Genomic DNA, 144,179 nt, shown 5'->3' on the forward strand with positions numbered 1-144,179 from the left:
AAGTACACAAGGGCAACATACCCTACAAGTGTCCCGGATAAAACGAGACTTCCCATTTTCTTGTGCGATAGCATGGCAGCCATTTTGGTTGCTGTGATTTAGCAACAAGATTCCCCCCCCCCAAAAAAAAAGCCGTGATCTTGTACAGTACCTCAAAATGCATGCTTTTGACCTGCTTATGCCTTTCCTCTCCTGCATAGGGCAAGTTTCATGGGTGTACAAGTTGACAGCTTTTTTTCTGAATTTCAGCAGTTTTTGAAGGAGGGAACATCCCCAGCCCTACCTAAAAATTGAACCTAGAACTTCCCCTACAGAGCCATGGGAATTGTAGTTTGGTGAGATCTGTGTTGACCCAGTGTGCTATGGCCATGAAAAAGACAAATTCCATGCTAGGGATCATTAGGAAAGGAACTGAAAATAAAGCTGCCAGTATCATGGTGCCATTATACAGATATTTGGGGTGCAGAATAGAAGAGAGGAGGAGGTATGAAAATAAAGGTAGTCTGTGTGCAAGGGAGAGTGGAAAAAAGATGGAGGAGGGAAGAAAAATGGAACAGGGGTGAAAAGGGTATGCAGGGCTTTTTCCCCCAGCCGGAACTCACTGGAACTCAGTTCCAGGACCTCTGAGGTGGGTTCTGGCATATCTCAGGTGGGTGCCATTGCCATTCTTTGAGAACAAGGTGAATTCCAGCACCTCTTTTTCTAGAAAAATAACACTGAAGATATGTGCATATGCAAAGGTGACTGCAGAAGAGGTGAGAGGATAAGGCATGAAAATGGGGTAATCTGTGTTCAAGGGAGAGTGGAGAAAAGTAAGGACAGCGGAGGGAAAAAAGAGAGCAAAGGTAAAAATGGAGGTGCAAAGGGAGCTGCAAAAAAGGAGGGAGCAGGTGGCATGGGAATGGGGTTGAACATGAAAGCAGGTGTCTGAAGAGCGGATGGTGGCTTAGGCGTTGCAAAGTGTGGGCAAGGAAGATGCGGGGGGGGGTGCCATGTGGGTGGTTTGTGCGCAAGGGAATTCGGCCAGAAGGATCACAGGTTGGAAGGGGGCACTGAGGATCATCTAGTCCAACCCGCTGCAATGCAGGAATATGCAGCTGCCCCATACGGGGATCGAACCTGCAACCTTGGCATTATCAGCACCACGCTGTAACCAACTGAACTATCCAGGCTGCTGTGTTGTGCAAAAGGAGGGGTGGGGAGAGGCATGGACACAGTGTAAAGGTGAAAGCAGGGGTGCAAAGCATAGTAAAGAGGTGGCTTCAGGTACCAGGTTCGAAAAGCAAGGTTACTAGTTCCATGGGAAGGGGAAACTCTAGGGGTTTAATGTGGGGGGAATGCAGCAGCAAAGTGGAGAGAGCAGCAGCAAAGCTCCATGTATTATATTGTAGCCCTTACATGGATATATTAGAATAAGCTTCAAGTTTGGGGGCGGGCGACAGCAACCAAACACCCATCTGCAATCCAAATGTTATTTATATTTATGATTGGTTGTTGACCTCCATGTCAGTTTCTTAATAGTAAGTCTGCCAAGAGTTTCGAGAAGCAATTAAAAGGCCCATATAATGCTGAAGCCCTTGATAAATGCAATAAACAAATGACATATTCAACGGGTGGAATCAGTGTCCCAATAGAACCGGAGGAGAAATATGAGAGAGACATATGGCAGTATAATTAGCATGATTAGGGAGACACAGGAGAGAAGAGTTTATGCCACAGGGAGCATGTAAGAAGAAACCAAGATATCTAGTTCACTGCTAAGAAAACTATAAAAGCACACTTAAAAAAAAAGAGGGCAAAAATACACCAACCAGCCCAGTGAAACACTTCGAAGTTCCATTGATTTCAGTGGGAGAGACTTAACGTTCCATGGAAACAATGGAAACATATTTCCTAAATCTCTGCTGCAGCCCTTACCCCATCCATCCTTATTATCTGCTGAGCCCAACCATTTCTTCCAAGAGCTCTGTGTGACCAGGAGCCCTGAGTGTGTATGTTGCCAGTTGTGTGATCAGCTCACATGAATACAGCCGTATGCACAAAGGCTTTCTTTGCAGATGTCATCGCTGAATGCATAGATGTTGGGAAGCAGGGCCAGGAGGTGCACAGATGTCTGTTTCAAACCAGCAGAAGAAAGGTGAAACATCAACAGCCCCTCTCTCCATCAGTCTATCTGGAACAAATTGCCTCCTCCCCTCCCAGAATTGACGCCACCAGCAACCAATGTGTTTTCATCTGGGCGGTTCAGACACACGCACACTGTTCAAACGTGACTCTGAACAGATGTGTTTCACTCCTATCTTATTAATCTCTTATCACTTAGTAATCTCTTACCTATCCCTAAATTCTCTCTAACCAGTCTCTTATCTCTGATCTCTTACCAATCTTGTATCTCCTATCAATCTCCTATCTCTTATCTAAACTACTCTTATCAACCTATTATCTAGGGTTGCCACACGTCCAGAATTTCCCATACATAGCCGGAATACCACAGTTGGGAGCAGTGTCTGGGTGGAAATTGCTAAAAATGTCTGGGGAAATCCGGACATGTTGGCAGTGTCATTTTTGGCAATTTCCCCTAAAAATAGCTGAAAAACTTCAATTCTTTTGCTCAACAACTTTGGCTAAAAACAAAAAAAACTCAACAACTTTTGTGTCCAAATTTTCAGTTTTTGAAATTATGTATATCCTAACTCTTTTCTCTCATCAATCTCTTACCTCTTAACAACCTCTAATCTTATCTCTTAACAATCACTAATCTTATCTCTTATCAATCTACCATCTCTTATCTATCTCTTATCTCTTATCAAAAACAGCTGGAGACCCAAGTTTGGGAATCCCTGCTCTACTGCATCCAGCTAGTAACCATAGATAGCCCTCTCCTCCTCAAATTTGTCTAATCCCCTTTTAAAGCCCTCTAAGGTTAGTAGCTAGGGACGCGGGTGGCGCTGTGGGTTAAACCACAGAGTCTAGGACTTGCAGATCAGAAGGTCGGCAGTTTGAATCCCTGCGATGGGATGAGCTCCCGTTGCTCGGTCCCTTCTCCTGCCAACCTAGCAGTTTGAAAGCACGTCAAAGTGCAAGTAGATAAATAGGTACCACTCTGGCGGGAAGGTAAATGGCGTTTCCGTGCGCTGCTCTGGTTTGCCAGAGGCGGCTTAGTCATGCTGGCCACATGACCTGGAAGCTGTACGCCGGCTCCCTCGGCCAATAAAGCGAGATGAGGACCGCAACCCCAGAGTCGGCCACGACTTGACCTAACAGTCAGGGGTCCCTTTACCTTTACCTAAGGTTAGTAGCTATCACTTCCATATGTGCTGTGTGAATATGTCTTTCATCTGTCCTGAATCTTCCAGCATCCAGCTTCATGAGGCCTGTGCTTCATCTCCTCTGTCAGAAGCAGACTGTCTCTGAATGCCAGCTGCTGGGAAGCACAAGTAGGGAAAGTGCTGCTGTGCACAGATCCTGCTTCCATATTCCCCATAAGACATCTGCTTGGCCCATGTGAGAACAGAATGCTGGACTAGATGGGTCACTGGTCTGATCCAGCAGACAGGCTCTTCTGGTGTTCCTTTGTGAATGGTCCTGGACTGTTGCTGCTGATGCTTCATTTTCTTCAGAACGAAAAGGCTAAGCAGCTGCCCAGGAAATAGCCTTTGATGGAGGACAGACGGACCAGATACTGTGTTGAGAGTCAGTGTGGTATAATGGTGAGAGAGTCAGACTAGAACTTGGGTAAACCAGAGTTCAAATCCCCACTCAGCCATAAAGCTCACAGATGATTTGTTAATTGTTTTTATTTGATTTATGCTGCATTTATGCGACGTTCTATTATGTTACTGTTATTTATTGTTTGCAAGCCGCTTTGCGATTCATCGGAATGAAAAACGGCATAGAAATACAATAACTCAAACCAAATCACTTGGTGTGACCTTAGGCCAGTCACTGCCTCTCAGCATAACCTACCTCACAAGGTTGTTGTGGGGATTAAAGGAGGAGCAGAAAAACTATGCGCTTCTTGGAGAGAAGGTGTGATATAAATGCAATAAATAAATAACAAATATTTGGGCATGGCCACTTATGGAACCCCCAAATTCAATAACAATGGAATATGTACCTCTCCATTTCCCCTCAAAGAATAATGCCAGATGTCTCAATGCCTACAAGATCAGAAAAGTGGCAACAAAAGCATCCCGTTATTAATAAGCCACAGATCAATTAAAACAGCATGAAAACAGTGAGACAAAACACATAACCTAAAAGCGTATTCATAAAGGCCCAGTCTATAATAGTATCCTCAAACAGAAGACCACTGACATTGTTGCCAGACAGGATTCAAATGGAAGGCTGTGCCAGATTAAATCCTGTGGAGGCCCCAGGTAGTCGAAATTTCGGGTGTCCCCCTGTGAGCACACCTTAGTGGGCTAATATTGACCTAAGAAGGCTTGGTTGTAATTTTCTTTCAAGATCAAATCAATATTATTTTGATTGGTTGTCATGGGGCCCTTAAAAGGCACGGTCTGCCTATTTAGCACAGTTTTGTAGCATTCAGATTTATACTATTTACAGCTGATCTTCTAGACTGCAGCTCACATTCAGAAATTAAGCAACGGCAGCACTAAAGGACTCAACATGTTTGCAAACGACAAATTTGAAGTCATTAAAAACAAATGCAAGGGGGAAATGGCTAGAAAAGAAATGGAAGAAACCGTTATCTTCAGTTATGAAGTACCACAAGGCAGATTCTGCAAATTGCTGTAAATTCCACCACGAAATCCTCCTGCTGTTGGGTACTGAGGTGAAGACTGGTTTGGGTCAGGAAGGCAAGCAATAGAGTTCCACGTTAAGTACAGAAAGTTTAGCAGTTCAGTTATTGACAATTAGGGCTTTCCCACAGATGCTCGGAGCCAGTTACGGGCTCCACTCCTCATCTCTTTCATTGACTCCTTCATCCTCCTCCGGGAAGGTCGTGTCATTCTGGTTTTTTAGATGCTTAATCCCTGTAAATATAAAAGAACCACATTTAAGGCCACATGCAGTCAAATCTGAAATCTTGCCTGTTGTGCTGAAGGAAGAAATCAATCAGTGACAATGTTGCTGTTTTATTAACAACTGTTAAGGGTGACAGCTTACAAAAACATGAACGGTGGGTTTCCATTACATCGGCAAAATAAGGGTCAAACAAAATATGTTGCTCACCGACCCTGCCCACCCCACACACCCTTGCCAAACCCCCATTCTTTACACCCCACGCAAACCCCCCAACACTCCTTCCATCCCATGAGGGTCAAAGTCTTTCTCCTCCTGATTCCGCTTTCCTCTGCTACTGGCAAAGGGATATATGAGATTGCAGGGAACTGTGAAGGGATGGGGGCAGTTTGGGCGAATTGTGGGCAGTGGAGACCATGGTGCATGAACGCCTGCAGGTCTGCCTGGGCCAGCAGCCTTGGGCCTCCTGCCTGTTTGAATCCCAGGTTTCCCTGTTGTGCACACATGTAAACAGGCAGGCAGCTGGTGGCAGTGGTGACACAGTACATGTGAATGCCTGCCTGGGCCACCCAGCTGCCCACTCGCTTGCTCTGTGATGCTGGCCTGCCTGCTTTTACTGCTCCTTCCAACCATGATTTTTGTTTAGGAGGGGAGTTGTTGAGCTTAATTTTTTTCAGGGGGGGGGGGGAGAGGACATTATAGGGGGAAGGCTTTTGTTGTGGGAGAGGCTTCTGCCGGGGGAGGCAGAACCTCAGTTAACTGGCCCATCACCTCCTGGCAAATAGAAGGGGAAGAAATGGAGGCAATGAGAGATTTTACTTTCTTGGGCTCCATGATCACTGCAGATGGTGACAGCAGCCACGAAATTAAAAGACGCCTGCTTCTTGGGAGAAAGGCGATGACAAACCTAGAAAGCATCTTAAAAAGCAGAGACATCACCTTGCTGACAAAGGTCCGTATAGTTAAAGCCATGGTTTTCCCAGTAGTGACGTATGGAAGTGAGAGCTGGACCATAAAGAAGGCTGATCACCGAAGAATTGATGCTTTTGAATTATGGTGCTGGAGGAGACTCTTGAGAGTCCCATGGTCTGCAAGAAGAACAAACCTATCCATTCTTAAGGAAATCAGCCCTGAGTGCTCACTGGAAGGACAGGTCCTGAAGCTGAGACTCCAGTACAGTACTTTAGCCACCTCATGAGAAGAGAAGACTCCCTGGAAAAGACCCTGATGTTGGGAAAGAGGGAGGGCACAAGGAGAAGGGGATGACAGAGAACGAGATGGTTGGATAGTGTTCTCAAAGCTACCAGCATGAGTTTGACCAAACTGGGGGAGGCAGTGGAAGACAGGAGTGCCTGGCGTGCTCTGGTCCATGGGGTCACGAAGAGTCAGACACGACTAAATGTCTAAACAACAACAACAATGCTTTTCAATACTTTTTGAGGATTTGGAGGGCAACTGCCCCCCCCCTTGGCAATGCCCATGCTTCCACCTGTTGCTGTCATGCTGCAGTTTGCATGGCTGCCTATATCGAAAGCTACACACACAGATATGGGTTACATGATATCATTCTATTCCTACGTCGCCTCCACCCTCCCATTCATTTCCCTGCTATAATTTGAAATGGTCCTCGGGTTGCTGGCTCCGAGGGTGTTGTGTTCTGCTCACACCCTTTGTCTGCTTTCAAGTCACTCTCTTCATGCTTGGCTACACCTTTTGTGTTCAACTAAGCTTGCCTTCCTCATTACTGAGTTGAGATCTCTATGCCCAGGCTCAGTTCCCCGCTCTGAATCTCTGCTTTTGTCTACCGGTGTTTCTCCTCTCTTGCCATCTGTCTGATAGTAAGGCTCATCTATTTCTCCTCACAATGTAGCAGTGATTTCCCTGGGTCTGTATTTCTTTTTTTACCCGACAGAAATCAGTTTGTACCCTTCAGTTCACCTGCTCCAGAGTTGCCTTCCGTCCCTTGATGTCACAATGCGAGGAAACATGCATACATATTTGACTCTTATTTTTGTCTTCCTTCTAAAGCTTGCTGTTTTCTCCTTTCTCCTTTCCCTCAAAGGCTCTGATTTCACTGCAGGTAATTTAATTCAATTAATGCTGACGAAGAAAGCCTGAATGCCAAGCCATTTTCAGTAAGCATGTACTAATACGCTTTGAACTGGTAATGCATTTTAGATTAAATCATCGCCTCAAAGCTTATTTGCAGATTCGGGATAAATTATCTGTGCAAATGAGGCAACTTTCTGACATTTCCACAGTCACATCATGAAAATCTCCTGTGGGGAAATGAAAACTTGACATCTGGTTTAATCCATCCAAGCAAAGTAGAAGAAATTTGAAAGCAGATACGTATTCAACAAGGTTCCTCAACTTTGCAAAATACTTGTGGGGGATTCAAACATTTAACATGCATCCATGTCATGGGTCAATTTAATAAATTCAAGTTGTCCATTTAGAATAATAGAATTGCAGAGTTGCCAGGGACTTCAAAAAGACCATCTACTCCAACTCTAATGATGCAGGAAATCCAGTTCTGCAATATCCCTGATAGGTTGAAATCCATTTAATATAGTCTAAAGAATACGCCCACCTTCTTCTAAGCTTGTATCACTAAGGAAATCTTCCTTCTGTTTAGTCAAAATCCCTCTTTTTGTCATTTGAACCCATTGGTTCAGGCCCTGCATCAGAAGACAAATTATCTCCATTATCTCTGTGATAAGCCTTTCAGCTATGTGAAGATGGCTACAGTACTGCATCTATTCTGCAGGCTAAATGTACCCAACTCCTTCAACCTTTCCTCATGAACTTAGTTTTCAAGCCCTTCACCTTCTTTACTGACCTCCTCCTGACACTGTCCAAATGATACACTTCTTGTTAGATGCAGACGATCTGATCTAAAGATTTATTATTGGTTGCCAGAGTTCTAATACACATATGGAGCTACCCTGCTTATCATTCATTTCAATGGAAGAAGTGTGCGCATTGCATTGCATATGGGGGTCTACACCCTCCATCAAAATGAATGGGACAAGCCACACCTACAAGAGCACATAGAAAGCTCTAAGTTGTGATATATATAATGCTGAAGGTCATGGCTTAAGTTAACTCAGATTCTGCCTTATTGTAGATGTTGCATTTCCTTTTGATGATGCAGTTTCTAGCGCAGGTGTAGATAAAGGTGAATGGGTACTGGTGATGAGAGATATGTTCCTGCCCTTTTGGTCTATGAGCTGATCTTCGAAATCGCAAGAATCCCACTGATCCTGGGATTGCACAACACTAACGTGAACCCGGGCGATTTCATACTCTCCACATTTCAAAAGCTTTCCACATCTAGAATCTTAGTTAATTGGTGGTGAGACTACAGCTGATGCATGAGTATGTAAACACTGTGGATGGGGCACAGCCCTCCTAAGACACTGAACTGTACTTGTGCTATATTTAAACGTTATGCATATAAAGGTACCATTCAACTGGTAAATTGGAGCAAGCTTCTGATGCTGGTGCCTCAGAGACAACAGATCCCAAGGCTGCTGGTTGAAAGCCAATGGGACATGCCTCTGGTTGCCCCGAGTTAGCAAAACCTGAGGCAGGGATCCTCACAGGTGTTGTTCCCTAAACTTGACTCACCAGAGGAATTGAGTGGTTTCCATGCTACTGCACCTGCCCAATAGTAAAGGAAGCATGACAAAAAGGATTCCACAGAAAAACAAGGAAGTGCTTTTTTATGCAGGCCATGGGGCTGGCCCTCACCTTTAGGCCAAGGGGTTCAAGCCTGGGAAAATGGACAGGAAGAAGGGGCTTATGAGACAGCAATTCACCGCCAGCCTTTGTTCACTTGGAGCTATCCATGGTGCTGTAAAACCGCTGAACTGGCTTGCCCCCTCATGAGTACCTGGTGCAGATAAGGCGAGAACAGTACCCTCCAGGGACAACCCTGATTTAGAGAAGCCATCCCAGTTTCTGATTTGATCCCAGAATGTCCCGCTTTGCCTTACAATGTCCCCATTTTCATTGGAGAAATGTTGGAGGGTATGGAGTTATATCCGACCCCCAAGCCGTCTGAAGGCAATCCTGTATAGGAAAGCTTTTTTAATGTTTAATGTTTTATTGTGCTTTTATATATGTTGGAAGCTGTCCAGAGTGCTGGGACAACCCAATAAGATGTGTGGGGTATACGGTAATTACCACGATGGAATGGGACGTCCCTGTTTTCATCGGAGAAATGATGGAGGGTGTGTGAGAACAAAGCATGAATGTACAGAGACATTACCTGCATTAATGAGGAAAAGCGGGGGAATTTTTAGGGGAATTGGGTCAAGGCTATATGGGAATCAGAGCTGATTGTGGGCCGGGCTCATATATGCAAGTGTGAATTTTATCATGTACAAAAAAATAAAGCACTTCTCTTCTGCATACATAGGGTTGGATCCAGAGCACTACTGGTTTGAGGGAGGTGACTTTTTCCAATTCCTTCTCTCCTTGCTGCCCCCCAGGGCTACCTTGCACTCTAGCCATCTTCAGGCATTGTTTTGTAGAGTTATTTAAAGTGGGGTAGATGGGCCAAGTGCAATAGCTCCATTTCACCATTGTCAGGATGGAAGGTGCCTGAAATAGTGACAGAGAGAAAATAGAGGCAGTGTGCCTCATCCCTGCCTCCATGTTAATTAATGCCCTGCTCAGTGCCTGAGGGCCCCAGTCCTGCCACTCAACACTTGGTCGTTTTCTTTTCTTTTTCTTTTTTGTTTAAATTGCTGTTATTTTTTACCTATGTCATTTCAAACTGTGATATTAATGCTGTGTTCTTAGTTTTAGATTTTGATTTATGTGGAAATTGTTTCCCATTTGGTTGTGTATTTTTTGGATGTGGTTTATTTATGGTTTATGACTTTTGTAATTATGTAAATTTTGTTATGCTGTAAGCTGCCTTGAGCATGGTTTTTTTTAACTGTGGAAAGATGGTATACAAATAAAAAAATGGTGGAATGGTGATGAAAATGCCGACATGCTAAACAGAGGAATCCTGTTCCAGAGAGCTGGGGAACAGGCAATGTGGGAGGTGGTTGTGTGGCAATGTGGGAGGTGGTGCTGGAAACACCGGGGGGGGTGATAATCAAGTGCAGCTTCCCTTTTCTTCCACCAGCAGGATTCCCCCACTGGATCAAATGTCTTTCCATTGACACATGGAGCCTTTTTGTCCATGCAAGGTGATGTCTGGATCCAACCCATTGTCTAAAAATAGATAGCAAAGTTCTTGCTGTTTTGCTCTCCAGAGTGTTATATGTGAGATGAGATGGGTGCTCATGATCTTAATTGTTTCAGTGTTTGTAGATGGTCCTAAGTGTTTCAAAAATAAGAGTCGGTAGTTGTGTGTGTGTGTGTGGTGGCGCTGTGATATAAACGACTGAGCCTCTTGAGGTTGCTCAAAAAAGACATCCTGCCAGCACATGCCTCTGTTACCTACCATACATAAAAACTTTAGGCCTCCTCAAACCTATTCAGGCCTTTGGTATGAATTAAGAGTATGCTATTCACAGTGCCGAAGCTGCATGCTCCAGCACTGGGGGCGGAGAGCAGGCGGGGGCGTGACGTGTGTCCCGGGGGTGTGGCATGCCACCCATGGGGGCATGGTGACTGCACAGTGTGGGTGTGTGGCGCGTGTCCAGGGGGCAGCCGTGATGGTACGCCCCTCTCCGATGGTGCCGGGGGCGCTGTGCTCCCCCTGCCCCCCTTCCTCTGCCAGTGGCTATTCATTAAAGCTTATGTGAAGCCCATCTGTGAGTAACACTGTTGCTGAGAAATAATATAATATAGAAGGAGAACGACATCTTTACTTAAAATATCAAGTGGGAGGGAAAAAAATCAAACCCTAATTTCTTGTTCTTTACAATTTGACATACAAATGTCAAAGAGGTCCATCTATCCAGATTCATGTCCTATTTATGCTTCTTCATTCAGATACTATTATTGGATGCACATTCCCAGCTCTGTACATCTGCTTATGGGAATGTTATATCTATGCTTATGCACACAATGGAAAAAAACATAGCCTGAGACATTGGCCCTGGTTAATCAAATCTCCTTAGATAAAGCATTTTAAAATTTCAACCTTGCTATATTAAGGTTTGCCATGAAATAGTTTAAAGGGTCAGGCAGTGCCGGGTCAGTAAGTCAAGCAAGAGAAAGGAAAATGTTGATCTCTCAAGGGTCTATTTTTATCCATTTTCTTGATTTCTTCTTAAAATAATCATCCTTGTCTATATGTGCAACTTATTCTGGGAGGGCCAAGTTTCTGCAGCAGGCTAGGTGGGTGGTAGGTTTCTGCATTACTGCTTATGTCTGAGCAAAACTGATCAGTGTTTATATCTGTTGTTCTTCCAGATTTGCATTGCTTAGTTTAAAATATATATATTTTATTACAAATAAAGGTAATACACATACATATTAGATGATACTGAAAGAGTCTTAAGTAGCTTTTAAAAAGACCTATGTATTTTCTTAAGTAGCTTTTAAAAAGACCTATGTATTTTCTTATCTATTTGCAATCTATTTTCTTATCTATTTGAAGCAAGAGAACAGGAACCCAGGAAAAAACCCAAATTTCAGCATTTGAAACTCTTGGTTGTTTAGGTTACCTGGGGAACTATGAGCTTATTTGGGTGTATCAGTTTCTTGTTATCAGAATGAGCTTAGCTGATAATTGGGTTTGTGCTTTCTCCCTCCTTCAGTGTTGATGTTGTTCACTGTTTCCTCCAAACCCAAACAAGGTTTGCCTTAGCTACAGTTCAAGAGAGCAAGCCAACTTCAAACCTTGGTATATGAAGCTGGTTTGTTTTAACTAGACATAGTTATGTTTAGCCACAGTTTAGGGTTTGGATGTAAAGCTAAACTGTGGTTAATCAAATACAGAAGCAAAAGCTCATGGCTGCTCTGGAGGAGTGTGGGAGGTCAAGGTTTGACCAGGCTTGTTTAACAATAAACCCTACATCAGAAGGCAGCCTGTGCACAACCCCTTTGACTCCATAGAGAGAAAAGGCAAGAAATAAATTAGTAGCAATGAACTAATGATTGCCCTCCAATTTTCCTACTTTCCTACTGAAAGCACAGATACGGAGTTACAACTCAGAGTCAATGAGCCGCTCATCAGCCATGAAAACAGTAAAAGGCTGTGTTCAAAATAGTTGGCTGCTTTCCAGTTTATTATTTCATATCACACGACTTCCATTCCCTTTTCCCTTCCCCACATTTAAAAGTTGCAAACAACAGCATTGGCTCAAGATCAGTGCAGAGAGATGTTTCCTCCACACAACTGTGCTGTCACATCACTGCCTCCCCCCCCCCCCCGACTGAACAAAGCATGCTTTGAATGGGAGGCTGGTTTCGCTAGTGTAGAATCGCACCCTGTAGAAATCTTCTGCTGACAGCATCCCCCCAAAATGTAAGCAGCTTTTGTAGTTCCAGGCAAGCCTCACTAGCATGTAAACATTTCAGATTTGCTGATTCCTTAAGTCTCTCCCTAGTCTCCGACTAGAACTTGTCAGCCAAATCAAAAGACTTCAGATGAAGAGCAGAAGCCCCTAGAGGTCAATTCGACGACCACAGTTTCGGTCTCCAATCATCACAGTTTATCTTCTTCCTTTGTAAAATAGCAAAATAATAAAATAAAATAATGGTTTATATACTGAACGGAAGGTGGTGTTTCTGAAGGGATATTTCAGGTTCTGCAAAAGCTTTGGGTGGGCTTCTCTTAGCAAGGGAAGGGAGAGAAAACCTAATTTATGTGTAATTAAGTTTGGCACAGTTGCGTCAGGGACTGGCTGGATGTGAAAGAATGGTGGGAGCCACCCACCCAAGAACGCACCGTGGAAGACACAGAAGATGACGACTTAGATCCCAGATCTAAGTGGGATGCTGAAGAGCAATCTGGGGAAGGAATGAGCTGGGAGGCGCTAGAAACAGGGGATTCAAGGAATCAAGGTGGGGATCAGGAGAAGGAAGGCCTTCCAGGACAGGTTAGAGGCTGAGAGTGACAGTGGGAGTGCAGACTCAGACACAGAGGAGTTAGAGGTTGCCTTTTCTACCCAGCAGCAGGGAAGTCTTGGTCCTGCTGACTCTCCTCCCCCTCTGACACCCCGCTCGAGGAGAGTCCTGTACATAGCTGAGCAATAGGGCAGGCAGGTCCAGAGGAGGAGGAGACCACCCCCTCAATGCAGGCTTTGTCTGCTTTGGGAGGGATCCAGAGCGAGAGGCTAGAGGGGGAAGGGCGGGGCTAGTGGTCAGTTTCAGCAATGTCTTAGCTGGTTTAAGATGAACCAGAGGACTGTGGCGATCACACAGGGTCCCCGGACGTTTCACCGTCTATTGATCTCTATGCCACCACTTTATTTCTCGCTGCCACCACCCAGGCCCTACCTGGGAAATTCCTGAGTCCAGTCAGGGTTAAATTGGAACATAAACTTCTGTGTATTTATTGCAGTTTAACAAGTGTGTGGTTTCATAAACGGTCTCAGTCAATTACAATCATGGGGTGCCTATCCAGACCTACAACTTCTGCTACCTGCTCTCACTCACTAAACCACCTCTCAGATATTTACTTGTCTTCCTAGTTCCTAACTGTTCCTGACTCAGCTTGTTTCGCTACACTAACACAACCTACCCACAGACTCTATCCCAATTCACTCCCGCTCCAACCAACCAACTCCCAACGAACTCTCCCTCATCCCCTCCCAGAGTTGGTTTTATAGTCCGTCTGACTCCACCCCCTGGGTTCTGATTGGGTAACCTGTTTAACTATTTCGCCTCCAGCACTCTCATGTGTTAACGTCACAAACACAAAGCTAATTGCATTCTATGCCTCCTGTGTTTCCCTGTCCTGTGGTTCACATGTTGTCACATAAGAACGTAAGGAGCTGCCCGATAGTTCCTTCAGGCTATTTGGTCAATCTACTCCAGGACTGTTTATTCTGACTGGCTGTAGCTCTCCGTAATCCACAACTATCATACTAACAATGTAATAATAATTTTATTATTAACATGCTGCCCGTCTGACTGGGTTGTCCCAGTCACTCTGGGTGGCTCCCACCAAAATATAAAAAACACACGGCTTGCTTCAACCTGAAGAGTGGAAGGGGATAGTTTACTGCCTACCAGAAGATGAGTGCAACGACAAACTTCTTATGCAACTGTTGAGGTGGAAAAGAAAGAGATGAGAAAAGGGCTGAGGACTGGAAAAACGAAGGTACTAAAAAATAACTAATGTTGTGATCCTATTGACCCTCGAAGGGCACCCTAGAACCATAAAGGTAAAGGGACCCTGACCATTAGGTCCAGTCGCGGACGACTCTGGGGTTGCAGCACTCATCTTGCTTTATTGGCCGAGGGAGCCGGCGTACAGCTTCCAGGTGATGTGGCCAGCATGACTAAGCCACTTCTGGCGAACCAGAGCAGCGCACGGAAACGCCGTTTACCTTCCCACTGGAGCGGTACCTATTTATCTAATTGCACTTTGAGGTGCTTTCGAACTGCTAGGTTGGCAGGAGCAGGGACCGAGCAATGGGAGCTCACCCCGTCACAGGGATTCGAACCGCCGACCTTCTGCTTGGCAAGTCCTAGGCTCTGTGGTTTAACCCACAGTGCCACCAGATCAGGAGAGAGAACACTCCAAACTTGGTGAGGGAGATCTGATGTTGCAATACCCCTCCTTGCCACCATGGGAATGTCTAGGTTCCTGGCCCTATGGATCTTGGAGCCCCAATGTTTGTAGAGTAAAAGAGGGTGTATGCTGGTGTCTATTGGAAAAGGACCAGAAAAAAGGTTGCAGTCAAAGAATTCAATGACTGCACCCTAAATATGGTTTGCAGGTGCATGAAGAGAGTTGAATGCAGAAAATAACATTGTTTCATAGATTTGTTTCTTCCCTTAAAAGGTACCAGGGGAATCAAATGATATAAATCAAGGCTGACAGATCTCAGAAATCACCCCATGAGTGCAGTAAAACAACCCTCTGCCTTTCTTACCAGCCTGCCAAAAATAACAGCCACCATTGTTCTCTTTTATTTCTCCCTATAAAGCGTCCTTCCCGAAGATATATTTGCAGAGCCACTTGCAATAAACAGCAATGTCAAAAAATAAATGTATACAGTCAACATAAATAAAGTGAGGATCATTCCATTCCCGTGGTGGAAACCAAATATTTATCTCAACCCATGCTTGTATATCTGCCTGGGTTTTGGGTGGGAAGGGAGGCATGAAAAAAATCCCACGTACATTTATGGAAGAGGACTTATTTTAAAAACATGGGATTTGGGGTTTTGCTATGTTTGTACTCAACACAATAGGGCAACAGAGGGTGAGTAAATTAATTCCCATGTGAGCCAGAGGAGGAAATGTCATGGAAATCTCTCTCTCTCTCTCTCTCTCTCTGTGTATGTGTGTGTCCATGCGCATGGGGGAAATTCCTGTCTGGACAATTCAATGAATACTGTAACATGTAGGGAAGCTTGGACAACAAGCCAGAAGCTGCCCTGATTTATCCCACATACACGTCATAAATTGCAAAGGTGTCGAGTCCATGGCAAATCATATCTTGGGTGGGGTTTTTTTGGCATATCTTTTTTATTAAATCTTTTTAATGATGCAACAAGATAAAAAAACTAATCTGTATAAAAACAAAAGAAGAAAAACAGATTAAATTAATGGACCAGGCCGAAATGGCAAAACTTACTGGAGCAATAAGAAGCCAAGAGGAAAAACACTTTATTAAAGAATGGGGGAACATATGTGGAAAATCTGAAAAGTTCTTGTCCATGTGTAAGTTCATTAGCAGGATTAACTTAAAACCAAGCAGTTAAAATTAATGTTAAATGAAAACCAGGGAGTAATTAATAATTGGAATAATGAGGGAAATGCAGGGCTAAGAATTTAAAAATATAAGAAACCACAAAAGGGGTGTGGTGGGGAAGTCTAAATATATATGTTTGTTGGAAAATATTGGATTTGTATGATTTTAAAAAGAATAAGAAACTGAAAATTTATATATATATATATATATATATATATATATATATATATATATATATAGTCAAAGCTCTCATGTTTGTCTCTTTCTCTAGTTCATTGGGCTATCGAGAGGCAGGAACTGGAAGTGCAAAAAACACTCCTCAGATCCACTAGAGGGAGCCTTGTTACTAATAACAAGTTGTTTCGAAACCAAGCAGCGGGAATCCATTTTAAGAGTACTTGAGTGTTCTCATATTGATAGCAATGAAACAGAAAGTAATCTTGAAGCCTGAACTTCTATATTTAACAAAACATTTTATCAGCTTTGTAAGTATCCTCTCTGCTCAGAGTATATCCACACAGAGCATAGAACTGGGGCAACTGTTGAATTTCCTACACCTAATAAGCAATCAGTGAAGATGCCACATATTGATAAAAACAGTAACTTTTCAGTTGACATTAAATAGCAGCTGATAAACCTTTCAATTACTTCGGACTTTCCCACTCACTATTTTAAACACAAAGTTTATCGCTGGCTTTATTTTGTTAGCTTAAATCAGCAATCAAATTCAAACCCGACAGAATGAATTCAGTCCAAAGATCTTATTCCACTCACGGAGGTGTCCCTCCGTTCAGGAAGAGAAATGATTAAATTCAACTCAGTGTATGTTATCTCCGCAGTATTCCCCGAGTTAGCTTTAATCCACAGATTTGTGAATTTTTGTATCTACTGCTAGAATTACACCCGGTTCTTTATCAATTCAAGAACACACTGCCAAGGTGACCTCTGCTTCTGAAGGGAATCCTTTTGTTATCTGATGATGGCTGTAACTGACACAAATTATTTCCTGGTTGGACAGAAGGCAACAGGTTTGGGATTGTGCAAGCATCCTGCTAACCTAAGTCCATTGGTCCATCTCACTCATTATCATCTACACTGATTGGCAGAAGGTCTTCAGAGTTTCAGACAAGAACTGTTCTCAGCCCTACCTAGAGAGACCATGGATTGAACCTGGTGCCTGCAAAGCATGGGCTCAACCATAGAGTTATTTCCCTTGCTTTCTTTGAAGTAAAACCAAAGTGCAATTAAGGGACAGGTAAGGATTGTTCCTGTTTTCTAAAGCATAATGTCACAAGGTAAAGGTAAAGGGACCCCTGACCATTAGGTCCAGTCGTGGCCGACTCTGGGGTTGCAGCGCTCATCTCGCTTTATTGGCCGAGGGAGCCGGTGTACAGCTTCCAGGTCATGTGGCCAGCATGACTAAGCCGCTTCTGGTGAACCAGAGCAGCGTGTGGAAACGCCGTTTACCTTCCCGCCGGAATGGTACCTATTTATCTACTTGCACTTTGAGGTGCTTTCGAACTGCTAGGTTGGTAGGAGCAGGGACCGAGCAACAGGAGCTCACCCCATTACGGGGATTTGAACCACCAACCTTCTGATCGGCAAGCCCTAGGCTCTGTGGTTTAACCCACAGCGCCACCAGCATCCCATAATGTCACAAGGATGCTCTTTAATACCTTTGAGAGACTAAGCTGCTGTGGAGGATGACAAATGAAGAGATAGATGAATGAAGCAAGATGGCATTCCTCTGCCATCTCCCTAATCTGAGCTTGTATAAGGGAGGAAAGGCTTGCAAAAATGCATATATAAGCTAAAATGCATACAGAGAGAGAAACAGAACATGACAGATTTGTGCCTCCTTCAGTTTTTAGTGAATGCTGGCTTTGCAACACTTTGTCCCTTTAGCCACTAAATGTGGCTAAAAACCCAACGACTGCAGCCACTGACAAGTTATGTTGACTCTACATGACAGTCCAATTAGAATCTCCCGCTTTAAACTTTAGTGTTGCCATAGCCAATCCAGCTCAAATATTGACAGGGATAACCCAACAAATGGGCTTAAACGCTGAATAATTTCCCCATGAGTAAAACCAGTATCGTCCCAGCGCACTCCTCAGGGGTAAAGGAATCCCCACTAAGGAGTAGCAGCCAACAAGGCTATTGCCCTTCCACCTTGACTGCTTTTCCCCCTGGGTAAATCTGGAAACCTCAGGCTCAGCAGCCAAGTGTGGCCCTCAAGGGCCTTGGGATCTCTTCCCCAGGCCAGGCCCTCTTCCCAGCCATGTTTTGCACCTTTGCTTGAGTGTTTCTGCCTGGCTGGCATGTGTCTTTGAGCTCTGTTTGTGCTTCTTGCTTGACGAGATGGAGGCTAAAGAGTAACATGTGTGGAAACTGGCTTACTGCACAAAAGGTAAAATTCACATAAATATATGTGAATCTTACATTTTGTACAGTAGGCCCATGATTGCCAATCTTCCACTGCCTTGTGGGTTATCTTCTGGAGAAGAAAAGGCTAAAGAGTACAGTGGCATAGCGTGGGTTGCCAGAGCTTGTAGCAAGGCAAGTATTGCGCCCCCTCTACAGTGGAAACCCCCCCCCAAACACACAAATGTATACCCCACACATTCCTCCATACAGGGGGCGGGTTGGCCAGTGGAGCCGGTGTTCTGCTGTCCAAGCTATGGGTGCTTTCTGAGGTGCAGCAGTGGCTCAGCAGCTTTGAGGGCTCAGGCCTTTTGTGCCCGGGGCAACCACCCCTGTGGCCCTCCCCACGCGATGCCACTGATGACCCTACACAAAATGGAGTGGAGTCTTTAAGACAATTGGATGGCCTCCTTCCAGCAACTCCTGCAGCCAAGCTGGTGTCAAACCAGGGGTGCCACCTTGAATAGAACATTGGGAGTGGGCCTGTGACGTTAACATATGAGAGTGCTGGAGGTGAAATAGTTAAACAGGTTACCCAATCAGAACCCAGGGGGTGGAGTCAGAGGGACTATAAAACCAGCTCTGGGAGGAGCAAAGGGAGGAGTTCGTTGGGAGTTGGGTGGTTGGAGCGGGAGTGAATTGGGATAGAGTCAGTGGGTAGGTTGAGTTAGTGTAGCAAAATAAGCTGAGTCAGGAACAGTTAGGAGCTAGGAAGACAAGTAAATATCTGAAAGGTGGTTTAGTGAATGAGAGCAGGTAGCGGACGTTATAGGTCTGGATAGGCACCCCATGATTGTAATTGACTGAGACCGTTTATGAAACCACACACTTGTTAAACTGCAATAAATAAACAGAAGTTTATGTTCCAACTTAACCCTGACTGGACTCAGTATTTTACCAGAGAGGGCCTGGGTTGTGGCAGCAAGAAATAAAGTGGTGGCACAGGGATCAATAGACGGTGAAACGTCTGGGGACCCTGTGTGATTGCCACAGGGGCAAGTAAGCCCTGCCCTGCATAATCAATCACTTGACATGGTGCATGGAACCATTTGAATGTCAATGCTCATCAACTTGGAGGGGCAGCCCTCTCAAATATTTTATTGGGGGGAATGGAGACCCCTTGGCCCCTTCGAGCTGGCTCCTATGTGCCAAACGTATTGCTCTGCTTTCCTTTGGACCACATCCGTGAGGCTGGTGTGTGTGTGTATGTGTGTGTGTTGTCATCTGGGGAGCCCAGGATCTCCATTAAGACTGCCCAGGCTTGCGCCCCAGGCAGGTCACCTTGGTGTTGCTAACGCAGCGGTTTGACTTCACCCCTGGATGTGCACTCCATTGTCTCTCAAGACAGACAGATGCCAACAATCTTGCCTCTGGTCCCTCCCCTGCTGGAAGAATGCCCAGAAGGGAAAGTGCTGAGAAACGTTTCTCTCCTGCCTTAGTTCATGAACAAATCTTCAGCTCCCTCTGGGGTTAATGTAGGGAAGTTTGTGCATTGCCTAAGACTACCAGATCTTCCCAGCATGCTGTTCCACATCAATCCATTCAGGTGCATTTCAAACATCTGAGACAGTGCTGGAAAGTGCATCCCTGATCGATTCCCCTTGGCCACGTTCAGGTGATCTGGGCGTGCTTTACAGACAGCAGGTTTTATCCCTGGCTCTGCACCAACGCATCACAGTTTGCTCGTTCAGTTGGCCCCATGTCTGTGTTTAATGGAGGGTTATCTGATAAGTGACCAGAACACAGGGGAAATGCTCCTGTGATGAGCAAATTCAAATCAAGAAGCGTCAGGATTCCCAATCTGCGATTTTGCTTACCACACGACGGAGGCTCTTCAAATGGGGAGAGTGTCTCCCAACATCCATTAAGCGCAGAAATATAAGCCTCACAAGGATCCTGTGCCAAACGGCTCTCTCGGCTGCTGTCTGCCTTGCTCTGGAGATAGCTCTGCAATCAATAGCACTCGCATTGATTTTTCCAGTGCGCTGCATTCCAGTAAAACACACATACATAGCTGAGTAAGCCATTTCCTGCTAGAAGGGCGAGTGGATGGTGACTTGGAAAAAGTGCACAGGAAGGAAATTTGCTTTTTTGGGGAGAGGGAATTTATGCTGTCAGTCCCACACTAGCATGATATTGATGTCGTAGAAAAGCTATATTGCAATATTTAAGCAGAGAGGAAACATTGCATAGAGTCTGGAGGGTCCGCTTTTTTGTGGCAGAGGATTTAGAATAGGGATTGGGTGCTGAATATGGCCCCCAGGTCTTCCTTTATGGCTCTCAGAACTCTCCTCAAGTAATCCCCCCCTGCAGATACAAGTGAAAGAGCAGTGTGCTGACAGTCTTTCAAAGGAGTTAGAGAAGCTGCAAGGTGTGTGGATCATGGCCATGAGTCTTTTCCACTCCATGTCATTATAAAGTTATTCTGTTAATGAGAGCCCAAGCTAGGAGTTGCTGTTTAGTTTTTGGGTTTTGAGAGACGTCATGAACAACAAAATAGACATTATTAGCATGGCAAGAAACAGTACCTGCACAGTACCTTTCATGGCAGGAGGGGTATAGACGCTCTGCTTCCTCTGTTTGGGAGAAGCATTCTGTGTCTAAGGATAGAAAAGAACGACGTTTCAACAAAACTAAGAGCAAAGCAATAAAGTCAGACAATAAACTAGAGACATTTCTTCCTATTTGCAGCTTTCTCATGGTACCCTGAATGCTTTATATTTATGGCTTAGTTACTAATATTGTTTTTTGACACCGCGTATTGATCCTGTATAGACAACTATCTTAGGTCTGAGCTCTTTAATTAAAAGGGTACATTTGAAGCAAAAAGTACAGAGAGAGAGAGAGATTTTGTGGGAACTGCTCTGAAATAGGATGATAGGATGATCACCCATTCAAAGTGAGAGTGCTGCTGATCTAAGAAGCATGTTTCACTCTCGATTGGCTTGGTGGTGTCATCATCACATAGTCAACTATTATAGGGTTCTGACGACATATTTATTTTGTGATCTCCAGTTGGCTAGGATCATTCTTCCCAGGAAAAAGAAGACCAAGTTTAAATAAATTTTATGGGCTAGACATTGTCAAACTACAGTTGTTCCACCTGTTTCTGAATGGTTAAGGAAAATAACGGATATTACTCAAAAGGGGGAGGGAGAATGAAATTATATGAAGATGAAATGTGGAGCCTAAAATATAGCTTGGAATTTTGAAGGGAAATGAATTGTTTTCAACTCTTGATTATGTACCACATTTTATAGTCCATTACTTATTTTTTATGTTGCAGATAATCATTAATTTAAAAACCCTGACTACACTAGAAAAACATACCATTGAATGATGTCAGTCTTGCAGCATTCTAAAAGGTCTGCAAAGTTCACCCTCCTGTACTCCAGCACAGTGAAATTGTAGAAGTTAGTACTATATTTAAATCTTCACTTAAAAAGCTTTACTCCATTTCCCTAGAGGATTAGATCTAGTACGTAAGAAGTATATTTTTAACATACCTAGTCTAATAAATGAAGATTCAGTAGCTATGTAAGTTGGCCTATAATATTTAAAGTGGTTCATAATAGTTTAAGGTAATGGATGGAAAGATGATATTTATGAATAAATTATTGGGTACATTCAGAGAGTGCTAATTATATTTATTGCGTGATGGGATGTTGATGCTCTTCACTGAATGCTTTTAAATGTTTGGAGCTAAATCTGAAGGGGGGAAAAATCAATAGTGTTCATTGCTATTTAAAGCAATGCTGGTTTGTCTGAAACTTCAGTGAAAATGAGAGAGATTCAGGTCATGGAGAAGGAGCACGCAAAGGTGGAAAATAATCTCATCTCTGATTATGTTGGATATAATTTCCCTTATTTCCAAAGTTCAGATGCAAATGTAGATAGGAAGCCAAAAATGGCACCATAAGAGGGAGATATCAGAAGCCTTGAGGAAACCCCAAGGTTTGTGCAAATGAAATAAATCTACGGTATTTCCCCCCCCCCCCCAATCTAATAGGAGGGATGCTAAAAATAGCCCAGTGAGGACTGGGCATGCAGAGCGGCCATAACACTGACTGATGGAGGAGGGGAATGGAAAACTGTTGGGAAAACACTGCAAGGGAGCCCTCCATGCTGCAACATATGGTTGCAGTTCCTTCTTGCTTTAAGTCTGAGTTTACACATTTAATATGAAACAAGTGATACTGAGCTCAGAGGGACTCATAGTGTTAGAAAATACAATTAAGAGCACAGCTTTCCCACATATCTGATGGTTGTATTAAGAATTGGGGAATGCTTCACTCTTATATCCAAAAAGGTATGAATGTGTAATAATCCTCTGCTGACAAAGAGCCCACAGCTCCATGTTTTGCTATTCTGAGTCTGCCATGTGAATGCAAGTTCAAGGCAAGAACTCATGCAGAGAGGCAGGCAGCCTTCTTTGAAGATAGGTATCTGCATCAGACTCCTGCCAACCTAGCAGTTCGAAAGGACATCAAAGTGCAAGTAGATAAATAGGTACCACTCTGGCGGGAAGGTAAACGGCGTTTCCATGCGCTGCTCTGGTTCGCCAGAAGCGGCTTAGTCATGCTGGCCACATGACCCGGAAGCTGTACGTCAGCTCCCTCGGCCAATAAAGTGAGATGAACGCCGCAACCCCAGAGTCGGTCACGACTGGACCTAATGGTCAGGGGTCCCTTTACCTATCTGCATCAGGAGTGAGTGAATGGGCCAGTCACCAGGTGAAATGAATCATTCCCAAAGGAGACTGAAGCAGCCAGTTTAAGAGCAGTGAGTTGTTAATGCTGCAATCCTATACACACTTACTTGAGAGTAAGTTCCACTGGATTTAATAGGCCTTACTTCTTGTAGATTGCTCTGTCACAGACTTAACAGAGCATAGCATTTTGGACCAGTGCCTGCAATTATTTTAATTAATATATTTTTGATTCACTTTCATAGTTCTCTCTCTACACACCAGTTCATCCCTGAAGGAGCATCTTCACTCCCATCATTCAACCCAGACACTGAGGTCCCGCTCCGAGGGCCTTCTAGCAGGTCCCTCACTGCAAGAAGTGAGGTTACAGGGAACCGGGCAGAGGGCCTTCTTGGTAGTGGCACCCGCCCTGTGGAACGCCCTCCCATCAGATGTCAGGGAAATAAACAACTATCTGACTTTTAGATGACATCTGAAGGCCGCCCTGTTTAGGGAAGTTTTTAATGTTTGATGTTTTATCGTGTTTTTAATATTCTGTTGGGAGCTGCCCAGAGTGACTGGGGAAAACTGCCAGATGGGCAGGGTGTAAATAATAAAATAATTGTTGTTGTTGTTGTTGTTGTTGTTGCTGTTACTACACAATTTAGGAAGTCTTGCTCAAGTCCACTGCAGCATAATCATATGAATAAAATAACATGTTTCTGAATGATTGTTAGACAGCAATTTATCAATTTCTTAAAGCATAATGAACTTACATCATCTTGGGAGTTGTTGTTCATTCTCTTCTCATCTATTTCTATAAGACAGAAAAATACAATTAGGAGACTGCCAAGCTCCTATTTTCTAGACATAGCCCAACATGATAAGATACAGGAATTTAATACTGACATAATCATTGTTGGCTGTGGCCTGCCAAAAGAGCCTTTAGTTATACTGCTTGGGTATCTTAAACGAGATGTACCTCAAAAATATATTGAGATGAATACTCATTTATTAATGGCAGCCTGCCTGGAATGGGGTGGTAGGAGAGAGTGGGGAGCTGACCTTCCCAGAATAGGGGGGGGGGGGGGAGGATACAGCCTATATGGCTAAACTGATAAATATAGTAAGGACAAAAGAAGGCAGTCGATAACAGGTTTGTCAAGAAATTGAGTTTATTGATAGTTGCTTACTACAGAAAAAGTCTTGAAGTGAATTATAAAAAATTAAGAGACAAAAGAACAACATAAAAGTCAAAAATTACAGTAAAACCACTGCCATCAGCCACAACATAGAAAAGCAAGCTTCTTCCCCCACCCCAAATGAGTGACAAATTGTTATGAAGGTGTAGAAATGTGAGAGACCAAAAAAACCCCCACTCCTCCTTCATTGCTCAAGACATAAGTTTCACAATGAATGAAAGCTGAAATGAATGGGCCCTGTTCACACCAAGTTTCCATTGGTTCAGAAATGAATGGAACTCTCCATCCCACCCCCTACAAATAATTATGAATGGTCATCATTGGCAATTTTTATGAAATGCTGCTTATTATATTATGCAAAATGTTTTAACCTGGAATACTCATTAAATTACAGTAAAAGTAGCCATATCTGCTACCTCAGAAGAATCCCTAACCATCACCACGATTCTTGCTCTGAGCAGACTTAGAAGCTCTCGGCGAAACAGGATACAGTAAATGTGAGACCAATACTCTTTCTCTCTTACTCACAAACACACAGCCTTAAGTGAAAATATTCATCTCATTAAACATTGGCTCAGTAGTTTATCACACTCTCTTCTCAAATTATTGAGTGTGTCTTCTTTTGTTTTCACCTATCAAAGGAAACTTTGCCACAGAGGTGAATGTAATTACATATAATCACCAATGAAAAAGGTCAGGATTGGGTCTATAAAGCATTAGCAAGGGGTCCCTGTAAACCATAAAAGATCCTCTTATTGCAAAGGGGTAGCTAGAGGCTTTTTTTCATTATTACCCCTGTGCTGAGAAGGGACGAAGAACCTGATATTTCCGCAGCTTTTTACATACTAATCCACATCTAAATCATTGGTTAATCCTTTAGGGAACTTTAATGATGAGAACAGAAGAAGAAGTATGATTAATAACAGCAAAACATACACACACAGCACTGTAATATAAGAGGGAAAATGCTATCTCTCTGCCCATTCTTCCCCACCAGCCCCAATATTATGGCTCAGTATTGGGTCTAAAGTCTAGCTGAGACTTGGCACACCAAGTTGATGGCATTGATTTATGGAGGAAACAATCACATCTCAAATCTTTTCTCATAGTAGCTTTCAAAAATGGCTTTGATTCTGTTTTGGAACTAGGCTGATACCTCAAACATAGCCTCTTTTAAATTGTTTGGAAGGAAATCTGAAAAAGTTGAATGCCCTTTTTGAACAAAAGGTTACTAAAAAGACCTCAAAGTATAGCCAGCAAGTTTTCAGTTGATAAGCCTGGGAGTGAGGGAGGGGAACCAATCAAATCATCATCATAAACAACAACAACAAAAGAGATAACAGTATAACCACATGGATTTCTATGCTTTTCTCTTTTTTTACATAGGCAATAATCTAAAAAAAGAGCCTTAATTAAACCATGGACATGAAAGCTGTGGCTCTCCAGGTGCTAATGGACAACACTGCCACCAACTCTACAGGGCCGAGTCCTCGGCTCCTTCAATATTTGTGGGGAGTGGGCCCAGCCCCCTCAATGTTGAGGGGGTGGAGGAGGCCGAGCACGGTGTGGCTTCAGTGGTCGGATCCTTCTGAGCGCAAGAAGAAGAAGAGTTTGGATTTGATATCCTGCTTTATCACTACCCGAAGGAGTCTCAAAGCGGCTAACATTCTCCTTTCCCTTCCTCCCCCACAACAAACACTCTGTGAGGTGAGTGAGGCTGAGAGACTTCAGAGAAGCGTAACTAGCCCAAGGTCACCCAGCAGCTGCATGCGGAGGAGCAGGAATGCGAACCCGGTTCACCAGATTACGAGTCTACCGCTCTTAACCACTACACCACACTGGCGAGAAAGGAGGAGCTGCTGGTCACTGAAACCATGACATGCTGGGCTCCACGCTTGGCCTCCTCCTGGTGATGCAACATGCGTATGACATCACACACACAATGCGCTCCAGGCCCCCTCAATCTTGGGCACGAGTCGGCGCCTCTGTTGGACAACGGCCTCCATCTTCCCTGACAATTTGCCGCGAGGGCTGAGCCTGATGGGAACTGGAGTCAAGCAATATCTGGAAGGTCACAAGTTCTCCATCCCTGATCCGAGTCAGTACCAGACCGAAGGCATCACCAGGGTCTATTAGTGAACCACTGGCTACATTCAAAAGAACCAACTGATGCCTCCTGGTCAGGGCTGGTCCCCTCATAAAGCAAGGTGAGGTGACTGCCTCAGGAAGCAGGATTACAGGAGCAGCAGAACTGGCATTGTTGGCCACCCTAGGCCACCCTTCCATCTGGCCAATTTTCCTTGTCACCTTTGAAAAGAGAGAAGCTGGAGTTGTCTGGAGACCATTCCTCCAAAAGCTACATTTTCCTGAATTCCTGGTGAAGGGGGATTGATTGTTAAAACACTCTGGGAATCGATTGTAGCTTTCTAAGCGAAGCAGAGGTCTCCTAACAACTCTCAGCACTCCTGACGCGATCACACCTGGTAGGAAATTCTTACCTATTTATATTAAAAAGTCCTATAGCATTCTGCAAAAATAAGCAAGAATATTGATTTTGGTAAACAAGTCACTCTCTTCTCAACAGCATTCCGTATTTGTGGAGCTACTCTGTGCCTCTGTAGAGATATTGCTTTACCTCATGATAAGAGGGACTCAGAAGATAACAGAAGCAGTCTAGGTGCTTATCAGTCCCTGGCACCAAAGCCTTTAGGACTATTGTAACAGGAAACTATCTGTATTGAAAATGATGTGTAAATAATTCCCTGGAATAGAGGAAGCTTGTTTCTATGGTGCTGCTCTGAATGGAGCGACGATCAGAGAAAGGATACAAGGTTCAGTTATGAAATTATTGAGCGCACTTTCAGATTTCTCCATTTACAAAAGCACTCTGACACACCCAGAGACAATCAAAACCAATCTGTTGTTTAGAGGCTACAACACTGCAGCCTGTGGGAGAGATTTATGCCAGAGATGAATACACTGAAAGTATGAATTTCACCCGTTTTTGAACCAATGCACTGAGTCAGATGCAAAGTGCAGAACCATGAGATTGATTTTCATCACAGAAAAACAAATAAAACAAAGCAGGCTGCAATCCTACAGCCTGCAGAGGTTCAACAAAATGTCCCTGAGGCCTAAGTGCTAATAGGAGATGTTGTTCCTTGAACACATCTTTCTCACACAAACAGTGACACTTCAGATAGGATACAAGGTCCATGTTGTTTGGAGCATTTCCTTGTTGAAAAAAGAATTCATATTTTTAAAGAAATAAATAAATACAGTAGTACCTCAGGTTAAGAACTTAAATCATTCTGGAGGTCTATTCACCTAAAACTGTTTTTAACCTGAGGTAACATTTTAGCTAATGGGGCCTCCTGCTGCTGCCGGTGCACAATTTCTGTTCTCATCCTGAGGTAAAGTTCTTAACCCGAGGTACTATTTCTGGGTTAGCGGTGAGGAGATTTCACCCCTCCCATATCCAAGAATCTGCTGGTGTGCTCTGCTGATTCTCCAGAGAGGAGGGGAGGTTTCTGCTCTCTCCTTATTCCACTCCAGCCTCACATCAAAGTGTTGGAGAGAGAGACACTGAGTGTTAGAGAGAGATCGTGTGTATAGATAAGGTTGCTGCTAAGAGCAACTGCAGACACTCAGTGCAGTTCAGAATTTTCGTTTAGACCTCCTTTAGCTCTGTATATAGTTGTGTATTATAGTTGTTGATAGAATAAAGAAGATATTCTACAGAGCTGCTCTCCGAGTCGTTTATGCTCTGCCATACTCTGCTATACTCTGCTGTGCGACAACTGTCTTCTTGTGGAAGTGAATCCGGTGCTCACAATTCTAAGCTGTGAGTCCACAGCACTTCGACCTGTTCCTGTCCAGAAGGTGGTCTCTGGAAGTGCCACCCAGCTCTGCTAGCCCAGTCGGGGCTGAGTGGATGAGTCCAGTTGGTGACACTGGCTCAAGGGCGATGCTGACAAGCGGAGTCTGTAACCTGAAGCATCTGTAACCCAAGGTACGACTGTAAATAAATACATATTTCATACAGAACAGCAGAATTTGTCCTTTTGACCCCAGGCCCCCCAGGCTGGAAGGCAGGACCATTACATATTTTAAACCTGTAGATTCTATCCGAATTTTTATCCATCCAAAGGGACCGTTCAGACGTCTCTCCCCATACGCAGGGTCAAGCCTACCATTAGGCTGAGTGAGGCAGTTCCTTCGGGCAGTAGCTGCTGAGGGGTGGCAGCGAAGTGCTGGAAAGCACAGAGGCGAAATTGTGTGTGAGGAAGGTGAGCCTGTGACCTGGATTCAGGAACTAAAGCATTTACCATCACAAAAGAATGGCCAGACCGCTCAGGTAATGCAAGCAGTGACCATTATCAGGTATTCTGGCAGACAGGATTTCTGCTGTAGACCACCTCCTTCTGTGATGTATGTATGATGTTTTTGGGTGGTGGTCTTGGGCTATAGGGTGGGCAATTTCAAAAGTCTATCTAAGGGCTTGCGCACCATTGTTCAGAGTTCTCCTCCCTCCTGCGTGTGGTGAGTGGGGACCCTGTGGCAACAGTTCCTTAAATAAAGATCAGGCTTACTAGCCGCTTTGCTTCTCAATATACTCCAGTTGGCCTCTGTTATTTTCTCCTACCGATAGGGAAGCCACTTAAGGACTCTATATGGGCTATAGAATACCCCATAAGGGAAAGGGAGCAGTTTTTCTTATAGCAATACCATGATGCTCCCAGCCTAGCTTCATTTTGGCACACAAAGCAGTGACCCAAACAAGTTTGCATATAAAGGGTGTCAGGTTCAAACCTAGTGAAAAGACTTCAGGAAACAAGACTGGGAGAGTTCTTTGCCTGAGACTTAGGGGAGCCAGTGTCTGGCCTCAGTGGCTTGTCTCAGCAACGGAGACTCCCTTATCTTCTTTCTTCTATAAACACCCTTTTAATAACATTTGCTTTATAAATGAAAGGAAATGTGTTAACTAGTAGCTAAATATTAATGCCTCGGGTGGACATTTCCATTGTGCTTCATTTCATGTCGATGACGTCATGGTATAATGTCCCCACAACTGATCTTATCTTCTGCAAAGTCTCGTAAAGATAAAGAAGTTATAGGGAGTATAAATTGCAGCTAACGCACCAATTAGAAGCGCTCCGGCTTCCACGATCAATAAACCACCCACTGGGTAATTAAATTTAACAAAATAAATCAGCTAGCCAGAGAAAGGGAAAACAAAGTGAGATCGCTGAGATGAAGCTCTGATGTTGAGATGTGAGATACATCCCCTCCCTGCTCTGTTTTGGAATCAACGACTCTCAAATACAAACCACATTCAGACCTTACAAGTTTCTGCTTCTGAGAGTTCCTTCTTTCCTACATTAACCCCTGCAAGAGCAAAGCCTTCAAAATTATATTCCTGACAAATTAAATCTACTAGTACATCTTGAATGAAAACACCCACATACTGTTCTCTGTTGCTATAGCTAGTAAGAACTATTCTAGCCTCTCCTAGGAAATATTGACATTACAGGGACTCAAGGAAGTGATTTTCTACTGTCGTCATACACACAAAGGATACATGATTGATGATCCATTTACAAAGACCACATGTACAGGGGGTTTTTTGTAGGGGGGGGAGGGGAAATGGAGCAGAAAATGGGCAGAACCACTATTGCCCCTGACGACTGCCTTGGAGTTTTTAAGAAAATGATGGTGTTTGTTTCTATGGGTCCTGGAAGGGAAAAGGTATGTATAGGTTTCTTGATTTACTTTTGATACGGAAGGGGGGGGCATGTCTTCTTCACCTTCTTCTTCGCTACAATATATCAATTTATTTCCAATTGTCAATGTCAAAAGGGACTAAAATCTATAAAATTCATAGAAAATCAACATGCCAATTTGCCCAATTTCTCTAGGACTCCATCACACATCCCCTGTCCTCCATAATCCCTCAAGCAAGGTGTCAAGACCCTAATCCTGTCAAATCACTCTGCCAAACCTTTCCTCCAGGCAATGCCAGGTGGCAGACTATGCATACATGGACCATTGTCTTTCCATCACCGGCACTCAGGAAGCGCTTATCTGCGCATATCTCCAGCTCTGCATATTCCCCCCTCCCTCCTCCATATGTTAATCCGGTGTAACCCAACCTCTCATTAATGTATTCATGATGTAATCTGTGTAACCCAACCTTTCCTTAATATATTCATGATGTAACTGGGATGTATTTTGCACTGTATTCTGGGACATGGAGGGAGTTTCAAAAGTTCATGTCACCCCTTTCTCGGGGTTCAATCTTGTCTTGAACCTGTTGCGCAATAAACTTGGATCTTCTGCAGTTTGCTCCTGTGCCCGGCTGAGCTCATTTTCTTCCGCAGGGACCCGCGGACTTAGTCTGACGAGCTGGGTGGCAGGGTAGCTCCGCACCTAGATTTTAGCCGTAACACTTTCTAATGGAGCTTATATATCCATGAATGGTCTAAACTTAAATTCTAAACTAGGGATTAGGGAACCTCAGGTTGGGTTGGGGGCAAATGCAGCTCACCAAGTCTCCAAGGACCTTAATGTCACAGACTGGTTGGATGCAGAGGAATGATGGAAGAAACCAGCTAGGGAGCCCCCAAGGGAAGAAGGCTCAGAGCCAGGGGACTGGTGATGGAACAACAACGAGTGGTCAGGAGAAGAGGGAGAAGACTGGGAAGAGGAGGTGTCAGAAGCTGAAAAGGGAACAGGGCTTAGTGAGCAGGAAGAGGCTGTGGCAGAGAGCAGTCCAGAATCAGAGGCAGAAGCTGAAGCAGGAGAGGAGGGAGGCCGAGAGGCAGAGATCAGGCCGGCTGGGGAAGAGGCACAGATGTCTCTCACTCCTGCTGCAACAAGCTGCCCTCCCCCTGGTCTCCAACAACCAGGAGAGGCATGAAGAGGGCGAAAAATTAGCTTCACACAGGTGCAGTCTCAGATTGTTTGAGGAAAACCCTGGAGAGGACGATACTTAGGCAACTGTGGGAAGGCAAGCAACTGCTCCATGGGGACAAGACCTGCTGGAGATGAGTTGCTGTGCTCATTCATCCTGACACTCCTGTGCCCTGCTTTTGCTACTATAGAGTTACCTCCAACTTGCTTGGTGTGATTTGCTGTTGGTTTGCTCGGTTCACCTTCCCACAACACACCCTTTCCCCAGCTGCATCACCTGCTGACCTTGCACCAAGCCCTCCTTGGGTGTTTTTACCTGACTGGAATGTGTCCTGATAATGCCTCTTGCCTGCCTCAACAGATAGAGAGGGTTGTGTGAGTGTGTAGAAACTAGCCCATCGTACAGAGATAACATTTGCATCTCTTCCTCTGCCTCATTTTCCCTATGGCCCTGTCCACCGCAAGGCACATTGTCCCCCAGAAAGTTGCTCAGACGGGAATGTGACTGTCAGGGTGAAAAAGGTTCCTGGCTTCTAGTCTAAATGAACTGAATGGTGTAGAATCTCCTTGGTAACAATATCTGCAGCTTTGGCATTTTGTATATGCACCACACATGTCAGCAAGAATTAGAAGACCGTCAACAGAGCGTGGGAACTTATCAACAGACTGTGAGTGGAGAAAGTAGGAAGGGTTGCTAATCACATCAGAAGCCTTACAGATATGTTGAGAAAGGGGGTTAAAAGTGAAAATTTAAAGTTTTGTCAAGCTGGCATGATGAAGTCTGTAAATATTAAAATGCAGGAAGTAATGCATAAGGATTCTGCAACCAGCATAAATTCAGAATTTGTTTTTATTTTTAAAAAAGCAACTATCTCTGGTGGAAAAGATGCTGTGTGCCAGATTCCCTGCACCAGAGGTTTTCAACCTTTTTGAGTCCACGGCTCCCTTAAGCAACTATATTCTCTCTGCAGCACCCCTGTGGGGCTCAGGAGTCCAGTTATGTCACCCCTTGCCAGCAGAGCGGGCAGCTTCTCACCCTTTTTCAAATGCCCTCCCTTGTGGAATGTTCCCTCAGCCTCCTCTCCTTAGGAGTTTTTTGGGCAGCTGCTGCTGCCGTCCCTGGTCTCTGAGCTGCCCCCCTTTGCCCCAAAGAGAGGTGCCTCCCAGCTGCATCATTCGCCTGCGGAGCGTATAGACAGGGCTGCTGCAACAAACAGCCATGCAAGCCTCTGGGAGGCAGAGATGCAAGAGGGCATCAGAGGAGGGAGGGGAAGAAAAAGGGACAGAGACCAGTGTTGCCCACAGCACTCCTGACCATCACTGAAGGCACCCCAGGGTGCCACGGTACACTGGTTGAAAACCACTGCCTTGCACCATATACAGTGGGAGTGTCACAAAACAGACACAAACTGCTGTTAGCAGCAAGAATGGCAACAACTACGCACTGGCACTGCCCACTGAAAGGATTGGCTGCAACCTGGTATGTTAAAATTTGGAACCAACTCATAAAGTTAAGATGTGTCTGAGGACACACGGAGTATCAGATCAGCTTAAAAATACTTGGGAGTGGTTCTTTAACTCTGCAGATATGATAACGTCTGCTACATTATACAGTGGTACCTCGGGTTACATACGCTTCAGGTTACATGCGCTTCAGGTTACAGACTCCGCTAACCCAGAAATATTACCTTGGGTTAAGAATTTTGCTTCAGGATGAGAACAGAAATTGTGCAGTGGTGGCCCAGCGGCAGCGGGAGGCCCCATTAGATAAAGTGGTGCTTCAGGTTAAGAACAGACCTCCAGAATGAATTAAGTACGTAACCAGAGGTACCACTGTAACACTGTTGAATTATTAGCCTATTGTACTGTAAATGGTAAAATACATTGTTTGTTGGATTCCTGCCTCCCCACCCCACTGCTGTTTCTGCCATAGATTTTGCCCCACCACCAGCCAGCTCTGATATGTGATATTTGACAGATGCCAATCAATGCTGGATGCCGCTACCATAATATGAGGAACATACATGTGTGAATCAGCCCTGGGGGTTGTGCACATCCATCATTCACAATAAACAAATCTGTACCAGCATTTCCAGGTACGCACTCTGATTCAGTTTCATATCATTTAATCAAATATTTCCCACACAGAGAGAGATACGATAGATTATAAGCCCTGAAATCAAGTTAAAATTAAACTTAAAAGTCAAATAAACAAACAGTGAACTGCAAAAATTGTATAGTACTGTAACAGGGAGAGAAACAGTCATGTAGTTTTCTTCACATACAACCAGTATGTGGCTGTTGTTTTTAACTGATGTGTGGCTTTGCCCAGAGATTTTATGTCTAAGCCATAAGTACAAATTTGAAACTGAAAGCATCTGTTTTTGGTTTTCGCTAGCGACCGCCCTGCTCTGCCAAAAGATGCAGCTCTGCTCTCTTGAAAATGAAGCTTGAAGTTACGTGATACATCTTTCTAAATAACAACCCTCGCCACCATCCAGGGTTCTAAGAGTGCTTTTCAGAAATGCCACATAGGAAAGATTTTAAATATCACAGCCAGATGGTGATATTAAGACATAATTTAGAAAAAGGCTTTCCTCCCATTCTTTCTACGCCATTGTCCTCTGTGGTTGCAGCCGACCAGTTTGGGACCTGATCATGACTGTAGCCAAGTCCGGGGCAGGGAGGGCCTACTGCTCCCCCCCAAAAAAATCCATAAAAATCAATAAAAATACATAACTAACTGAGGTTCTGCCTCCCCTAACAAAAGGCCTGTCCCGCCCCCCCAAAAAAAATCCTGGCTACGCCCATGGACCTTATTACTTCCCAGATGAGCCAAAATGCATCTAGGCTCCCTGCTGCTCTCTGGCTTCCTGTGACTACAATCCCAGCTGCTTGCTACAGAGGATCCCAACAAGCTGGATTTCAGTGACCTGAATATAACTGATCTGTAGAAAGGACTTGATGAACTGAAAATAGAGATGATGTACATACTTTTGTAACCCAAGAAAATCTTCAATTAAAATTGTGTGTGTGTGTGTGTGTGTTTTCCATCTGCAAATCTTCTATTGTAAAATAAAATGCACTTGTGTGTGTGTTTAAGAGTAAATGTGAGTGTTCTTAACTTTCCAGAAGGAACATCTTCCTTGTGCTTGTTTCTAAGATTGCCGTATAGTGAGCCTTAGAAAAAAGTGTCAACACAAACAGATTAGTCATAAACTCTGCCTGTGTTGCAATGCTTTTCCCACATCTGTTCTCGATAAAAATTTGCTTCAGCACAGAAAAACTTTCCTAACAATGGAAATAATATTTTGGGGAAGAACCAAGGGGATATCCAGAAAACACCTGTTATATTTCAGACAGCTGATCTTTGGGATTTCTTGGAATTGTCTTAGGTGCTATTTTTGAAATTCCATTCCTTGGAGCAGGGAGGGGACGAACAAATAGTTTCCTGTGGGATCAAGGAGTCCTGGTCTTTCCTTGTCCCTGGAAACGGAATAAGCATTGCTAGATGGAAACGATCCCTTTTTAAATGATTTGTCTCTCTTACACAGGGAGGCTTGGGCACTTATTTTTTCATTGTGGCAACCTCACTCTTAACATTGTGGTATAGGCTGCATTCCTAACCCCCATGTGTACCTAGGAGTAAAGTCCCATTGAATTCAACAGGACTGACTTTTGAGTAGACATGATTCAAATAGCACTGTTAGAGGCTAACTAAAGCTCCAATGGCCAAAGTGTCCCATGAGCAAAGTTCTGTTGGAATGCTCCAGAAGCCGAAGGGGAGGTGGCATTTTCCCCTTGTCCCTGCAGCCCCGCTGCCCATCAGCAATGTTCTCCAGAAGGTTGGTGGCCCTCCAAGGCAACATGGAAAGTGCTAGGGGTTGCAGGGGAAAGGGGAGATCAAATGTTGCTCCACTGTTGTCTTCCAGTGGGAACCTAGTTCCCCCCCATCTTTCCTCTGCGCCCATCATAGAAATGAAGTGGACTGCTAAAGGAAGAAAGCCCCCTTCCACCATAGAAAGGAATGGGCCATAGCTTAATGGTAGCGCATCTGCTTTGCATGCAGGAGGTCCCTGGTTCAATCCTCAACATGGACAGATGCTGCTATTCAATAGGCACAATATTGAGCTGGATGTAATAATGGTCTGACTCAGTACAAGGCAGCTTCCTATGGTCCTAGAAATGCAGCTCTTCTGCCAGGCCCCAGCAGCAAGCTAATAAAATTCAAGGGAGGCTAGTAACTTTGTGTGACCTTGTTCTCAAATCTGGGAGAAAATACTACAGTCATACCTCTTGTTACGTTAGCTTCAGGTTACGTCTTTTCAGGTTGCATCCCGCGGTGACCTGGAAGTACCGGAAAGGGTTACTTCCAGGTTTCGCCGCTCGCGCAGATGCGCAAAATGATGTCACACGCATGCGCAGAAGCTGCGAATCCATAGCTGTCAACTTACAGCTTTGAAAATAAGGGACCAGCAGCCTCAAAAATAAGGGCTCAGCAGCCAAAATAAGGGATTTTGCTTAGCTCATACAGAAATCCACCACTGATGGAGCCATGCTGCTTTGGCTGCCACTGACTGTGTTTTGCAGAGGGTTGGACTAAATGATCCTAAGGGTTGCCACCCGTCTCCTCACAACGCGCCCCTGAGGGGGGAAAGGAAGAGACAGAGACGCGGCAGCTCGTGTGCGCGCGCTCTCGTGTGGTGGAGAATCCTGAGCCGCTGCTTCCCTCCCGAGTTGGGCAAACATGAAACCCGGGAAATTTAAGGGACATCATCAATAAGGGACAGCAGCGGGACACAGCGCTGGGATAAGGAAGTTTCCCGCCAAATAAGGGACGGTTGACAGCTATGCGAATCGCGACCTGCATTCTCTTCAGGTTGTGAATGGGACTCCGGAACGGATCCCATTCTCAGCCAGAGGTACAACTGTATTCCTCTTCATCAGGTCAACAGCCAAACACACACAACACACACACACACACATGGAGAGAGAGAGAGAGAGAGATGAGGCATAGTAGAAAATAAATAAATAACAAGACTTCCAAATATTGTTTGACAGCCTTGTATCTCAGGGTGAGGGAAATGTTTTAGATGGGGGACCACATTCCACATTCCACTTGGAAGGTCCCTTGAGGCTCTAAAGAGAGATACAAGCACTCAAAATAAAAATAAAAAACCCATTCTCGGCTAGGTGAGTGAGTCGTCTGACTCAGTATGAAACCACTCATTGTATCCTACAATCAGCAGTACTCAGTTGTACCAAGGTGACGCCAGACTGTCCCTAATTTGCGGAAAGGAACCAAGTGCATACCAAAACGTCTGGTTCCTGCAATTCAAGTGGATTAAAAAGCTCTGCGCCCTAGTGCAACAAACCCATTTAAGAAGAAGAAGAGTTTGGATTTGATATCCCACTTTATCACTATCCGAAGGAGTCTAAAAGCGGCTAACATTCTCCTTTCCCTTCCTCCCCCACAACAAACACTCTGTGAGGTGAGTGGGTCTGAGAGACTTCAAAGAAGTGTGACTAGCCCAAGGTCACCCAGCAGCTGCATGTGGAGGAGCGGAGATGCGAACCCGGTTCCCCAGATTACGAGTCCACTGCTCTTAACCACTATACCACACCACACTGGCTCTCCAGAGAACCTGAACTTTTTGGAGTTAGGAAAGTGAGGGGGGGGGGGATGCACTGAAAATTGTTGGAAGGATGAATGAAAGGCATGCAAACACCAGCAAGCAAATCAGAATGAATGCTGGAAGAATGGTCATGGCCATATAAGTTCCCCTCAAACTAATCAAACTGAATGCTCAATAAAGATGAGACATAGTGTGACCACCACTAAGGTTTGCACAAACAAATGAGGATGAATGCTCAATAAGTAGGTCTTCTGGAGGAACCCTCCCTTCCCCACTTTTGCAGGGAAGGGAAGCCGCCAATTGCAAAGTTCCGATACGGGCAGCATCACTGCAGATGCTTTCCCCCTGAATATTTAACTCTTTCTTTACACTCATTCCCTCCTATAAATATTTCCACTTAGAAAGCGCCACAGCTGATTGCATATTCCATGGCAAATAATTGGGCCCATCATGCCTTGTCATTTAGCCATTTTTAAAGTGCAGAGGGAAACCTTCCAATCAATGTTTCGCCAGCACACTGAGCACATTTCTCGAAGCCAAATCCACTGCCGGTCTCTAAATCATTTAGTGCGCTCTGATGTTGGGCGACTCCTTGGAAGCAAAGGTGGAGGAAATCAGGCAGGCTGCTCTGATCACTTCTGAGAAACTGCCATTAGATAAAAGATTATTTAGCTGGGGGCAACTGCTCTGCTCTCCATGCAGCCTTGGAAGAGGCTTGCTTGCTGATGATGATGTCAAGAATAATAGATTCCTATTACTCTTGGGAGGAATGAAGTGCTTCTGGACACAACTCCCCAAATCCAAACGTTTAACAGAGCATGTGTGGTCTGGTAGGGTGGCAGAGCTTCTGCTGGAAGGGAAGAGAGGGTCAAATGTGATGTTCTGCTTGTGCCTCTGCTTCTATCCTCCTTCCAAACAAACAGTGAAGCAGAGCCCCATCCACTCCTCCTACAGGAAAACTTTGCTTTAGATGGCCCTAAAGTTGTATGGCTCCCAGCAGTTTTTCAGAACTCACTGGGAATCCCCTACACATGTGTACACTTCAAAAATTCTCATAAGGGATGGGGCACGTAGATGGAAGGCAAAATGCTTCTGAAAATATTTGATTGAGAGCTTGAGAAATATTTGCTTGGGCATAAATACTTGAGAGAAAGAATTGGCAAAAACCAGATAGGCACTTTCCCTCAGAACTCATGGTCCAAATGAGTCACGTCGGTCATTGTTCTGAACCCGAGTTGATCAGAACAAACTTCTGCTGTAATGTTGGAGCCACAAACTCACAAACTCCTCTTCTCTTCCATACATAAACTGGGCAATTTCAAAAATTGCAGTCTTCCACTTTGGCGAAGAGCAAGATGCAACCTCACATTACTTGGTCTGATGTCATGCGAGCACACCACTCATGTGAGCAGAGTTTATGCATCTGAGAATTTATGTCCTATCTGGCTGATGTGTATGCATTAAGCAGGGCATCTTGGGGGAATCAGCCACCACTCACGGCAACCTGGTTGCATACTGAGTTGTGTGCAGACCAATGCTGCTGTGCATCCTTTCTCTCTCTCTCTTCCTATCACTGCCCTGTTAAAGCAGAGAAGCAGCCTCACTTGTATAAATAAGATTTCTTCTGGCAAATGAAGACCATTTGTTTCAAAGTGAAGACAATTAAAATGTCCTGTTGTTTTGTTGTTCACCTAATATGAAACATTGCTTACTGCCTATGCAAGAACAACTGGGCGGGGTGGAGGAGGAACCCCTCTGTAGTCTAATATTGCTTAATGGATATGAAATGCTGCAATGCTTTTACAGAAAATGGAAAAGGAGCATCAGTAACAGAGAGGGGGTGGGTACTTTTCAAATGGCTTTTAAATGGTCAGCGGTGGACATTGATTGGGAAACCTGTCGATGGCATTACTTTGAGCACCCATTAACAGTGTGTGGAACTAAATTTGGATTGTCCACAAGCTGCTGCATGCCACAGATGGAAAGTGCCATGCAGTAACACATTAAAGGCCGCTCTACATTATAGCTTCAGGCAGAGCTATCAGCAAATGCAGACATCAAACTCCTAAATAGAAAGCTGAAGCATGAGCCTGTTTGTTTTGTAAAGTCTCATTTGTTCATCTTTAGATATGTGATACTTCGTCATATGCTCCAGCAATGTTTTCAGGGCTTCATCTGTAGGTGGGCATTTTTGAAATGAGTTGCAGTATTCCGTCATTACTGTTATCTTTCAACTTTAGGGGTGAGTGAGATTGGAATGGAGTACCTTGCAAAAGGGCATGGCTGGCAGGCAGGCTGGCTGACTGGCTAGAACCCAGAAGGGGAAGTCTCTACACTACAACAACTCCTTGCAGGTCTCACTCGTACCATCATCCTTCTTAAAGTGCAGCATCTGAATAGCATTTGAAATGCTTCACATACATTCTCCAGTTGTAATCCTTACATGAAATAATGTAAAAAACAACAACCCAAGAGCAGTAAAAGCAGGAATGGTGGTGGACAAGAGTTTGGCTAAAGACAGGATGAAAGTGGATAGTTTGACTTCCTCTGTGGAAGAGCCAGCTCCTCTATCCCATTGGTAGCCAAAGTAGCACCCACTTCCAGATGTTTTGGACTACAAGGCTCATCACACAACTTCCTGACCATTGACAATGCTGCCTGAGGCTGATGGGAGTTACAATCCAAATTATCTGCGTGGCCCCATGGTTTGCCACCCCTGATCTAAGGCTTCCATGGTTTTGAGCCTCAGTTGCTAGCCATTACTTGTCCTTCCCTGCTATAAGGATGGAATGAACAACAAAAGTTGACTAGTAAGCTTCAGGCACTGAGTGGTCACATGGAGTAAGGCAGCCTTGAAGGTATGAGATCCCAAGCCATGCAAGACTTTTTATAGGGTACCACCAGCACCCTAAATTGTGTCAAAAGATGAAGTGCTAATCGAAGTAACAGGTTAGCTAGCTAATCTAAGTAACAGCGGAACAGGGTGAATTCATACATGTCTCTCTCAGCCCTTGTTAGGAGACATGCATTCCAGGGAGTTGGATTCCTTTGGGTCCTTTCCAAATCTGCAGTTCCATGTTGCCATGTGTTAGTCTTCTGCTGCTGTTGATGCTTTTGAGTCCTCTTCATACGATGGAAAGAGCCTGGCAAGACTGCTCCCCTGATGTTCAGGTGCCAGGCTAGGATCCATGGACAACCCTGTCCCCACTTGGAGCAAACACATTGCATTGTGTGACTCCTCTGCAAAAATGCCCATGGGATGGGGATTTGGAGAGCCCTCAGGCATGGCACCTTCAACCTTGTAGAATCTGCACATGGAAACTAAGATCTTCTTAGGTACTCTGTGCAAAGTGGACATGGTGGCATTGTTATGTAGGTCCTCTGCAGGTTCTGGAAAATGCCCAACGTTGCACCTCCCTGGAACCAGCCCTATGTAGGACCTCAGAGTTGATTTCCCTCTGGTGTCCACAAGCAGTGGGGTGGAGAAGCACAAGAGAGGTGCTGCTTTTCATGCCCCCCTTAGTGAGCTCATCATGCGCCCGTAGTTTGCCATAGTGCTGTAATTGTTTTTCAGTTTCTAATGCCCACCCCCTCGCCCAATAGAATTATTCAATATAGTCATATTGTGCTGATACCCCAGGACTTAGAAGTTGCAGGATTCACTTACCAGGAGGCGAATCAGTCATAATTACTAATGATGCTGGCGTGGGCCTTCTTTTCCTGATCTGCGGAAAATATAGGTTCAAGCAGATTTATTAAATGATGGCCACATCCCTCAATCTAGAATACTAGTACAAACTGCCAAACTATTTGTACCTAACATAGGGAAGCCAAAAATCATTCAAACTATTGGGTTGCAGATGATCAAAAATAGAACACTTCCCATGTCTGGTCATTCTTTCCATTTCTGAAAGCTAATACGCCCATTTTGAATTTGCATTGATGCAGTTACCAGCAAATTGCTAAGTTTCCCCCTCTTTATGCCTTTTCCATTTGCTTCATTAGGCTGGAATTGAAATCTGTAAAGACTGCAATGGGCATGGTCCGATGACCAGGCTGCTTTAATCAAAGAGGATATAGGTCAAGGAATCTCTGGAAGCAGATGAAAATCTGGAGTCTTGTGCTGCTTCCAGCACAGCCAGTTCCTCATCCCAAATGTGCAGCCCCGAATCCTCAGGAAATCCTAAGGTGCACTTTCAGTTTGTGCTTCTGCCTCACCTATGGAACAACAAGGCTTGAGTCAGGCCTGTCCATTAAATCTCAGCCTAATGATAACAGACCTTCCAAGTGTCCCTATTTTCCAGGGACAGTCCCGGATTTACAGAAGTGGTCCCAGTTTCTGATTTGATCCCAGAATGTTCCGCCTTTCCTTAGGACATCCCTATTTTCACCGGAGAAATGTTGGAGGGTATGGAGTTATGCAACGTCCGAGTCAAGGAGATAAGTAATGACACAACCTTTAGAAGACATCTGAAGGCAGCCCTGTATAGGGAAGATTATTTAATGTTTAATGTTTTATTATGTTTTTATATATGTTGGAAGCAGCCCAGAGTGGCTGGGGCAACCCAGTCAGATGGGCAAGGTATGATGATGATCATGATGGAATAGGATGTCTCTATTTTCATCAGAGAAATGTTGGAGGATATGCAATAATGTCTGTTCCACAAACCCAAACATTGATATTGGTACAATAGAAAATGTTGAAATATTTTATTTTATATTGAATGACCTAAAGCTCTTATATAATGGGACAAGATGTGTACTTGGAGCTTATCTCTGGAAACACAATACAATTATAGGCATTTGGCACACAGAAATGTGATGTGAGGATTTTAAAAGCCTGTACCATGAGCACAACAGGGAGTGGGAATAAGAAGGTGTATCAGACTTTTCTTCATCCCTCATCCTGTGTGACAAACTGCTTTAGATACGGAGGGATGTTTCAAAATCAGTTTGTGATTGTGGCATGGGAGGTCCAGAGTTTTTTAAAAGGTGGTGGGGTGGGGGGTCAGAATTCTACTAGTCAAGGATGAATCCCTTGCAACTTGGGATTCCAGCCTGCAATGACACTGGAACAGGGAACCAGCATGCTCTTCCACTAGCATCCGCATGGCCTCCCTATTTTCAGCATTCCTTTGCCACTGGAGAAAGGCTATTGGTAGGTAATGAAGATAGTGATTTATTTCATCATCTCTTCTGCTATCAGAGATCATTTGGGGATACTTTACGGCAGGGTTTCCCAAACTTGGGTCTCCAGCTGTTTTGGGACTACATCTCCCATCATCCCTAGCTAGCAGGACCAGTGGGGATGTTGGGAGTTGTAGTTCAAAAACAGGTGGAGACCCAAGTTTGAGAAATCCTGCTTTAGTGGAAACTCAGGCCCTTGGCCTACTTAATAATACAGTAATAATAATAGTAGTAGTAGTAGTAATAATAATAATAATAATAATAATAATAATAATAATAATAATAATAATTTATTATTTGTACCCCGCCCATCTGGCTGGGTTTCCCCAGCCACTCTGGGCAGCTTCCAACAAAGATGAAAGATACACTAAAATGTCACATATTAAAAACTTCCCTGAACAGGGCTGCCTTCAGATGTCTTCTGAATGTCAGGTAGATATTTATCACTTTGACATCTGATGGGAGGGTGTTCCACAGGGCGGGCGCCACTACCGAGAAGGCCCTCTGCCTCGTTCCCTGTAACTTGGCCTCTCGCAGTGAGGGAACCGCCAGAAGGCCCTCGGAGCTGGACCTCAGTGTCCAGGCAGAATGATGGGGAAGGAGACGCTCCTTCAGATATACTGGACCGAGGCCGTTTAGGGCTTTAAAGGTCAGCACTTTCTTGGCTGCAGCCTGCAAAAATGGATGAATAGTAAGCACACGGAGAGTGTTGGGGTGGCAAAGAAAGAATGCACTATATAAAATCCTGCCATCACCCATTTTCGGCTTTTGGCTCCACCCAACGTTGCTTACAGCCCCCAAATATATTTTCCCATGGGTCAGTAGGAAAAAGTTCCCCACTTCTGCTATATGGGATGTGTACACCGGACAGCACAGGGAGATGGCGCAGTAGTATATTGCCTAGGTTCTAGCAATATCCTTGTCCAGAAACAGTGAGATAAATCAAGCAATCACGGGAATGGGATATTTAACATTTGTAATGGAATTAAATGAAGGGCACAGTCCTTTATCTGTAGCAGCCGTGACCCACGTTGATTCAATGGGAAATGTCGCTCAGATAATGACTTCAGATTTTCACCTTCAGCACAATATAATATTCTCAATGTTATACATTAGTCATGATCATGAACAGCTACATTGTATTTTTTGGAAGGTCTTGCTCTTGATAATGTCTTTGCCAGTGGTGAGGAGACAGCGCACTCTAAGCAGCCAGAGAGATGAACTTCATCAAACTGTCAATTTAATTCACTATTTCTTTAATTTCTAATGTTTTGCATTGTTACAGAGGGCCAAAGGTCAGCTCAGAGAACAGCTTACTAGAATGATGTATTCCAAAATATAAGTAAATCCTTGCCTGTTCCCTCTGCACAGGTACGCACGTGCATATACCCAGTGCTTTTTTCTATAAAAAATTAAATAAATGTTTAGGGGTACTCTCATTTTCCTACTCATATTGAAATATTGTCTCTCTATGAGGCCAAGCTTAGATTCACAAAATATGTAGGGGTATGCGTCCCCCTGCGTCCCCCCCAGAAAAAAGCACTGCATATATCTAAGTATTTTAAGTGTGTGTCTATACACATATGAACACACACTCGGAAAGAGTTGTATTTAAAGCAGGAGTTTATTTTTTTTAAAAAAGCCTTATTTTGTCAAGATTGAAGAGACCCCGACATCTTTTTAAGCCTTTCAACTTCCTTACTTGAATAGCTATCTACTTGATCTGTTGACATCTCTCTATTTCAACATCCACCCAGCTATGTTTGTTTAACAGAGATAGATACCATTTTAAGTAATTCCATCTGTCCGTCTATCCATCCATCTGTCTATCTAGTGACATAGAAACACTGATAAAAGGCACACTATTGCTACTGGAAAGCATCTGTTCTTAAGGAATGAAGACAGCAAATGTTTGCTCCGAAAAAAAATGGGTGTGAATGTCACCCGGAACATCCAAAAGGACAAACCCTCCTCCGTCCTGTCAGTGGTTGGGACACTTTGTGGGATTCCCTAGCTGAAGCTGAGTCGCAATTACATTTTCTGATCTGGCAGCAAAGCCCTCTCAGCCCCTTCCCCCTCCACCCAGACAGGGAGAGAAGATGAAACTAGCTTACCTGTTCAGCTGCTTCAGGGTCTATTTGACTCTGAAATAACGGCACAGCAAACTGTATCTTTTTGGGGCTGTTTGGCTCCATGGCAGCAACCAGGATGTAGAAGAGAAAAGAGCCCCGAACTGCCTGAGAGGAGAAGCAGACAGTTGTTCCCGCGATTATCCTCTGGCACGCTCCCTGAAGCTGCGCCAAGCAGTCCTTAATAACAGCAGTTAATTCCCCGAGTTAGCAAGCAGAGCTGCCTGGGCTGAGAAACTCCCCGATTCCACATCCACAGCAATGCCTCTGGCTGGAGCCACAATTGTATTCCTCCTCCGGCCCTTCAAATCTTCGCTGCACGGAGCTGGAAGGAACAATAAGCTAATTGTGCACCGATTCCCTTCTGCATATGCCAAGCGTTCACTCAGAAGCTAATTGAAAATGCAATACTAGCCTGGCTTGGCCTGGTGCCCTGGGATTTGAAAGAGAGGACCTCTCCGCTGTACATTACTAGCTGGCTGCACCAAAGTGCCGGGTAAGCGCCCTTCGGAGTCTTGCTGATGGCTCGTGAATTATTGATAGGCACAGAGATCAGGATGTTTTCAGGTCGGAGGTGTGGAGGTGGCCAGCCCTGGGAGCAGGTGGGGTGTAGTCAGCCGGCCCCCTTAGAAGTGTTCACAGAACACTTCCTCACCTAGTTGGACTGCCAGTTCTGGGCTGAATTTTACTGCTTGCACCTACGAACTCCAGTTCTCAAACTACAGAGCAACAAAGAAAACTTTTGATCAGAGATGTCTTTTTGTTTATTTCCCTACTTTTATATATAGATAGGGTTGCAGGTGGTGCTGTGGGTTAAACCACAGAGCCTAGGGCTTGCTGATCAGAAGGTGAGTGGTTTGAATCCCCATGATGGGGTGAGCTCCCATTGCTCGGTCCCTGCTCTTGCCAACCTAGCAGTTCAAAAGCAAGCCAGTGCAAGTAGATAAATAGGTACCACTTCAGCAGGAAAGTAAACAGTGTTTCCGTGCGCTGCTCTGGTTCGCCAGAAGCGGCTTAGGCATGCTGGTCATATGACCCGGAAGCTGCACACCGGTTCCCTCAGCCAGTAAAGCGAGATGACCGCCACAACCCCAGAGTTGTCCATGACTGGACCTAACGGTCAGTGGTCCCTTTACCTTTATATATAGATGGGGCTCCTCAACCTTGGAAGGAGCCTATCTAGGAGAACTGTGATCCTAAACCTCCACTGTCTTGCAGGGTATCTTTGGGAGAGGAAAAAGCTAAGGAGTAAACCCTACACAAATCCCTAAGATGGTGGGATGGTGCCTTGTACACCTCCTTCCAGCAACTCCTGCAGGCAAGCTGGTGTCAAACATATTGCTCTGCTTTCCTTTGGACCACATCAGTGAGTCTGAGAGGGGGGTTTTATCATCTCGGCAGGCCAGGACCTTTGTGGTAGCTAGACTGGTGACTGGGAGTGGCCGCTGGGACCATATAACACCAGTCCTGAAAGACCTACATTGGCTCCCAGTACGTTTCCGAGCACAATTCAAAGTGTTGGTGCTGACTTTTAAAGCCCTAAACAGCCTTGGCCCAGTATACCTGAAGCAGCATCTCCACCCCCATCATTCTGCCCGGACTCTGAGGTCCAGCACTGAGGGCCTTCTGGAGGTTCCCTCACTGCAAGAAGCAAAGCTACAGGGAAGCAGGCAGAGGGCCTTCTTGGTAGTGGCACCCACCCTGTGGAATGCCCTTCAATCAGATGTCAAGGAAACAAGCAACTATCTGATTTTTAGAAGACATCTGAAGGCAGCCCTGTTTAGGGAAGTTTTTAATGTTTGATGTTTTATTGTGTTTTTAATATTCTATTGGGAGCCGCCCAGAGTGGCTGGAGAAACCCAGACAGACGATCAGGGTATAAGTAATAAATTTATTATTATTATTATTATTATTATTACACATTGCCCAGGGTTGTGCCCCGGGGAGGTCACTTAGGTGCTGCTAATGCAGTGATTTGACTTCAGCCAGGAGACACATTCCCTTGTCTCTCAAGACAGATGTATACCAACAACAATATATTTAAAGCATGCATTGCTTTTGTTGTTGCTGTTGTTTCAGCTGTCATTTAAAGGTGGGCACTCTGCTCAGAGACACCATGTCACAATCCATCCACTTGCCTCTTGACAAGGTGTCACTAGGGTGCAGTGACACCCTAGTCTCCTTGCACCCATATTGCTTACTGGTGTCCAAAACCCGCTCCTGCATCTGTTCTTACCTCTCTTGCCCTGACCTAACCACCGTGATCCATGCGACGGTCACCTCCAGACTGGATTATTGTAACTCGCTCTACGTGGGGCTGCCCTTGAGACTGACCCAGAAACTCCAGCGGGTGCAGAATGCTGCAGCGAGACTCCTTACGGGGTCTTCGCTGCGAGACCACATTCACCCGGTGCTATACCAGCTGCACTGGCTCCCAGTGGAGTACAGGATCAGGTTTAAGGTGCTGGTTTTAACCTTTAAAGCCCTATACGGCCTAGGACCCTCGTACCTACGGGACCGCCTCTCCTGGTATGCCCCACAGAGAAACTTACGGTCTTCAAATAAAAACATCTTGAAGGTCCCAGGCCACAGAGAAGTTAGGCTGGCCTCAACTAGAGCCAGGGCTTTTTCGGCTGTGGCTCCGATCTGGTGGAACGCTCTGTCACTAGAGACTAGGGCCCTGCGGGACTTGACATCTTTCCGCAGGGCCTGCAAGACAGAGCTGTTCCACCAGGCCTTTGGCCAGGGCACAGCCTGACTCCCTCCCTCGGCAATCTTCGTGGAGCTCTGGCACAATGGTTGCCAGTGGCCTGATTTGAATCAATTTTATAATGAATGATTTTAGAGTGTTGCTTGTACTGTACTTTTGTACTGTTTTATTTTTGTTAGCCGCCCTGAGCCCGGCTTTGGCTGGGGAGGGCGGGATATAAATAAATTTTTTTATTATTTTATTATTATTATTCTCCCACTCAACACGCACACAAGTGCCCAATCAACATCACTTCACAAGGGGTTATTTCTTCAGAAATACTCACCGCCTCCTTTGAGATAGCAAGGAAGGTGGTTAGAAAATGGCAAAATGATAGACTCCCCCACTGCTGAACGTTCAATATGCTTCAATGTTTTTTTTTAAAACCATTTTTATTTGATTTTACAAATATAAGCTTATAACAATACCAAATACATATCCATATAAAGAGATTTCTCTGAATCTTGCGACTTCCCCTCATCCTTTCCATGGGTCCTAATGTGAACATTTTCACCTACATATTACTTCATAATCTATATTTTATATTCATCCATATTATCTATAGTACCTGTTACATTACAAGTGATATTAAAATCCTGCTAATGTTTTCCTCTGCTTAGAGTGGTCTCCCAAGTAAATTATAAATTTTTCCCATTCTTTTAAAAAGTTTTTGTCCTCTTGGTTCCTGAGCTTTCCAGTCAGCTTTGCCATTGCAGCGTAGTCCATCAGCTTAGTTTGCCATTCCTCTCTGGTAGGGACTCTTCTTTCCATCCCTGGGCTAGTAGCGTCTGTGCGACTGTTGTCGTGTACATAAAAAGTATTTTCTGTTCCTTTGGTATGTCGGTACCTAAAATTCCTAATAGAAGAGCTTCTGGTTTTTTAACAAAAGTTCTTTTCAACATTTTTTTCCAATTCATTATATATCTCCCAGGAAGCTTTAATTATCTTACACGACCACCACATACGATAAAAGGTACCTTCTATCACTTTACCAGCTTCCTGTGTTTCTATTCTGGTCTGCTTAAAGGCTAGGGATAGGGAAATCTGTTCATTTCGGTTTCTCTCAGATGCCAGCTGCACTGTACCCAGTAGCGTAGCGTGGGGGGTGCAGGGGGGGCCGGCCGCACCGGGTGCAACATCTGGGGGTTAGGGTTAGGGGCACAAATCCACGGGTTAGGGGGCGCAAATCCACGGGTTAGGGGGCACAAATTACTTGCCTTGCACCGGGTGCTGACAACCCACGCTACGCCACTGACTGTACCACATTAAACAGTCACGGCTTCCACCATAGAATCCTATAGTTTGTTAAGGGTGCTGAGAGTTGTTTAGAGGCCCCTACTTACCTCACAGAGCTACAATTCCCAGAATTCTCTGCGAAGAGGGACTGACTGTTAAACCACTCTGAGAAATGCACAATTATTATTTTTTGCATGCAACTTTATTTTTGCCAGCCGTTTCCCCTAATATAATGCATTTTTGTAGGAATGCAAAATTATTTTCAGGAATGCATGCATTCTTCTTTGCATCTCCCCAAGATATGCATTTTGTGTGTGGGGGGGTGTTGACTATGTTGCAAAATTTGGAGGTGGATCTGAAGAATACTTGTGTCGGTTTGGGAAGAGTGACTTCGGTAGGTTCTCATTAAAATGCAAAACAATTTTATTCCCTATCTATATTTAATGTTGGCTGATTCCTACCTGATTGACACCTACATCTGCTGTCCTCCAGTGAGCTCTGTGCTTACAAAGTTAATCACAAATTGTTTGTGGGATGCTTTTACAGTCTGAAAAGTTGCTTTTCTAGAGAGGCAAAAGAGAGAGACAGGCTGCTTCCAATCCAAATCCAAAGGCTTGTTGTATGTAATTTAGAAGGAATTAAAAGAGGATTAGAAAATTCATGGAGGGCAAAGCTATTAAAGGCATCACTACCTCCAGAATTCAATGAGGCATGTTTCTGAATACCGGTCATTTGGGGACTGGGAGTGACAATGGGAGCAGGCTATTGCCCTTGTGTCTGCTTGCTGGTTTCCAAGAGGCATGTGCTTGACAACTACAGCAAACATGTTGCTGTCCTAGAGAAGCCATTGGTCTTGCAAGGGACTTCTTATGTTTAAGCGCAAAATATTGGAGGAATTTCGAGGAGAGGAAAGAAGAGTTTTGTTGGGACATTCCTGCACTCAGCCTTGCTCACCATAGCTGCCAACTCCTTGGGGACCTGAGCACCCACAAAATTCTGCATGAAGGGTCTGGGCATCCACAAATTTTGTTGCCAGGACCATGCACTCTGCATGGCACCCATGCGCCTGGGCACCCACAGCCATGAGGCAAAGCTGGTACTCCTGCTGCCCACTCATTGTTGGCAAGTAGGGTCATTCCGGTGGCAGCAGAACTGGTGAGATGGGGGTGTCTCAGGTGGAAATGTTGCAAGTCTATTAGAAACCACGTGAAGACTTGTGATTTAAATTTAGTACAACAACAAAAGCCAGACTGGTTTTTTGTTTTTTTAAGTCTGTCCTTCTTTAGTAGTTGTACCTTGAGCTTCCTTTTTTGCAGCTCTTAATTTGCTTGACTTGTGTCATTATATTTCACCTGAGTTTGATAAATCAGGCATCTATCAATAGATTTCACTTTAAGGAGTAGGATGTGTGCCAGAACCAGGGGTGGATTTCAGAGGGCAGGGAGGATAGAGAAAGGAAAAGAAGCATGGTCAGGTGTGTCTGTCTGTCTGCCTGCCCGCCTGCCTGTTTATCTATGCCTAGATATCTAGCTATATCTAGAGACAGACAGATATATTCCTTAATATAAAAGTGCAAAAACTAAATATCCATCGTTCCATCAAACCAAGCAAATCATAGCAATTCTCCTTAGGTGCAGTACCCTCTTGCACACAAGACCAGCTTCCTCCTCACACCTTTTCCACCCTGCACCCAGTTATAAAGCCACCATCCCCTCTGATTCTGCAGTCCCTTTTGTACCCACGCTTTCATCTTCATCTTTCTGGTTCAAATGGCATCCCAAAATCCAGCCCTAGCAACCGCTTTCAGCATTGAGGTTCCTCAAATGAAGCAGGGGTAGCTGTGGTACCCTTCAGATGTTGATGGACTTCCAATTCCCACAACCCCAGCCAGGAGGGCCAAAGGGCAAGGTTGATGGGACGTCTTTTGGAATACATGTGGACTACAGCATCAGGAGGGCAGGATGCTGACTATCCCTGAAGTTGAGGCACAACAAAGAACTGAAAAGAGCCTTTCCTTTCCCAGCGAGAAGCCCCAGCTTGGCCTCGGAGTTAAAAGGCAATCTCTCAAGACTGAAGACCTTGAGAAGCTCCAATGGCCTTCACAATCTGTACTGCACATATAACGTGAACATTTAAATTAAAAAATTGGTTTCTCTTGATACTTTACCCATGAGAGAGGCAATATGTAAACATTTGATTTACAGATAGGCATTTCTTTCTGCTCTTCATAGAAATTGCAAAGCCTGCTTATAGGAAATGAGATAGATTAAAGATGCATAACCTTATTATAAATTGCAAACACTGCTGTCTTCTTAAAGCTACATACGGTTCAATAGAAGAGATAAATGTTTGGCTAGCTAACACCCAGTTCATAAACACAATTACATGGAAGGAAGCTCAATTGATTTCATTGAGCTTAGATCAGAATTCTGCTCCAGTGTATTTAATCAGGAAATCAAGTATTTAGGGCTGTTGCAATGATTGAAAATCAGTTGAGTTTCCAGGAACCTGCATTTGTGATATGAAGATTTAGCAACGTTAAAAAGAATAATAGTGTGGGTCATCTTTTTGTCAGCCATGCTGTAAAAAAATAACCTTTTTAAAAAAAAATGAGGATAGAAATTGACTTTTAAACTATATTAATTTTGCAAGAATATTTTGAAAGGATTTACAAATACAACAAGAAATGAAAAGTTAGCATTTTCTCCACTTTAACAGCATGTTTTTAAAAAACGAGCTTTGAGTTTATAATAAACAGAAAGGGCAGAATCTCTTTTTAGATTGGGAAAAAGAGCAATTGTTTCAAAATATTTGGATCCTAGATTTAAATGTGCTTAATTTTGAGCTCAGCAATGTGACAGCATTTTTATTCAACTATTTCAGTACTAAAAAATAGAATAAAGGCAAACATTAACCCTACCGCCCAAACATGAGTACCACTACTCTTTTAGTGTAGGAAGTAGAAAAGTACAGAATCATACAGATTAAAATCGGATAATGTATTAGTAATTGATCATAAAATATTAAAGACACTTAAAAGTGTCAAGTCGAAAAACGAAAGTGAAGACGAAAACCCATATTCCAATCCAAGCTTAAATAGTTTACATGTGAAATACAAAAGTTGTTAAGAAAATGATTATTGACAAAGATAGAGTAGCTTAAAACAGACCTCACTTGGCAACTTCAGTAAAGATACTAAAATTTCCGGAGGCCACCTAGTACTTCCCGTGTTTCAATAATAGTTCTGAGTAGCATCCATGTCTATGAACATGGTTTAGAAAACAGCAAAACATGTAGCTCAGGAGTGATGAACTTGTTGCCTTCTAAATGTTGGCCTGTAACTCCCATCATCTCTGAACGTTGCCAATGCAGGCTGATGGGGGTCAGAAATTTTTGAGCTATTTTTATGGCAACCAAAATGGGTTGCCATATGTTTGGATTTCCCTGGACGTTTCAGCATTTTATGCCCAGACACTGCTTCGAACTGCTGTATTCTGGCTATGTCCAGGAAATTCTGGACATATGGCAACCCTACCCTAGGGTCTCTGGGTGGTGGTGTAGATGAGCAAAACTTGGTATCTAGAACCAGTGACGCTGTTTTATTCACTACTGGAGAACATAAAAGCTCTTTTGGAGAGACACAATGAGACCGTGAAGAATTAAAGAGACACATTGCACAGAAGGCCGCTGTTTGAAACCCATGTAGGCATGTGCAATTAGTCGCGTGGTGCTTGGGAACCCGGCCAGCGAGCCCAATAAATTGCTTACATTCATCGCCATCATAATGTCAGCCTGAAGGATTGTTTGTGTAGGTGTCGTCCTCCTCAGTGCAATGAAAGCCATTTTTAAAGCCAGTTTGAGTAGGTTTGCTTCAGTGATGGTTGTTGCATGTGGCAGGAAGCTGCAAAAAACAACAACCCTATACTATATCCCCATATAGTATGGAGAAATCATGCTATTTCCTATGTACATTGACAACTTCTGGATCTATGCATCAACCAAATTACCGGTACACTCGTGGCTATGTTAAATAGGCAGGAGCACGGAGTCATAACTGTGGTGACAGTGAGCTGCTATGGACATGGGTATCTCTGTGGTCTAAACCACTGAGCCTCTTGGGTTTGCCAATCTGAAGGTTGGTGGTTCAAATCCCCATGACAGGGTGAGCTTCCATTGCTCTGTCCTAGCTAGCAGTTGAAAAGCACACCAGTGCAAGTAGGTAAATAGGTACCACTGCGGTGGGAAGGTAAATGGCGTTTCTGTGCACTCTGGCTTCCATGACGGTGTTCTGTTGCGCCAGAAGCGGTTTAGTCGTGCTGGCCACAAGACCCGGAAAGCTGTCTGTGGACAAACGCCAGCTCCTTCAGCCTGAAAAGCGAGATGAACACTGCAACCCCATAGTTGGATTGGACTGGACGTAACCATTCCAAGGGTCCTTTACCTTTACCTTTTATGTAGCTTTTGAAATGGTAGCAACAAACTAGGAAGAGTCTGTTCCATTGACACCGAACATTAATCTATAGGTAAATAAGAACAGAAGAATAGCTTTGCTGGATCAGATCAAAGGTCCATCTAACCCAGACGTGTTCTCACACTAGCTATCTAGATACCTACAGGAAGCTTTTAAGCAAGACATTAGCCCAATAGCTCCCTTCAGCAGTAAATTCCTTGAATCCAGCCTTTTCTTTACGTCAGGTATGGGGAACATTTGCCCCCACACATGATTACTGAACTAAAACTCCCATAATCTCTGGTCTGAAAGAGTGTCTCCACCCCCATCGTTCAGCCCAGACACTGAGATCCAGCTCTGAAGGCCTTCTGGTGGTTCCCTCATTGTGAGAGGTGAGCTTACAGGAAACCAGGCAAAGGGCCTTTTTGGTATTGGCGCCTACCCTATGGAACACCCTCCCAGCAGATGTCAAACACCTATGCAATTTTTAAAAGACATGTGAAGGGAAATTTTTAGTGTGTGATATTGTGCCCCTCCCCATTTTTTGTTGGGAGCCATCCAGAGTGGCTGAGGCAACCGGGCTAGAGCCAGTGTGGTGTAGTGGTTAAGAGCGGTAGACTCATAATCTGGTGAACTAGGTTCGCTTCCCCGCTCCTTCACATGCAGCTGCTGGGTGACCTTGGGCTAGTCACACTTCTTTGAAGTCTCTCAGCCCCATTTACCTCACAGAGTGTTTGTTGTGGGGGGAGGAAGGGAAAGGAGAATGTTAGCCGCTTTGAGACTCCTTTGGGTAGCGATAAAGCAGGATATCAAATCCAAACTCTTCTTCTCTTCTTAGATGGGCAGCGTTATAGCAAAAAGTCACTTTTTTTGCAGGGGTCAGGAGGGGGTAACAGATTTGTTGCGCAAGAGCTCTGGATCAACTTCAGTTGCACAACCTGAATGACTGGACATGGCTTGTGTGTCTCTTGTAATGTAAAGGAACATTCATACATGACACACACATCCCCCACCTATCACCTGAGGTGGTTCATTCCATTATACTAGCTCAGGGTTCTAATATCTCATTTTGGTGCATGTATAAACCAGGATTAATATGCAAGCTGAATTCTTCTCTCAAATGCCTATGTAAGGATCTATTCACATAACTCTCCCAGCCCAGCCAGAAGACTCCAGTGTCTCAAAACCAATGAAAATAATGAGTTCAAACACTTGTAGGCAAAATAAATATTTTATTGGCATAACAGCCCCTTTTAATATGAAAGCCCTTATGTCCATTCCAAATGCACTTTGACAGACTTTTCTCATAAAAGATAGTTATAGTTTTACTAGTTTTGATTATGTATTCAACACAATCTTGATTTTATTAGTTGAAAACATATTTAAAAAACAAAACCACAGAAACATAAGGAATCCCAGTGGCAATAATCCAGACATTATTAAACCTTGACTGTCTAGCATCCCATTGACCAAAAAAAAAAATATGTAAAAGAAACCCAAAACCCTGCCAACATACAATTTCATCTGTTCTGATACATGCCATTTTCCCTGGGCCATAGTAAAACTTCAGAAAAAGGGGAACAATTCCTTCCAATTCCCCAACAACAACAGTATTATCCACTTAGAAAAACCCTCTAGTGTTTTATAGACTTGTTTTATTAAAAGGAGAAAAAGGCTGCCTCCTGATACCATTGAGAAGTCATTAATATATATTAAGGATTTTTAAAACAATACAAAGCACACCCCCAAGGAGAAAGATTAAAGAAGCAGAAATTTTTATTTATTTTTAAAAGGTCTCTACTGCTCTTGGTGTAAGCGTTCTTAGTAGTTTTACCTAAGTTCATTTAGCTCTCTAAACTCTTTGCAAACAACAGCTTCTCCCAAGAGTTACAGCATTTTAAAACAACAACAACACAACAGGTTACTCTCCTCTTTTGAAGTGGCACTTGGTAACAGCAGTGAAAATAGTTACGATAGTTGTTTCAAGCTCTCAGAGTGAATCAGTTATTGCACAGTTAAATACCTCACAGAGGTCAGTGGGTTTTTACATATATATAAAATAACAACGACAATCCTAGGCTATTTATAACTGGGGTAGATCAAGGAAGTCTTCAAGTTTTACGAGGAACACCTCTACACAGAAATAATTATAACTATAATAATAGCAAGACACTATGCACAAACGAACCGTAGGAATGTACAAATAAATATTAAGGCTTGGAAGATGGTTCATGGGCAGTAGTAGGATGTAGAGTGTCCCAGTCGTAGCAGAGGGAGCTGAAGTGGAACATTAAGCAGCGCAAAACTACGGACTGTATACAGTAGCCTTCACTTCTGTCCTCCTGAGTGCAGGCAGACACGCCCATCTAGCCTTCCAAAAGGAGAATTCCACAGTGTCCCTGGACCACATGCCAACCTGTTGTTATGGGGAGGGGGGAGAGTTATTGTATGATTGTCATTTCAAATCAAAAACAAATATATTTATTCGGTGAAAGCAGCGACATGCATCTCAACACCCGGGACTCACAACTTGTAGAAATAACATACAGTGATACCTCGGGTTAAATACTTGATTCGTTTTGGAGGTCCGTACTTAACCTGAAACTGTTCTTAACCTGAAGCACCACTTTAGCTAATGGGGCCTCCTGCTGCTGCCGCGCCACCGGAGCACAATTTCTGTTCTCATCCTGAAGCAAAGTTCTTAACTTGAAGCACTCTTTCTGGGTTAGCGGAGTCTGTAACCTGAAGCGTATGTAACCTGAAGCGTATGTAACCCGAGGTACCACTGCATGGAATAAGAGAACAAGAAGAACAGACATTTAAAGAAGATTGGAAAACGTCTATTGAATATATGGGATATAATTGTGTACAGCTGAAAACACTGGCAGCATTAAGATAAATTCAACAGTGTAAATAAGTTTTGATGGGTGCAATAATGGGGTACTGAGTGGTATAGTTTTTGTAAAACATGCAGGGATTTATGATACGTAAAATGAACTATGGAAAGAGAAGAAGGGAAGTCATTGATATTTTAAGGATGTAAAATGAGTATTTGAAATTGTAAAACAGAAAATGTAAGAAAAATTATATACATTATATATAACACACGCATCTCAACACCCCAGGGCTAATGGTTTGGAATCCACCCACTGGTGGCCAAGTCTTGTTGCTAGAGTCAACTTTGAGAAAGTGGACGCAGTAGTGCAATTCTGTAATACTCAGCCCCTAATCTTAATGGCATTTTTTTCTGATGTAATTTGCATGGTCTTTCCCCACCCTCCTCTAGCACTTACTGGCATGCAGCAACACTGAAATATTTACCTGTAGTACCGATTCACGGCTGCGTTTCTTGCTTAGCGTTAGCAGATCTGCTAGGGGAAGAGACAGCTGCTAACAGTCCACTTACAATTTCCCGTCTGATTTCACCGACGATAGATTCTTTGATCTGAAAAGAAGACATTTCAGGTTTGCCTACATTTACCATACTTCCACTATATTTGTAGCTCACTGAAGCCTAAGCACAACTGCATAGGTTGGGCTAATCCCATTCATTCTTTCCTTGTGGAATTGGGAAAATGTGGCAGTAGGCAGTTTTTAAGGGTTATATTGCCAACAAAGGTTCGTATAGTTAAAGCTGTGGTTTTCCCAGTGGTGATGTATGGAAGTGAGAGCTGGACCATAAAGAAGGCTGATCGCCAAAGAATTGATGCTTTTGAATTATGGTGCTGGAGGAGACTCTTGAGAGTCCCATGGACTGCAAGAAGATCAAACTTATCCATTCTTAAGGAAATCGGCCCTGAGTGCTCACTGGAAGGACAGATCCTGAAGCTGAGGCTCCAATATTTTGGCCACCTCATGAGAAGAGAAGATTCCCTGGAAAAGACCCTGATGGTGGGAAAGATGGAGGGCACAAGGAGAAGAGGACGACAGAGGATGAGATGGTTGGACGGTGTTCTCGAAGCTAACAGCATGAGTTTGACCAAACTGCGGGAGGCAGTGGAAGACACCAGTGCCCGGCGTTCTCTGGTCCATGGGGTCATGAAGAGTCGGAAATGACTAAACGACTAAACAACAACAAATCCACAACACCATACATTTGAAGTATATGGCTTTCCCCCAACTTATCCTGGGAACTGTAGTTTAAGGATGCTGGGAACTGTAGCTCTGTGAGGGGGTAAACTACAGTTTCCAGGTTTATTAGTGGAGAAGCCATGTGCTTTATTAAATGTATGGAGTGGATGTGTCCTAAGTTCTGTACTGTGCTTTTAATCCTACAAGAATATTGTTGGAGGTCAACACTGAAGGAGCAGGGTCAATGCTGAGAAACAGACCCACGAGTTCATGGTGCAGAATAACCTAGGAGCCAAAGATGAGGAATAAATTGGCAGATACATAAGCCAGGATGACCATTGTTGTCCAAAAACTCAGCTCTAACACAAAGCCTTTTATCGTCCTTCCTGTCTGAGGACCCAATAGTCAGCAAGGGGCAGGAGGGGTGTGGTTGGAGAATGAGCCAGTCTAGTGCTTATTTAATGCCCAGGAAATTGCTCCAAACTGCAGCCTGGTGGTTGACCACAAGGAGCAGCGCTGTGCAGAGAACCAAGGGTTCTGCGTTCCAGTGCTGGTGGGATTGCCACTTAAGGGACGAATGCTATTCACCCAGGAACACAAAGCCTATAAATAAATTGGGTGCATTCCGAAATGAAGTGACAAAGGCTTCCCAAATTAGTGGAGCTAATGGATGAGCAAGCAAGAGAAAGAATCCATCTGTGTGGAAAGGAACAGGCAACTTGTGTTCTATTCCTGGCTTTGCTACAGCCAGGCTTCCTGTGTGACCTTGGGCAGGATGCTGTCTCTGCGTCCAAGTTTCCTCACTGCAGTAAGGGATGTTTGCAAAGAATCCAACTTTGCATCTAGAAAGTGGCACACAAGAAAGAATACCAATGGACCTGCAATCAGTCTGATTTTTAAAAATGTTTTGCAGCTAAGTGTAAGACCTGCCACTCTTTCTAGAGAAGCTTCTTCAAAACAGAGGGTGATGTCCAATGATTTCAATGGGTCTATGCTGAGAATGATTAATGTTGGCTATCACCCGAAGGTGCCTTGAAATGGTCACATTATTTTCCCCTCACCAAGGCACTCGTGTGACTTTGCAAAAGTGCACCGGTGTCTTGAAAAGGTAAAATGGAGAGTATCAAGAAGCAGACTATTCAAATCAAGTATTCCTGAAACAATTTGATTCAAGATTCTATTCCCCAATAACCAGGTTTCTTTTAAGTAGAGAACACTAGCTCCATTCTTATATTTTATATTTTGCATTTTTTATATTCCATAAATAAGAAAGCAATCTGCGTTTTCTTCGAAGCAAGAGAGAACAAAGTTAAGTATCTTGGCATTTTTGTAGTTTTCTTCTGTGGGAGTATAGAGAAAAGGATAGCGGGTTCCTTTTCATTCCAGTAAAAAGATACAGGTCAAAAGCTCACACACATTACAGTCTATTCTGGCATGCTCTGGAACACTGAATACTGTTTATGCTGTTTTCTCCTACAAGCCAAGATAATTCATGTATACAGAGGGAGAGGAATTGTTCAGAATGCCATGAGTTTAACATTTGTGAAGAAATATCAAGAATGCATATTAATGAATTTCCCTGCAATGGATTCATTCTGCTTTGGGAAGCAAACAATGCAAGGCAGATACTTTTGGTATTTATGAGATGCAAAGGGATATACTAAACAAAGTGGGTGCCAGCATTAAACAAACCCACTCTGTAACATACACACAATGTGTAATTTGGCAAACTTCTGTGTTTAAGGGACTAGCGACACAATGGGACTTACATCTGAGCAAACATGAGAAGAATTGAATAACCTTTATGGCATTAGTCCTTAGACCATAACAGCACCAGACTTTCTCCAAAGCCCAGCATTGAATATGAGACTCTGAGGGAAAGATCACATCCTCTGTATGCAGGAGGTCTCAGTTCAACCCCTGACATCTCTTGATAGTGTTGGGAAAGATCTGAAGTAAGGCTGGACCAAAGAAGAAAGAAAGCTTTCCAACTGCTGCAAACAGCAACCTGATGGCTTCCCTCAAAGAATCTTGGAAACTATAGTTTGTTAAGGTTGCCAAGAGGTGTTAGGAGATCCCTATTACCCTCACAGAGTTACAGTTCCCTATTTCCTGGGAAGAGGGATTGATCATTAAACTACCCTGGGGATTGGAGTTCGGTGAGGTCAATCGAATCTTCTTAACCACATTAAGAAGAAAACATTGAGATCAAACGCTCCTGTCAAAAAAAATGCTAGCCAGCCTGCTGCTCACCTCTCGTATGACTTGCTGCAATTCATCATTTTCCACACTTCTGTGAATTTCTTCAACCGCAGGCACAAGAGGGATCTTTTCAAGTTTCTGCTCCATCTCCGATCTGGACGTTGTGTGTCCCTCAGAGCTTTCAGGAGGCTGCCCTGTTCCTGCTCTTGCCGGTGGAGAGGGCATCAAGGCCACACATGCTCGGTAGATTTTTTTGCTTTGGGGCTTGGCCTTCCCCATCATCTCAGATGAGTGTGCACTGTCTTTTCTGCTGGCTTGGCTGGAACAGACTGAAGAGGAGTCAGAATGTCCGTGATCAAAGGCACATTCTGAGCCGTCGGCCGGCGGAATCTCCATTCCAAGTTCTCCCAGACCCAACCTCAGTTCAGACTTCAGAAATGACTGCTCTCGAATGAGTTCAGAGACCTATGGAATTACAGGAGGTGGGGGAGGAAGACAAGACAACTGCTTTACTCACTGTCTTGTGAGATAGTGAAAACCACAAATGTATGCTGGAACAGGAGCAAAAAAAATTCGCCTCATCCTTGGGCTACAAACCATGCCTTCAACCCTACTGGAACGCACTGCATCTCAGAATAGCCAAAGGCCTAGCATGAATTTGACAGCATCCCTAATATCTCATATGTTCTGTACATACATTTATTTCAATCCATTCCAATCCATTCCATTCATCTATCACTGCCAATGAAACATCTCAATGTGACTGGAAAATACCACTGCCTTCAATTCCAGCCTTTGTCTTGGTTACTTACCGGCTCCAACACATTCAGTGAAGAAGGGCACGACAAGTTATCAGTGCTTCTGCTCCCATACATGCCCTGGAAGAAAAAGAAAACACAGAAATTAGGGGTTGTTAACATTTTCAGGAGCTCTCAAAACTGCTTCGTGGCCTGTGCCACACCACCAACTTTCTGAGAAAACAAGGACCCAGAGAGCCTTTTATGCTACGTCTGCATTTATGATTCCAGGACATAGTAAGGAAGAAAAATATTGAAAGAGCCGTAAGAGTTTAAAGTTGATGGACCCTGTTAGTCAGGACTCAGAGACAACCAAACGAAATCAGTGGACTTAAGTAGCTTAAGTTCATCAATTTCAGTGGATCTATTTGGCACACCCCCCCCCAAAAAAAAAAACACACCATGTTTCCTTTCCCTCCTCAGACCCATCCCTGGGTCTTCTAAACCTTTGGAATCTCCAAAGAAAAGCAACATGAATCTGCAGAGGTCACCATTTGGTTATCGGGTAACCTGTAGTCAACTGAGCTATTCTGTCTAGAACTTCCCCCCTCAGATGGGGGAAAAGGGACAGAGTGTGGATATGCTACATGCTCATTAGTTTAGTTTCTTCTGACCCCTCATTCAAATGTAATAGCTCCGTTCATATGACTAAATTCTTGCCACACATGCAGCCCCTTTGTTTCCCCTTCACATGAGTGGACACAAGAAACCATTGTTTGTTGTTTGGGGGTGGCTTCCATATCTAGGCTTCTTTGGAAGCCATGAACCCCAGTTCTCCATTCACATGTAACAGAAAGCTGCAGTCAGCTGAAGGAGATGTAACAGCTCAGAAATATCCTAGTTTATTAATCCAGGATTGGACCACTGTCAATATAAGCCTCTATCATTTTCTCTCTCAGGTTTGTTCATATGAAGAATGCCGGAGAGATCAAGGGGCTGGAAGGTTGATCTGGATCATTAGTGGAATGTTGAAGTGGATCATTAGTGACATCTGGGCTACACCATCTAAAATGCATGGGAAAATGCTTCCAGAGCAAGTTGTGAGCCTAGGGGAGAACACAGGCCATGTTTTATGCCTGTTGGTATTGGCAGAGCAACACAACGCCCAACTTCTTCTTGGCCTACAAATCCAAGCCCAGTTGCCTGTCTCTTAGTTTTTTAACAATAAAGGAGTACAGTGGTACCTCGGGTTAAGTACTTAATTCTTTCCGAAGATCTATTCTTAACCTGAAACTGTTCTTAACCTGAAGCACCACTTTAGCTAATGGGGCCTCCTGCTGCTGCTGTGCCACCGGAGCACGATTTCTGTTCTCATCCTGAAGCAAAGTTCTTAACCTGAAGCACTATTTCTGGGTTAACAGAGTCTGTAACCTGAAGCGAATGTAACCTGAAGCGTATGTAACCCGAGGTACCACTGTACAAATACCCACAGGACAGACTCAACCATTCTGCTGAATGTGCATGTCCTCACATTTCTGAGGCTGTGGGCTACAGGCCATCAATCTGGGCTTCCCTCTTGCCACTGACTTGAAAATTTGCTTAGCATGTCTGATATTGAATTCCATTAGCCTCTGGAACATAGATCCACATGAAAAAACACTCTGCCCCAAAACAAAAATGCTTAATGCGGCTGTTCTAATGCTTGGTGGCATTAGATTGGGTGTTGGGGGAATAACTCACCCCATAGAAGCACCCAGTGCTTCTACATCCCTTGCAGAAATATATCTGCACAGATGGACTGTGACAAAAGACATACCATGGGTGTTTGTTGCCTGTAAGGTGAAGACACGTGAATATTCCTAAGCTGCTCTTCAAGAGTAAGAAGGCGCTCCTCTAACTGCATTTCTAATTCCTGAAGCTCCATGCGGACAGATTTCCTCAGGGTCTGGAGCTGATCAGCTTCGTATCTAAATCAGAAGCAAACAAAATGGAAAGGGGAATGTACAGAGCACAAATAGGCATATCATCCAAAGCAGTGGAGGGAATGATAACATATCAGTCCAGTGTTATGCAGATATATGCACTTTGACATGAAAATATATAGCAACCAAGAAAAGGGAACAGAGGAAAAAGGGAAAGAAGGAATGTGTGCATTCCACAGGAGTGCATGGGGCTTTACTTTTGGTTTTGCAAACTAATGAGGAAAATCCACTGGAGATGAAATTAGTAAAAAAACCAAACTAATCCCTTAGGGCGGGGAACAAGACTTCCAGAGCTTAACTAGTATGTATTTAGCAAATCTGTAAATTAAATGCTATATATAGGTTTGGATGTGGTCCAGGTATTTATTGGGAGCAGCGTATTATATAAGCAAGGGAGAGACCTGGTCATGCAGATGCCGTAATACATGGATGGGAGAGTGAAGCAACCCTTTTCTTTCCTTACAGAATCAACAGTGAAAACGAAACGGGATTTCAGTGGAACTAGGCTGGCTTGAAGGGCTACTATGCACGTAGCAGACATCAGACAAGGAACTCATGAGCAGAGCCTTAGGCTGGGCCTGGGAAGACACACACTCAAATCTTCACTCACTTATGACTGACCTTGAGCCCAGTCACTATTTCTCAAGCAAACCTTTACCACAAGCATATTGAAAGACTAAGATGGGGTGGGGAGAAGAAACTCAGGGCACATTTATCTCTTTAGGAGGATGGCAGGTGTGTGTGTGTGTGTGTGTGTGTGTGTGTGTGATAAAATGAGTATCTTCAGAAACAAATAGTTCTATAGAACCTCACCACAAAGTGGCTATAAGAGTGACTGGTATGATCTGGAGGGAAATCCTGAGACCACCCCAGTGTGGTGAAGTGGTCTGAGTGTTGGACTAAGGTAAAAATAAAATAAAAGGGAAAGGACCCCCTTTTAAGGGTAAGTCCAGTCAAAGGTGGCTATGGGGTGCAGCACTCATCTCACTTTCAGGCCAAGGGATACAGCGTTTGTCCGCACACAGCTTTCTGGGTCATGTGACCAGCATGACTAAACCGCTTCTGGCGCAACAGAACACCATGACAGAATCCAGAGTGCATGGAAACACCATTTACCTTCCTGCCACAGCGGTACCTATTAATCTACTTGCACTGGTGTGCTTTTGAACTGCTAGGTTAGCAAAAGCTGGGAAGGAGCAACGGGAGCTCACCCTGTCACAGGGATTCAAATCACCAACCTTCCAATCATCAAGCCCAAGAGGCTCAGAGGTTTAGACCACAGCACCACCCGCATCCCATAGTGTTGGACTAGGACCTGAGAAACCAAGGTCTAAATCCCGACTCAGTCATTAAGTTCACTGGGTGATCTTGGGCCAGCCACAGTCTTGAAGTCTTAAGCTATTGCTTCACAGCGAGGACAAAAATGCAAGGGTTGAGAAGCATGCCACCTTAAGCTCCTTGAGGAATAAATAAAATGAAAAGCCATCCCTTTCAAAACATCTAAACATCCTATGGAATAGGAATAGGACCCTTGAAATTAATTCCAAATGAAACGAAACTCCAACGTCAAAAAGGATCTTACCAGGAGGGCAGAGATCAGAGCAAAAGGGACGAACAGTTGGTCTTGACAGAAGCACTCTGAAGAGAGTGGAGAAGAGGTGGCAGAACAGAAAGACCAGCATGGAGAAAGTTGCAGCAATCTAACTGTGAGTGATGATCAGAAGCAAAGTGGCAGAGTCAGAATGCAAAAGGCCAGTTCTAAATGTGCAGAAGAGGAAGGAGAAGGAGCGTGCTTTAGGATTAACTGAAGGCTGCGCACCTAGAAGAAAAACAGTGCTTTTGAGAAAGAAAGAGAACAGATGCAAAAGGTTTTAGTAGAAATATAAAAGGAACCTGCATGTGAGCACAGATATAGTAAACAAGTTGCTTGGGTAAGAACACCCCCCTACCCCACTCACCTCTCTTCCTCTGTCATGTGCTGATAAACAGTGGTTTGCTGGCGCAACATGGACAATTCCAAATCCATCATTTGCGTTCTAAACAGGTTTAGGTTCCTTCTCACGGCTTGAAGATCTTGGAATGTATTCTAGACAGATACAGAGAAGTATTTATGTTCAGAACTCTGTAAATACATAACAAGAGCCCTGCCAAATCAGACTAAAGGCCCCTCCAGGACAGCACCCTGTCTTCACAGTAGCCAAGCAGATGGTGACGATAGTGATGATTCACTTGTATATTGCTTATGTCAAAATGCCTTCTATGCAGCTACAGTTCCCCAACTGTAAAAACCAATGCATAACTAAAAGAGACAAAAACCATTCCGCCGGGGCACTAAAACAACCTCAAAAATTAAAATATGCAATAAAACACAAGAGAAGTCCACAAACAGGACATGAGCTCTCTTCTCACTTGCAATTCCCAGAAACTGGTATTCAGAGGCATACCGCCCTCTTGACACTGGAGGAAATAAAGAGCCACTATGGCTGGTAGCTATAGCCTTGTCTTCCATGAATTCCATGAACCCAATCTGCCAATGGATTGTCTTCATGGAGACAATCTGGGCTCTGGGCTGGGGCTCAGCAACTTACAGCCGATTGGTGGAGTCAGCCATTTCAGCACCACGCCTGCGGCATTCCCATGACCCCCCTGTCCTTTGCCTTTGAAAACCACCCAGAGGGAGGGAGGGAGAGGGCCGGATACATGGAGTAGAGAACTGCTCATCTCTTTCTTTGTCCCCATCTTCTAAAGATGGGAAGGGGAAACCCAGATGAAAGGACATTCCCATTTTATACCTATATTTAGGTGCAACTTTATCTCAAACACAGAACATGGATGAAGAGAGAGAAAAATGCCATTTACTTCATAGAGAGGTAGAATAGAAGATCTCTGAGTACTGTAAGGGGCTGTAGTGAGGTCAGGACTTCTCATCATAGCATTCTAGAAAGGGAAAAGAAGAGATAAAAACAAACATAACATTTTAACAACTTGGTGCATGAGACCAATAAGCAATAACATGTCAATACAACAGTCATGAACACAACGAACTTTTCACGCTATTGCAGCAAAAAAGCCCAACAATTTTTGATTTTTACCTCTTGAAATATGACAACCCTAACTCTGGGGCACTTCCGCAAAAGCTCAGCAACTTCGGCCAACTTCCCTGACCACCGCTGATGTTTAAATATACGGTACTAAATATACCAGTACTTTGAATTTTTAAGAAAATATCAAAGATGTTCTGTTTTATGTTTAAAATATTGATTTCTTAATTTTGAGGTTGTCTTATACATTGGGGCATCTTATACAAGGAAAAATACGGTAGGTTGTTTGCATTTACCCTGTTTGTTTTTCTATAACAACTTCATGAGTAAATGGGCTGGCACTTCCAAGCAAGGCCAAACTTTGGCTCTCATCCTCAATTCTGGGCCCAGCCCCCTCACACCTGAACAGCAGCCACCTGTGTTACAACCAATGTTTCTGGCAGTGATACCCCTGCCACCCCTCCACATTGCAGATATGGAAACACTGAAGCCCCAAATATCTAAAATCTGAGACTGGTCAGATTTGTTGCACCTCTTCAATTATGCTGGGTGTGCGTATTCAAACCAGCAAGGCCCCAGAAGCCTTGCAAGGTGGTATAGTCCTACGGATGGCGGTATCATGTGTGCCATCTGAATTAGCTCTGTGCACCTGTGTGAAGAGCAAATTCAAAAATCCAATTTGGTAGTGAAATTTCTGGGTAAGAAGCCAATTTGTGCAAGGCAAAACTTCCCACCTGCGATTTTTGTCCTTCCCCCAAAGGACTAAGAGCAGCCCATAGGCAACTGTCTACTCTGCAAAATAGACTGAGACGAAATGCCTTCTTCAAGGCCACAGTGAACTTCACAATTAAGCAGGGATTTGAAGCACAGGTCAATGAAGTCTAAGTCCAATGCTATAACCCCTGTGCAAACTGGCTCATAATATCCTGGTTAAGATACAAGTACCAAATCAAAACTGTGCTATGATGATAATGATACGTGCTGCATGACAGACAAAGGAGCTTTTCCTCAAACTTAAAAGTATCTAAGACGTTAGTGTGCATGTAGCAAGGCTTCAGATAGCATTATCTACACAAACCCAAATATGTCAAAACAGAAAGACACAGAGGCAATACCGCCAAACTCCTAAAGGATGGGGAAATGTAGCAAGTCCAGTGTAGGTCTAGGAATTTTATTAACTATGGACACCATGGAAAAGAATGCATTTTACAAAATGGAATGAGTAAAGCTGTGTCAGATCCCTGGGAAACTCCTGACTGGAAAAGCAACTACGGTATGTTCATTCCAAACTTTCATATGATAAAATGAGGCTTCCGATTGTGAAAGCCTCTTCAAAAAAAGGTGAACTTTCCCCAGCTCCAGAACAGAGTTTATTGCATCTGGCAAGCATTTTAGAACATGAAAGGGCTGTTAAGTACCAAGTGGGGGGAAATCTTGGGATTCGTTCTAGGAGGAGGTTGCGAAAAGGAAGTTACTTAATCAAAATTTATTGCAGAGCATTAAAATAGTCTGAGCTTTCGAATTAGCAGTTTTGCACATGAAACACATGGCTGCAAAACTTAAGACGCCTAGCCTAGCTCTCAGGCTTCATGAAGACTCTGCAGAAATATGCATGGCATTCAAATATTGTTGTTTTATTCTAATTTGTGTGTGTGTGAATGGGGCTTGGCTCTTATGCATACTACTCATTTCACACTTGCCTAAACCAGGCTGGCCCTCAATATAATGACATCTGGGAAATGGAACACGGCTCAGATTCACAATCCTGCTCAAGGACTCTCTAGACGAGAGAAGGAGAACTTGTGACCCTCCAGACATCCCTTTGTTATAACTCCCATAAGCCCTAGCGAGCATGGCCAATTATCAGGGACAATGGGAATTGTGATGCAACGTTTCCACACAGCTGTACACGGCATGCATTAGACAATTAGTGGAGAGCAAACTTGTCCTTCTGCAAAGTTTACCTCCCATTACTTATCTTGTCCTTGAGGGGACTCTGTCAAGCTCCTGGCCTGAGCAATGCCAACATTCCCCAGGGCACAAGGGCTTACACTTCATCAGATGCACTGGAGCATAGAACTAACAGAACAGAAATATCTTCTCAAGCCTCAATTTAATAATAATAATAAAAAGCAAGGCCTTTAAAATGTTTGCATATAAAAGATCCTGAGTAGGAAGAAATCTAATTCATGCTTCACAGAACTGAGTTTTTGTACGTCAGCTTTGCCATGACTGTATGAAAGGCAACGTGCCCCAGTTGATAAGAGCATCAAACGTAGATCTGGGGAGTCAAATCCCAACTTAGTCAGGGACTCAATGGAATGTTTGGGCAGCGGCATCCAATGTAATGCCTTCTAGATGTGGTGGACTACAACTTCTGTCAGCACGGCCAGTGGTCATGGATGATGGAAATTGCAATCCATACATAACACCTAGAGGGCATTATGTTGGCAAAACCAGTCTTTGACAAGCTTTCCCCTTTGCCAGCAAAATCAGTTACATGTGGAAACCCTAAGTGCCATGGGGAATCCTAAATTTAAACAAACCACCGCACAACGGTTGTGCATGCCGTCTTTCTTTTTAGCAACCAAAATATGGATCCTCCAAACAGACACATGGGGGGTGTATACAGACTGCAGCCATGAGCTAGTTTACCTGCGAAAGGTTTTGCAAAGAGTTCCTGATGTCGTGCAAGACTCTCCTCAGCTGCATTTCGACCGTGGAGGGCGAATGCATGGCCTGAGCTTGGCGCCGGTGCCCAGAGTGCCTCAGCGAGTAAGGGCAGCTGAACGGGGAAGGCAAACCACTGCAAGACGACCCAGGGGTGCTTGGGATGCTGTGCGTACTGAATGTTCTCATATGTGCACATAAGGGCCTGTCTGGATAGTCAAACTGAAGGGAATGTAGCGAGCACGACGACTGAGACATATGAGCCGGGAGGTGCAAAGGGCAGCTCTGTATTCTGCTCCGACACGGTTCGTCTGCCGCCTTGTTCAACGCAGGCTGGGAACCTTCTTTCCTAAGGGATGATGGTGCAATGAAAAGTGTGGATTTGCACCTGGGGGGACTGTGGTCTCTCTCCTCAGGGGGCTTCTCTTCCGTCTGCTCCTCCTTCCCCTCCTGTTCAGGAGTATCGTACTTGTAAGTAAAAGACGGGGGGCTACAAAATGTCTGTTTTCCCGGAGTGAGCTGGACATTCACGGAGGAGACTACTTTCACCGGGTTCAGTAGTGCAGATGGGAGAGATTGGGAGCGCCTCAATGGATAGTCCAACTCAGAGATCCGATGCCTTTGCTTGAAAAGAAAGTCTTTCGATTTGAGCAGCGAGCGACCGGCTCTGGAATCAGACGAGCCACTTATCCTCCTCTGGGCTCTTTGCAAAGCAATGCTAACCCGCTCGGTGGACGAAGGAGATGAACTGCTGCTTTCTATAGAGGACATCGATTTAAGAATGTGGTGCGTTTTATACTGAGGAAATTCGTACTCGCTGCTTTTATCTGCGTCGCTCTCTTCGCTGCCTTCCTCCAGCACTTCAGACTCTCCCTCCTGTGTGAGAGCATCTTCATCTTTTCTAATATAGCCTCCTTGGCCAAATTCTGTATCTCCTCTGGTCTCAGCCTGCCCAGTTTTGCCTTCTAGAACTTTCCAACCTTCTCTGGTGTCGCTCCCAGAAACCGCCTCCCTCTTCCGCTGCTCCACTTCTGTGCAGAGGAATTTCTCCTCATCAAGCTCATTAAAATAGGACTGCTCATCTATTGGCGTTTTGAGTTCTTCACTGTAAGATGTCACCGTTGTCTCGCTGTCGCAGCTGTCAGCGCTGCTTCCCATGGCCTGCAATGACTCGTGTCCCTGTCAGGAACACAATGAGAACAGGGTGGTGAAAAGACAACAAAAATACCAAAACATTTGTACCTTTATGCAAATAACTTTTAAAAAATAAAATAAAAAGCAAAACGAGTCCATAAGATAGCTGGATTGGAGAAATAAGCATTCATGAGAAAATAAAGCAAGGCTGGTCAAATGTTTAATCCACTGAATTCTCTAATATACAACACAGTGAGGTCCAGTGTGGTATAGTGATCACAGTGTCAGATAAGGATAGATGAAGTAAAGGTAAAGGGACCCCTGACCATTAGGTCAAGTCGTGACCAACTCTGGACTTGCGGCGCTCATCTTGCTTTATTGGCCGAGGGAGCCAGCGTACAGCTTCCGAGTCATGTGGCCAGCATGACTAAGCCGCTTCTGGCGAACCAGAGCAGCGCACGGAAACGCCGTTTACCTTACCGCTGGAGCAGTTCCTATTTATCTACTTGGACTTTTGACATTATTTCGAACGGCTAGGTTGGCAGGAGTAGGGACCGAGCAACGGGAGCTCACCCTGTAACGGGGATTCGAACCGCCGACCTTCTGATAGGCAAGTCCTAGGCTCTGTGGTTTAACCTACAGTGCCACCCGCATCCCTTAGGATAGATGAAACCCAAGTTCAAATCTGCACCTAGCTATGAAGCTCGGTGCTGGGTGAGCTTGGGCCAGCCAGCTTAACCTACCTTGTTCAGACTGTACCAGGAATCTACCCAGCGCTCATGGAAAAATGTGGCATGATCTCAAATGAAACTTTAACAGATGGCATATCAAAAGTCTGTAATTTTATCAAGACAAGTTATTTGTTGTTTACTGCTGTGACAATTGTTTTCTCAAAATTTATCTTCTGTACCATGAAAATAAAGAAAAAAGGTATTATTATTTTTTAAAAAATGGGGAGGGAAAGAGAATCATGTTTGCTGCCTTGAGCTCACTGGAAAAAAGGCAGAATATAAACATGGACAATATATTTTCTGCCACTTAAAAAAGAAGAAGAAAAATACCAAACATTATTCTACTCCTTAAAGAAAAATCTGTTTAACAGCAGAGGGCACTAATTTATAATATTTTGAGGTAAGTCATCTTTGGCAATTCATTCTGGATCCCTTTCCATTTCTTACAGAGAAGCTTGTTGCTCAAGCCAGCAGAAAGGGCTGGAAGTGTACAGGAAGAGACCGGACAGGCAGTCTTTTAAAAACTTCATGGCACAATCAAAGCTTGCTTTGCTCAAGCTAACATTACAAGTTTCCTGCCTTTCAATGCCTTCATTCACACAAGCAGAATGTTACTCATGACATTACAGCATTTTACTGCTTGTGAACATAGTCATATACCTACAAAATACCATATTTTTGCCCAGATCAACACCAATGACTGGGGGGAGGGGACTTGCACATGGATGTGATTTTATCCTGCAAGGCAGATGAGCCCTAATACTTATTTTATAAGCAGGTCAAAGCCTAAAACATGGACTTTTAGTTTATCTTCGGGCTGATTCCATTTCTTGATGCACGCAACAGGGACCAAAATATACATTTGCAACAAGGACTGAAGTATACATTTGCAGCGATTCTTAGAAAGTTTTATGCTCAGTAAAAGAAGTATACCTACATATAACCAGCGTAGCATCAGGATAAAAATAATTTTTAAAATGTAGTCAAAAAGAAACAAATAGATTTGTGCAGGGATTTACACAAAATTGTGCAAATGGTGAAATAGGGTTGCCATGTGTCTTCTTTTTCAGGAGTAAAATTTATGTCCAGGTAGATTTTTTAAATTTCCCAAAATATCTCTGGCTATTTTTTCTGGATGAGACATAGGCATAACTGGTGGCTTTTTCTCCTGCCCCCCCCAACAGCAATATATCACAGCTTCTATAGCCTACATATAGCAGGGGTATTGAAAATGAGAGTCGTCATAGCATCTTCTCTTTTGCTCTTCAAAATACAGCAACCCTATAAGCAGCTTTGCTGGCAGTGCTATTTTTCTAGAAGAAAAGGTGCCAGAACTCACCATGAACACCTCCCTTGTTCTCTTTAGAATGGCAATGGCACCCACCTGAGAGGGGCCGGAATTGAGTTTGGCTGAGTTTCAGCTGAAAGAAACACCCTGATTGGTGGCAATGAAATGAGGACAGCTTCATGGCTGTAACATTATTGTTACTCAGTCACCAAGAGCCAATAAAAAACCTTAAAATATGCCTAGGATTTTATATATCTCTCCCCCCAAACATGTATGCATTGGGAGGTATTGGTAAAAAAAGAAGGTTTGTACCTGCAACTGATTCAGCAAGAAGCAGTCTGTGGAAGAATCCTCGGCAAAACCACTGCTGTCAGAATGCTGACTTGCCGATCGTAAGAGCTGGTCTGCGAAAGCAAGAGAAACCAAGAGGTTCAAACAAACTTGTCTGCAGTAGATATTGTGAACCAACACAGACACAAATCTGCATTTAGCTATAAAGAGCAGAACTGCAATGTTTGGCCTGTTCCATCCCAAAGGTTGTGATTTGAAGCCGTTTCCCCAAATGACACTGCCAGAACGAGAACGCAAAAAAATTCTATCGGTAGTATGAGAGGAGCCATCTTTTGTGTGAATTCCAGGACAGGCATTGTATAGTTTAGGTAGACACTAATAACCCTCTGGGTTCCCCCGTCCCCTTCCTTCCTGGAAAAGCAGTAACTCTCCAGTTACAGCCTGTAGAGACTTAGAAAATTCTGATCCACGCACAGGTCTACATTATTTGTGACCCATGGAGCCAACAAAGTCAACCAACCACATGGGGTCTCCCATCAGCAATTCAACCAATGTTTGCTGTCTGGGATACAGAAGCAGGGACTGTCAAACATTGGGCAGGCGCAATATACATGGGCTGGAGGCTGCTTTCAGCTTGGTACAACACAAGTGGTGCTGACCTGGTCTAGTAGGAAGAGCTTACAGATTTCTGCTGATTTACTGTATTTCCATTGGCTTCAGTGTGATTTGCTCAGTTTAAACAGGCCGACTTAAGTCATTTGCAGATCTGTGTGCCAGGTCAAGTGTCTTTCAAAACTGGACACATCATGAAATTGAATTCAGTAGACAAATAAAGCAGTCCAAATATCCTGCTAAAATGATTAATTAAACCTGCTTCTTGCCCACGAGTGACTCTAACCATTAAGAACATTATCTGTGCAGCCCCGCCCCCCTGGGCTCCATGTTCTTAAGACATTCTGGTGTATATAACATAATGTTGAGATTGGCTTTTGGATTTATTTCCTTGTACTTTTCCTCCCAATGGGAGCATGGGGCAACTAAACACGATACAATATATCACAATCATAACAAGCAATAAAATACTGTTTAAAAACACATACATCAAATCCTGCACAACAAAACAGCAAAAACAGTCAGCAAAAGCAAGGTTGCCATATCCCCAAAAGAGAAAATCCCCCCCAAAAAAAGTTTTTTTTGGGGGGGTGTGGATTTTAAAAGCTTTTTTTATCACCCTACTTGCCATATATCTGAGTTTTCCAGGACATTTTGCTGATACAGAAAAATCCACCCAGATGCCATTTTTGACACCCAATTCCCAGATGTGTCCAGGAAAAATGCCCAGATGTGTCCATACGTATGGCAGCCCTAGCAAAACTACTGGTCTGTAGACAGGCGTCCCAAACTGAAATTCCTCTTGCAAAACTAAAGAAAACTTTCATTGTTTTTAAAACTGGTAGACACACTGCATTCAGTGCAGGCTGCCATGCTCCCAACCATCTCTTAGCTTATGTAGAGTTTCAGCCATCAAGGAGGCAGTATGCTGAGTACCACTACCTACTTAGTGCAGACTGGCATTTAGCATGCAAATGCCCAATTACATCTGGATGCAGTGGAGGACATCACAGAAATCCAAGGAAGCTCAGCATCTTTCCTTAGGAAAGTGCTTTAGCATCCTCTTTGCATGCAAAAAACCCTCAGGTTTAACTCCTGGCATCTCCAAGTAAGGCTGGTAAAGACTCCTGCCCAAAATCCTGGAGAGCCATTGAGAGTTAGTATAGACCAGTGTTTCTCAAACTTGAGTCTCCAGCTGTTGTTGGACTACAACTTCCATCATACCTAACTAGCAGGGCCAGTGGTCAGGGGTGGTGGGAGTTGTGGTCCAACAACATCCAAGTTTGAGAAACAATGGTAAAGACAATAATGAGTTAGATGGGTGGTCTGACTTGATATAGGCAAGCCTCCTATGTTCAGATGCTGGCAATGGTCACATATAACTGCATCAATGGATGTCGCAGGATTTAGTAGGTGTCCTTGCAGGCAGGCTGTGTCCTGCACGGGGCAGACCTTTAAACATTTCACAAAGTTCTGTTATAAATAAAATAAGCCACAAAGAGGCATTTTACAACACAGGTCTCAGGATTCTATGGGGAATTAAAGTGCACAGCTAGAGTAAACATTTTGGCAGGATCCAACTGGAACTCCTCTTTTCCCCTCCCCACCTAAATCACTTTAAGAAACTGTATAATTTATAAGGAATGGCTGAAAAATGGAGAAGTGCAGTTTCTTAAAAGGTTGATGAAAGGTTTTTAAAGGTTCCATGGAGCTGACAGTCAGTACATTTCTTACAAAGTTGCACATGAAAGAAATAATAACAATTAATCCATCAGGAGCTCTCAAGAGTCTTACAGAGCAGATTAAGTCAAGAAAGCCTTTTAACATTTGAAGGGGGTTCAACTTGCTGCTCATGAGTGTTAATAATTTGATGACTTCACACAAACGTCGTTCAGAGCAGCGGCTACTTTTAGGGGCAAGCTTTCCAACTGAATCGGCTCTCCTGTTAGAAGGTGTTTTAAATTGACAACGCCTGCAAGTGACTGGACTTGGGAACTCAACTCACAAAAGATATGCCTTATCATCAAGCTATGGCTCCTCCACAATAGACAAGGGTGACAAAAGTATTTAATGGTGTTCATTTTTTAATTTTTAGAATGTTTATTTGCAGATATAACAAAAAAAAAAAAAAGGAGAAGGGGGACATTTAAAATATTTTTTCCACCAGCCTCAATTTAAACATATAGATTAATATAAGCAGTCCATACGTCTGAATAAGTCTCTAAATGAGATTGATTATTATAAGCCCTGTGCTCAAATGTAGAAAGGGCAGTGAAATCTTCAGACCACTGAGTAATAGATGGTGGCCTTGCAAAGTAGTAATTGCAAGTTTTTATTAGGCTGGCCTTTGTGAACCACCAAATAATTTTTTTAAAGCATTAAGAACAGTAAAACTAATACCTGCTTTATACCTGAAGGCCCAGTGTGAGCAACGTTCAGAAACAAATAGTCAAAACATTTTCAAAAGAGAGAGAAATGCTCTTATTGGCTGCTTTAAAGGGCACATGAACTCAAAAACACACTGAAACTCAATCCAACAAATTCACATCAGCAAATTCCCCTTTGTAATAATTCTTATCATACATTCCTATCCACTAAACAAACTGGCTTGAACCTGTTACGCCTTAGTCAATTTTGCATTCTGCAGACTCAGATCTAACCCTGAAACCAGAAAAACAGGAGCGAGTTAATGGCATAGCAGTGTCCTACTTGACCCTTAACTTGGTTAGCGGTGGAGGAGCAGGGTCTTCATTTGCAATTTGTTTCATCCCCTGAGGAAACCCTTGGCCTCCAGGTGTTGGTGGAATCCAGAGTCCATCATCCCTAATTGATGGCTGAGGCTGATGGGAGCTGGAGGGCCACAGGTCCCTCATCTTTGTATGTAAGGCTTTTGGCAAGTTGGCTCTTCTCCACTGCTCAACTAAAGAGAGCTATATAACGTTGACAACCATATAGACACTGTCTTCCAAAACACCTCAGGGAAGCAGAGGGGAACAGCTGGTGGGCTCAGGAGGCTGCACCCCAGTATCTACTGGTTAGCAGGGTCAACTCTGATGGCACCCCCTAGCTGAGAGGTTCTCAGATATCTAGGTCTTGAAGAACTGCTGGCCCTGCGTATTGACCTGTTTGTGTACTGAAGTCTGCAAATATATCTGTAACTGTTGTATTAACTACCTCCCAAAACGGGAAGCAACTGTGCTAAAAATGTGTCGAAAGCTCATACCAATAGCTAACTTAGTTGATCTCTAAGGTGCTAATGGAAGGGGTTTTTTTAAAAAAAAAATTATTTTGTTAGTAATATCAACATAAACCTTTTAAATGGATAGATAAAATAGGTGATGCTGGGCAAATGTCTTATCACAGGACAGCTGGATTCAGTATAAGGCAAGTTCATATGATTGCATTTGACTTCTGAGCTTTCAAGACACTTGGGGGTTCAACTTCTCTCTCAATCTGCCAGAGACTTGAGAGCTGCGGTTCCAGAAAGAACAAACCAACTGTTACTTACGGGTTTGTTAAACCCACCCTCTTCTTCAATGTTATGCTCATGGTTCCCCCCACTCATTTTACCCCTACGACAACTCTGTGAGGTAGGTTAGACTGAAATGCAGCAACACTGGCCCATGGTCACCTAGTGAGCTACATGGCCAAGAGGGGATTTAAACCTTGATCTCTGAAGCCTTACTCCAGTGATGGCCAAACTTGGCCTTCCAGCTGTTTTGGGACTACAATGCCCATCATCCCTGACCACTGGTCCTGTTAGCTGATGATGGGAGTTGTAGTCTCAAAACAGCTGGAGGGCCAAGTTTGGCCATCACTGCCTTACTCCAACACTGGCACACTAGCCCCCCCCCCCCAATACTCATGTTGCTCCAAGGTCAAGCCATCACAGAAGAAAGGGGTGAGGAGCAGGAAAGTGGTGCCTTCCCTGAAATGAGCTTCCTCCAGTTAACTAGCATTGCATATGCTGGACATTTCAGCAGCACTTTCATTTTTATAGTGCAGAGCAATGGTATCTTTCTGTTCCAGTCATAGGAAAGAAATCCAGAAAGCAAAACATATCTCCATTTGGGTCACGTAATAACAAATGCCGGTGCTGAACACACCAGATAAACTCATTTGGGTAAAATGCATTACCTAAAAAGTACATCATATCATATGTACAGGAAGATTGTTTTGCAATATTGTTTTTTCAGCCAGCAGAAGATTATGAAAAATGATTACATTAAGCTTTTTTCTTTTTAAGCACAATTCATAAAGAGGGCAGTGAATTTTTTAAAAAGCTTGCATTTGTGCATGGCACAGTAGTTGTAAAATGCAGCAGTGTTTAACATAAAAATCCTAAGAATGGGTTGCCCCCATGCTTGTAAAAAAAAAGACAAAGATTATAAAAACAATCAGATATTGTACGTTTTACTGTGTGCCTGCTAAACATGTTTTTCAGACTGCAGTAAGTTACAAAAAGCAACAGTGACCTTCTCCTTGGAGGCACAATGCCACCAAAAATGTATTACAAGTGCATAACATTCTGTGCTGAAGAGCATAACACTGGTATGGGTATCAAAGCAGCCGTTTAAGAGTCACAAGCTACATATACGAAAGGTGCATCTGGACTCCTGTTTTGTTATTAACGGGCTTTGGAAACAGGCAGTGGAAAACAGGTTGATGGAAATGAGATAACATCTTGCAATGCAAGGCTAGGGCTTTCATGTGAGCCTGAACCAAGGTTGAAGGACTTAAGGACTCAGAGAATTAATAAACAAAACCTGGGTCTGATAATAAGCTGACTGATTACTAAACAGGAGCATAGGGCTCTCAACTCAAAGTGCACACACTCATAACAAGCATGTATGTACCTAAATTCTATTGTCAGCTGCACATGCACACGGCATCAGCGTTTTCCCCAAAAAACTTTTGAGATCAGTGGCAAAATGTTTTCTGTACTGAAATTGGAAGCACAATTCACTCTATATGTCTATTTTCTTTATATTGCATAGCAACTTCTAAAGTACATTCAAAAGTTACATGCATGCAATGAGCAATGTATTTTCTTGATCAGCTCCCTGAATGGTGGGCAGATATCTTTGCTACTGCACAATAACCCAGTTAATTTGGCCTCCCAGGAGCCCACCCCTTTTCCTTGCTCAGACAGGGCTCAGAAAGCAAATGGTGCTTTCCTGTGATGCATTCTGGCATTCTTTCATGTCCATCAGCTGTAGACTGCAGGCTGGGAATCCTACACTGCCCTTGCTTTCATCCTTTAGGCAATACCCTTGCCCATATATTGGCAGAGAAAGAGGGGGATAAATCCGCTCCACTTCCCAGCGGGGAGGAGTTGTGGTGGACCGCGTGACCACCCACTCCCCACTGGGGGGGAACACCTTGTCCCCCATTGCCTGGGGGATCCCGGCCACGTCAGAGCCCGGCCAGCCAACCCGCTGGCCGGGGAAGGGCATGGCCGAGGCCATTTAAACGGAGGAGCGAGCCAGAGGACTTCCTCTTTGGCTCGCTTCCTCAATCACCCGCCCTCCCTCCATATTTTGCAGGTTAGGCAATGGCCTTGCTAGGGACTTCGGTTGGTCGTCTTGGTTGTCCAAGGGGCCTGGTAGGAATTTTTCCACTTGGCAAATTGGCACTGGCCACTTGGTTTTCACCTACTTCGTAGCAATTGTCACAACTTTGTTAGGGTTGCAGTTAGGCATTGTTTGAACTTGTGGGGGGGAGGGGAGGTGTGGCCATCACCTGCCCCACCATGCTTAAGGGTATTCCGTTAAAGGAATCCGGGGACGTTGTTCTAGTCTGAAGCCTGGCTGGGGGGCTAAGGCCTTGGCATGACCCCGACGGGAACACCAGGGGGAGCTTGAGTTGGTTTGTATCGACAGGGCTCCCCCTACCGGTGGCTTACCCTTACTGGGACTTCCTGCACAATGGGCTGGAGTCAGATATAGTCAGGTCCAATCAATGCCTAAGCTAATACCGCTCACATTCTGTAATTTCAATAAAGTTGTGGCCAAAATTTGCCCAATAACATAAACCTAATATCCGTGCCCTTGTGTGAGTTATTTCCAACGAGGGGGTGGCTGCGGGGTCTCAACACGCAAATGCTGCACCCTGAAAACAGACTTACTAGGGAAGAATCCCCCTTGGACACAGTGGAACTTAAAATGTGCAGAGGACTGCAGTGGAAGACAATCTGTGTGGTCAAAAGTACGAGGCTTCTGTACAGTCAGCAGTCTGAAGGGCAGTAAAATGCTGGATGTACCACACAATTCAGGTTGAAAGAGTTTGTAATTTTAAGGTTTAAAATTGTCATTTCAAATGACAGGGCTCCGTTATAAAAAAACAAAGCAAAACACAACCTTTCAGTTTCTCCGACCCATCACCCGCAGCACAGAGAAGCAGAACCACTCATTGAGGTTAGAAACGTGATTCATCCTCTCTCATTTGAAGTGCCACTTCACAAGGGGAACACTATGATTTGAAAGCTGGCAGAGAAGCAGACAAGGATCTTTGGGGTGGGCTGCAATTTAAGAAGCTCCCAAGTGCTTGCATCAACATGTCAATGGGCACTGTCAGAAACAAATGGGACTGTGCCAGAACCGTTTCAGAGGGGGCCAAAAAGAAAGAGGAGAGAAACCTACTCACCTTTTTTAGTCTTGGCTAAAGCCAGCTGGCTCATGTTAAGAGCATGTGGAATCTCTCCTTCTGTACTTTGAATCTGCAGTAGGAATAAAATCAAAGCATTTTTTGAGTCGTGCCCAACAGACAGTTATGCCCACTGATCAACATAACTAGCTACTTAGCTGATTCACAATCCAACACAATCAAATTTGGCAATCCAAAGTAAACATTCATTGCTGTTTATCACTAGTATATCCCTTTCAGACTTCCTGCAGCAGAAAATAAGTATTTAAGCTGGAACATGCAGAACATGATATATGTGGAATAAAAAGACACCATATCAGTATTCCAGGGGCAATGAAGGTTTTGGGTTTTTTTTAAAAAAAAGAGAAATGTTGTATAGAAAACACAATCATCTCCAAAAGAGCTTTTCGTTTTTAGGCAAGCATGTTTAAAAACAAAACAAAAAACAACAACAGGTAGCTGTGCTGGTTTACTGATGCAGTAACACAATATCATTATTTACACCAAACAAAAATAATAAAGTTAATGACAGCTAGCTTGTGAATTTCACTAAAGTCTTCTCCAAACTCGTGTGTTTAAAAGGGTGGAGGGAGACATTGTTCATAAAGGGCATTGTAGATGCCCCAGCTGCAAATCTTCTGATCTTAAAACCACTAACATGTTGCAGAGGTTTCTACTATGCCTCTAAGTCTGCAAGCTATCTCCTTCTCTCTCTCTCTCTCCCCGAGTTCAAACCACATTAATACTGATCCTCAGAACAGTTCTGTGAAAGCTGAAAACTATCCCATTGCTTTAGGATTTTAGCAGATCCTAACTAATCTCCCCTTGATACAATTCCATATGTAGACTTTTTAATATTATTTGTACAGGTTCATAGATGAAGAATTGAGTATTCACATATATCTCGGTGGGTTAGAGCAGGGGTCAGCAAACTTTTTCAGTCCACTGTCTCTTAGACCTTGGGGGTAGGGGACGGACTATATTTTGTAGGGAAAAAATGAACAAATTCCTATGCCCCACAAATAACCCAGAGATGCATTTTAAATAAAAGGACACATTCTATTCATGTAAAAACACGCTGATTCCCAGACCAGTCGCGGGCCAGATTGAGAAGGCGATTGGGCCGGATCCGGCCCCCGGGCCTTAGTTTGCCTACCCATGTGTTGCAGCGGTTCTCAACCTGTGGGTCCCCAGATGTTGTTAGACTACAACTCCCAGACCACTGGTCATGTTGGCTAGGAATGATGGGAGTTGTAGTTCGACAACATCTGGGGACCCACAGGTTGAGGAAGGCTGGGTTAGAGCATAGTGCTAACCATGCCAAGTCTGCAGGTTTGATCCCCATATAGGACAACTTCATATATTTCAGCTTTGTATTTTTGTTATAAAAAAAAGCACACCTAGACATTCCATTGTCGTGCCCATAACCTAGGTTTAAGGTGCCATTTAGCTCTCAGCTTTCATATCTCAGTTTCTAACACTGATTCCCATGATCCCTAACCTCTAGTCCTGCTAGCTAAGGATGATGGGAGTTGTAGTCCAAAAACAGCGGGAGACCCAAGTTTGGGAAACACTGGACTAGATGATCCCGAGGTTCCCTTGCAGCTCTATGATTTTATGATTCTATTAACACCACATGGTAGGTTTATTACCAAAGTAATTAACGCCACAGACAAGGCCTGACATCACCTCAAAACACCATCCAATGTCAGCTGTCAAATCATGACTAATCTGGCCAGTAGATTCAACCCAAAACATTTAAATAGGCAGCACTACAGGTTTCACAGCTGGCAATTCCCTCCATAAAATTATATTTAGTGTCAGAGACTATGTTGCAAGGCAGGCTGGCCTGCTAGCAGGAATGGGGAGATGTAGCACAAAGCAGCTCCTTTGTTTAAACAGCAAGAAAGCTGCTCTAAATTAATTGCTAAATAAGCAGTTCTCATGCAACTTCCCACCACCCAGCAACCAAGAGAAACTAGACAGGAAAGGTTTTGTTCAAGGGGGGAAATGTCTCTTTTCTTGTTGCACAAAGCAAGAGAGCCACCTCATCAATAAAATTATATATAAAACCATCCCAGATGTTAGAATCAAATTAAATTTTCAAAATTAAGTAAAAAAGAAACCACACCACCAGTTGCAATCAATCTAAAAGATGGATATGACTACTATTTATTAGCATTCAGCAGGTTTTGCAGGTGAAGTTAGCTTTGTCCCAAGGTAGGATGAGACTGCAGTCACCTCTGTTTAAATTCCCCTAGTTCTAGTGAGTTATTGCTAGCCATTGTTTGGAGAAAGCCTTGTAACCAGCTACAACACAGCTGCCAACTTTTTGGTGTAGCAACTGAGGGAACAATTATGCCTTTAAGCAAACACATCCTCCCCAACCCAAACAAGGGAGGAAGACATCCCACAAGCTAATCTAATCACCCCACACAAAGTGGCAATTGCCTCAATTGCGATAAGATTATTAATGTGCTCAACTGATTGGGAGATGCATATCATCACCAATGTGGTATACATCACAATTCTTGTTTAATTCATATAAGAATAGGATATTCAAAAGTGTGACTAGGAACCACACACTGAGTGTCAGCCTCATTCCGTCTAGAGTGTCAAACTAAAAGCACCCAATCCAAAACAATGCAAAATGGAGACCAGTGGCTACTATATAGCAAGGATAGGCAAATGTTTACTTTTCGAGGGCCATGTTCTCTCAGTGTTATTTTGCCAGGAGCCACATACTGATAAGTCAGTGGAGCCACAGTCAAAAGTAGCTGGGCTTTTCTTTCTCTTTAACCCTCCCTTTTCCCTCTGTTTCTCCCTCTCTTTGCCACCCACATGAAATTGCCTGTTCAGGTCTACAAAAGCTGAGGCTGCTGAAGAGACCAGAGACCATCTTGGCTGTGAGCCCAGGAAGACCTGCTCCCTGCCTTGTGGGCCTTTTTCCACTTGGCCTGGGAAGGACTGACTCCAACTACAAAAGCTGAGGCTGCTGAACAGACTCTTGGGCTGGGGTGCTGTTGTGGGGGGTGGGGGTGGGGGGTGTTTTGCATTTTTATTTTGGATCTTATTGTGATTTATGTGCAAATTGTTTGGTTTGGTTGTGTATTTGTAATGTTTTATTTATTTTTTTCAACTACTTTTGTTATATATATATTTACATGTTGTAAGCAGCTTTGAGCATGGTTTAAACTGTGGAAAGACATGCATGCATGTATGTATGTATGTATGTATGTGTATGCATGTACAGTGTCTGAAGCTTTACTCCATGTTAACATTTTGCCAAAAGCAGTACTAGAAGTAGCAGGTGCCAATTAGATGATGTAAAATTAACTGAGAGTCCTGTCCAAACAATTAACATCCATGCCAAAACCATCTGCTATTCCCAAGTTTGCATATACATTGTTCATTCTAGCAATTTTCTCTGAACTACTCAAGCCCAGACTCTTGGGAGGGAGGGGGCCCCACCAAGAATAAACTTTTTTTAAAAAAAGGCTATCACACCCTCTCAGTCGAAATCTGCTCATCGCTTGCCAGAAAATCTGTATTGTCTAGTTTCGTCTAGACCCATTATGATGGCAAAGGTTACTCTATGCATGTGTTTGCAAGAAAACTACGTATCTGAGTGGCCTGCAAAGGCGCCTTAAGAGTGTAATCTTATCCGTGTCTGCTCAAGAAATAAGCACTACTGAATTCAGCCGTACTTACTCCCATTTAAGCACATATAAGATTGCTGCTTAGCAACAGCGCTACCTAAACTTACCAAAACATCTCTTCATTGTTAAAAGAGAACTCTGAAATCCAGGACACAGCAAACTATAAATAGCCATTCCTTAAATTACAGAGGTTATATGCAAACTGTAGACAAGCTACGAATACAAAACTTTCTTCCGTTACATTTCATCTAAAGGTAGCAAACCCTGAACATTGTAACACGTTTAGTCTGTGAGAGAAGAACCTTCATATTTTGGAACATAGCTTTGCTAATCTTCATATGAAAAGGTTTAATACCAATTACTATTGTCTGGCAGAAGATTCTGGATTTTTCCAGAAGTGGGTGGATTCCCCACAACTTCCAAATCCCCAAATTTGAGCTTATGGTCAACATGGGTTTGGATAGCCCATATAATTTGTTGTCACAAACAAACTTGTTATTTAAACATATCTGAATCAGTGCTTCAAGCTGCAACATCATTTTATTCACCAGCCATCATTTTATGTAATATGCGGTCATTCAGAGTGGCGTTTCTTACTCCTGACTACTTCCCTCAAGTAAGCAGAGCAATAAAGTAACTGTGCCCATTGCAATAACCTCTCTGTCACACAATCGTCTCCAGTCACGTTCCCCAAAGTGATGCTGCCTATAAAACAAAGTGTGATCTTTAAATTACTAAGGCTGGTATTAAGAACTGCAAATATTTATGCCAACTTGTTTAAGTAAGAATCCATCTAGATGAAGGCAGCTAGACTTGTTCTCTCCCTTCTCAAGTGGCCAGTCTCCACATTTCACAACTGACCAACTTTCAGACATTTCCTCAATTCCAAGATGTTCTTTGGTGATAAAACTGCTTGCTTTCTCTTTTCTCACACAACAAACTCTGACTTAATACTGGTTTATTAAAATAGAAACATTCAATATCAAAGGACTTCCTCTTAGGAAACCAGCGTATTTTCAAAATATCAAGCTGAGGCATTGTGTCCCTGTTATCACAGCTTAAAAAGAATGGATTAAATGCTATTGAAAGAAAACTGTTTGAGCTTTGTCCAAGGAAACAAAATGGGGGATTTTTGTATGCATTTTGTTATGTCATTCACTCTTCCCACCCCACACCCCTGGAAGGCTAAAGGGCAGGAAATCTTGAATCTTACAGCACTGCGCCAGCACAACGCACAAGACAAATTCCAGATGTGCCCCCAGCAGTGCCATTTAGTGACCCCACAGTTCTTGTGCAGGTCTTCACCAATTTTGTGGGTTTGCCATGGTGGCAGAAGACAGTAGTAATGCCACTGAAATCTGTGATGGGCACCTGCCATTTTGACTTTTCCACCGGGCCCTGGCAGAACATGGCAGGAAGACCCCAACTCAAATATAGGTGGGTGGGTCTCTTCCAGGGCCCCGAATCCTGCCTGGAAGCTGCCTGACCATTCCACATGCTGGCACCAGCCCTGACACAGGGATTTGGCCCCAATTTGCCATGTCTATCTTGAAGGTGAAAAGAAGAAACATGTTCCCAATAGATTCCCAATAGATTCAAGCCTGAAAGCACTTAATTCTGGCCCAAACCATATGGGAAGATGCTTGAAATGGCAAAGTCCTCAAAGGATGGCTTTACTGTAACAGTTCAGTATGATGTTAAAGTTGAACAACATAGAGGCTGTGATGTCAGAGATGATGCTGTTATGAGTAGAAGAGCTCAAGTTTTCCAGATGTTTGAAAAGAAATGAAATAAAGATGATCCAAGTGGATAGCTCAGTTGGTTAGAGCATGGTGCACTTCTTGGTAGTGGTTATTATTATTATTATTATTATTATTATTATTATTATTATTATTGAGAGCTGCATATTCCCGCATTGCAGGGAGTTGGACTAGATGATCCTCAGGGTCCCAACCAACTGTATGATTCTATGTATACCTATCCCTTTCCATCAGTGGTCTCCAAGACAGTTTAGGGTCTAAAACTACAGTACCACAAGAAACACACACACACACGAAGAATAGGAAATGAATGCTACCAAGATGACCACAGTTTAGTTAAAACCCTAATCTTTCTCCCCTATTCCTTTCTATAATGAGGCTAATTAATCCCTTGATTCACAATACACATGGATTTCACAGGCATACACACACACACACACACACACACACACACACACTAGTTCAGCTTCCTTCTAGAAATCCTAGTATGGCCACTTCTGTTGATGGCCCTTGTCTAATCCTCATCCTAAACTTTGATGTAGGTGCATCAATAACCTTAGAAAGGCTTAGCCTGGGATGGGATATCTGTGGTTCTCTTTATGTTGCTGGACAACAGCTCCCATCATCCCTGACCACTAGTCCTGGCAGCTAGGGATGACTGGAACTGTAATCCAAAAACAGCTGGAGACACAAGTTGGGGAAATCCCAGACTAGATGATCCTCAGAGTCACTGCCAACTCTATGATTCAGTGAAAAGACGACGAGGGATGAGGATGAGAAGGAGGGAGCAGAGCTGGCATGCTTGTTTCCCCACTTCCATGCCTCTCACATGTTTCCTTAGGTAAAGGGACCCCTGACCATTAGGTCCAGTCGTGACTGACTCTGGGGTTGCAGCGCTCATCTCGCTTTACTGGCCGAGCTTCTGGGTCATGTGGCCAGCATGACTAAGCAGCTTCTGGCGAACCAAAGCAGTGCATGGAAACGCCGCTTACCTTCCTGCCAGAGCAGTACCTATTTATCTACTTGCGCTTTGACGTCCTTTCGAACTGCTAGGTTGGTAGGAGCAGGGACCGAGCAACAGGAGCTCACCCCATCATGGGGATTCGAACCGCCGACCTTCTGATCAGCAAGTCCTAGGCTCTGTGGTTTAACCCACAGCGCTACCCGCGTCCCATGTTTCCTTAATAGGATAATAATAATAGCACAATAGTAACGTCTGAAGAAGGCTTATGAAAGTGTAATAGTAACCTATGCAAATACTGCTGTGAGGAGAGCTTCATGCAGAGCTGCACCAGGCAGCCTCTTCTGAGCAGTTATTCTGAGGAACTGCACACAGAGGCAACCCCTAACAGAGGCTTCCTTGGAACAAGACACAAACCTTTTCTGGGAATGGGAGATTTGGGCTTGCAACAGCCTTTAATAATCTAATCTCACAGTGTAACAGGAACTCTCTTGTGGTTATACGGCAGCCTGGATGAGAACAGACTCCCCCAACCTGGCAGCCTCCCCCACACACCCAAAAATGCCTTGAATCATAGCTCCAGTCATCTTCGGCAAGCATGGCCAGGGATGACCGGAGCTACAGTTCAAATCATCTGGAAACACCAGGCTGGAATAGAACATCTAGACAGACGGACAAGGAAGGCAGAAAGAGAAAGCTGGTGCACAAACGAGTCTCAAAATTCTACTCGTCTTCATAATTGACCACTACTTCTTTGCCAAGGCACACTGTTGCAAAGGGCTGCCATAAGTCTGGGATTTCCCAGACATATCTGGGATATGTCCATCAAAAATAGCGTCCAGGTGGAATTTTTAAAAACCCGGGCGTATGGCAACCCATGTCAGAAGTGTTGATTTTTCAGCAAATCTCTTTAAAAATAGCAGAAAACTTTCAATATTTTTTTTGGGAGATTTTGCAAACGAAAACAAAACCTCAACAACTTTGCCCCAAAAGGCTCAACAAACTTTTGTGTCCGGATTTTCACTTTTTGAAATATGCATTGCATTGCAAGCCAATAACCAGATCCAGCCACTCTTTCAACTTCACTGTGATCAGAGCCAAGTTCACAGTATGGCCCGGAGTCCTGCCATCCCATCTAATTAAAAACAACAACAGAATTCTATATAAATTCCAGTGTGCATCAAAAGCAGCCGTGGTGGATTTAGATCAGTGCCACCGGGGCTAATGGCAAAATGCTAGAATAGTTGGGAAAGGCGAGGTGCAAATAGAGCTCTCTGCAGACAGGTAAGACCTTAGGTGAGTGAATTTAGTTCACCCTCAATATTGGAAGTCCTTCCCCATTCCCAGAGCCTTGCAGTTTCAGCAGCCACACAAAGCAGTGCCTCTTTTTAAAGCCCCTCTTTGCAAACAAAATGAAGGTTAGAAACCTCTTTGCGAAAACAAACTCATTCCTGAATCTTCTAAGGAAAGTCACTTGAAGAAGCTGGACATCCAAGATTTGCAACCCTGGAAGAAAGCCTCTCCGACTGTAGCTGCACTGAAAATTCCCAGGGATATAATATGCTACATATCATTGTCTAGCACTAGTATCAGAATTTATACTGTGTTAGTGACAGCTTTACTTCAATGACATTAAAACAAAAACACAACACCACACACACACACACACACACACACACACACACACAAAACAGCTTAACGCAGTTTCCTACAGAATCAAATACATATTGAAAAAGCTCATCTCACAAGCCTTTCTGCTACGGTCTGGCTTTTCGAAGGCGTTGCCTTGGTCTACTTGCTCCCGGTTGGGTACACTTAAACTTCTTGAGTTCCCACCTTTCTATTTTTTCCTGGTGGCATTTTTGGAGGGGGAAGGACCAGATCATTTGTCATCACCCGCCCTTGCCTGGACCCCAGGATCAAAGCCCCGCCAGCATTTGTACCCTGCAAACTTGCAACCGCCGCCCAATCCACCCCTCTGCGCCTCCTTAGCCAATATCAATATAGGACATAGACTTGAGAGAATCATGATTGGCTGAGAGGGCAGAGGCCAGGGCTCCCGAGGAAACATTGCCCTGACTCACTCCCACACTGGCTATCTTGACAGCAACAGACTTCCTAAAGGAGCCCCAGGATAGCATGGAAAAACCTGCAGGAATGTAAGCTTGCCATGCAATGCCTGACGAAAACATGCCAAAGCAATGCTTGGGAAGAGGCAGACCAGAAGGCCGCTGGGCACTCCCAGCACACGCTCATTGTTTCATAAGCATTTTTAGAAACACAAATATTTTTTTAAAAAAGGAATTGCCTCATTCCTGTTGGGAAAAGCTGGATTTCCCACTCCTGTCGACTTATACACCTCTAACCAGAATGCAGATGTTTATTTAGCAAGAATTTGTCATCATTTCAGCACATCAGCTGTACTTAAGCTCGCTGGTGCTTCTTAGTAGTCATGATGGCTATATGCTACCTCTAGATCAAAGGAGCATACAAAACTGGGTAATGCTGGGTGATATCTGGTTTTCAAGATTGTGAAGTATCACCAGCTAAACATTGCAGTATACTGATATTTCATGATATCTCAAAGAAGGATGGAGCTACGTGGAGGCATTGGCCGGCTTCACGGTTTTCCCCACATCATGATTTTTGCCGGCACCTGCTCTTGTGATTCGCTGCCCCCCTGCAGGAGGCAGGGGAGAGCCGAGTCGGCAGAGTTAACAGGGGCTGCAGGAATCGAGAGAAACACTGGCTGGCTTTATGGTTTTCCCCACCTTGTGATTCTTGCACAGCACACACACACCACAATTCACGACACATTGCCAGGTCAAAAATTATGAAACCAATATCACAATATGGGCTTCAATCCGGTTTTGGGTGATATATTGATATTTCGCTCAGCCCTAGCATAGGGGACCAAGGAGGACTTTGCACAAATGCCTTTCCACTTACCTCTTCCATCTCAAACGAGTCCTTCTGCTGCAACATGAGATTGGCAATGGATGGGTTGGCTATCGAAGCACAGGGCTGTTTATCCAACACGGGAGCAGGAGTTATTTGCTGTTCGGCGTTAACTTCGAGCCCAGAACTGGCTGGTGCTTGCGCATCGCTCTCGATACTACTGGATGTTGTAGCAGCAGCTTTCTCATCTGAATGATCAACCGAGTCCTTGCTTTCAGGAGGCACAGTACCATCTCCTTGCTTTGCATTCATGCCAGAAGAAATTCCCGAAGCATTGAGACCCTCAGCCGCAGTGGACTGGTTGCTTGGTGTCTCCTCTTTTACCGTAGCCAGCAGAGAAGCTTTGAAGTGTTTTGGCGTTTTGGGCTCATTTTTCGCCTCCGCTTCTTCAGCCCCACTTTCAGCTTTCCCCTTCTCGACTGGTGAGGCGACAGGGCTGCCGGCCCCTTCTCCTGCCTGCGGGCTCCCGTACAGATTGAGTTTAGACAAGGTCTTGATGAAACGGCTCGCCGTGTTGCTCCGCGTCAGAGGAGGAGGGCTGGGTGCCTCTTTGCTGGAAGCGGTCGAATTCATGCTCCCAATTTTCTGCAGTGGAGTGCCAGAGACTTGGGAGTACAAGGAAGAGAATGCATTGGCCACCGTCGTGAGCACTTCAATTTGACGAAAGCGGCCTGGCAAAAGGACAAAAAAACAAAGAGATGACAAAGAGAACAATGGGAAGCATTGTAAGAGTCAATAATGAAGCTGCTTGGAACTTGCAAAGGTAAAAACAAACACACAGCAGGCGAAGAATTGCTAACCCTCAAATGTCTCTGTCAAAAAGTACCCACAGCCTTGGGCTTTCCCAAAATTCAATTTTTTAAAAACCCAATCATTTTATTTTATTTTTAAGAACAGTTGTTTGTTACTTTGTACTCCAAACTATCGCATTTCATTTTCAAAATGTCATTTTGACTATTACATGAAAAAGGAAAACACACACAAAATGTTAGTGCCAATAGGCTAGTCTTTAAATCACTTGTGCCTTTCAAGTTACACAAACTATACATTTTGGTTGCATCTAGCAAAGTTTTGGTGAAATTTTTCAGGAGGAGAGAGAGGTCAGCATCGGCCCTTTTCACCACCTTTGCCCACCCAGGTCCCTGCCCCCTTAACTCACATCCACCCCTCTCAAAGTGGTTTCATATTCTTTCCTCTGAATCCCACCATGCACCATCACCACCACAATAATAATAATAGTAATAATAATTTTATTATTTATGTGCCACCTATATTACTGTGTAGCCCCAGCCACTCTGGGCGGTTCCCAACAAAGTATTAAAAACACAATAAAATGCCAACCATTAAAAACTTCCCCGAACGGGGCTGCCTTCAGATGTCTTCTAAAAGTCAGATAGTTGTTTATTTCCTTGACATCTGATAGGAGGGAGTTCTAAGGGGGGGGTGTCACTACCGAGAAGGCCCTCTGCCTGGTTCCCTGTAGCTTCACATCTCACAGTGAGGGAACCTCCAGAAAGCCCTCAGTGCTGGACCTCAGTGTCCAGGTTGGACCATGGGGGTGGAGATGCTCCTTCAGGTATACAGGGCTGAGGCTGCATAGGGCTTTAAAGGTCAACACCAACACTTTGAATTGTATTCAGAAACATACTGGAAGCCACTGTAGATCCTCTGCTCTGTCATCTGTGGTCAACTGCCTTCAAATAGGCACTATGTGTCACTATGGAATAGGGGTGAGGACCCAGTGATGGCCTTCCACTTGTTATTTGGTTTCCCAGATATAAATCATTCAGCATTTTGTTAGGGAAGTCCATTTAGAGTCCATCTGCACTATACATTTAATGTAGTACCACACCACTTTAAATAGCTGCAGCTTCCCCACCCCCCGCAAAAAAACCCACACATCATCATCATCATGGGAACTGTAGTTCATTAAGGGTGCTGAGATTTCTTAGACCTCCTATTTCCCTCACAAAGAAAGACCGCTAAACCACTAGAAGTTTTTTTGGGGAAGGCTCCTATCAACACTCTGCAGCCTGAACAAACTACAACCCCTATGATTTAAAGTGGTGTGATCCTGCTTTAAATGTGTACTGTAGATGGGGCACCAAACACTCGCTCCTGAGGCCATCAACATGACGTCAGCAATTTTGAAACCGTGCTCTTAATTTAGTATACATACTGGTCAATGCAAAATTCGGATTTTCCACTTCCATGCGCTGCAACTGGGCATTTAGAAACACTTTGATATCTATCCCCCTGGCAAAGGACGACGAATTGAAAAATCTCGATGGAATCTTAGAAGCAATATCTGGTTCATCACGGCCAAATCCAAGATTATAGAGGACCTCTTCAGGATCTTCCTCGTACAGTTCCAGGAGTTCAGATACACTAGACAAAAACAAAAACACCCCATAATTGCTTTCCACCCCCTTTTTTTAATTGTCCTTTCAGACAAGTACAGTGGTACCTCGGTTTATTAACTTAATCCGTTCCGGAAGGCCACTCTTAAACCAAAACTGTTCTTAAACCGAGGTGTGCTTTCCCTAATGAGTCCTCCTGCAGCCGGTGCCCTTCCACCATTTGGATTCCGTTCTTAGACCGAGGTAAAGTTCTCAAACCAAGACACTATTTCCAGTTTTGTGGAGTTTGTAAACCAAATTGTTCTTAAACCGGACTGTTCTTAAACAGAGGTACCACTATACAAGCAAGAACTACATCCTGCTTAAACTGAAGTCCTCTGATTAAAATAGATGTAGGCTACAGCTCTAAGCATTTCAAGGAGATGAAATTGTTTTCTGGGAGTCTGCAAGGTTTACTTCCAAGAACATGTGTTGAGGAATGAGGAACTGGATCTGTCTGAGACCACAACCCTCTTCAGGTGTTTCAATAGTGAGCGCAAAAAAATAAGAAGTTGCCATCGCCCTTCTGCACTTGTGGAGGCTGCCCACACATTTTGGAGCCCCGATTTTCCTGTTTTCTAAAGTGCACAGGGAGCCTTCACAAATGCAGGAGGCTACTCACTCCAGACCTTAGCCTTCCACAAGTTGGAAGTTGGATGGGAAGAGTGCCTGGGGGAAGGGACAGAAGAAGAAGAAGAAGAGTTTGGATTTGATATCCTACTTTATCACTACCCGAAGGAGTCTCAAAGCGGCTAACATTCTCCTTTCCCTTCCTCCACCCATAACAAACACTCTGTGAGTGGGGCTGAGAGACTTCAGAGAAGTGTGACTAGCCCAAAGTCACCCAGCAGCTGCATGTGGAGGAGCGGGGACGCGAACCCGGCTCACCAGATTACGAATCTACCACTCTTAACCACTACACCACACTGGCTCATCTGCTAGCATGCTCATCTGCATTGCCCGCCCGTGTTTTCTGAAGTCTTCATTGAACTGGAGGTGGCATCCAATAGCCATCTCCAGCTTGCTGACTTGAGAGGAACTTCAAGATCAAAGCAAAACTTGCTTTCAAGGAAATGTGTCTAGGCTTGATTTGCAAATTTAATGCTTCAGTCCCCAGTATACCATTTCAGAGTCTTGAGGGTTTTGAAAATGCTTCTGAGACAAGTGCTATCTACCACCTCAAAAGCAAGTTTACAATGCAATCTTGGGCACATCTACTCAAAAGAACATCAGAGCAATGGAACCAATGCCCAGGGGTGAGGGTTATGTGACTACAGTTTCAACTCCAGATAATTCAACTTAACTGGTTTATGCTTTGGACAGCAGAAGTAGACAAAGTACATAGCATTATCTAGTATGAACTACAATAGATCATGTAACTGGTTATGTAGTAGTTCTAGAGTGTGTTATGCTGTTCAAAACAATGCACATCTTTCTCATTGGTCCTTAGGAAAAATCCTATGGAAACACAGAAGTATAGCCAGGCTCTCATTCAGGTACAAAATGGGAGTTATTTTATCCTGTAAATGGGTGTGAAAGTGAAGGGGCCTAAGCCATCTTGCTGTCCAAAGGTACTTTGCCCTCACCCCACCTCTGACTGAGAGGGGGGGAAAGTGAGAGTAAGATGTAAAATGGGGAGTCAATGAGAGGTTCAACTTTCATCATCTATTGATGTAAAAATCAGGTCTATTTGAAACAAGCAGATGAACAACAAATATGGCTTCCCTTATCACATTTAGCATGTCCCGCAGCTTATAAAACTCCAGGGAGGTGCTAGTTTTTGAGTATACCTCAAAAAAGCAGAAAGCAGGCACTCAGGCCATCAACAGATAACATAGCTTGGTGATTTTTATTGGCAGAATAGGGGGGAAAGAAGAAATTCCATTGAGCTATTAAAAGATTGACAGTGCCAGAGCCCAGCTCTGCGGAGACATTATCTCGGGAGCCCAGATGCATTATGGGGAATTAAAAATGGGAAGCCACCCAGGTTCCAGCACTGAGAAGTGCAAGAGGCCGGGTTGACTATAGCCAGCATTTTATAAACAGTGGGCCCAACCTAATGTCAGGTCTGTAGCTACCCCCAGTCCCCGGGTTATCAATACTGCTTACCTTGAAACGGTTGCACTGCTTTTCCCCGAGCCAGTGGAATTCATACTTCTCCCCTTCTGATGAAACTGCAGCCTCTTGTCCTTTGCCAACATGCTGTTACTGACAACACAAATGAATCAGGCATTGAAAGAACAGCATAGCTTCCTTCCTCTTTCAAGAACACTCCAAAAATCCAATAGTGTACCATTTCTCTTTTCTTAAGAATGCACGCCCTTCACTTAAAGCAGACAGCTGCAACATTCGTACCTCAAGGATCAGAACTCCAAAACAAAACAACAACAACAACAACAACAACAACAACAACAACAACCCTCACTCTCATCTCTGAGCTTCTGCTGTCTCAATTGTTGGAAGAAGACGAAACCATCCCTAAAGCTTTTACACTGTTCCGGGACATTGCTGAATTCAACTTCTTTTCAAAAACAACAACAAAATTGTATTTTGAAATACAGAACAAAAGGGGGGAAAGGAAGGGGGTGCATTGCACTACAATATCACCCGCTGAAACAAAAACAAAAAAACCAAATGACTAATTAACTGTCTTCAGTATATTATTGGTAAGCTGGTGAGACAATAAGCATAAAATGACCTGTGGAAAACCTCACCAACTCCTGAAAGAGTCTGGATGTGTAAGTTAAGAAGGGGGGGGGGATGCTCATCTATATTTTATGTGATCAAAACCTTCTTTATATTCAATATAGAAGTATTCTATGCTGCACTTATGTCTCCTTCCAGCTACTGAATTCAACTGACTGCTTCACATGACGAACGGGACGCCTCCAATAAGTAATGTAATCATGGCACAAAGCCCTGTGCCTGTAGGTATCTGGGCCACTGCTGGGGTTTTTAAATTAAGATCACTGGATTTCAGTTTATTTTGCTTTAAATTCTGATATTTACTTAATTCAGATTCCAAAAACATTTCCCACAATAAAGGACCTCCTTCAGTAACAACCCATTAGAATTTTTTAATGTTTTATATAGATTGCCTGGTAGCTTATCCCCACGCCAGACATGACTCCAAAACCAAAAGTGTGAATATTCACCAGATTTCCATTTGCTCGCCGGTTTGATGCAGTTGATTAGCTAAAGGAGAAAGACAGGAAAAATAAATTGTTGGCACCATATGCAGTCACCCAAAGAACAATAGCCACTTGATAGGCAGTGACAAATTCTGCTGTAGTTTTTTTCCCACCATATATGCTATGAACACATCTTGTGTAACATCTGCAGTAGACTCTACAAATCAGGTTAGAATTAGGAGCATGGCGGTTGCACACGAGCCTTTTCCAAGACCAATTTAAGACTATGCTCAATGTATAGTACCAATGTATATACCAATGTATGAGATAGCAGCAGCAGCCCTTTATATGCAAGATACAAGTGAGCAGGGGTACAAGAGAGCCCATAAACCTAGGAGATTCCTGGGCACAAGTATATTGAGGATGACAGATTGCCTTAAATTCAATTGTCACTGCATGGTTCAGATCTGCTCTGCATAACTCTCAACCTCCACAATAGCAAAAGCTTCCATTAGTCCGCTTAACACATGACACCTGCAGAGCCACTGGATCTTGGGTACAAAATGTCAGCTGCGGGAAGCAGCTGCCATCCCTGCCTATGGTACAGCTATTCTTCTTCCCATCACCCTCCTGTGACAGCATCCAATCAAACATAATTTTGTGTAATCATTTGCACAGGTGAACACACAAAATCTGCAAAAAAAAAAAACCACAAGCAACCAACCCCAAACCCTAGACTTAACCAATGTCAACAATGAGATGAACATACATATCTGATTTTTGAGTTCAGAGATTGATCTGTAGCTATACCAACAGACCTTTAAAATGACTTTTCATGTTTTTCCAATCATCCTCTTTCTCTCTATTTGTCAACCAATGTAGCCCATTGTAGTTTGACTAGGACAGGGATGAAGAACCTATCGACTTGAGATGTCCTTGGACTTCGACTCAAAGCAATCTCAATGCTCACATATGAGTGCTGTAGTTTAGCAAATCCTGCACTACACACGGTTTTGCTTTTAACAAGCTGCTTGATTTTGATTTGGGGAGTGGGGAAAAAAGCATGCATTTTAACGCCACACCTACCTTCTGCTCCCAGGGATAAATCATCTTCAAAGCTTCCTCCGTTTCTCACCAGCATGCCTGAAAAGATGTCAGTTTGACGTGATCAACATCTAGCGTTGTGGTTTCCCCTTCCACTTATCTGGATTGCCCACTTAAAACCAAAGCACCAAATGACAGCCATGCATATAAAATCCTTGTTCTTGAAAGCCAAATTTGAGCTCTCCAAGCTCAAATCTGGGGACCTGACCTGTGCTCTGCAGTATCTCAGTCTGCTTCAAGGTAAGATATATTGTTATTTTCAATGCAGAGAGTAGGTCTTACAACAGACACAAAAGATGCATTAAGGTAACTTCCATAGAGCTCCATGCCCAAGCTAAAGAAAATGGCCATTTCAGAGCCATGAGTACTACACACCTTTGGTTACAGCTGCACCGCATATAACACAGAATGCATCTTAAGCGAGCCTGCAGGTCTCTTACCAAGGAGTCTCAAGCCAAGGAAACGTCCTGGATCAAACATTCCCTGTCTCCCTTGCGCATTGAAAGAAAGGAGCTGCAACTACTGAAAGGGCTTCGGAGCTGCCCTGTTGCTACCTGCAGCGTCTTGTTGTACTTTGAACTTTTGCATTCTGGTTTGCGCAAGTGGTAACTTTTCAGGTGTGGCAAGTTCGGTCGGAGCAAGCCAACAGAGATTGCGCTGAAAGGGGTTGACCTACTTCTCAGTGTAATACTTAACAATATTCATTCTCTTCCTCTCTCTCTCTCTCTCTCTCACACACACACACACACACACACACACAGCACAGCTTATCTTTATCACAAGAGAAATATTGCTTAAGAGTTCCTTCAGTTTAAAAAAATCGCAGATCCATTTGTCTCCTCTGCTTTCAGGCTTGCAGAAGCCCGCTCAACAACTTCTAACACCGTCAGCTCAAACCTGCATTTGAATTAGGATTTTTTTTTTTTTGTCTAACAAACAAGCAGGAAAACAGAAATGCACTTAAAAGGCCTCAGATCCTTACCCTTTAGAACTGTGTTGCTCTGCTCATCCAGGGAGGCTCCCAATGGCGTTCTGAAACCACAGAAGAGATTAAAACATGCATGGCTGTCTTTTAAAAGTTGCTTCTTCATGTCCTTCCTTAAAGCCACACTTCTTTGACATCCGTCCCCTCCTCTTCCCGAAAATGTGCGCACACACAAACTTGCAAAGCAAGCTTTGAGGAAACCAGCCCCTAACCAGGCACCAGTTTGTGAAAAGGCTGTTTAATCAAATTGATACAGCTGCCAACTTAACAGACTGCTCCGATGCAGGAAGTAAGCTCTGTGGGACTTTATTCCCAAATGACTGAGCATAAGATTGTCCGTGCTGCCGTAAGTGTACATGAACATTAACGTGATTAATTAGTCTGTCAAAAGAAAAAAGGGGGGGAAACTTACTTTATTATCATTTTTAGCATTAATGCGTGAGTAAAGGAGACAGACCTACAGCACTATACTTAATTGAAATTCATTCTGCACTTTAAACATTTCTCATCCATATAGCCAATGCTAAAAGTATGGGCATAATAACCCCCTCCTCTCCCACAAACATACATACATTTCTGCTTGGCTAAAAGCAGAATATGATCTATGATTGTTTCAGACACTCTCTTCTTTTTATCTCCTCTCAACCCAATTTAGGCTGCATTCTGAAACCACTTTAGCGCGAGTTTAAAATCCCACTGATCTTTGTGGGATGGGCTGCCAAGGAAATACTTACAGTATTTCACAGTATCATTACATGCTGTTTGTAGAGCTTCCAGCTGCCTGCCAAAATGTTATGCCAGGACTTCTTTAAAAACTCGAAAGCAACGCAACCAGCTGTAGGCACCCAAGATCTCACACTCTGCTGCTCCAACAGCCCTGATGTAGCACACAATTTTTTACTTTTGACCCACAAACGGTAGGGCAGGTGAGAAAATGCAACAGCTGCACCCTCATCCTTTTGCCATCGGAAATTTTAAAGGGGCAGGTACAATTTCAGGGTCGGGTTATTAGCACCATTTTAGGGATTTCACAGCTGGAGTACTGGCCAGCTTTTTTCTCTGCAAAACCCCACCACCACCTCTGATAAATCTTGGAAGACTTGTATATCAAAGGGTGAAGGTTCAGAGGAAGGAGGAAGACTTTCCTCTGCTAAACATTTTCAAGTGATGGCCTTTCAAAAGCTTGGGTTTAAACAACTGTGCTTATTGTTTACACCACGGGCTTTTAATGGCCCTTTTAAAATTCTTCTCCTCTGCTTCAGGCCACATCTGAGCATCTCGCTGTGCTCCCAGATCCTTTCGAGGCTGTTGCCAACGATACACACATCAGCAGTAAATGAACAGCAAAGCTGGTGCTGCAAGAGCTAACCCTTCACCTCTATAGCCGATTAACAGCTACCAGTGAAACAGCTTCGTCAAGGCAGCCCCGCCACTTGCATTTTCTACATACAAGACGTCACGGCAATTTAGCCCACTACAGCAAGAGCCTGGGAGGGAAAGGGAGATGCTTGCGTTTGAACATAGGGCAACGGATCCGCACAACGTATGAAGCCTTTTGGGATGCAACTGAAGAGCAAACTGGACAGTTGGAAAGAAACTATTTTGCGGCAGCAAGACCTCCTGAGTTGGCTGAGTCTGTTTGGAAGTGTATGATAATGCTAAACAGGAAGCTTGGATTCTGGACGGAGGCCGCAGATATCTTGTATGCATTCAAAAGAATTCGTCAGGCAGGCACAGGAAAGAAAGAACAGAGAAAAAGACTTCCTTTGCAGTTGGGTTAAGCAAGTGCTTTGGGGTGGCAGCGGTGGGGAGGCGATTGCAAAATGGAAACACAGCTAAAAATGAAAACTAAAATAAGGGGCCAGCATGTCTTCGACACTACAATCCTCAACATCTCCTATACCATATTTATCTGCCACACAGAGATCTTGTTTGATGATGTTGTGCTGGCACAACAGGTGTTATACTGGAGGTGGGGCAGAAGGCAGACCAGGGTCTCCTAGTAGATTTCTAAAGGATTTTCAGTAGGTTGTCATGGATTTCTGACTCCCAACTGTCTAACAATTAAAGTAAAGGGACCCTTGACCATTAGGTCCAGTCGTGGCCGACTCTGGGGTTGCGGCGCTCATCTCGCTTTATTGGCTGAGGGAGCCGGCGTACAGCTTCCGGGTCATGTGGCCAGCATGACTAAGCCACTTCTGGCGAACCAGAGCAGCGCATGGAAATGCCATTTACTTTCCCACCAGAGTGGTACCTATTTATCTACTTGCACTTTGACGTGCTTTCGAACTACTAGGTTGGCAGGAGCAGGGACCGAGCAACGGGAGCTCACCCCGTCACGGGGATTCGAACTGCCGACCTTCTGATCGGCAAGTCCTAGGCTCTGTGGTTTAAACCACAGAGCCACCCACGTTCCCCTGTCTAACAATACCAGCAGCAAAAAGGCAGACCCCTCCCTATCCTGAATTAGGCTGCTGAAACAAAGGAAGCATGGGGGGGGGAGGAACCCAGAATGGGTCCTTATCCTGGACTGTGCTAAGAGGTATCCTGCCTTTAATTCTCGGTGTTTGTCCTCAGTCACTATTCTGCACTGAGGTCTGGTTCCAGTAAAAATAAATAAATAAATAAATAAATAAAAATTAGATCCCATAAGCCAAAAGTTTTCCCATCCCTAATATACACTAACTGGCAGACACAGGCAGTAAGAGCAAAACCATGAGCTTCTGTTGACAGAGATGTTTCTCACTAGCTTTTCAGAGTGCTAGAGGTCTCTCCAGCGACCATATCTGTGGAGCTTTGACAATACACAATGTCTAAATGTCACAGTTTCCCATCCATAAAATGGGGACAGCCCAATGCACCATTTAGGTTTCATGGAAACAAATTAGAATCCAAAAACCTTGAAGTCTTTCACTCATGAGAATAGCTGTACAAAATATTGCTCTGTCCTAAATATCTCACACACAAAAAAGCAAACCAGCCAAGGTTGTGCGAAAAGAAAATCCCTGTCTAGCCAGCTTATCAACTTATTCTAGCCATTTTAGCGCCTCTTTGCTTTTTCCTTGAAGCTCCATCTTCCAAACAGCCTTGCGAACATCCTAGCACTCAAGGGAATGCATACCAAAGCAGCTTACTTGTGGCATATGAACTATCTGGGGGAGAAGATAAAGAGTGAATATGAACCTTGTGGAGGAGTTGTGGGAGAGAGAGGACACCCATCTCATTCCATTTACAATCTTCATTTGCACGCTATAGCTGCCACAGGGGAAGAGTGAAACTACCGTATTTTTCGCTCTATAAGATGCACCTGACCGTAAGACACACCTAGTTTTTAGAGGAGGAAAACAAGAAACAAGAAAGCAACGCAAAGCCTCTTGAGCGAAGAGGCAGAAGCACTCCCACCGCGCTCAAGAGGCTTTGCGTGGCTAGCCCCGAAGCCAGAAGAGCAAGAGGGATCGCTGCGCATTGATCCCTCTTGCTGTTCTGGCTTCAGCGATAGCTGCGCAGCCTGCATTCGCTCCATAAGACGCACACACATTTCCCCTTACATTTTTAGGAAGGGAAAAGTGCATCTTATAGAGCGAAAAATACAGTACTTGCATGGTGAACAGCTGGACAGCTACAAGGCAGGCAAAGGTAACCAAGTCCTCCATTCATCATCACCACATCTCCACTGCAGGGAGACATGAACATTTCTAGCTGTTGAACAGCTCCAAAAAGGAAAGCCTACCATGACCACCAGCCTCTTCAAGCACTTCTATTTCAGAAAGCTCTAGAAAGGGGTGTGCCCCAGGGCGTCTGTTTTTAAATGAAAGAAAGCATCAAACTCAGGAGGGTCACCCAAGCAATGCATCAACGCAGCACATTTCCAGAAAGCTAACTCATCTACCAGACTCCAGTTAAGACGTCAAATCTGTTCTCTCTTCTCAGGCATTTTGCAAACTCCCTATCAATCAAACCAAAAGGTGCTTTCTTCTCCCCCACCTTTTGGCAATGAATATTCTCCTTACAGAGTGATGTTTACCCCAGAGTAGGTATTGCCCTGTTTTTGTGGACAACCAAAAGTGACTGGGGGAAAGCCAACCCCCGGGATCTGAGGGCGCCTCACACACAAACAAGGAAATCCTCTACCCTAAGCTTAAGCTGATTCTTATTGTCTGAACTTGAGTGTGTGTGCTGTTTATTTTTAAAAGAATTGGTCTTTCCCTGCTGGCTAAATACTGCCCGCTTACATTTCAGGGGCGACGTTTTTGCACAACATCCCAGAAAAGAAGTTCCTTGTAAAACCACCAGCCTTTTCCCAATTTTCTGGAAAGATGACTTTTCAAACTGTTGGCGGTCTACAGCAGCAGTACATATTTAGGAAACAAGAACAAAGAAGGGGGGTGTGCCCAGCCCAGATATCAATACAAGGAAGTACATTGTAAATGTATTTATTCAATTTTTTTTTTGAAAAAGAGGCCCAATTTTCTCAGATTTCCCACAGAAAAACAGCAGTGTAATTCCCAAACTAACCTCCTTATGGAAGGAGTGAGGAATCTGGTGCCCTCTCATCACTGCTGACTATTGGCCATGCTGACTGAATGATCTGAATGGCCACAGGTTGCTCACACCTGCATTACGGAGTCACTGGCTCCCATTCACTTCACACAGCATTGTTTTTCTAGAAAAAAGAGGTGCCAGAACTCCCCATGAACACCCTCTTATAATGCCAATGGCATCCACCTGAGAGGTGCTGAAACCGGGTTCTGGCAAGTTCTGGCTGAAAAAAGGCCCTGACTTCACCGATACCTGCTTGAACAAGAGCACCACAGATGATGCAAAACAGAAAACTTGGGCTTTGGAAAACAAAGACACCCATGAAAACCGTAGAACAATTCACAGATTTGTTTGTTTGTTAAAGACTCCTACAGGGATAAGGTTTCTTTAAATAAGCAAACACCCCCACCTTCTCTTTACCTCAGCAGCCAAAGACAAGCAGAGCAAACCCATTAAGACTGTCCATCTTTTGGCGCAGTTGTAGCTTCAAACGCCAAGGATGTAACTAGGATGGGCAGCATTTGGTGGGAAAGGCAAGGTGCAAATTTCAGAAATCAACTGGATGATTTAATGCAATGCTACGTTTGTTTACTTGGAAGCATGTCAATGTTGGAAACTCAGATATATAAGCTAGGCACCAAATGGCTCCTTAAACAGGGTTACAGTTGCCAAAACAGAATTCCTAGTTGCTATTTTTGGGCCAGAAGGCTCAAAAGTTGTATTTTAGCATGCAAGTTTTTGGTTCCTGAAATTCATTCTGATTGTGCAGATAAAATATAATGGATAGAATTCTACAGGATGCGTTCAGTGGCAAAGCTGCATGCTCCGCTACCGGGGGAAGAGAGCAGGCGGGGGCATGGCTGGCGCCCCCGGGGGCATGGTGCACATCCTGGGGGCGTGGCATGCCACCCACAGGGGCGTGGCACATATCCCAGGGGCATGGTATGCCACCCGTGAGGGCATGGTGTGCGTTCTGGGGGTGTGACACGCTGCCTGTGGGAGCATGGTGCCCGGCACATGGGGGTGCTCAGCGCGTTTCCGGGGGCTGCCGCGATGGCACCCTACCGGAATAGTGGTGCCGGGGGCAGTCTGCTCCCTCCGCACACCTGTTCCTCCGCCAGTAGATGTGTTGCTAGAGTGTTAAGGCAATCAAGAACCAGGATCCCCAGACATGCACCTCCAGAAGGTGGAGACGTCAGGCACCATTCTGGAGCCCAGGCATCTTCACCTGGGTTGTAAGTGGCTGATAAAGGTAAAGGGACCCCTGACCATTAGGTCCAGTCGTGGCCGACTCTGGGGTTGCGGCGCTCGTCTTGCTTTATTGGCCGAGGGAGCCGGCGTACAGTTTCCGGGTCATGTGGCCAGCATGACTAAGCCACTTCTGGCAAACCAGAGCAGTGCATGGAAACGCCGTTTACCTTCCCGCCGGAGCAGTACCTATTTATCTACTTGCACTCTGACGTGCTTTCGAACTGCTAGGTTGGCAGGAGCTGGGACCGAGCAACGGGAGCTCACCCCGTCACAGGGATTTGAACTGCTGACCTTCTGATCGGCAAGTCCTAGGCTCTGTGGTTTAACCGATAAAAGGTAAAGGTAAAGGTACCCCTGCCCGTACGGGCCAGTCTTGACAGACTCTGGGGTTGTGCGCCCATCTCACTCAAGAGGCCAGGGGCCAGCGCTGTCCGGAGACACTTCCGGGTCACGTGGCCAGCGTGACATCGCTGCTCTGGCGAGCCAGAGCTGCACACGGAAACGCCGTTTACCTTCCCGCTAGAAAGCGGTCCCTATTTATCTACTTGCACCCGAGGGTGCTTTCGAACTGCTAGGTTGGCAGGCGCTGGGACCGAGCAGCGGGAGCGCACCCCGCCGCGGGGATTCGAACCGCCGACCTTTCAATCGGCAAGCCCTAGGCGCTGAGGCTTTAACCCACAGTGCCACCCGCGTCGGTTTAACCGATAGCCAGGTACAAAATGCACCTGGTAAATTTTGAATGCTGTGCATGCCCCCTGGGACTTACACCTAAGCAAGTGGACACATGACAGCCACCTTAACCGTGCTTCAAATTCCAATGGAATAAATGAGATTTAAGAATGCTAAATTTCAGCGGGTTGGACCCCCTCAACCTTGTAAACACACGATTGCCTTGATTTAGCTAAACTAACAGCTCAGTCCTATATAGTGTTACATTACACAAGCCAATTGACACCAGGAGGTTGACACGTAGCTAACTCTGCACAAGAGCAAACCGTACTATTTTTTTAAAACTGGACATTAGCAGTAGTGACACACCACAGATGGGCTGTTGCAATACTAAAATGCATTTACATTTACCACAACACTGGAGTCCCAGTCCCAAAATGCTCAAATCAGTTATCTCTGGGTTCCTACATCCATCTGAGGATCTTTAGCGCAAAGTCCTAAAACAGATAGAAGTTACTTTAAAAATTAAAACTCCAGTCCAGTCATGATCAACATTTCTCAAGAGGAAAAAGATTTAGACTAGGGAATCCCACACACACAACCCAGAGTCATTCAGAAAACTTAAAATAAATGTTGAAAAATGGCAAGATGTTAAATATAGAATTGCAAGTTCCACCCCACCATTTGCAGGCCCTTGCTCCACGACAGGGAAAAGTGTGTCAGGCAATGTTTTCCCCTCCCCTTGGCTTCTTTTGTGCTGAGGAATCTAAACATGTTGAACTTCTACCTGTCATGCAGCTGTTCAAAGAAGCCCACACAACTTGCAGCCCACCCAGTGTGTGTTGTGACTTGCCAAGTGCTCAACAACTGCCTTTTTTCTTTATTTTCTGCAGTCAGTCCAAAAAGCAGGAAAAACAGGTTTATCAAACCCCTGGAAGGCCAACACATAGATGATTACGTTGGCCCGAAAGATCACGATTTGGGTAGGTAGGATGGAAGCCCAACTCAAAACACAGAAACAAACAGCGAGAAGCCCTCTTTCAAAATATAAAGGCAAGAGTGGTTACGGTGACAAGATGCAAAAGAACAAGTCTCGCTACGCAAGAGACATTTCAGAGTGCTTAGTCTCTCTCACCCCTGCATGGCAAGCTATGCTATCCTCCACAGGCATCTAGCCAGTCTACCAACAGGTCTCCTGTAACAGGGCCCGGGGGAGGGCAGCCTAATCCTATGAGCGTTTACTCAGAAGTTCCACTGGGTTCAAAGCGACCAACTGCCAAGCATGGGTACACAGGGCAGACACTGCCTGGGCTGTCTCACTACTGTGCAGATCTCTCATGCCCTTGGTGCAATAAGAGTGCATAGAATCATAGAGTTGAAAGGGACCCCGAGAGTCATCTAGTCCAACCCGCTGCAATACAGGAAACTCAGCTAAATCATCCATGAAGGAGAGTCCACCACCTCTCGTGGGGACCTGTTCCACTGCTGAACAGCTTTTACTGTCAGAAAGTTTTTCCAAATGTTTCATCAGAATCTCCTTTCTTGCAACTGGAAGCCATTGGTTTGAGTCCTACGTCCAGAGCAGGAGAAAACAAGCATGCTCCCTCCTCCATGTGACAGCCCTTAAGATATTGGAAGATGGGTATTGTGCCTCCTCTCAGTCTCCTCTTTTCCCGGCTAAACATACCCAGCTCCTCATAAGGCTTGGTTTCCAGTCCCTTGATCATCTTGGTTGCCTTCCTCTGCACATGTTCCAGCTTGTCTACATCCTTCTTAAACTGTGGTGCCCAGAATTGGACACAGTATTCCATGTGTGGCCCCATGTACTGCTAGCAAGCCAGGTGTCCTCTCCCCCCAATCCTGCATTTGTGCATCTGGTTCTTCCTACCCAAGTGCAGAACCTTACATTTGTTCCTATTGAAATTCATTTTGTTAGCTTGTGCCCAGTTCTCCAATCTGTGAAGGTCATTTTGAATTCTGATTCTGTCTTCTGCGGCATTAGCTGCCCCCTCCCAGTTTGGTTAAACAACGTTAAACAACAATGGACCCAGGAGAACATGATCACTTCCTCCCATGTTTCTGAGCACTTCCACTTCATTAATCAGTTCCTCCCTAGTGGTGAGGACCAGGTCCAAGATAGATGACCCCCTTGTTGGTTCTTCCATCTTCTGGGAAATGAAATTGTCTGTGGTGCAATAGAGGAATTTGTCAGACCTTACACTCTTGGCAGAGTCTGAGTCCCAACAGATATCGGGGATGTTGAAGTCCCCCATGATTACTATTTCTCTCCTTTCTTAATTTTTGGTAATCTGCTCTAGTAAGGCATCATCCAAGTCTTCAGTCTGATTTGGTGGTCTATAGCAGACGCCCACAGTAAGGTCACTGTTGCGTCTCTCTCCTACCATTTTTACCCATATACAGTGGTACCTCTGGATGCGAACGGGATCCTTTCCCGTAGCCCCATTCACATCCTGAAGCGAACGCAACCTGCATCGGCGTGTGTGCGGATTGCAATTCGCCACTTCCACACATGCATGTGATGTCATTTTGAGCGTCACCGCATGCGCGAGTGGCGAAACCCGGAAGTAACACATTCCGTTACTTCCGGGTCGCCATTGAGCGTAACCTGAAAACACTCAACCCAAAGCTACTTCAACCCGAGGAATGACTGTATTCTCAATCCACTTTTCATTCTCCAGGTCATGGATTTCATCACAAGTGAAGACATCCTTTATGTACAATGCTACTCCTCCTCCCTTCCTGTTTGGCCTATTCCTTTGGAACAATTTATACCCCTAAACTCCTAAATTCCAGTCTCTTCCAGCAAGACAACCAGCTTGCTCTTGCTACAAGTGTACTGTTCCTTGTTCACTGGCAGAATGTCAAACATGGCACAGGTTTGACAGATCACTGCAGCAGCTCCCTCGCCCTCCATGTCTCTGGTCCTATGCACACCAAGAGACAGAACTCTGGGTCTCCCCTTTAAACTCCCCCAGTAAACGCCCATTTGTGAGGTCTGTTTGCGAGCTCCCAGGATCTGCACTGAGCTAAGTTTGACTGCTGCTGGTTGCTAACTCCTCCCTCAGCCTGGCTTCCTCTCAGCTGGAACTCCTACCTCTCAGATCCTGTGTTCCCATAGAGCCATCAGCCACACACACCCTCAGGCTCCAAAAGACACAATCTCTCTCTCTTCAGTTTCTTCCAGGAATCCTTGCCCGTGTTTGCAAGCTCTCTTTGCGAGCTCTTCATAACACATCATAAAGAATGACTGAGATGAATAGAAATGACCAAATCGCATTCTTGTACAACAAATCTGCTCTCCCAAAAGTTATAAGCTATATGATTTGTTACTTAAGGAAAGTGTGGATGCCAGTGATGTCCCAACCCAGGGCAGGGGGAAGGAGATGCAGGATTAGCTACTGCCGGTGGGGTACAGCTTAAAATAATCATTACAGTATGAATTCCTCTGGCACAGTCAAAGATAATTTTCCTATTTAATTAGCTATCAAAAAATCAAAATTACCCATGTGTAATTAATATAATAAAATGAAACCATTATAAGCAATGCATATTAGTTTCATTAATCCTGTGTGAGTAATTCTGATTTTTCGATAACAAACTACACTGCTATCTGTAAAGGAATGACATTTGTTCAATTATGATGATTTTAGCTGATTAATGGATACTGCTGATTACTAATGGATTGCCTTGGTGTGGTTTTGTGAAACTGGGATGCTTGTTAGAGCCTCAATTTGAATAGATCAAACTGAGTTGCTTTCATAAAACAACAGACAGATATCTGTAACTTTTCTGATTCAATACCAGTTTTAAACATAGGCTAACTCTGTTGCAGATAAAAATCCCTAATGGAACAGAAGGGGAAATGGACTCATTTATCCATTGCTCTGGGAAAGGGTGGTTATCAGCTTCATGAACTGCTGACAAATGTGCAGAACAAACAAACCTGAGGCCCATTCCTATGCAGACACACCCAGGACCAATTTTTTTTAAATAATAATAAAAAATCAATAGGGTTAGGCACTCCTAATATCTATGCTGGGCTGTAAAGAGAGTGAAGCAGAGATCAAGACCAAGAGATGTTCTCATGCAGATTGGTTTTTTCCCTCAGCTGTAGGGAGCCTTCACAAATTCCAAATCCTTTAAAAGACCTGCTCACACTAAGAGTGCAGATTAAGGGAAAGTGGGGCTCTGCTACTAGCTCCCACCACCACCGTTACACCCACCCAGTGGCAGATTGGGGCTCTCAAATTTCAGCAGCACCCTGTGTGTTGCTAAAATTTGGGGCTCCCTCACCTCTCATGCTCTGTTCTGTATCACTGTTGCAGTGCCCCCTGCAATGCCAGCAGCCAGTGCAGCTGAACTGGTCGTAATACCCTATAACCACCTCTGTCCACCCCATTCCCTGGCATCAGTGTGTTGGAGCGGATCAGATTCAGCCAGGAGAATCATTATTGGCAAGAGTCCTGTTTTGGGTGAAACCAAACCTGCTTCCATCCTTCTGAGCCTTGGACAAAGAAAAATGCTCTTCTATTATGACTGTGGAAGAAGTGACAAGGTAAAGGCACTCTGACCTTCTCAGAGGCACTCTGCTTCTTAATTTTAAAGTGGGCACTGAGAGAGGAAAAGGGACACACATTTCCTTAATACTGAGAGAAAAGCATTCCGCATATGCTCAGAGGCACTGCAATTTGTTGTTGTTTAGTCATTTAGTCATGTCCAACTCTTCGTGACCCCATGGACCAGAGCACGCCAGGCACTCCTGTCTTCCACTGCCTCCCGCAGTTTGGTCAGACTCATGCTGGTAGCTTCGAGAACACTATCCAACCATCTCGTCCTCTGTCGTCGCCTTCTCCTTGTGCCCTCCATCTTTCCCAACATCAGGGGTCTTTTCCAGGGAGTCTTCTCTTCTCATGAGTTGGCCAAAGTATTGGAGCCTCAGCTTCAGGATTTTTCCTTCCAGTGAGCACTTAGGGCCGATTTCCTTAAGAATGGATAGGTTTGATCTTCTTGCAGTCCATGGGACTCTCAAGAGTCTCCTCCAGCACCATAATTCAAAAGCATCAATTCTTCGGTGATCAGCCTTCTTTATGGTCCAGCTCTCACTTCCATACATCACTACTGGGAAAACCATAGCATTGCAGTACCAGATGTAGTTTCCACTTTAAGAATTCCCTGCCATGGATTTGCTGCTTGTTCTTGGGCTCTGCCACTTATTGATGTGTTTCAAGTCTTCTTCAGCTGTAAAACAGAACCAGCATGGTGGACTCTCCTTCACTAGAGGTTTTTAAGCAGGGATTCGATGACCATCTCTCATGGAAGCTTTGATTGAGATTCATGCATTTCAGGGGGTTGGCCTAGATAATTCTCCTCATGGTCCCTTCCAGCCAGTTTATGAACATCCTCCAAATACTGTACTTTTCCATGTATAAGATGAGGTTTTTTACTCTAAAATTATGTTCAAAAACTTGCCTTGTCTTATCCATGGATAGTGAATAGGGTGGACAAGTGATTTGCTGAACCTGCAAGCAGGAGCTTGTCAGCTATGATTGTTGGCTGCTAGAAGGGCTGCTTTGGATTGGCTGCTGCTTCTCTAATTGCATGGGTGATTGGCCTCTGCAGCAAACACTGCTGTTGATTGGCTGTCGCTGCCACGATTGGCAGTGGTTGTTTTGGGATGCTTGTGATTGCCAGTGGACAGCTTTTCTCAGCCGGGTAATAATTTTTTTTGCTGGGGAAGGGTCTGTTTGCAATTGTCTGTCGCTGTGAGAAGTGGGAAATTGTCTGCTGCCTGCGATTGTTGGTGTCTATGCTGCGTGTGAGCAATTTTTGGCAATCCCCCCCCCCAAAAAAATACGCTGTAAAACTCTGGGCAATCCTCCGTGATAAAAGCTCAACAACTCTGAGCCATCTCCCCCTCCCCCAATTTTCTTAAATTTGAGTCCCCCAAAATAGGGGGTGTCTTACACATGGGGGAGTTTTATAGATGGAAAAGTATGGTAGCATCCGGGCAATGTGTGTCCTTCACATAATTTTAACTTTCCCTGCAGTGTGTGACTTGCCTTGGTGCTTTTCTCATCTAGAGAAATCTTCTTGCAGGAGCATTTAGTTCCCACTTTCTTCTTGTGATGCATGAGAGTCTGGATTTTGCTGACACGGCCATAATGCACCAGGCCACTGTTGGTCTGCTGAACTCTGCCCGTAGTCTCAAACATACCCCACCCCACGCATAGGAGCGTTAATTATTTCCATTTGTGAAATGTGGTAGGGAACAATTCTATTATACCCTCGGCAAACAGAAACAGGCTAGCCACAGGCTGCCATCTGCTTTCCATCTGTCAGAGGGCTAATCACGGGGATCAACTGAGCTACTGTGATGTCATAAAATGTTTGCTAATGTTGTATTTGCTCAAGGGGAAATGGTCTGCAATAGAATGACACACAGCAGCACTACTCAAGAAAGTGAAAGGTCAGGGTGGCTTGGGAGGGGAGGAAAACCCTCACAAGGCCAAGATAAGAGGACAAGCTATGTGGGCATCGACTTCCATTATACAACTGAAAGCCACCATTGGCCATTATTCTCTGTAGACAAGCAACGCCATCACTGTAATCTCTTGGCATATCTATGGTGAACACCCAGGGTGGAAAACCAGTGCAACCTTTTATCAGAAGTGCCCGTAAGAACTGGTTTAAAGTCTGTGGGTGTTGGAAGAGGGCACAGGAAGTGGGACTACTCGAGGGAAGAGGTAGATGGGAGAGTGGTCAGAGAACGCCTGACTCAGTAAACTGCAGCCCCCTACAAAACACAGGCATCCAACTGAAAAGCAGGAACCTGAGAGAACAACTTACAGAGGATGCAAACGCGAGAGGAAGGATGGACACAGAAGGCATGCAGTGGAGCCTAAAGAACTTGCTTCACGGGAAGAGAAGAAATTATTTGCTATTATCTGGAAATGAAGGGGGGGAGAGAGTTTATATTCTCTAGGGAACTGCTAGCGAAACAAAGTCAGAGAGCCATGAGCGGTGGAGGGATGACACATTCTCATATGACAGGACATTTTCTAACATATAATAAGATGAGGCAGCCCTCATGCACACCGCTCAGAGCTCCTTGGAGGAAGGGTGGAACACGACCACAACAAACACACAAGAAATGACTAACCAGCCACATTGTTGGCGGCAGTTTTCGTGGCTTCAGCTTCTGACTATACCTACTCTTTTTTATTTCCTTTTTGTTATTGTTGTTGTTTTTGGCATCTGCACATGTTCCGTACAAGTCTGCCTCATATACTTAGGTTCTTCCAGAGCAAAAGCTCGTGAGGTAAACTAACTGCACGGTGCCATTCTGTGTACAGTTCTGGTTGTGGCACCCCCAAAAAAAGACGCTTCAGAGCTGGACAAAGGGCAGGAAAAGGGCAAGCAAAATGACTGAGGGGGCTGGAGCCCTGCAAGGGAAGGTTGCAACATTTGGCGCTGTTTTTTGCTTTGTTTGGAAAAATAAGGCAAATGTCAGACAGGACAGAAGTGCTTGAGATTATTCACAGAGCAAACAAAATGTACAGAAGTGTTCTTTCTCCCTCTCATACACACATCCAACCAAATTAAACGTCGGAAGATTCAGGATGGGCAAAAAGGTTATTTATTTATTCAGGCAGGGTATAGTTGGAACTGTGGGATTTGCTCCCATGCAATGTGCTGGGGGTTAGGCAAACTAATGGGGTATAAGGCTATCGATGGCAGTGTTGCGGCTCCACTGTCAGAGTTAGTGTGCCTCTGAAGAAACACAACTGGGGAAAGAGCTGCTGCAAAGTGTCCTCCTGCCTATGGGCTTCTCAAGGGCATCCGGATGGCCACTGTGAGACCACACTGGTCTCCAGCAGGGCTTAGATGATAGATAGATAGATGAGAGATGATAGATGATAGATTAGATAGATAGATAGATGATAGATAGATAGATAGATAGATAGATAGATAGATAGATAGATAGATGATAGATAGATAGATGATAGATAGATGATAGATAGATAGATAGATAGATAGATAGATAGATAGATAGATAGATAGATAGATAGATGATAGATAGATAGATGAGATAGATAGATGATAGATAGATAGATAGATAGATAGATAGATAGATAGATAGATAGATGATAGATAGATAGATGATAGATAATTTATTACGGTTGGAGACCAGCTTATAGGTACAGTCACAGAAGAAAAACAAACAATTAAAACAATGTACAACAATAAGTTTAAAAACAATGTACAACAATAAACTACCGCAGGGAGTTGACCCAGAGTCACCCATGGAACTGAGTTTGGGGATTTTCATAACGAACTAGTTTGAGTTAGGAGATCGTCTGTGCCTACAGATCTGTACACAGAATCTGGTGACCATCCAGGTCGTCTTCTGATCTTTGCCTAAGTCTTCATATCCTAAATGGTTGCACTAGGGGCGATATCTCCAGGGAATATACATTCACGTCTGGGGTAAGAACCAGCACAATTGATTATATGTTGGCTGACAGCGAATTGCTAACAAAAATAGGGCTCTTATACAGGTGAGCCCACAGCAAGAATCATAGAGTTGGAAGGGACCATGAGGGTCATTTAACCCAACCCCTGGAATGCAGGAAACTTCTTGCCCAAAGAGGGACTCAAACCCATGGCCCTCAGATTAAGAGTCTCATGCTCTAACCAACTGAGCTATCCCAGCTGACAAAGGCTTATGGATTTATCTACAAGTGCGACCTTATCAGGGCCTACTCAGAAGTAGGTCCTCCTGAATTCAGCTGGACCTACTTTGCGTAAAGTGTGGAAGGGACAGCAGCTTAGGGTAGTCAAGGTAAGCCAATGCCAAAACAAAAACACTCCACTAAATAGTATAACGAATTCAAACAAAGAAGCTTGAGTCACCTAGCTCAGGTGGTTAGAGCATTGTGCTGAAAATGCCAAGGTTGCAAGTTTGATCCCCATATGGAACAGCTGCATATTCCTGCATTCTTCAATTCTATGAAGAGCCAGTGTGGTGTAGTGGTTAAGAGCAGCAGACTCGTAACCTGGGGAACCGGGTTCGCGCCTCCGCTCCTCCATATGCAGCTGCTGGGTGACCTTGGGCGAGTCACACTTCTTTGAAGTCTCTCAGCCCCACTCACCTCACAGAGTGTTTGTTGTGGGGGAGGAAGGGAAAGGAGAATGTTAGCCGCTTTGAGACTCCTTAAAGGGAGTGAAAGGTGGGATATCAAATCCAAACTCTTCTTCTTCAAACTCTATTGTAGCATAAGCTTTTTTATTTACTTAGCTACACAGTTATTTCTTACCCTCTGGTCTGTTTATACTTACCATAGGGCTGCAGTCTTAAAAACACTTAACTAGGGGTAAATCCCACTGAAGTACACAGACTAACTTCTGAGTAAGCATGCTTAGGATTGCATTGCAAATCTGTTAGGACTTTAGGGTGCCACACGATGGTTTTATTTTTATTTTTGGGAGTAGCAGATTAATATGGCTAAGCTTTCAGAAATTATTGCTAACAGAACAAAACTTTTAAACATGTTAAAGAAGTGCAATTTTCATTTACATTTTGTTTCACTAACTCAAATGTCAGGTGTCCAACTACTGATTACTCCACTGCCTTGGTGGTCCCTGAACACCGCAATGGAAGGCAGCAGAGTAGATTTACCTCTCACTGAGCAACTAGGTGATTTTCCTTCTATAAAAGTCTGTAAATAAAGAATTGGAAGCTTTAAAAAAAAAAGGAAGCTGAAGAGGCCAGAAATTTCCCTGGAGGAAGTGTGTTTATAAGCCTGCTCTCTGATAAATATAGAAACAGCTGCCCTGAAAATTCTATTCTTTGATGGTGCTATTGACATTGAATAGGGCTCAATAGGGCTTTACTCTCAGGGTAAAGGGGTATCGAATTGCAGCCTGGATCAGAGGTACCTCTTAGACCATTTACTTTTGAAAGACAGCAAGAAGCCACACTAAAACCCAGGTGTTTCAAAGTACCGATTCTAACAGAGCCCACAAACAGAAGGCAACCAAACTGGATGGAAATCTGCACCTCTTTTCAACAGGGCTTTTGTGTAAACATGCACAATTGGGCTGCAGAACCGCCATATCCATCTCAGAAATATGAAATTAATCTTTGCAATAACTTGCAGGCGCCTCCTTAGCCTCAAGATGGATCCAGAAGGGTTTCAACAGTATGCTATATGTCGTGTTTTACACAGGACAACAAAGCCTTATACAGCATCAGGGGAGGATTTACAGCCAGGGCAAATTATTTCACATTAGGTACAAATGATAAAATTAGCACTACCATTAAAAGAAAAAATTAACGGCCAACTTTGTTACCTCCTTTCATGTTCAGCATGCATTTTGAAGGAATTTGTTTGAAAAACACCACCACTTTGTACATGAAACAGGCAGTTTCTTCCTTTGATAACTAAACAGGATGAAAACGGGGTGTGTGCGTGAGGAGAAAATTTCACCCTAAAGTAGATATTGTAGGTGGGGCACCCGGATGTCTGATCTGACAGTGAGTGAATTTGAAACTGGGCCCTGAAACTGCATGCCTCTTGCTCAGGCACGCCCCAAACTTGGCCCTCCAGATGTCTTAGGACTACAATTCCCATCATCCCTAGCTAACAGCACCAGTGGTTAGGGATGATGGGAATTGTAGTCTCAAAACATCTGGAGGGCTGAGTTTGCCTATGCCTGCTCTTGCTATTCAGATAGTTCCTTTGAAGATGCATCAGGAAGACACTAAGTCAGGGATGGCAAACCTGGCACCTTCCTAATGTCATTGGGCTACAATTCCCATCATTCCTGGCCACTAGCCATTCTGACTGGAGCTGTTGCACAATGGAAGGACAATGAGTCCCCCCTGCATCCCTATGCAAATTGTTGGGCATGGAGAAGGTTCTGTATAGATGCTCTGGAGCAGAGCAAAATGCTATCTGAATAACCTTGTGGCAAATGCTCATTTCCCAGAAGTGTCTCACCTCTCCTTTGTTTAATGGGCCTGGGTGGAAAAGACAAGCCTGCTCCTCTATAGGCTATTATTAAGGCACCACCACCAAGAAATAATTCTCTCTCAAACAAGGCATGGGAAAGGTAAACGACATTTTAAAACTCCCACTTATTTTCATATTCTAGATTAAATAGCCCCTCACAGTAGAAATAAATGAGATACACCAGAACTATAATATCCCATGCCTTTGGTGCACTGCAAACATTAAGGATTAAGGACAAAGGTACCCCTGACCATTAGGTCCAGTCATGACCGACTCTGGGGTTGCGGCGCTCATCTCGCTTTATTGGCCGAGGGAGCTGGCGTACAGCTTCCGGGTCATGTGGCCAGCATGACTAAGCCGCTTCTGGCGAACCAGAGCAGCGCACGAAAACGCCGTTTACCTTCCCGCCGAAGCGGTACCTATTTATCTACTTGCACTTGGACGTCTTTTCGAACTGCTAGTTTGGCAGGAGCAGGGACCAAGCAATGGGAGCTCACCCCATCATGGGGATTCGAACCGCTGACCTTCTGATTGGCAAGTCCTAGGCTCTGTGGTTTAACCCACAGCGCCACCCATGTCGCAACACTGCAAACATTAAGGCTTTGTTTATCCCAGACCTCTCTGTCGCCAAAGAAATTGTTTGATCATCAGCAACTTTGGATCTATTCGTAGATCTCTGGGTGTTTTGTAGCAGATCAGCTAGGATTTCTTATTCCCAGCTGTTTGACAATGGCAAACTCTCTCCCCTGAAATGAAGAAAAGCAGTAAGGGGAAAACAACTAGGAGCATTTATCTGTTTTAAACTATAACTGATGTTAGATATTTTTGACTGTAGCTGCTTTTAGGATATGTTAACTGATCTACAATGTTTTGGCTTCCTTTGGTTTTAAATTGTGTTATGTTTGCTGCCCTGGGCTCCTTGAGGAGGAAGGGTGGGGTACAACTCCAATGAATAATAAAATTCAATAAATAACAGCATTCTAAGAGAGTGCTGAAAAACTTTTCTCCAGCCTCCTTTCCCACACCTTACAAGAACAAGGTTGGCCAATTCTGAATTTGAAGGAGAAACAATAGTGGAATTTCTAGTTTTGCAAGGCTTCTAGGTTTGACTCTACCTTCTTGGTACCTCCTCAAAGAGTTTCAGATTCCCTCTTCAGGCTGGAGAACGCAGTGTATCAATCCCTTGTCTCGCGTTAGAGAAATGGTTCCAGACGAAACACCACAGAGGGAAACGCTGAGCAATTTTTGATGGCCACAGCTCAAACCCCCAAATCACATCTAGCCAAAAGGATGAGGCAGAACAAAGGGGCGGGGCAGGCTGAGAGACATCAATCATTTCCCTGCAATTTTGGGACAGGGTGAATAGCAGTCAGCATCCACACCACAGCCCAGAAGAGGATTAAATAATGGCAGCGGCAGGGACCACCTGCTGATACGGCTACACCTAAAAAGAAAACAGTAAACTAACTGCTCAGAATACCCTCTACAGCAGAACACTGAAAACAACCAAAACCATAATAACCAGTATCCAAGACAGCTGATTCAGCTGGTTCATCCAAAGGCTTCACTCAGCATTCCCCAGTAAGATTTTAAGAATGATTTTCACCAAGCAGCAAACCCTCACATTATACTACAATCTGCATTTGAACGTTCCTTCCATTCAAACAGTGTTTGCTATGTTGTACAAGGAGCTGCCATTACAAGCCTGCCCTAAGAATGCAGAACCGTGGTTCTTTGGACCCCTGGCTTATAAGAAAAGTAACTCCAGTTCACATAGGTGTTAAAAATGTTTGGAATGCTGATCATGTCCAATAGAGGAGGAGATCCTTAAGGACAGGGAATGGGATCTATGGGGTGCTCTTGAACCCCAGCACCCCAGTTGGCATGGCCAGCTTTCAGGGATGATGGGAACTGTCGTTCAAAAACACCTGGAGGGCAGCAGATTCTCCATCCCTGGTTTATAGGGTTACACTTCCTTCTCAAAAACAACAACAAAATGAAAAAATTATAGGAAAACCCAATCGTTGCTTTTCTTCTGCTACAGTCTGTGGATCACATCCTCAAACTTGATGCACTGTATATAGGGAGTGTCTATGCCACAGCTCAGCTTTAAGTCTTTATCACAGTAAGCCACATAGAAGAAAAATAGGAAAGGCAGAAAATGGACTGTGTGTCATTTGGAAGACTGATTGATCTCCACCATCATGCTCAGTAGATCCACTAACATTAAAGCATTTAAGTTATGTAAGTCCATTCATTTCAATGGTCAATTTGGAGTATGATACAAGTTGGATAGGACCCACAGAGGTAGCAAAAGTATGTTTATGTTACAAATTATGTTACAAATTAACTGTCAGCCCCCCCCCCAAAAAAAACATAATGCCCTACACAAAAGAATTGCTACACTTCTTGTGGCTTATCTTGATCTGCTATGATCATGTTTTGAAAATCCTCATTTTTAATTTTACCTTAAAAACAAAACAAACAAAAAAAATCAAAATTTTATGAAGTACATAGCTAGAGAAAAGGGGTATTATAAAAGTCATTTCCACCCCATCCTTCTTCTATGGACCCTTTGGTTAGCATAAATGGGTGTCCATTTATATGCTGCCAACAACCCTGTGAGGTAGATTACATTAAGGAAGTGCAACTGAGAGTGAACCGGTGTTAAGTGACCTATACATTATTCTAATTTAAATTCACCTCTCTGGAAAACTGAATTAAGTGTTGTAAATATCTCCAGGTGGTACACTGTGTTATCTAAAACACATTTATCCAGAACAGGGGTTCTCAAAACTTTCTGGCCCCAGGGCCCACTTAAGACAGCTGAAAACTCACGAGGTCCACCAAACACAAAATGGTGGGACAGTGGCAGAGCCGGTCACAAAATGGAGGCAGATGGAAGCAGAGTTTGGCATAACCAGCTGGCAAATACAGGCATCATGTTCTACTGATATCTAATCTAACTTTGGAAATTGCTACATTCTCTGACACAGCAGTTTCCTTGTGGCAAGGAGTTCCACAGCTCAGCTTTCTTCAATGTAAGTTACAGCCATTTGCTCTGGAGGAATTGTGACTTGGCTTCCCTACTTTAGGCAAAATTTGCTGATTAAGAGGCTTCTTCTTTTCTTTTCCTTCCCTCCCCCCACTTGCCTCTTAGAGTATTTTTACCCATTTCCTGTCACTTCTTTTCCCAGTTTCCTTTCACATTCCTCTTATACCTTATCCCATACCCCAAAACTGACAATTTCTTTTATCCCTCTTCCCTGGTCCTGTTACATTCCCTTCTTCCTCCAGCGACAGCATTCCTCTCTTATCTCTCTATTTTTCCATTCCCATTTTGTTTATTTGATTATTATTATTACTATTAAATACTAGCCTTGATCTCACTTTCCATTTCCCTTCAATGCTACCTTTGGCCCTTAGAACAGGGGTCAGCAATCTTTTTCAGCTGTGGGCCGGTCCACCATCCCTCAGACCATGTGCTAGGCCAAACTATATTTTGGGGGGGAAATGAGTGAATTCCTATGCCCCACAAATAACCCAGAGTTGCATTTTAAATAAAAGGACACATTCTACTCATGTAAAAACAGGCTGATTCCTGGAATGTCCGCGGGCCAGATTGAAAAGGTGATTGGGCTGGATCCGGCCCCCAGGCCTTAGATTGGTGACCCCTGCCTTAGAATCATAGAATTGTAGTGTTGGAAGGAACCCCAAGGATCATCTAGACCAACCCCCTGCAATGCAAGAATCTCAGCTAAAGCAGCCATGACAAATGACCATCCAACTTTCGCTTAAAAACCTCCAAGCAGAGTCCACAACCTCCTGAGGGAGACCGTTACAGTGTCAAACAGCTCCTACTGTCAGAAAGTTCTTCCTGATGTTGAGTCGGAATCTCCTTTCTTACTTCATTCCAAACACATGCACACCCAATTTCTCTGAGTCCTCTGGCTACCTTTACTCAGCATGCAAGGAATTGCTCAAACTGGCATCAATCCAACCAGAAGCCTACGAGATCAGCTAGGAGGCAATGCAAGACAACGAGGAGAAAGTCGCCCATAGCCCACTATGTGAGAAACCCTTTTCCAGAAGCTGAATTGGTTTCAACACTCCTCTCTAATAAATAATAAGACTTCAGGCTAAAGCAGGTTTGCAGTTGCAGCAGCAGTGGATTTAAAACTTGTTTACAAACATGGGAGGAAATCCAACCGGTTGCAACACGGCTTACTTCCCAGTACATCCTAAATGCATTTAAGATCGCAGCTGAAATCACAAAGCTGAGACAGCATGGAACTTTCCCTTTGTTTCTGGTATGCAGTTATATTTTCAGACAACACCCCGGTCTATGCACTATGGGTTGTGTCTTTACAACAACAGGACCTGCCGTCCCAAAGAACAGCTGCTATTTCCTGAACAACATAATAAACTTTAGCCGAAAGAGCAGTCTTCCATTCATCTCTATCTCTCGCACACAAAATATTCTGGCCACAGCCTATTCCAGCACAAAATAAAAAGGGCTTGAATTTCCTTATAGATCAGTGAGTTTAAATGCATGCCCAACTTTTGTCTAATTCTATGCAAATTTACTCAGAAGGAAGCCCAAAGAAAGCATGCAAAGGATTAAAGGATGTGTTGAATTATGGTCGAAACACGGAGAGAAAATCCATTGCAATTCATGTGATTTACTACTAAAACACATTTTGGGAGGCAAAAAGAAGCTAAGGGGAAACCGATTTGCAATTGGTATTTCTAAAAAGCCTCAGGGCCAGAGAGGTTCTAGATATCTTACAAGATTCAGGATGGAGCAGATATATTGAACAACTGCATCATTCTGTACAAGAAGTACTTACCTACAATCTTTAAGCCATATTGCAATCTTTTCATTTGGAATAGAGCCTGCTGAATGGGGAGAGGTGGGAAAGGGCAGAGAGAAACAAAAGGGAAATGGGGAGAAGCAAGAAGTTATCATTGATGAATGATAAAAGTTGCCCTTTTGCATCTTTCCTGTTGGCTTTCAAAAATCCCACTGAACTAAATGATATGTAGACCAGCTAAGACACAATATCAACAGTTTCTAGAAGGGAAGCCAAGCTCCCAACATTTTCTTTAAAATGTTCAAGGACTAAGCAAAAGTATGAACAACAAGGGTACAATTGGGAATTTTGCAGGCTAATCCTAAAAACAATTTTTATATTTTTTAAACTAAATTTACAAGCCTGCTCAGAAGCATGTCCTACCAAATTCAACAGAGCTGGTAAACGAGATTAGGACTGCTGCCTAAAAGTTATAATATTGAATTCAACTCAGCCAGTAAACATGCCTAGAACAGCATGGTGAGCTCATTAGGATTTTCTTTCTAGTGAAAAGAAAGTGTGATATTGCAGTAGGAAGAAAGAGCTTCAGAGCTCGGTATGGCAGTTTAGGATAGCAGCCATAAAGTTCAGTTCCACCCCCCCCAACAGTTATTTGCTCATCAAAATAAGATTCCTGTGAAACCTGAAAGGCATTTCTCTATCTTGGCATCAGTTTTTGTGGTCGTCATCAGACACCCAAGCAACAGCCTCTAGCCCACAGATGCTGATGCGACAATCAATCGGTTAACCTTTCAGGTGCCACATGACTCCTCTGAGTGTCTCTTGGGTAGCCAAAGAAAGAGAAAACCATGAGGCTAATAAGACAAACCTCCTTCGGCAGCCAAAGGCAACTTCCCCCCGGCAATCTCCTGCTCCTGCGCCGGCTCAGCTGCCTCTGGAGAGAGCCGCTCCGCCTCCGACGCTTGCCAAGAGTCTCTGCTTTTGGCCCAGGCCTTTCTCCTTTGAGCGACCCCTTGCCACTCGTCGCGCACCGAAGCCACCTCTTCCTCCTCCATCGGGAGCCCTTAGCCGCTTCTCGCTCTCGGTGACTCGCTCGCCCACCCTCGCCCGGCTGCTGAAGAACGCCTCCAACCTACAGCAAGGAGGAAAGAAAGAAAAGGTCCGGAGGAGAGCTCGTTTTTGCGCGCGATCGAGTCGAGCTGCGGGAAGCAGCACCACCACCAGCAGGAGCCGTGCGCAATTACGCGCCAAGTCGGTGGCGATGGGCGACTTGTGCAAAAGTTGCGCAGGAGGAGGAGGAGGAGGCGGCGGCGGCAGAATCGCTGGGCGCCCCCGATCTAGCGCATCCGCTCCTCTGGGAGCCACTGGAATCGAGGGGGCCACCCCACAGCTGCCCACCAGCAGCACATCTGGCCACAGGCACCCAGCAGCAACCCCGTCCCCGGCTGCATGACCAAGACGACCCAGCATTTACTCCTCCCCCTCGACTCCCAGGGCTATAAAACAAAAAAATCTTGAAAGCGTGCCTCCGCCTCTCCAGTTGCAACCTAGTAGCAACAAGCAAAGCCGCCGGGGGAGGAGGCAGGAAGGAGGGAAACTGACTCTGCGTTTGGTAGCTCCCGGCCGCTGCGAAATTCTGCAGCCGCCCTTCGCCCGCCAGCGAAGCCGCCCCAAACTTCCCCGCGACGCCACCCGAGAGTTGCTGCGCCCGCCGCGCCCGGGACTAGTAAGCAGCCGAGGAATGTAGCGGCATTACCGGCAGAGGCGAAAGCAGGCCCGCCCGAGCCTGGTCGGACGCGAAGCGCACGGAAACCGGAGAGTTTATATCATCAATCAGGGTGTTCCTTTCTCTCCTGCTGTCTCTCCCCCCACCACCCCACTTTCCCTGGGGAGGGGACTGCAGGCAGTGTTGGGAAGCAGGATCCGGCTCCTCCTCCTCCAGCGTCCCGGTGGTGACAAGGGGGAAGAGGGCACTTAAGAAGGCGCGGTGTCCTAACCCAGGGGAGGGGAAGCCACGGCTGCCAAAGAAGGTCCCCTCCCCCGGGCGCCTCCACCGCGATCAGGAGGAAGGAAGGGACCCTGCCAAATCCCTCCTCGCACACCCGCACTCCAAGGACAGCGCGGTACTCACGTCCTCGTCTTCTCCGCCCTCGCTGCTCTCGGGATCAGGAGAACAGCGAGGCGAGCGCGCCTCTCCCCGACTTCCTCATACCGCAGCTGTCGGGAGGAGAGTTTGACTACTGCTCCGGCAGCGGCCCACGTGATGGGGACCCGAGGCGAGAGGCGCGCTCATCTCCTCCTGCTGGCGGTGTCGCTTGAAAAATAAACAAAGCCTGGGGCTGGGACAAGGGTGCTTGTAGTGGCCGGAGGGATCATAGAATTGCAGCGTTGGAAGGGACCGCGAGGGTCACCTAGTCCAAACCCCTACAATTCAGAAATCTTTTTTTGACCCATTTGAGCCTCGAACCCACGACCCTGTGATTAAGTCTCACGCTCTCCCGGTTGAGTTGGAAAGGACCACGAAGTTCATCTATTCCAAGCCCCTGCAATGCAGACATCTTTTTTGCCCAATGTGGGGCTCGAACCTGGAATCCTGAGAGTTAAGAGTCTCATGTTCTAGCAGCTGAGCTATCCAACGCCTACCTTTCTGTGCTGTACTTTTCCCTGGGTGATTTGACTCCGTCTTCCGCACCGGGCTTAGTCAGTCACCTGATTCAAACAAAACTGGGGTGGGTGTGTTGCTTATGGACTGATTCGAAGTACAGTACTTTCCATGGGAGTCTCCGAAAGGGCCGGCCAGAAGATAACATCAAGTAAAAAACGTGATGGTGACATTGCAACAGTAACCGTGTGACTTGAGTTTCATAGGTGTGACTGGGGTGTAGATGGCTGAAACTTGGCTGTAAAACTTCGGAAGACAACAGTAACCCAGAGTAGACCTGCCGCTATTGAAGCATGAATGGGGAGACCTTCAGCTGGAGACCCAAGCTTGGGAACACTTGTTTTAAACTATTGTAATTCCCCCCCCCGCTTGATTTTTTTTTTTTGTCTCCCCAAACCTACCCCACATTACAATCAAGCAGTGTAAAAATATTATGAAATAAATAAACTTGTTGGGGTTCTTTGCTTCAGGATTGCCTCTTTGGGGTTGTTGTTGATGTTGTTACGTCACGCATCTGACTGGGTTGCCATAGTCACTCTGGGCAAATTAAAACATCAAACAGAGGTGGACTTTGAGGTGGAGTTCTTCCTTGTTTTGCCTGCTTTGTGTGTGTGGGGGGGGGGGAGGTCCTGAGCATTGTTAGTTTTTCATCTATGAAATGAGTACAGTGGTACCTTGTGTTAATTACTTAATTCGTTCCAGAGGTCCATTCTTAACCTGAAACTGTTCTTAACATGAAGCACCACTTTAGCTAATGGGGCCTCCTCCTGCTGCCGCACCGCTGGAGCACGATTTCTTTTCTCATCCTGAAGCAAAGTTCTTAACCCAAGATACTATTTCTGGGTTAGCGGAGTCTGTAACCTGAAGCGTCTGTAACCTGAGGTGCCACTGTACTGTATTTTGACAGTTTCTTAGATTTCCAAAGGTTTCCAAAATGGGGGGGGGGCAGGGCCCCTGAAATGTCTTAAAGCAGAGGTTTTCAACCTTTTTGGGTGCACGGCTCCCTTGACCAACTACATTCTTTTTGTGGCACCCCTGTGGGGCTCAGGAGTCCAGTTATGCCCCCCCTTGCCTGCAGAGCTGGCAGCCCCTCACCCTTTTTTGAACACCCTTGCTTGTGCAGTGCCATCTCCGCCTTCTCTCCCCTCTCCTTGGGAGTCCTCTGAGCTGCCTGCCCCCCCCATCCCAAAGTGAGGTACCTCCTCACATACCTGGAAAAAGGATGCCTCCAGCCTTAGTGGCCCTGCATGTGAAAAGGCTCCCTTTCAGCCCTGGGCACTCAGCTCCCAGGCAGGCCTTTGACACAGCAAGCACAATAAAGGCCAGTGCAATGCCTGCCTCCCACTTGTCTGTCCATTCCCAACCCAAGGGCTGGGGAATAGCTGGCTGGGCTCCCTCACCCGCTTGCTTACTCTGAGGCTGCCTCAGCTCCTGGCAACCAGCACTCCCTGGCCAGCCCCAGAGGCACCATTTGCCTGAGGAGCTTGTAGCCAGGGCTGCTGCAACAAACAGCTGTGCAAGTCTTTGGGAGGCAGAGGTGCAAGAGGGCATCAGAGGAGGGAGGGACGGAGGCCAGTGTTGCCCACGGCACCCCTGACCAGCATTCAAGGCACCCCAGGGTGCCACGGCACACTGGTTGAAAACCCCTGCCTTGATGCTGCACTCTATGCAACAAAATATCTCAAGCTAGTCTACAGAGTGGTCGACTCGACGAAGAGAACAAATTGATTTATTTATTTTTAAATAAGGGGGAATGAGTGTCACAGTTTTGCGTGAGTCATTCTGGCTTCTTCTGCATGTTCACTGCTAAGGGCAAAAGTTTGATAATCCTCTTCTGGGTTTTATGTCAGCGCTCCATAAAACTGCTGGCAATGGGAACCTTTCTAGATACTTATTTGAATTCATTTGCGACACTTTTAATATTTCTAAGACTTGCAGTTAAGCAGATTAAAGTAGCTAGTGCTTTCTGAAAAGCCAGATCAGGGCAGAAATGAGGCTTAAGGCCTATGAACACTTGGTTATAACAACCAAAGCATAGGCTGGCTCAGGAATTCCTCTGCAGTTCGTATTTCTCCCTTCACATCCCAAATAATCAAAATTCAACCACTTATTTATTTATAGGCTTTAGGGGTGTCATCCACCCCAATCTACAATGATAGAAATAGAGACAGTTGGGTGGGGACATGAAAACAAATGTGTGCTTCATTTCACCCTGAGCATCCAAAGGCCCTTCAGCTGTGAGGACTTGGAATTATTTTTCTCTACTTCACCCACACAATAATAGGCCTCGTTTGTGTTTGCCGTCCCCTCACTTTCAGAAGATCCCCAGCCATTTTGCTGGCAGCCTTTCCATAGTTGCTCTGTTTGCAGGGGAAATATGAGAACTATTTAGCTGGCAAGAGACTATTGTGTCACTTCTGTCAGGAAGACAATTGCTTTCATTCAGAGGTGTGGCGAGTGGTGTTTGAGACAACTGACTTCCCCAGCCAACAGCCAGAGGATGAAAGGTTTCGCTGAGGGATCTTCGGTCCTGAGATAATAGGCAGAGCATTCTGCAATTGCTAGCCAAGCACATCCTGTTACAACATGCATATGTGCAACCACTGAGGAAAATGAAGCAAGCCCAGAAACCCATTTGCCCAATCTAGTACCCTCCATGGACTTTGAGGTACATGATCAGATTCTGTTAGAGAATAAATGCTGCTTACGTCTGACACCTGGGATTTCCAAACCAACACTACCATCATAATAGAATTGATTTCATATGATAAGTCCCAAGTTAAATATCTGACAGTGTCCACAACAACTTGGCAGCAATGAAGATCTATGTCTAACACATACACTCCACCCTAGCAGCTAACCTCTAGAGGCTGAGGTCTTTACACCCCCCTAAAATATTTGTGGTGACCGCCCCCCAAAGTTGATGGGAAATGCCATTCAAATGGGGTATGTGTGGTTGATTATGTGGGGTGGGGCTTATGTGCCCCCAATTTTATATTCAAGTTGGTACTCTTGCACCCCACTGAACCTGGCCCCATGACTATTATTTAGAAGAAGAAAAACCAGACAAATTCAATGAGGGCAATCATTCCTACTGAGGGGGCAGTCATAGATATTTTAAGAATCCCAAGAGCTAGCAACAACCGCAAAAGGAACCATAAATATCAACACCGTGAGAGAGAATTCTTATGGCTTTGGATGCGAAATGTATAGAAATGGGTGGGTGTTATGGCAAAACACCCCATAAATCCTTGGAGTGTGTCTCCTGCACGTTGTAGTTCTAGCACTTTCAGAGAACAGAGAGATCCCAGGCAACTAGGGGTAAGAGAGAAAGCTCTGTCTGAGGTGGAGTAGCAAATGGAAACCCCAAATAGGTTCTTAAGACTGCACGTTATTGCGGCAACTGAGACACAAACTCCCACAATTCCCTTCCTCCCTCCCTATAACTAACAGTGTGTTGCCCTTTTGTGACACCCCAAATCTGCTGCCTGGGGTGCTGACCTCACGCCACCTAGCAGGTCTTCAGCTCATCCATTTAGCCTGAAACCTTCTTAATTCACTGGAAGGAACTTGATAATTACTGCATCCATCTTGTACTGCAGCCACTTTGGGTGGCAATACACCCTGCATGGTTGGGTCCTGGCTGTGGGCAACCTATTTGTTATGTACTGAGCTGAATCCTAGAACAATAGGATCCAGAATGCAGTAGTCTGATTGGTCCGCAGGAGCCACCCAATCCAGCTCCAGGTGGAAGTGAATCAGCGACCTGATTGGCCTGCAGGAGCAGCCAATCAGGCTCCTGGATGAAGTGACTCTGCAACCTGATTGGCCTAGAGGAGCAGCCCGGAATTAGCCAATCACACTGGGCCCATTGTATAAATAATGTATATATAGCTAGACGTTTGGGGGAAAGATCCATTCATTGCTACTATGAGCTGAATAAAGAGCATGAAATTCACACTCAATTCCGAGTATATTTCACTATTTAAATATTCTGCTTCAGAATTTGAACGTTTGTTTTTAAATCCTTGCGGATCTGAAGTTTCATTTAGAAACCCTTCGTTTACAAAAAGCATGAGACTGGAATGCAACCAAGAACCGTTATAATTTATAAATAAAATCTGTGTTCCATATTCTGTCCATTTAAACAATTCAAATATTTATTATTATTACTTAATTCTGTTTACAATATCAATACAAATCATATGGTGCTTACTATTTCCATAACAAACATTTCCTCAATATTCTTTTGATTCCAAACAGTGTTCAAATCTTTTGAAGTATCTCAGTTGCCTGACTTCTAGCCTCCCATAACTATATATAACTTCGTAATTTTATTCATTACTGTAAAATTCCAGGTCCTCTTCAGCCTGTCATCAACTGACAGGGCGGTTGGGCTTTTCTGAGTTTTTTTGCAATCATAACCCAAGCAGCTGCTAACATTTGGAATATTGAAACAATCCCCATCCATTAAATCTAATACTGCAGACACTCATGCAAAATCTGTTCACTTGTAAAGTGCTACCAGACTCTTTGTTCTTAGCTTGAATTGGCTGTTTTGGAAACTAACAAATTCTTAAACAAAAGCCATAGATATACTTTATTTACAGAAAATCTATCTAGGCAACAGTATCAATGTGTACTGGTAGTTGATGAAGAGCCAAGAGATACACAGAGGCACCATCTGTACTGTGCATTTTAAGCAGTATCATAACAATTTCAACATTCATGATGCCTGTAGTTTGTTAAGGGCGCTGAGAGTTGTTAAAGGACCCCTGACCATTAGGTCTAGTCATGGCCGACTCTGGAGTTGTGGCGCACATCTTGCTTTATTGGCCGAGAGAGCCGGCGTACAGAGCAGTGCACAGAAACACCGTTTCTGGGACGGAAACACACAATAACTAGAAAGACTCTGTTGCTCAGACAAGGTCTCAGCTCAGATGATAAGCCGTTTATAACTTTTCCTGTCTAGGAGTGCCCAGTGGCTTGCATGAGTGAATGGGGCCAATTCAAATCCTGAAAACACTTTAGTGCCAGCAGAAATGTTATAAGCAAAAGTTCTGATGGCTCACCACCAGGGATGGACTAATCCATGGGTAGGCAACCTAAGGCCCGGGGCCTGCTCCAGCCCAATTGCCTTCTAAATCCAGCCCACGGATGGTCCAGAAATCAGTGTGTTTTTACACGAGTAGAACGTGTGCCTTTATTTAAAATGCATCTCGGGGTTATTTGTGGGGCATAGGAATTTGTTCATTCCCCCCTTTCCAAAATATAGTCCGGCCTCCCACAAGGTTTGAGGGACAGTGGACCGGCCCCCTGCTGAAAAAGTTTGCTGACTCCTGGACTAATTTGTTACTTTGGGTTTCCTGTTTTCCCAGTCTTCAGCTCAGTTTGCCACATTTTTACAACAGTCTGCACTTTATTTATTTTTTAGTACAGGTGAAAAGTCATCAGTATTTTAGTGTTCATTTTTCCCAGTACAATTTTTATGAATGCATACACACACACAAACACACACATTGTGTGTGTGCGTGCACATTATTCATATATATATATATACAGATATATATATATATATATACAGATATATATATATATATATATATATATATATATATATATATATATATATATATATATGGAGAAATTTGGTTTACTTCACCTTTTACCTAATTTGTGCTTCCCCAAACATACGAGCACCAAAGTGCTGCATTTTTTTTTTAAATTCTCACTTCAAAGTTTGCAATGCAGTTTTGGGTTGCAGAACCACATTGCAAAATTTGAAGTGAGAATTAAAAAAAAATAAGGTAAAAGTTGAAGTAGATTACATTTCTCTCCTGATTCTGTGTCAACACACAGAGCAGCCACATTCAGAACCAAAAGATTCCTGACATTGCATGTATTCTGTTGGGGCTTGTAAAAACAGAGGAATGAGTTTAACAAATGGCATGCAGTATGCAGAAGAAGAGGAGAACCTGCTGTGATTAAAAATAAGAAAAATCATAATTGAACGCCAAGATCCGGGGTGTCTGCTTCTCTGGACTATGGCCAGTACGGCTAATGAATTCAGTATGTTTTACTAATTGAAGTACAAATAATTCTCCTTTTCAGAAAATGAACAATGAGCTCTCCCAGCGCCAAGCAAACTACAAACCTCTAAATGACTCACAAAAGCATTTCAGTATTGCATGTGTATAAAAATAGTAACCTGTCTGGCAAGTGAAACCCTAGAAGGATATCATCTAGTCAGTCCAGTCTAGTAGTGGGTCAAGTAGTGGGTCCAGCAGCTTAGTAGTGGGTCAATTGAATCTGTTGAGTGGGAAGTATATTGCTCCTGCTCTTGTAAATTTTTCAAGCACTTCTTATGGTCAGACTCATCAGCCTAACCACTGCTAGGGTGTTTATAGTGCTCCTCAAGAACAAGACATGGCATGTGCAACAACTATAATAATAATAATAATAATAAATTTTATTTATATCCTCCCCTCCGCAGCCAAAGCCAGGGGCGGCTAACCACAATAAAATAGTACAACATTCTAAAATAATTTCATTATAAAATTAATTCAAATCAAATTGATGGCAACCATTAGGCTACCATTAGGTGAAGATTGCCAAAGGAGGGAGTCAGGCTGTGCCCTGGCCAAAGGCCTGGTGGAACAGCTCTGTCTTGCAGGCCCTGCGGAAAGGTGTCAAGTCCCGCAGGGCCCTAGTCTCTTGTGACAGAGCGTTCCACCAGATTGGAGCCACAGCCGAAAAAGCCCTGGCTCTGAGACCAACCTAACCTCTCTGTGGCCTGGGACCTTTAGGATGTTTTTGTTTGAAGACCGTAAATTCCTCTGTGGGACATACCACGTGAGGCGGTCCCGTAGGTACGAGGGTCCTAGACCATATAGGGCTTATTTATTAAATGTTTATTTCCCTTCTTAAGGATACTTAATGATTGCCAAGAGGGAAATTCTCTGTACTGTAAAGCCAGGGCACAGCTGGCTCAAGAGGAAGGAGCCAAAGTAATTGCTCCTTAATTGTTCCACAAGCACACTCTTCCATGGAGCACCCAATAGATTCTGAGGCAGCATGAGAGAATTCTCACTTTTCAATCCTCACCTCTTCTAGATTAAGGATCTTGACCAAGGATCTCCAAAATCTGGCAAGGAACCAGAACTTCCATCCCTAGGTTCATGTCCTCTTTCCTGTGCCATGCCTACAGAACATTTTTGCAGGGATGTCACTGTGGGACTGGTTGCTGGAATTGACCTGAGATATGGAAAACACAGTAGCTGGTTTACAAAGAAATACTGTATCCATTTCTGGCATAGTTGGCATGTAGTTACATTGCTTAAACGAAAGCCTATTCGTCTTAGAAGCCTGTACTCAAAGAAGTAATGGGTTAATTTGATTCAGTGTGTCAAATTTAGTCCCCTCTCCCTGCTATGTGGCTATTGTTACCTCATTGTGTTACATTGATAACAAAGCAAAAAAGTCTTAAAGGAGGGTGCTACTTTGTGGTAAGCTAAAGATGCTCTACATTGGTCAACCCATTGTGTGCTTATCATTGAGAGAGAGAGAGAGAGGGGGAGGGAGGGAGAGAGAGCGCTATACTGTACTTGGGTTTTTAAAAAATAAAATACATTATTGTTTCATTTTTTTATGTACAATTTCAGCATCCTCAAATTCTGGAGGTTAGAACTGTGTAACCTCTAATGAAGTCATTATCTCATGTTTATTACCTGAAAAAACTATGAATTAAAAAAAAATCAGGACCAACCATGGGCGTAGCTAGGGGGTTTTTTTTGGGGGGGGAGCAGGCTTTTGTTGCGGGGGGGCAGAACTTCAGATTTTTATTTCTTTTTATTTCTTTTTACTGATTTAGTTGGGGCAGCTGCCCCCTGGGACACCCATAGAGCCAACCCACCACTGTTTCTCCCTTCTAATCTTAAAAGTTTATGGATTCACATGCATTCAAAAGGCCTTGATATCTGCTTTTCCTCAAGAGTGTTTTTCTTGCCATGAACTTAATACAGTGCTGACATCCTGTGAACAGGGAAGAAAGATCTCCCTTCGGCTCACTCGCTTTCTTATAGGCTAACACAGGCTGCAAAAAGCTGCGACTTCTTTCAAGAGATAATAATCAGTTCCTGCATGAACTGTCCTCGTATCACAACTAGAAAATTCTCATCTGTCGTTGCAAAAAGGCCGGACGAGCCGAATTTATGAGCTCCTAGCTCTGCAGACAAATTGGTTTCACTGTGTTACAACTATACCTGAAAGAGCAGTGTCCGGGTTTCTTCAAAAGGCATCTGAATCCAGCTGTGGCAGATTCCCAGTGACTGAAAGACATCTTTGCAGTTTCATAAACTTGTGATGCCAGCAGCTTATTATGCCTTATAAGAGTATTTTTAAAATCAGTATGATGAGGAACGATCTTGATATGCAAAGTCCTCTCCCCAACACTATTTTTCTAGAAAAAGAGGTGCCAGAACTCACTGTGAACACCTTCCTTGTTCTCTTATAATAGCAGTGGTGCCCACTTGAGAGGGGCCAGAACTGAGTTCTAGCGAGTTCCGGCTGAAAAAGTAAAAGCCCCACCCCTCCTTCTGGCTCCATATGGGAGAAAGAAGATGGTGGAAGTCAGAGTCTGCCATCCTGTTAAGACCTTTACATTTGAATCTCAGCCCCTCTCCGTGTGTTTCTTCCTGCAAAAAAAAGAGCACGAGAGAAGCAGGGTGGTGACAAATATTTGTGGCTGGGCCCTCCTTCAGTTTTTTCCAAGTCCCATCTATACTGATGGTTTATCATTACAAACACTGTAATAGATGGACCTTTGGTCTCATCCGGGCCTTTTTCTCTGCCTGAACTTGCTGGAACTCAATTCCGGCCCTTCTCAGGTGGGTGCCATTGCCATTCTAAGAGAATGAGGGAGGTGTTAATGGTGAGTTCTGGCACCTCCTTTTTAAGAAAAATAGCCCTGGTCTCATCCAGCAAGACTCCTGACATCCATATGCTCTCCATCTTCGCTTTAGAATTGAGTGATGTGTTTGTCTTTGTAAAACAAACCTTAATCAGAGGGTACTTCTGCTGCAAAGCAATCCCTGATTAAGATGCCTGCTGTTTACCAGTGTGTTAAGAACTGTGTCCTATCTGACATCTACCTCTCATTAAGAAAAAAAACAACAACAGGTGCCAACAATGTACCTGTATATAGGCAATCATCAGATTGGCGTTATGAAGCCAATATGCTGCAGTCCTGAAGTATTCCCCCCCCCCCATCCCTTGACTTGCCAGTTATTGTTTGTAGAATAAGTCCTGAAGACCAATGACGCAAGAGTCTCCTTCTTTTCTTTAGCTGAAGTTGGATCTAATCCAACTTCACCTTTTCCCAGCCTCCTGGTCCATTCAGTCTGTGTACATGAGCCTTTGGAATAAACTCTTTGAAATGTTCCTATGAAGAACACAACAAACACACCAATATCAATGCAGATTCTCTCTCTCTCTCTCTCTCTCTCTCTCTCTCTCTCTCTCTCTCTCTCTCTCTCTCAGTATTATCTGATTGTGTGGCTTGTTTAAACAGTTAAGACTCGGAGCTTTCTCCTAGCCATGGGAATGAAGAGTTCCAGAGTATGTCATCTCGTTGACTTTTTATTTATCCAGAACTCTACTGTGCCACCCATTCATGATCTCTCTCCCAGGACAGATTACAACGCAAATTTAAAATGATAAAATGTAACAAGGAAAACCTAACAGGAATACAAAAATTTCTATATACAACAACAACAACAAGGCAAATTATATAATAAATCCACAGGTATATAAGAGGTAGTTATAAAGCCAGGGAAAACAGAAATGTTTTTCCCCGCCTCAGTATCAAAAAGATAACAGAGTTGGCAAAGGGTATCCTTCAATGGGGAGGGAATTCCATAACTAGGGCATCACAGCTGAAATATCTTACTCCCTAGTCACCACCTGCCTGATCTTTAATGACCGGGTACCCAGAGAGGGCCCACAGTAGGTTTATCTTATCACCTGGGCGAGATGTGGGAGCAGGTGTTCTTCAATGACATTGGGTCTTAACTTGGATCATTTTCTGGAGCTCTGTGGTTCCTTAATGGAACTGTCAACGTAGCATGCCAGAAGTAATGACCCTACTATCATTGATAATGATGGTCCCATGTATCTGGATGAAAAATAGTTCACCCAAGAGACCTTTGGATGCTCCTTGTAGCTCCTCCTTCATGTCTCTTCAAGCTCTGATTCACCACCTGAATCAGAGGAGCTAAAACATTTTTACTTATGCAGGGATTCAGAGGTAGCCCTGCCAAGAGACAAGGTGCGGCAGTTTGCTTCAGGAGGGCTATTCTTGGTGCCATTAGGGGAGGCAAAGAGGGAGATGGTGAGAGATGACGGACATGGGCCACAAACTATGGGTCCCTTTTCCAGTGGAGGGCAAGCCCACCCTGCATTTCCTGCAGCTGTGTTTCCTGCTTTCTACGCCCTGAGTCTGCTTCCCATGCCCTCCTTTTATCTTCCTACCCCACATTAGCCCCCTGCCCAGAAGGTGGTGCCAATCTAACCTGGTGTCAGGTCCAGACATGTGGTCACAGGACCAAGGCACTTTCTCTCCCGATCAGCTCTTCTTTCTGACCTCCTTTAATCCATAGAAGTCAATGTGAGCAAAGTTGAGCCATAAGGAGAAAGTAGGCCAAATAAACTCAACTGCCATCTCACGTAAGTACTAGATTAGGAAAAGGCGAAAAGGGAAAAGGAACAATGAATGAATCACCTGAATGAATGCAAACACCTCTGCACAGCAAGAGCAAAAGGTGCTGAGCACCCAATTTGGCTTGGAATTTAGCTGTCTCAGTGCAATGAAAAGGAAAGAGCATGTCACTATGCAACAGGCTTCTGGAATCCCGGGACAAAGCCTACAGCTCCCCACTGTTTGCAAATAACATGCCTCTATATACACATGAGAACACAATGTTTGCATAAAACCACTGGCAAGGTGCACAGTCTGCTGATAGCAAATTGTAGCGGCATTGCCAGTTTTCTAACAGGCCCTGCATACACTGACTTCCCGCCCATCTGCACCACCAATGTGCTTCTTCTGCACAAGGCTATCTTTGTGTGAGAAGTTTTAAAAGATGCAGCTCTGACTCATTGTCTACTTAATGAGTCAGCTGTTTCTAACAGTTTGCTATGACTCCAAGGAAATGTACTGCTGTGGGCGTGAAGCAATTCCCTTGCCTTTCAAATTTAATCAATTTTTTTATATATAGTTTAGCAGCCTCGGCCTTCATAGGACTGCACTCAGGGTCGTGCACGTTCCTTCAGCAACCCATAGTGTCTTTTTGACAGTGAGGGGCATTTTATAAACTTGCACCTTGGTATGCTAGTAAACTGTTATAACCAGGGTTGAAGAATCTGTGGGTTGCCAAAGGTTGTTGGACTCCAACTCCCATCATCCCCAGCAGCATGGTCAATAGTTGGGAATGATGGGAGTTGTAGTCCAATAATGTAAGGAGGTCCACAGGCTCCCTGTCACTTTGTTACATGTTTGTGAGGACTTCTCCCTGGCATCCACAATTTTAACAATAATCTAATTCTGCTCATCTGCCATTTTACCCACTTTGTTTTAAGTTTATTACTTTGTTATACCTCTTTATTTGCAATTTGCATGAGAGGATTGTGGAAGCCCTAATTCTACCTCAAGATGGTGCATGGTGGTGCATTAAAACAAGGTGTTTCATTATGTACAAAATTATAACCAGAAGTTCCCAACCCACAGTTACGATAATTGTGCTGTGTTGCTGTTAGAGCTAACTCTCCTTTCTAAATATTCTTTGAACACAATCATGTTTTCCTTTGATCACAAGAAAACAGATTTCGCCCTAAGGCAACTCCCGTAAGTGCTACTGTAAAGCAGGGGTGGAGACACTGTAGTCTTCCAGATGTTGTGGGGCTGCAGCGCCCATCATCCTTGAACATCAGCTGCCCTGGCGAGGGACGATGAAGTCCGGCTAACCCTGCTGTAGAAAACTAACAACAACAAAACCCAAACACAATGACCTTTCAATTCTGCAGAAGACTTATTCAGCAAAAGAGCAGTTGATTTTAATAAAAGGTTTGATGGTGAGTTTAGTATTTGGGTACATGAAAGCAGAGACCACTTGACTCAACATGTCATGGCTAATTGCTGCACCAACAGAGTTACAAAACCTGATTAATGATGGTTCAGAGCTCCACCTTTCTGACTTGGCAGCGCTGCTGTTTGGAAACACTTTTTGGAGAGGTGTTAGTAAGCACTTACACCATCTTTCAGATGCCAGCGAAAGCAGATTGGAGACATTCACTTTTTATTTTCTGTAATGTTGGGGAAAGTTTCAGGAAAGTGTGGCTTGTCAAAATAAATGCTGAGATATACTGAAGGGTTCCACCTGGGCTTAATTGTCTTCCTAAGCTCCCTGTGTTTGCTACGTATTTCTCTCTCTTTTTTATTGCTCAAAAATATGTTTCTGTGGCTGGATCTAGACACATCAAAAAAGCATTTCAAGAAAATGTGTTCTAAACTTCGTAAAGGAAAATCACGTTGGCAAAAGATGGGACTCTACAGCACCATCTGGTGTCACAGTGTTATAACACATATAAAGCGTTTTTAAAAATTCAGTGTTGCTGAGTTCCGTGTAGTCATGCAATCAGAAAGATATAGTAGCATTATTTCATCGCCGCATTGTGAAAGTACACATCTAATCAAAAAGCTGAAAATAAATGAAGAGGGGAAAGAGACACAGATCACAAATCAAACAGGATCATAGAAACAGGTATCATGAATCCATCTGGTTGAATACTGTATTATAGATCTGTTAATAACTGAGAAAAGAAAAATATATAAAAATACATAAAGAAGAAAAAGGAGAGATGTGAGGGAAGGAAAAAAACCTTTTAAATAAATCATTTTTTCTTATTTTATGAATATATTTAAATATATAGATACTTTTGGCCAGCTATGTTGGTGTACTAAGCTACTGATTTGTGGCCTAATTTGCACTTGTTTTATGAATGTAAAATATCACACTAATGGACAGCATAGAGTCAAGAATAAAAACTATTGATTCCATGCTGTTCACTGGCATGGCTTTTCTTCCTAATGTTGGTGGTATAGACATTTTTGCAAATAAATAAATATAAGTAAGCAAATGAGAAAAGCTACTTCTCTGGCCTTTTGCATCATGTAAAAAGCAACAGAGAGAGTTGTGTTTTTAATGATTATTTAAGGGAGAAGAGGCAACTCCTTGGAAATCAGAGGAGCAGACTGTCTTCTCAGTTCTCTAAACAGAACTAAAAAATAAAATAAAAAACACTGGAAAAAATAAACATGCCACAGCTCTTGTTCAAACTGCCTTTCCCTTGCTTGACATGTTTACCATTTGAGTCATCAGCTAATTATTTCCTTTGAAGTCATTAAACCATTTTTGTGTGGCAACAGCATATCACTGATAATATATTATTAAAACCGGTGTGTTACAGTTGAAGCACTTAGCTCCAGAAAGTCAACCGCCTGAGATGTACTGGTGGCTCCTCACCATAGATACAACCGATGGACCCATGAATGAAGCCCCACTTTTTTCAATGACTACTCGGACTCTCCGACACTGATGCTGAGACGACCAAAGCAGAACCACTTAAGCCAAGGCTGGCCTGCATCACAAGGATGTACTGAGCAGGTAGAATTCCAAGCCCGTTGGTGGAAAGACAATTGTGTCATTTGTTGTGCTGATAACACATATTGCAATGAGTTTTCCAATCAGATTCCCATGAATAGAATTGTGAAACCAATCAATCACTCCTAAAAGCCTATGGCCCTCAGCCTTGGTCTAATTTTATTTCAGACCTCTGGGGAAAGTGGTCTTCTCCTTCCCTGGCCATTTGCTGGGTAGGGAAGAAAAGCATGCAAGAAAAGTCAAGGTTTGTGCAAATCCCTTTTATTCTCTCCCCCAAACCCCCACCCACCCGAACCAACATTAAATGGGCCTATCTCAGACCTTCCAAGTATCCCTTATTTCCAGGGGTAGTCCCAGGTTTACAGAAGTCATCCCAGTTTCTGATTTGATCCCAGAATGTCCTGCTTTTCCTTAGGACGTCCCTATTTTCATTGGGAGAAATGTTGAAGGGTATGGAGTTATGCAACCCCTGAGCCAAGGAGATAAGTAAGACATCTGAAGGTAGCCCTGTATAGGGAAGGTTTTTTTAATGCTTAATGTTTTATTATGTTTTCATACATATTGGAAGCTGCCCAGATGGGCAGAGTATTATTATTATTATTATTGAATAGGATGTCCTCATTTTCATCAGAGAAATGTTGGAGGATATGCGATCTCAAGAACCAACATGGCAGAGGAAGGGCAGGGAGGTTAAGTGACTTTCCCCAAAGCCACATACTGCAGCGTGTCTGTGTCACTCATGACTAGGACTGGAACCCATTAACTGCCTTTATTTATCCTTTAGGCTATGCTGACTCTGCACGTTACAGCAGCAACCTCTAAAAGTCATCCTGACAGTGACTAATACTAAAACAGCTCACATACAGCAGATTATAATAGTGTCTCAAAACGCTGCACTCAAGGGCAAACATCCCGTGCTATGGCTACCTATGCCAAAATCCTGCTAGCCAACAGTCTCCCTGTAGGACTAAAGTTCAATTCAATAATCTGTTTGAAGTCCTCTTCCCGTCCCCCTGCTACACAGATAATTTAACTCCTAGTAGCTTTGTGCCCAACTGCCTTTGATTTCCCAGTTCCTAGGAATATACACTTGGTTATAAGTAGAACAGATTCCAAGCAGCTATTCAGTACAATGATAAGACTGGAACCTACAGTTTATTTCAGAGTTGGAGTTTCTCCTTTGCAAATTGGATGTCCAATAATCTTCTTTAAAGGAGGTGCTTAACGGATTGGGCATTAACCTCCTGCCAGCCCACTGTCCTTTACCCCTAACCTTCCAAGCACTGGCAAAGGGGAAAGAAAGTATGAGGAAAGAAGAACGTAAATAGAAAGCCATTTCCATAAAACAGAAGAGCGTATTCTGCCGAAACAATAATCTTGTGTGTTTCTTTCCAGGAGTGATGCAAATTCACGGTAATCATTAACTAGCTGTAATCGACATGGTCCTGGGAATGGCCCAACTGGAAAAACATTCCGAGATATGTTCCTGCTATTAATGGCTTGTAGCCTTCTGAGAAATGAATTATGATACCTGAGCCAATATCAAGGTGGCCTTGGTTTTTCTTTCCCCGGAGCTACAAAATGCATCAACTATACATAAATACCATTACCAAACAGTTTAATATGTCAAATAAAAGCCAGAGTGTTTTTTTTAAAAAAAAAAAATTTTTAAACAGCAACAACTGAAGCAGTCAGTTAGAGCAAAGGATAGGTTGAAAGGAGTGGGAGACTCAAGAGTGCAAATGTCATTTAGATATCTGCACCAAGCATTTCTCCAGCACAGCTCCCATCTGACTGATTAATCATCACACTCAGAATTTATATATGGTTGGAGGCAGTAACGATTCTCAATACCAGTTTCTGGAAACCCCAGGAAGGGAGAATGCTCTTGTGCTCAGGTCTTGTTTGTAGGTTTCCTCCAGCCATCTGGTTGGTCACTGTGAGAACAAGATCTAGGTGGGCCATTGGTCATCATCCAGCAAGCTCTTCTTGTGCTCTTATATAGACTGTGTGCACATGGCAGTTTATTCCATGTGCACAAAGATTTCCATACTACATTTGAGCTTTCACACAATGTGAAAGCCACTTCTGCAACTACAGTGAACGTCCAATGCTCATTTCCATGTTATTTCCTTCAATGGAAAAAAACACAACTGTTTGCAAACAATATGGAAATGAGTGCTAAATTTGCACTAAATTCTATCATGGTTCCAGAAGTGGCTTTTGCATTGCATGCAAGCTCAAATGTAACATGGAACTTAACCGTTAGGGAAAAGTCATGGAAATGGATTAAAATCCCATATGTGAATACACCCATGGACTTTGCATGGACTGTTCAAATTACTCCAGAGGGCGTTCCTTTGGGGCTCAAAATATTGTCTTCCTGTAATACTTAAAACAACCCTATAAATTAGATTGTCTCTCAACATGGTAAATGGACAGAAGAGAGTCTGAAGGTAAGAGTCACTTGACCAAGCCCAAGTCAGGAGATGTTGGAAGAGGAAAGATTCAACATGGGGAATTTCTGACTCATAGTTCAAAGCCAGACAAAGACATGATGTGCAAGATCTGGGTTTGGAAGTCCTACCATACTGTATTTATATTTCTCAAGAAAATAGGTGGGAGGTTGGGAAGGGAGTGCAATTTGGATAATGGCGTGAAGAAGTGAGGTTAATTCCACTGCCCTCCTCCTCATCAACCAAGAATGTGGAACTGGATCCAATTGATGGACCTGATCCAGAACTCTCCATTCTACTATAGTCCACTTTGACAGGAGGGTGAGGTTAGAGATATTTAAAATTGCACCTTGGTTCAGATTAGATTCTGGGATTTTTAAACTAAAAAAACAAAAACACCACTGTGAAGCAGAGACTGTTTTATGACTAGCTACTATATACAGAAGTGAAAGCCAGGTCTGATGGTGACTGTTTAACTGTGGAAAGGGGTTAAAGAGAATTTGAGGACAGGGTGACTTAAATCAAACAAAGCCTCGTAACTAGATCTTAGCATTCTCTACTGAACCTTCATCTACACTGGGATGTAGTAAGAGAAGGACATTGATTATTATTAAAGATCTGAGGCCCTGTCTTGCGCCCAATATTAAGGGAGCCCAGTGCCAGGGAAGGGCATAAGAGGTATTCTGCGGAGAACTCATGGAGATGAGTCTAGCTTTGTTCAGGAGGCATTGTAAGCATTAGATGTCTGTGTGCTTTCCTTCATGCCTGCTTCTAGCTAAAAATAGAGCCAGCATTGCAACAGGTGTTTCCTTTCAGAAATGCAGATATATGTATTTTCAAAGACTGTTCAGGGAACACAAGGTAATTTTGTTTCATTTGTCAAACCAGAGGTAATTGGGCTCTTGGAAATGCAGGAGGAGAAACAAGCAAATAGATTCTGTACAGTTCACCTTTCCTGTTTATATTATTCGTGTCCATTAGGGAGAACAGAAATTTCCTCGCAGGCCAGTGCACTTGGAAGTGTGAGTAGAACTTTGACTGGCCATTTGAGCCTCACACGTTTCAGTAGTTCCTTTTTCTGAAACAACACTCTTGTGGAGCTCAAAACACGTTGGCATCTTGGGCAACCGTGCTCTGCTGACAGGAGATAAACATATATTTAAATTTCAAGTGGAATAGGAGGTTGCAGTTGCTTAGTTCTTGCCTTCTCACTGCCCTTACAATCTGTGTCCTGAGGCACTTTGCCTCAGAGGAGAGTGAGGAAGCTGACAGACATGGGATTATGTGGCACTGTGGGATGCAGTGAACTCCCCAGCAGGGGTGGAGGAAGGGGACTGTGGTGGGGGCGGGCTGCCCCGGATGTCCCCACTGAGGGGGGTGATAAAATGGCGGCCGGCACCCACCGCGGGGCCTGCAGCACGCCCGAGCCACACATCTCTCCTGGGAGTGACATGGTGGCTTGGGTGCACGCAGGCTCCGCACTGCCCCAAATGGTCTGCCCGCCGCCTCCCCTCAGCTGTAGGGCAGCTGAGTGGGAGGAAGCAGGTAGACTCCTCAGAAACCCCGCAAAGCATCCTGCCCTGGCTGGCCCCGCCCAGTGGGCAGCTGGCCTGGATGCAGGTCATGCATGCCGCCCCAGGAGCCTGATCGGCTTGCTCCGTTGCTGCTCCCCAGACCCCTGTGAGAAGCATTGGGAGATTTATGCCTCATTTTCTCCCTATCCCCTGCCTGAACATCCCCCATCATGGGTGTAACCAGAAACCCCAGGGGTAGGGATTATTAGGGAGGTATTGTCTTTCCTTGTTACTATGTTGTGTAAATTTGTGTGTTTTTATATTGCAAACCACCCTGGGATCCTTGAATAAAGGATGGTATACAAAATTAACTAACATAATGATAATATATCTATATCTATATCTATATCTATATCTATATCTATATCTATATCTATATCTATATCTCTATATCTATATCTATCTATCTCTATATCTATATCATCTATATCTATATCTATATCTATCTATATCTATATCATCTATATCTATATCTATATCTATCTATATCTATATCATCTATATCATCTATCTCTATCTCTATCTCTATCTCTATCTCTCTATCTCTATCTCTATCTCTATCTCTATCATCTCTATCTCTATATCTATATCTATATCTATATTTCTTTATTGCAGTCCATAGACCCACAAAACAGTTTCAAAACAAGATACAGTTAACACAACCAAACAACAGGTGAAAAAGACCGATAATGATAATGATGATGACAGGGATCAGGGAGAAATGCAATTCAGTTTGCGTTTAAAGATGAACCTACTTAATTTGCACCAGAATGATGCAAATGAATGATGGATAAAGTATGATTCAGCTGCCAGTCTGGTGGGCTTCTGCATGTGGAATTGGAAGGGGGTGCCATTTTGAGTTTCACGTCATGCAGCAAAATACGCTGGGCTGGTTCTGAATCAGCTTTGGTCAGCTTTAGAGTCAATATCACTATCTAGGGTGGCCTCCCTGCAAGGAAGCTTGCAGTCCTCTCTTCTCCCTCTTCCCAGTTCTGCCTCATGTTGGCGTGTGGATAAATCATATGTTTGCAGTTGTTAGGCAACCGTGGCACGCAATCCTCACCCATATCCAGGTCAACACAAACCTGTGTTTAAGTAACATACTAGAACAAATCTTTCTGTTTTCATGGCAAGTGCCTGAGGCCTGCTCAGCCTGGAGTGGAGTTGAACATCTTAGATTAAATACGGCGGTGCCATAGCGCAGTGCTGAAGAATGCGTTCAATATTTACCCGGAGGGGAGAGAGACCAAATAATCCATATGTTTAAGTTCCCTGGCAAGCACACTTATAAATAAAAATGCTTTCCTGGGACAGCCCCTTTTTCTCTTCTAACATTTAATCGGATGAAAGTAGAATTTTGTACATAAAGGTTATATGATAATATATTATATGCACATTTTTAAAACAGCAAAGTTCTCAAGATGATAGGAGACAAGAAGGCAGTAAGAAAAATCATGGGATGAGCGGGGAGAATTGGTTGAGTAGCATTTCCATGGTACAGCCAACCTCCATGACTTCTAGCCCTATTTCCTATTTTTCCTCAATACTGCATTTGCTATCATAGAATTGTAGAGTTGGAAATGAACACAAGGGTCATTTAGCCCAACCCCCTCCAATGCAGAAATCTTTTGCCCCGCCCATGTGGCTGAGTTTCCCCAGCCACTCTGGATGGCTTCCAATCAAGTGTTAAAAACAATACAGCATTAAATATTAAAAACTTCCCTAAACAGGGCTGCCTTCAGATGTCTTATAAAAAGAACAATAATTTATTATTTATACCCTGCCCATCTGGCTGGGTTTCCCCTGCCACTCTGGGTGGCTTCCAGAAGAATATTAAAATACAATGATTCATCAAATGTTAAAAGCTTCCCTAAACAGGGCTGCCTTCAGATGTCTTCTAAAAGTTAGATAATTTCCTTGACATCTGATGGGAGAGCGTTCCACAGGGCGGGTGCCACTACCAAGAAGGCCCTCTGTCTGGTTCCCTGTAAGCTTACATCTTGCAGTGAGGGAACCGCCAGGAGGCCCTCGGCGCTGGACCTCAGTGTCCGGGCTGGACAATGGGGGTGGAGACGCTCCTTCAGGTATACTGAGCCGAGGCCGTTTAGGGCTTTAAAGGTCAGCACCAACACTTAATTGTGCTCGGAAACATACTGGGAGTCAATGTAGGTCTTTCAGGATGGGTGTTATGTGGTCTCGGTGGCCTCTCCCAGTCACCAGTCACCCCATTGTCCAGCTAGCCACATTCTGGATTAGTTGTAGTTTCTGGGTCACCTTCAAAGGTAGCCCCACATAGAGCACATTGCAGTAGTCAAGCGAGAGATAACCAGAGCATGCACCACTCTGGCGAGACAGTCCACAGGAAGGATTAAGGTGAAAAGTCTCGTGCTCTCCCTACTGAGTTCTGAATAAAGGAAACATTGGGTTGATCACTGAATTCACTAGTTACTTTCGTAGTTCTTTGATAAACTGAAAAACGTTAGAGGAAAGCCAGAGCTGCTCCTAACATTTACTAACCTGGGTATCTGTGATATATCCAGTGGCTTTCAGACGCAATGAGCCTGCATACATACAGCCACGCCAGATACAAGTGGCATGGCAAAGTAATTGCTATTGCTTTTCTCAAATGGAAACGAATTCTGACCCTTGGGGAAGGGTCCTAGCTCAGTTGCAAAGCATCTTGCATGCAGGTGGTCCCAGATTCCTGGCACCTTCAGAAAGGGCTGGGAGTAGAAAAGGGTGAATCTATTAAATCCATTTTTCCCCAGTTACTCTGTTTCCAATCTTAAATTGAGTTCTCCACATTTCCACGCCAATTTGAAATTTTAGAAATTGCAAATCAGCATTTTAGTGGTTATTCATAATATTATTATTAGCAATAGTAGTACCCCACCGATCTGACTGGGTTGCTCCAACCATTCTGGGCAATGTAATAGTGAGCTATATAGATAGATAGATATAGACAGAGTGTGTGTGCAATTTTTCCTAACATGCACATTTTTGTAAAGCACATATCTCCATACATTAATTCCCCCCAATTATATTTTTGTATGTTATTTCCCCCAGACATGTGCATTTTAAGGCACACTTTACCCCAGTACACATATTTTTGTACACATTACTTGGCTGGAGAGTGGCGTCGCAAAATTGGGAGACATGTGAATTGGAAAGGACGGCTGTGTTTTGGTTTGCATATTGTTTTGGAGTGTGAGAGTTAGTTGGGTCGATTCAACTTTAAAGGCGAACTGAATCTAATTTCTTCCCCATCACTAACTGGGAGAACCCTGGAGTGCTGCTGGTGGTCTGTGTAGACCAGTGCTTCGCAAACTTGGGTCTCCCACTATTTTGGGACTACAGTTCCCATCATCCCTGACCACTGGTCCTGTTTCCTAGGGACGATGGGAGCCATAGTCCAAAAAGAGCTGTAGACACAAGTTTTGGAAGCACTGGTGTAGACAATCCCAAGCTAGATGAAACAATGGTCTGAGTGGTCGAAGGCAGCTTCCGGTGTTATTACTAAGAAAGTCACTTATGCGTTTAAAGGCTTCCTTTCCCTGCCCTCTTCCCCTCAATCAGTTTGATGTGCCTGAATTCCATTAATGACAAACAAGAGCATTAAAGAAACGAAACACTGAAACCAGCAGGATCTTCAGGAACAATATTTGTTTAAAAAGCCTGCCAAACTCTGGAAGTTATGACAGTATGTGTTAAGTAAGAAAAAGCTGTAACCCAAACAGATAAGATTCTGGATAATTTCACTGGAAGGTGCAGAGAGTCCAAAACAGCTGTAAGAAGAAAAGCCACTTCAGTATGGTATTTAAAAAGGCAGATCTTTTCATTTTAATGTTTTGTTCTCATCAGGCCAGAGGAAGGAAGCAAGCTAGAGTGCCCCTTTCCCATACTATGAAAAATGTTACTATTGCCATATAGGGATGCCAAATTGATTCATCTTTTTTTTAAAAGCAAATCTAACAAAATAATAATTATATATATATTTTTAAGCCACATTCTGCATTCTACGTGAAGGGGTTTTTGGAGTGTCTTGGGCACATCTGTCCAGCGTACCTGAGTCCCATAAGCAACATGTTGCTGGAACACCTTACATTTGGATTCATATATGCATGTTTATGCAATAGGCGTAGATGAGGTTCAGAAGGTGGCATCCATCTTGCAGTCAGAATAGCTCAGTTGGTAGAGCTTGAGACTCTTAATCTCAGGGTGGCAGGTTTGAGCCCCACATTGAGTGAAAGAATCCTACATTGGACTAGATGACTCTAATGGTTCATTAAAACCCTACAATTCTATGGTTCAATACTACTTTTTTGTAGTGGCAGGGTATACATGTTTTTAATAAAAACAGAGGCTTTGTTTGGAATCCATTCAAATCCATCCATTCCCTATAGGGATGGGTGACTGTATCAATTTCAACTGGCTACAGTTTCTCATTTTTTCCACTCTTCAGATCAGTTTTCCATACTTCCAAATGAAAATTCATTTTAGTGAGAATTTCTCCAATTACACACATTTCTGCATGCAGTTTTGCCACAATATAGACATTTTTGCAAAGGAATTTTCCCTAACATGCATTTTCCTCTAATTTATGGATTTTTTTGCACACTTAACCTTGGTATATATGTTTTGGCATGAATTGCTTGGCTGGCAATCTGCATTGCAAAATTCAGAGAAGTGCAAATTTCAAAATATGGCTATGTTTCAGTTTGTGCACTGTTTTTGAAAGTGTGAGTTTTGTAGGTTCCCCTTTAAATGTGAACTGAGTGGAATCTCTCCGCATCCCTAATTCCCAGTCATGAAAATACTAACAACAGAATGCAAAGCTGATTAGAAAACAAATAGATATGAAGAGCCCAACTGTACCATTCTTTGTTTTACTTGCAAATTTGGGGTGGGGGAGGAAGGAGAGGAGATAAATGATGGAGATGGAATTATTTCCTGTAACCATTCCTAGCATTCCATGCTATGTCCAAAGTTACATTGTCCATTACAGGATGGACTGTTTTCAACACAAAAATCAAGCCTAAAAAGAACTAAATTTGCGGGTGGTAAGCTGAACGCAAACCATAATTATTGCTTTTCCTGCTCCCGTGTCTCTGCATGCCAGCTGGGTGTGTCCTGTGTTATGTCTCAGTTGTTTAAGTAGGGAGGGCTTCCCTCTTTAATATTCCCTTCAATAGAACGGCACTCCAAAAGGCCGATAGGCTTTTTACAATCTAAAACCGATAGGCTTTTTACAATCTAAAACTACAAGGCAAGGAAAAATTATATCATGCCTCACTTCTGCTTCATCTTTTTCTCTGGATGAATGCATCATATCCCTGTAACATTTCCCAGACAAAAATAGAGATATACAACATCCCTGTTTTCAAACTAAGCATTCTAGTCCAATGATTCCCTTCCCACATTATCGCCAGCTGAAAACGTACCTCTTTCTGTTGTATGTTGCATTCATTTACTCTACAATAGCCTCCCATTCACTCATTTAAAACCCAGAAAGGTTTTGCCCTTGGGGTTCCAGGTGTGCCCTTGGGGTTCCAGTTTTGCCCTTGGGGTTCCAGGAAAAAAACATAATTTCTCCGCAATCCGCTACCATCAGGGCAGGACTGTGGTGGGCAGCAGCTTGGGATGAGCACGTCCATATAGTCAGGATTAAAGAATGTGTCTGAACCAGGAAGCAAGGCTGAGAAGCAAGACAGGAATCAGGAGTGGAGGACAAACCAGGAGACAGGTCCAAAAAAATCCCAGATTCAGTGATCGGGACCTGTGTCCCTCCAGCTTTTGTTGGGTTGCAGTTCCTATCAACCTTGACCATTGGCCATGCTAGCTGGGGCTGATGGGAGTTGAAATCCAACATCCTATGTATTCCCCAATCCTACATGAGCTCGAGTATGTTTTGTTGCTCAAGCAAAGCTCAATTGGAACAGGAAGTCTTCTTCCTATCCAGGAAGGTCCAATGACCAGCCTGGGTGGACGGAGTCAGTCCAGAACTTGAACCTGCAGTTTAGTGATTCATAGAGCTGGAAGGGACCCTGAGGATCATCTGGTCCAACCCCCTGTGATACAGGAATATGCCGCTGTCCCATACAACCTTGTGTCATCAACCTTGTGTCATCAGCACCACACTCTAACCAACTGAGCTAGCTGCAGGGAAGCTATGCAGAGACCCAGCTCCTACTGGTAGTTACCAATAGTTGATACACATACCCGAAAAGCTGTGCAGTGCCTTGGTGTTTTTGTGCATTCACATGCCTGTACCTCTGACCCTACCCACAATCGGCAGGTGGCTCTTAGAAAGTAGTCCTAAACAGAATGTGGCCACCAGGCTGCAAACAGGTTCTGCACCTCCTATTTAGAGGAATGAAAGTAGATTCATTCTACTTCTGAAAATTCTAAGCCTTCCCTTTAAACCGGGCAAAAAGAAGCTGGTGATGCTGTTCGCCTAACTGCATTTCCATGCTGGAAAGTTTAAACACTCACAAAAACAACCCAAAATGTTTTAATTCCCCCCATGTGTTCCCAATACACACTGTGTTTTCCAGTGGTTTTAATGAAACGGGAAAGTAAAACAGCACCAGGCTGAAATAATAACAGATCCTCACCCATTTGATTTTGCACAATACAGTACAATTAAATATTTGGGGAT

General features: G+C 44.0%; 2 protein-coding genes and 1 long non-coding RNA gene across 7 annotated transcripts in view; all 3 read right to left on the reverse strand.

Moving 5' to 3' along the window:
• Nucleotides 1-3,779: 3,779 nt before the first annotated feature.
• Nucleotides 3,780-44,513, reverse strand: PPP1R1C (protein phosphatase 1 regulatory inhibitor subunit 1C). 2 transcript variants are annotated; one of them, XM_081899397.1, is made up of 5 exons: nt 43,995-44,513; nt 40,361-40,418; nt 23,720-23,760; nt 20,785-20,856; nt 3,780-5,000 (listed from the first exon to the last, which is right to left on the reverse strand). In XM_081899397.1, exons 1-5 carry the CDS (start codon nt 44,073-44,075, stop codon nt 4,986-4,988), a joined length of 267 nt encoding a protein of 88 aa, XP_081755523.1. In that variant the 5' UTR covers nt 44,076-44,513; the 3' UTR covers nt 3,780-4,985. The 2 variants fall into 2 exon arrangements, with proteins under 2 accessions (XP_081755523.1, XP_081755522.1); XM_081899396.1 differs by having other exon boundaries at nt 20,796-20,856; nt 43,995-44,503.
• Nucleotides 44,514-53,656: 9,143 nt separating this feature from the next.
• On the reverse strand, nt 53,657-120,274 carry ITPRID2 (ITPR interacting domain containing 2). Of its 4 annotated transcripts, none has more exons than XM_081905655.1 (19): nt 119,246-120,274; nt 117,983-118,246; nt 117,151-117,199; nt 94,803-94,852; nt 93,803-93,859; nt 92,741-92,780; nt 91,695-91,793; nt 89,366-89,574; nt 87,178-87,857; nt 77,849-77,921; nt 70,613-70,704; nt 67,133-68,326; nt 64,296-64,373; nt 63,395-63,522; nt 61,271-61,421; nt 59,530-59,595; nt 58,769-59,182; nt 55,766-55,889; nt 53,657-54,860 (listed from the first exon to the last, which is right to left on the reverse strand). In XM_081905655.1, exons 2-18 carry the CDS (start codon nt 118,167-118,169, stop codon nt 55,779-55,781), a joined length of 3,678 nt encoding a protein of 1,225 aa, XP_081761781.1. In that variant the 5' UTR covers nt 118,170-118,246; nt 119,246-120,274; the 3' UTR covers nt 53,657-54,860; nt 55,766-55,778. The 4 variants fall into 4 exon arrangements, with proteins under 4 accessions (XP_081761781.1, XP_081761780.1, XP_081761782.1 ...); XM_081905654.1 differs by having other exon boundaries at nt 118,871-120,274; XM_081905656.1 differs by having other exon boundaries at nt 117,151-117,196; nt 117,983-120,274.
• A 6,524-nt stretch (nt 120,275-126,798) lies between these two features.
• Nucleotides 126,799-144,179, reverse strand: part of LOC309363814 — a 19,690-nt gene continuing 2,309 nt past the window's right edge. Inside the window, exons 2-3 of the long non-coding RNA XR_014165600.1 lie at nt 128,969-129,215; nt 126,799-127,030 (exon numbers count right to left, since the gene is read on the reverse strand). This is a non-coding gene — a long non-coding RNA (uncharacterized lncRNA). The remainder of the gene's footprint in view (nt 127,031-128,968; nt 129,216-144,179) is intronic.

Source organism: Podarcis melisellensis (genome assembly GCF_964234715.1).
Source record: "Podarcis melisellensis genome assembly, chromosome: 1".
NCBI lineage: Eukaryota > Metazoa > Chordata > Lepidosauria > Squamata > Lacertidae > Podarcis > Podarcis melisellensis.

Bases quoted from the DNA above. Each gene is read 5' to 3' on its own strand.
- PPP1R1C (XM_081899396.1), bottom strand. From the start codon at position 44,075: ATGGAGCCAAACAGCCCCAAAAAGATACAGTTTGCTGTGCCGTTATTT. The intron at 40,419-43,994 runs GTAAGCTAGTTT...TATTTTCCGCAG, and splicing joins ACCCTGAAGCAGCTGAACAG to ATCAGGAAAAGAAGGCCCAC. The intron at 20,857-23,719 runs GTAAGTTCATTA...TTCTATCCTTAG, and splicing joins ACAACAACTCCCAAGATGAT to ACACAGAATGCTTCTCCCAA.
- ITPRID2 (XM_081905655.1), bottom strand. From the start codon at position 118,169: ATGGAGGAGGAAGAGGTGGCTTCGGTGCGCGACGAGTGGCAAGGGGTC. The intron at 94,853-117,150 runs GTAAGTACTTCT...CTGTGGTTTCAG, and splicing joins ATATGGCTTAAAGATTGTAG to AACGCCATTGGGAGCCTCCC. The intron at 93,860-94,802 runs GTAAGGATCTGA...ACATCTTTTCAG, and splicing joins GAGCAACACAGTTCTAAAGG to GCATGCTGGTGAGAAACGGA.